Source organism: Ranitomeya variabilis, chromosome 4, assembly GCF_051348905.1.
Source record: "Ranitomeya variabilis isolate aRanVar5 chromosome 4, aRanVar5.hap1, whole genome shotgun sequence".
Taxonomy (NCBI): Eukaryota; Metazoa; Chordata; class Amphibia; order Anura; family Dendrobatidae; genus Ranitomeya; species Ranitomeya variabilis.
The window spans coordinates 109,814,476-109,924,934 of NC_135235.1; the positions used below are offsets into that span (position 1 = coordinate 109,814,476).

Below are 110,459 nucleotides of genomic sequence, written 5' to 3' on the forward strand. Positions count from 1 at the left end.
CCCATACGGGCAACATTTTCAGGGCCCCCTTGAGACTCCACCCAGGCTCCACCCTAGCTCCGCCTCCACCCCTCGAACTTTCCACAGTCCCACCGCTCTCTCTTGGAAAAACTCCACTTCTGCACCACGTCCTCACCAATCACACATTAAAGGGAACCTGTCAGCAGATTTTGCCGCTATAAGATACGGCCACTGCCTTTCAGGGCTTATCTAGAGCATTCTATAATGCTGTAGATAAGCCCCCAGTCTGACCTGCAAGTGAAGAAAAATAAGTTATATTTTGCTCACCCGGGGGGGCTGTCCGGTCCATTGGGTGTTGCAGGTCCGGGTCCGGCGCTTCCACTCTTCTTGCGATGACGCTCTCCTACTTCTTCATCGCTCCAGGGCATCAGTGCTCCTGCACAGGTGAACGTCTCTGCCTTGTTGAGGGCAGAGTAAAGCACTGCAATGCGCAGGTGCTGAGCCTCTCTGACCTTTCCCAGCACCTGCGCACTGCAGTACTTTATTCTGCCCTCAACAGGGCAGAGAAGTACACCTGCGCAGGAGCGTTGATGCCGGAGAGTGATGAAAAAGAAGGAGGGAGGCATCGCAAGAAGATGGGAGGCGCCAGACCCGGACCTGCAACACCAATTGGACCGGACCGCCCCCCCGGGTGAGTATAATAAAACCTATTTTTCTTCACTTGCAGGTTAGATAAGCCCTGAAAGGCAGTGGTATCTTATATTGGCCAAACCTGGTGACAGGTTCACTTTAAGGGTACGTTCACACAGGACTTTTTTGCTGCTTTTTTTTGCTGCTTTTTTTTATGCTAATTTAGGTGCCTTTTTTTGGTGCGTTTTTGGTGCGTTTTTTGGGTACGTTCACACAGGACTTTTTTGCTGCAGATTTTTGCTGCAGATTTTTGCTGCTTTTTTTATGCCAATTTTCAGCTGCTAGGACACCTCACAATGGCTCTTCACACCTCACAATGGCTCTTCACACCTTACTACCAGGAACTCCCTCACAATAGATCACACTCAGGACACCTCACAATGGCTCTTCACACCTCACAATGGCTCACAATGGCTCTTCACACCTCACTACCAGGAACTCCCTCACAATAGATCACAATCAGGACACCTCACAATGGCTCTTCACACCTCACAATGGCTCACAATGGCTCTTCACACCTCACTAACCACACCCCTAAGCTCTTGGCTGTGAGATCCCTTCCTGCTGGCCATGATTTTCTGCACAAAAAAACGCAGCAAATAATGCTACATGCGTTTTTTCAGCGTTTTTGCAGCGTTTTTTTCATCACCCATTCAAGTCAATGGGTGAAAAAACGCTGCAAAAACGCAGCAAAAACGCTGAAAGAAGTGACATGCCCTATGTCCAAAAAAAGCAGCAAAGCAGAAAATACTGATCAAACAAAAAACCAACGTGTGTGCATGAGATTTCTGAAATCTCATAGGCTTTACTGGTACTGTAAAAAGCAGCTGAAAATTAGCATAAAAAAAAGCAGCAAAAAAAAGCAGCAAAAAAGTCCTGTATGAACGTACCCTAACAGTTCCCATTACCAGATCACATACATAGCCAGCAGCTTTTGCAGACTAGTGACCGGTATGTGAGGGTCACTATGTGTCCCCCAGGATGTGCTCAGAAGCATATTAGATCTGCTGGAGTGCCCTGTGCTCACAGCAGGTTGCCTGTGAGTCACAAGGCAGAATAAAAGTGAGTGTGAACTTGGTCAAGTTATTTGACCAAGAAATTGTTCAGGAAAACCAGGTACGGGCTTTTTCTTTTTTAAACGGACTGCAGGAAAGTAGTGGGGCCAGTCCGTTTCCTCCAGCCCAGATCTTAAAAAGTGGCTCATGGCCAGAGTCTGGAGGAAAGAAAAAAAAACCAAAAGGGTTTGGGTGTGTTAGTTTTGAGCTAGCTGGCAGACAGAGCAGTCAGTCTGCAGAGCCTTCCCTGTGTGAGGCAGCACAGAGCCAAACGGTCTGGCACCTTTGCATGCCCAGTAGTGTGGTCACTCACAGCAACCGAACCCGGACTGTCTTTTGTTTTCCCGGCTGCGATCCGGAGGATACAGAATGCTATGCATTGTGTGTTTTCTATTTTTGGACATTAAACACGTTTTTGTTTTGAACTTGACTGGGTCACTGCCTCTCACTGCACAGCAAGGACACCGCTGCACCACTATAAATACATATATATAAATATATATATTTATATCTGTAGCTTTGTCACCATAAAAGGAGGGGGGGCCCAGACACATTTCTTGCACAAGGGCCCCAAGCTGTCAGTGTCCGCCCCTGCTATACATAGAACTTGGATTGCCACATGATATAATCTTGCCTCATGAAACCAACAGTGAGCACATGTTCTGTTGCAATTAAAGCAATTAGAATACAAGTTATATAAATTTCTTGTTCTGTGTTTCCTCTGTTAGAATGAAGGTATTCACCACAACACATAATTATAAAATAGAATAAATTGCATAAATTGCACACTCTTAAAAAATTCAGTCTCCTATTTTCACAAGTCTAATTTTCAGTATAACGCTAGTGCTTAAAAAGTTATGACCAGTGTGAAGAATCAAAAGGATTTTGAATTTTCAGGATGTTAAGGGAGTTTTTAAGTTTAATTATTTTAGGCTAATGTGTTTCCTCTAGGTGAAAATAATAAATGTAATTGTTACTCATCTTCGCTTGCTTTGTTTCTCTGCCACTGCTTTCATAATGTTTGATAGGCAGCAGCAGTGGCATCAAAACTACATCACATGTGACCACTGAAGCTAATCACTGGGCCTAGCAGTCATGCCAATGTAAACCGCATGAAACCACTGATTGACCTAGCCGAAATACACTAAATTTAATTCGATTAAACCCAATGACTGGAAAACATGGAATGTGTGGTGGAGGCTCCCAATTCTCCCCCTTTGGTTCTAGGGAAGATAAGCAATGGTCAGGGGTGTCTCCAAGTGACTTTTACCACTCTCACCATTGAAAACATGGCTGCTAAACCAAGAGGAATATTCATATGTATGGGGAAATTGGGAGAGACAGCTGCTAAACAGTGAGCTAAGGTGTATGGTTATTTTTATTCAGAAATGCACAACATTTTATTCCAGTGCCTTTTCGTCAAGACTAGAAAGACTTTTTGGAGAGGGAGTCTTGGCCTAGTTAAAAGTAAGGAGCAGCTACAAAATTGTACATGAAATGAGATGCAAAACTTTTAACTGGAATACTACGATCCATTTTGATTCAACAAACTATATTCTAATTTGCATTGAATAGATTCGTGTTTCCAACTGGATAATTACATCTATAAACAATTACATGTCTCTACCCAGACATTTTGTTCCCCAAAACCAGTTCCACAAGTAAAGAGAAGGCAAGAATTTCTGTTACTCACTCTGGGCTGAATGTACAGAATGAATATTAAGACCAATCGTTTATTCTAATTTTATTATGTTTTATGACTCAGATTTATAAATGTGTAAATGCGCATAAAAAAATTAGTAGATGTCAAAACATTCCACCTAAAGAATCCTATAACCAACACTTGAAGGAAGAATTTGTACAAATATGGGGAAAACAACTTCTGGATACCCTTGTATAAATATGAACCTATTACAGTATATGATTTTGTATATACAGCTCCAAATCCACTGTACAGTCATCGAAAGACATTAATTAGAGGATTTGTCTCAGGATCCTATTTTCAGAAGCACACTGCTCCCCTGCCTTCCAGGTTTCTGCAGGCTCCTGAAGATTGATAGTTTGGGCCGGCAGCATGGCTGAGCCGCTAGCGTAAACTTTGCAGCCTCTGATGCATTAGAGAAGTGCAGGGGCAATTCAGCAATGTGGGAAGCTTCAGACAAGTGCTTGCAAGGGCGCTGTACTTGCTCACGAAACCGAACACGTCTGGTAGACGGCAGAAGCGGCAGGTAATCTTGACTAAGAGTTATAAGGTATAAGCTATATACAGTAATTAAAAATCAATCCAATCTTGAGAACAAAGAAGATTTTTAATGAAGGGTAAAATGGAAAACCGCTCTTCTTTTACAAGAACTTACAATTTTATCCATTTAAATTAAAAAAATATCAGCAGGTTTTTGCTACCTCATCTGAGAAAAATAAATACATCTGAGAAAAATATAATTAATGTCAAGAGGATATAGACACCAAAAAAGCCTTAGAAACCAAAGTTAGTAAGGCAAACAAGCTTTATTCAAATAATCACATATAAAATCAAGAAATGTTTAAAAACAGTAAAACACCACAGATGAAACCATAGGTGGGTATAGCTGGAAACCAAATTAGTGTGTACATATGGCAAGATATAACAGGTGAAGATATTACCAAAATATACTAGTCATACGTGGTTCTAAAACAGTGGTGGTGTATATGCAGATAATTATGATACTATGCTGCATTTATCTAGAAGGGTTATTTGAGAAAAATCAATCAGCTATAGTAGCAAAAAATAATCTCAATAAGGCCGGCGTCACACTCAGCGTAAGACAATACGGTCCGTTTTTTACAGCCGTAATACGGAGAAATGTTCCCAAAATAGTGGTCCGTATGTCATCCGTAGGCAGGGTGTGTCAGCGTATTTTGCGCATGGCATCCTCCGTATGTAATCCGTAAGCCATCCGTACTGCGATATTTTCTCGCAGGCTTGCAAAACCGACATCTAATGGATTTATGTGCTCAAATGTCCATTAAAACATATATACAGTATATATATATATATATATATATATATATACCAGACCTGATGTGTTGCAACAACGTATTCATGAGATGCAAACAAAATTTAGGGCACGGGGTTACCCCCCCTCGGTTCTTAACAGAGCCACTGATCAACCTGATATACGTTCCCAAAAGACGAAGAGAGTGGCCTGTGTAACCACTTATCACCCTTACACGAATTTTTTGAAAGGCCCCATTTTGGAACATTGGCCATTACTTCATAAAGCCTATCCCAGTATCTCTGAATTTAGGATACCACCCCTATTATGTTATAAGAAGCCACAAAATATTAGGAACATTTTAGTGAAAGCAGATGTGGGTAGTGATAGGAGGGATTTGAGACAAACCACACTTATGACACAGAGAAGGGGTACATTTCCGTGTCTACATTGTTCACAGTGTTCCAACGTTACCAAAGGAGAAACCTTCTCACATCCACGATCAGGAAAATTGTTTCCTATTAAAGGTTTTTTTACATGCGACTCTACTCATGTCGTTTACTTGATCAAATGTCCTTGCGGTCTCGGATATGTTGGAGAGACTACCCAACATATCCGAGACCGCATCTCCAAACATAAGTCTACTATTCGGTGTGGACGTACATTATTACCGATCCCCGCACACTTTATATCAGCAGGACACTCGATATCTCAATTGAGGTTTCAAGTTCTTGAGAGTATCCCTCTACTGAGACGGGGTGGAAATAGAGTCGCGAAACTGAAAGAAAGAGAATCCTTTTGGATTTTCACACTCCAAACTCTCCATCCCCTGGGTATGAATAGGGAGTATGAGGTACTTCCCTATTGAAATTCAGCTTTAGATTTATTCTTGTGTTGTATCATAGTATAATCATGTTTCTATTTTTTTCTAGATGCCTTCTTGATTCGAATATTATTCAACTTGATCTGTTTCCTTACTTGAGAACACGTTTCCTATACTATACGTTGCTATATATAATATTTGTATAATCATTGTCGATAAGGATTATATTATAACAATATTTTGATGTCGTTCCCTTCCTTTTTCTTCAGTCTGATTGGTCCTCTTAATAGATTTTCTCTTTTTTTCTCTCTTTTCGCATTTCTCTAGCCTGGGTCTTCCAGTACACTGGCTTATGGGTGTTGTTTCCTTCTTTTCCTTTCCCTTGGACCAGGTGGGTTCTTAGTATTTAAGTCAGATTTATTGTGCTTTAGTATTATTTATTCAGCTTATGTTTGTTAGTACCGTACTCTGGTATTTCCCAGACATCACTTTTTCTCACAGATTATTCTGGTTAGTTACCGCTCATTACACTAGTTCTATTGTATATGGAGCGCTTGTCACAAGGCTGATTAATTATCTGTAGTAAATTCATTGAATTACGTTGTACCCACAGCAGTTCCCCCTGCTGCCTTCTGCGCATGCGCTAGTTTTCACTTTCACATTTACTTCATACATAGCGCTTGCTATGACCGGAAGTGACGTATCAGCGTTCACTGCATTTATATCCACTTTACGGCACCATCTTTCACTCCTGGCCCACACACGCACCGGTCTCCTGAGGACGTACATGCATTAAGGTACTTATACTTCTATCTCACATCTTTTACCGCCACCCAGTCCTCCTGGTATTAGAGCGATGTTCTGGTTTGTTGTAAATAGGATTGGCTGATTCCTGTTATGACCCCAATGGCGAGGGTCTCAGAGATATCAGCAAGTCTGCAAAGTACAAAAATCCAGCTCATAGGGCAGTGGTAACTGGGTTGACCATATATCTACTCCTAACGCCAACCCTAGAAGTAGCCGGGAACATGCCTACGTTGGTCGCTAGATGTCTCGCGCAGCCGGAGAGCTAACTACCCCTAGAAGAGGAAAACAAAGACCTCTCTTGCCTCCAGAGAAAGGACCCCAAAAGTAGGATACGAGCCCCCCACAAATAATAACGGTGAGGTAAGAGGAAATGACAAACACAGAGATGAACTAGGTTTAGCACAGAGAGGCCCACTTACTAATAGCAGAATATAGTAAGATAACTTATATGGTCAACAAAAACCCTATCAAAAAATCCACGCTGGAGATTCAAGAACCCCCGAACCGTCTAACGGCCCGGGGGGAGAACACCAGCCGCCCTAGAGCTTCCAGCAAGGTCAGGATACAGATTATATACAAGCTGGACAAAAATAGCAAACAAAAACAAATTGCAAAAAGCAAAAAACAGACTTAGCTTAATGAAGCAGGAACCAGGATCAGTGGACAAGAGCACTACAGATTAGCTCTGATATCAACGTTGCCAGGCATAGAACTGAAGGTCCAGGGAGCTTATATAGCAACACCCCTGACCTAACGACCCAGGTGAGCATAAAAGGAATGACAGACATACCCAGAGTCAAATCCCTAGTAGCCACTAGAGGGAGCCAAAAAGTAAATTCACAACAGTACCCCCCCCTTAGTGAGGGGTCACCGAACCCTCACCAAGACCACCAGGGCGATCAGGATGAGCGGCGTGAAAGGCACGAACTAAATCGGCCGCATGAACATCAGAGGCGACCACCCAGGAATTATCCTCCTGACCATAGCCCTTCCACTTGACCAGGTACTGAAGCCTCCGCCTGGAGAGACGAGAGTCCAAGATCTTCTCCACCACGTACTCCAACTCGCCCTCAACCAACACCGGAGCAGGAGGCTCAGCAGAAGGAACCACAGGCACAACGTACCGCCGCAACAAGGACCTATGAAATACGTTGTGAATGGCAAACGACACCGGAAGATCCAGGCGAAAAGATACAGGATTAAGGATCTCCAATATCTTGTAAGGACCAATAAATCGAGGCTTAAATTTGGGAGAGGAGACCTTCATAGGAACAAATCGAGAAGACAGCCATACCAAATCCCCAACGCGAAGTCGGGGACCCACACCGCGGCGGCGGTTGGCAAAACGCTGAGCCTTCTCCTGTGACAACTTCAAGTTGTCAACCACATGATTCCAGATCCGCTGCAACCTATCCACCACAGAATCCACCCCAGGACAGTCAGAAGGCTCAACATGTCCCGAGGAAAAACGAGGGTGGAAACCAGAGTTGCAGAAAAATGGTGAAACCAAGGTGGCAGAACTAGCCCGATTATTAAGGGCAAATTCAGCCAACGGCAAGAAGGTCACCCAATCATCCTGATCAGAAGAGACAAAACACCTCAAATACGCCTCCAGAGTCTGATTAGTTCGTTCCGTTTGACCGTTAGTCTGTGGATGAAAAGCGGACGAAAACGACAAATCTATGCCCATCCTACCACAAAAGGATCGCCAGAACCTGGAAACAAACTGGGATCCTCTGTCCGACACAATATTCTCAGGAATGCCGTGCAAACGAACCACGTTCTGGAAGAACACAGGAACCAGATCAGAAGAGGAAGGCAGTTTGGGCAAAGGAACCAGATGGACCATCTTGGAGAAACGATCACATATCACCCAGATGACAGACATGCCCTGAGACACCGGAAGATCCGAAATGAAATCCATAGAGATGTGTGTCCAAGGTCTCTTCGGGACAGGCAAGGGCAAGAGCAACCCGCTGGCACGAGAACAGCAAGGCTTAGCTCGAGCACAAGTACCACAGGACTGCACAAATGACCGCACATCTCTTGACAAGGAAGGCCACCAAAAGGACCTGGCCACCAGATCTCTAGTGCCAAAAATTCCCGGGTGCCCTGCCAACACAGAGGAATGAACCTCGGAAATGACTCTGCTGGTCCATTTAGCAGGCACAAACAATCTGTCAGGTGGACAAGAGTCAGGCCTACCAGCCTGAAATCTCTGCAACACATGTCGCAGATCTGGAGAAATAGCTGACAGGATAACTCCTTCCTTAAGAATACCCACAGGTTCAGCGACTCCAGGAGCATCAGGCACAAAGCTCCTAGACAGAGCATCGGCCTTCACATTCTTAGAACCTGGTAAATATGAAACCACAAAGTCAAAACGGGAGAAAAACAATGACCAGCGGGCCTGTCTAGGATTCAGGCGTTTAGCAGACTCGAGGTACATCAGATTTTTGTGATCAGTCAAGACCACCACACGATGCTTAGCACCCTCGAGCCAATGACGCCACTCCTCAAATGCCCACTTCATGGCCAACAATTCCCGATTGCCCACATCATAATTTCGCTCAGCCGGCGAAAACTTCCTAGAGAAAAAGGCACAAGGTCTCATAGTAGCACAACCAGGGCTTCTCTGCGACAAAACGGCCCCTGCCCCAATCTCCGAAGCATCCACTTCAACCTGAAAGGGAAGTGAGACATCAGGCTGGCACAAAACAGGCGCTGAAGTAAACCGGCGCTTCAACTCCTGGAAAGCCTCCACGGCAGCAGGAGCCCAGTTAGCCACATCAGAGCCTTTCTTGGTCATATCCGTCAACGGTTTAACAACGCTAGAAAAATTAGCGATAAAACGACGGTAGAAGTTAGCAAAACCCAAGAACTTCTGAAGACTCTTAACTGACGAGGGTTGAGTCCAATCATGAATAGCTCGAACCTTGACTGGGTCCATCTCCACAGCAGAAGGGGAAAAAATGAACCCTAAAAAGGGAACCTTCTGTACACCAAAGAGACACTTTGAGCCTTTAACAAACAAAGAATTTTCACGCAAAATCTTGAAAACCATCCTGACCTGCTCCACATGCGAGTCCCAATCATCAGAAAAAACCAGAATATCATCCAGATAAACGATCAAAAATTTATCCAGATACTTCCGGAAAATGTCATGCATAAAGGACTGAAAAACTGAAGGTGCATTAGAGAGCCCAAATGGCATCACCAAGTACTCAAAATGACCTTCGGGCGTATTGAATGTGGTTTTCCATTCATCTCCTTGCTTAATGCGCACAAGGTTGTACGCACCGCGAAGGTCTATCTTGGTGAACCACTTGGCACCTTTAATCCGGGCAAACAAGTCTGACAACAACGGCAAAGGATACTGAAATTTGACAGTGATCTTATTTAAAAGCCGATAGTCAATACAAGGCCTCAAAGATCCGTCTTTTTTAGCCACAAAAAAGAATCCCGCACCAAGAGGGGAAGAAGAAGGACGGATATGCCCCTTCTCCAGAGACTCCTTGATATATGAACGCATCGCGGTATGTTCAGGTACCGACAGATTAAACAGTCTTCCCTTAGGAAACTTACTGCCTGGAATCAAATCTATTGCACAGTCACATTCCCTATGAGGAGGCAATGCACTTGACCTAGACTCGCTGAAGACATCCTGATAATCAGACAAATACGCCGGAACTTCCGAAGGCGTAGAAGTAGCAATAGACACGGGCAGGGAATCTCCATGAATTCCATGACAGCCCCAACTTGACACTGACATTGCCTTCCAGTCCAAGACTGGATTATGGGTCTGTAACCATGGCAACCCCAAAACAACCAAATCATGCATTTTATGCAGAACAAGAAAACGTATCACCTCCCGATGTTCAGGAGTCATGCACATGGTAACCTGTGTCCAAAACTGCGGTTTATTTTCTGCCAATGGCGTAGCGTCAATACCCCTAAGAGGGATAGGATTTTCTAATGGCTCAAGAACAAAACCGCAGCGCTTGGCAAATGACAGATCCATAAGACTCAGGGCAGCACCTGAATCTACAAACGCCATGACAGGATAAGACGACAGTGAGCAAATCAAAGTTACAGATAGAATGAACTTAGGTTGCAAATTACCAATAGCGACAGGACTAACAACCTTAGTAAGACGCTTAGAGCATGCTGAGATAACATGTGCAGAATCACCACAGTAGTAACACAAGCCATTCTGGCGTCTATGAATTTTCCGCTCATTTCTAGTCAGGATTCTATCACATTGCATTAAATCAGGTGCCTGTTCAGATAACACCATGAGGGAATTTGCGGTTTTGCGCTCCCGCAACCGCCGGTCAATTTGAATTGCCAGGGCCATGGAATCATTCAGACCTGTGGGAATGGGAAAACCCACCATCACATTCTTAATGGCTTCAGAAAGGCCATTTCTAAAATTTGCAGCCAATGCACACTCGTTCCACTGGGTCAGCACGGACCATTTCCGAAATTTTTGGCAATACACCTCAGCCTCGTCCTGGCCCTGAGACATAGCCAGCAAGGCTTTTTCTGCCTGAATCTCAAGATTGGGCTCCTCATAAAGCAAACCGAGCGCCAGAAAAAACGCATCAATATCAGCCAATGCCGGATCTCCTGGCGCCAGCGAGAAAGCCCAATCCTGAGGGTCACCCCGTAAAAAAGAAATAACAATTTTCACTTGCTGAGCGGAGTCTCCAGAGGAACAGGGTCTCAGGGACAAAAACAATTTACAATTATTCCTGAAATTTCTAAACTTAAATCGATCTCCGGAAAACAGTTCAGGAATCGGTATCTTAGGTTCTAACATAGGATTTCTGGTAACATAATCTTGTATGCCCTGCACACGAGCAGCAAGCTGGTCCACACTTGTAATCAAGGTCTGGACATTCATGTCTGCAGCAAGCTTAAGCCACTCTGAGGTAAAGGGGAAAAGAAAAAAAATGAGAGAGAGAGAAAAAAACTCAGAGCTTTCTTTCTTATAATCCCACTTCTGCAATGCATTTAACATTTAATACGGGCCTGGCAAACTGTTATGACCCCAATGGCGAGGGTCTCAGAGATATCAGCAAGTCTGCGAAGTACAAAAATCCAGCTCATAGGGCAGTGGTAACTGGGTTGACCATATATCTACTCCTAACGCCAACCCTAGAAGTAGCCGGGAACATGCCTACGTTGGTCGCTAGATGTCTCGCGCAGCCGGAGAGCTAACTACCCCTAGAAGAGGAAAACAAAGACCTCTCTTGCCTCCAGAGAAAGGACCCCAAAAGTAGGATACGAGCCCCCCACAAATAATAACGGTGAGGTAAGAGGAAATGACAAACACAGAGATGAACTAGGTTTAGCACAGAGAGGCCCACTTACTAATAGCAGAATATAGTAAGATAACTTATATGGTCAACAAAAACCCTATCAAAAAATCCATGCTGGAGATTCAAGAACCCCCGAACCGTCTAACGGCCCGGGGGGAGAACACCAGCCGCCCTAGAGCTTCCAGCAAGGTCAGGATACAGATTATATACAAGCTGGACAAAAATAGCAAACAAAAACAAATTGCAAAAAGCAAAAAACAGACTTAGCTTAATGAAGCAGGAACCAGGATCAGTGGACAAGAGCACTACAGATTAGCTCTGATATCAACGTTGCCAGGCATAGAACTGAAGGTCCAGGGAGCTTATATAGCAACACCCCTGACCTAACGACCCAGGTGAGCATAAAAGGAATGACAGACATACCCAGAGTCAAATCCCTAGTAGCCACTAGAGGGAGCCAAAAAGTAAATTCACAACAGATTCCCCTTAGACTGCCTGTTCACTTATCCAGGATTCAGGTATTATATGAACTACAGTGTATGGTATTCACCCTGGCGTTTTTTCATAGGATATAGCTACTCACCGACTGCACGTGGTTCTTTTGTTTCTGTTTCTTTTTCTTTTTTCTTGTTATCTGAAGCCTCCATGATGTCCATATGGTTTATAGCTGCTGGGTCCACCCTATATATATTTCTCTCATATTCCTTTGACATTATGATATCTACTCACTTATTTCTGGTGATTTTCTTCCTTAGGATTTTTCACTATCATGTGGTATGACATGATTAAGATACATAGATAATGAGATGGATTGTCCTGTATACTATATCATTTAATGTATGATTATATGTTGTTTATTGTTTATCATAGACTTCCGTGAAAAAGGCTTTAAATTAGCCGAAACGTTGGAGATAATCTGTTTATTAAGACCGGTAGTGAATAAATCCACTTTTTCAAATATAAACATTTGTCTGTTTTTGAGTGCCAGAGGTTGTGTAAAAATATATATTCAGTCTTTTTTCCTCTGAGCACCGCCCTATTATATGGAGTGCGCCCCTCCTGCTCTGAATATAAATAATGGAGAGGCGTCACCTATCCATTATTAATCCAATTGTCTGAAAGGGTTAAAAAACACACACACACATTATTAAAAATTATTTTAATGAAATAAACACACCAGTTGTTTTAATATTTTATTGCTCTCTCAATCCACCTGAAGACCCTCGCTTGGCAAAATAATAAACCCACAATATACATACTATCCGAGGATCTGTCAGGTCCCACGATGTAAATCCTTCTGAAGGGGTTAAATCATTTTACAGCCAGGAGCTGTGCTAAAGCACTCGCTCATGCCTGTAATCCCCGGGTGCTGAAAGGAAAGCTGGGTGATCTGTACTTACATTGAGTCGCGGTGAGGCGCCCTCTGCTGGATGTCCTCATGAACTGGAGCCTTGGAAAAGTTCCCACGCTCGAGTTCATATGAGTTCATCCACCAGAGGGCGCCTCACCGCGACTCAATGTAAGTACAGATCACCCAGCTTTCCTTTCAGCACCTTTTAGTAGTGTGGAATATGCAAAAAAAAAAGGGATATGAGATGGTTTACTGTATGTAAACCATGTCTCATATCATGTCGGGTTTGGGAAGGAGAAATGAAAAGCCGGCAATTGAATTACCGGCTTTTCACTAACACCGCGGCGTATTTCTCGCAAGTCACACTGCTGGTCCGTGTGGAATCCGTATTTTTCTCGCCCCCATAGACTTTCATTGGCGTATTTTTTGCGCAATACGCTGACAAACGCAGCATGCTGCGATTTTGTACGCCGTAGAAAGCCGTATAATACGGATCCGTAATATACGGCTGATAGGACGAGACCCATTGAGAATAATTGTGCCGTTTGTTTGGCGAGTTTTACGGACGTATTTTCTGCGCTCTTACATCCATAAAACTCGCTAGTGTGACGCCGGCCTAATACTTTACAACATACAGTATGTCTTTAAGGAGATATATAGACGAGCCAACAAGCTAAATAGCAATGTAATCTGAATACATGTCTCACATAAGGTATATATATTGTTATCTAATAGACCCATATTGTCATTGGTATTGCATAAACCATGTGGTCACATATCAACATATGCAGAAGAGAGAATGCAATAAATATACACAGCATCAGATTTGAAATACAGGGACTGAATTAGTCATGTAGCCTTGGTAGGTATCTGTTTCATCATAGAAGCCACATAATCAAAAACATAATGTACATGAAGAGTAGTAATACTACCTTATACGATCAGGTTGTACAGGCACCCATCACAACCGATGCACGTTTCGCATTGAAATGCTTCATCCATGCTTCTGTTCACATGTCCAGTAATCGTCAGTTGGAACAGATCCAGCAACACTCCGTTAACAAAAAAGTTGTACAGACACAATTTTTTTGTCCAGCTACAAAAAACTGATTTCAGCTGTATACATTTTTTTATATCATTTAAAGTCTATGGAAAACGGATCCATTAAATAGCCATCCGTTTCATCCATCGTGCACTGGATCCGTCGGAAAATTGCTGTCCTTCAGGCGGGGACAACGCACAGAGGAGCGTTTTTTCTGTACGTCGGAAAATTGCTCAGCAACGGATCCTGCGCTGCTCTTTGTTGGCTATAATGGAAGCCTATGGACGCAGGATCCGTCGCTGACTGTCAAAAGCAGGAATTCAGCGACGGGTTCCGTCTTTTGAAACTGAGCATGTGCGGAAGAATTTCCAGTCAGGGAAATTCTCTCTCGCTCGCTCTCCCTCTCTTTTTACTATTGATGCTGCCTATGCAAAGATATAATGTTAAAAATAATTTAAAAAAAAATAAAAAATTGTGATATTCTCACCTTCCGGCGACCCCCATAGCCTTCCCGATGCTCGCGATGCTGCCGGCAGCTCCCGTTCCCAGTAATGCCTTGACCTCATGAGACCGCTACGTCATCAGAGGTCATTGCACGCAAGGCATTACGGGGAATGCCAGCTGCCGGGAGCATCGGTAACGGAAGGTAAGAATATTGCGATTTTTTTTATTTTTTATTATCTTTAACCTGGGTTGTGTTGTGTATGCATTTTCGCAGCGAAAAACCTCTGCGAAGATGCATACACAACAGGTGCACATAGCCTTGACGGGTCTGTCAGAAAAACGGGCCCAGTGCACCCATTTTTTACAATCTGCGCAGGATCCGTCTTTTCAACATTTTGACGGATCCTATGCAGATTGTAAAAACGGAAGTGTGAAACAGGCCTTAGGCTATGTTCACACATGCAATAATCATCAGTTAGGCTGGTTTCACATTTGCGTTGGGCAGAGCTGCGGAGGGCTGCGTACTTCCACCGCTAAGCCCCGCCCACTGCGGCATCTCTTCCATTCAGCTCCGCTTACGTCGGCATGCTTCCTGCGTACCTATCTTTAACATTGGGTACGCAGACCATGCAAATGTATGCGGATGCCTCCGCATGCGTCATTTTGATGCTGCGCCGACAGCAACAAAATGCAACATGTTGAGTTCGGCGCCATGTCAAAACTGGGCATGCTTGTATATTATGTTCGAGTCCCTGTGGCTGCATGAATTGCGGCTGTTTGACAGCCTGAACATAACGTAACAAACAGGCAATCCCCACGTGTGTTGCAGCTGTCTAACAGCCACAAATCTTGCATCCATGGGGACTCGAACATAATATACAAGCACGCACAGATGCTCAGATAAAACCCGAATATGCCCGGATAAGGCGTTGTCCTAGCACGTTCGCTAATCACTAATAGCTATCCGTTTGTTTCATTTGAAACTGATCCAGCAAGCTAAAAAAGCAGATATTTTCCATACACTGCTCGGTTTTTCATGAACTTTAATGTTATGAAAATGGACTCAGTTGATAAGTTTTTTTTAGCTTGACAAAAAAGTTGTGTGTGCACAACTTTTTTGCTAAGGGATTGCTGCTGGATCCGTTCTAACTGATGATTACTGGATATGTGAACATAGCCTAAGGGTAAGTTTCCATGGTCAGTAAATGCTGCGGGTTGGATGCTGCATACATCCGCACAGTCCAACCCGCAGCGGCCAGATGTTACAGTATAGTGGAGGGGATTTCATGAAATCCAATCTCCACTATGTGTGCAGGGATGCCTCCGGCTTCCCTGTGTAACCAGACATGAAACTCGTCTTTCCAGACCGTAGCATGTCAATTTATCATACGGAGACGCAAGATAAAGTCACCCATACAATGTATAGGATGCGATGATTCCACATTGTTCAATGAACACATGTGGAATCACCAGGTGTACAAAAGCCGGCAGCACTTTGGACGCAGCGGACATGTGCTGCGTTCAAAGCGCTGCCAATACTGACTATGAAAGCATACCCTTAGGGTCAGATCCCCACAGATCACATAGTGGTTAGTACAGCATCCTTACAGTGCTGGGTTCAAATCCCACCAAGGACAACATCTGCAAGAAGTTTGTATGTTCTCCCCATGTTTGCGTGGGTTTCCTTCGGGTTTTCTCCGACTTCCTCCCACATTCCAAAAACAAACTGATAGGGAATCTAGTGAGCCCCAATGGGGAAAGCAATGATAATGTAAAGCACTGCAGAATATGATAGCTCTATATAAGCAAAGCACAATCATTTTTCCTAAGGATAGGCTATCAATTGATATTCTAGGAAAACCTTTTTACTTCTTTTTGGTTTGCTTTGGTTGTGCTTTAACATTACATTAAACAATGAAGGCGTGACAAGGTCTCTCAAAGAGCTGTTTCCATGAGTAATACACAAATTATCACCTACCTCTACGAATCATAGGCGTGCCATAATTCTGCGTCTTAAAGCCACACCTTTTATCTCTTGCTCATAATCACATTATAAATACTGTTCACATTGCAAACTTCAAGAACAGAAACCCGATTTCCTTCTGTAAGATACTAGAGTCATCTTTTAGTCATGCACCAGAAATTGGCAATGGTAAGTAATTTATTTTCTTTCTTTTTTTTTCCCCAAGACAAACTAATGTTATAATGTGTGACTTCATATAGAAAGTGTATGAAGATATCTGGATAACAGGATCAAGATTTGTGATGATCTTGTGCTTTATCAATTATACTCAAAGTTTGGATTTGGATTATCTCATTGCACTGGTATGTAAATATTGCTAACTGAAAAGCTTCACGATATGGTTGGTGGGACGGCAAATAGCAACTTGTCTATACGAGGTCATTGACGTGAAGGGGCTTATCTTAAATTTAATACGTCCTTAACCCCTTTACCACCTTGGACGTATAGGTATGTCCAAGGTTGGCTCCCCTTGTTTTTTGCGGACTTCGGGGATGAGCCCGCCACTTTTCTGGCACTTGTCAGCTGATTTGAACAGCTGTCATGTGCCCTTAATAGCCGCGGGTGGAATCACGATCCACCCGCGGCTGTTAACATGTAAATCACCGGTGTCATTCTCTGACAGTGACAGTTAACATGCTTGTGCTAAAGCGCGTCACTAATCTCACCCATCAACGCCCGTGTCACATGACTGCGGGTCGCTGATGGGTTGGCATGACAATCCGGGGTCTGCAGCAGACTGAAGCCCTGTTCTGGGTAGCACAAGCGATGATCGCAGCTTCTAGTCTCCCATGGAGACTATTGAAGCAAGTGTAGAGTAAGAAAAAATTGTTTTAAAAAAATATTAAAACAATATAAAATATATAAAAGTTCAAATCACCCCCTATCACCCCATTCAAAATAAAACAATAAAAAAAACAAAACACAGATTTGGTATCTCCACTTTCAAAATTGCCCGATCTATCAATATATAAAACAAATTAATCCAATCGGTAAACGGTGTAAAGAGAAAAAAAAATTAATATGCCAGAATTATGTTTTTTTGGTCACCGGAACATTGTCTTAAAATGCAATAACAGGAGATCAAAAGATAATATCTACATGAAATTTTTTTTTTTTTTTTAAGAAATTTGTATTTTTTTAAAGAAATTTGGGATTTTTTTTTTACCACTTAAAAAAAAAGAACCTATACATGTTTGGTATCTAGAAACTTATAATGACCTGGAGAATCATAATGGCCTGTCAGTTTTAGCATTTAGTGAACATGGTAAAAAATAAAAAAAATAAAAAACAATTGTGGAATTGCACTTTTTTTGCAATTGTACCGAACTTAGAATTTTTTTCCCTTTTCCCAGTACACGATATGGCAAAACCAACAGTGTTGTTAAAAAATACAACTCATCTCACAAAAAACAAGCCCTCACATGGCCATATTGACAGATAAAATAAAAAAAAATGTTATGGCTCTGGGAAGAAGGGGAGCAAAAAAAAAGAAACTCAAAAATGGAAAACCCAAGGTGGTGAAGAGGTTAAAGAGGATCTATCATGGGTCAGCAAAAGTTTTTGTTCTTCTCTTCTTCCTTCTACTTCCTTGAACATACTGTTCCTTTGTTTGTTTGTTTGTTTGTTTGTTTGTTTGTTTTTAACTCCATATTATGGATTCAGATATATGTGCTTTTATAGTTAGTGCTACTTTTCATGTTATTTAGAAAGTGGGTGTGACTCATAGAGCAATTATGCGTCCCCAGAGAGGCATGTGAGACACTCTCCATTGTGAAGACTGAAGACCATAAGTATAAGTAGTAAAAAAAGAACATATCTCTAGAAATGGCAGATTTAAAAAGTGACAGCAGCGTGAATATAATAAGAGCAAAAACTGACCACTGTTGACCTAGTGACATTTCTTCTATAAAGAAGCACTATTATTTTTCCTTTTCCTTATGAGTGCAGACAATTTTTAGAGAATAATGTAGAGGTTTTTGTGTATGACTTCTGTATGACTGTTTTAGTTGATATACTATGTCTGGGTTGCCTGCCATCTTGATTTGTTCTTTCCCTCTAATCTGATTCCACTAATGTTCTTCCTCCTATATAATGGAAGTCAATAACCGATAGCAATATATCAGAGATATTGAGCTGCTGTGCCCAAATATATACAGTATACTCTGTAAATCTTGTGCATTGTACACAGCAAAGTGTCAGTGTACATTATGTGATTTATAGAGCAGAGTTTCAGTGCATCCTATGTGATGTATATACAACAGTCTCAGTGAAGTAGATACAGCAGTATCAGTATATTCTTTGTGATGTAATCATAATCAACAGATTCAATGTCTCCTATGTGGTCTATACAACAGTCTCATTGCATCCTATGTGATGTATACAGCATGCTCAGTGTATCCTATAATTTGTATACAGAAGTCTCAGTGTATCCTATGCTGTAGACAGCAGTCTCAGTGTATCCTATGTGATGTATACACAACAGTCTTAGTGCATGTTACATGAGATATAAAGAGCAGCCTTAGTATATCCTATGTGATGTATACAGCAGATACTCAGTGTATCTGATGTCATGTATACAGCGGGTTCAGTGTATCCTATGTGATGTATATACAGCAGTCTTAGTTAATACTATGAGATTTATACAGAAGAGTTTCAGTGTATGCCATGTGATGTATATACAGCAGAATCTAAATGTATCATTTTTGCTATTTAACATAGAGTGTCATTGTATTCTATGTGATATATTCAGCACTCTGTATATATTATATGATGCATTTAACAGCCTGTGTATCATATGTGATGCATATACAGCAGTCACATTGTCTCCTATGTGTTGTATATAGCAATCTCAGTGTATCTTGTGATATATACAGGCATCTCATTGTATCCTATGTTATGTATACAGCAGTCTCATTGCATTCTATGTGATGTACACAGCAGAGTCTAAGAGTATCCTATGTGATGTATAAGGACAGGGTTACGTGGTCGACAATTCTCTAGAGAGAATCAGCCCTATTATGCAAATACTTTCAGATCAAACTCTGTGAGAGTTTGATCTGAGTGTCAGTGCACTGTGCTCCAATTCTCTCACATCGTAATTTCTCCATCTTCTCTATTGCCTGTGTCCACAGTAATCACATTACACTCGGATGAATCGCAGTCCGATGTTTCACATGCAACCATAGACTTATATGGGTTCATGGGAGCCGAATCTCAAAGCCACTCGCAGCATACTGCGATGGTTTTCTTATGTCGAATAGCAATGAGGAAAAAATGTTAGATCCTAGCTGCCCCATAGAATAACACTGGTCCGAGTGCTATCTGATAAAACATCAATATATAAAATAGTCTCAGTGTGTCCTATGCAGTGTATATAAAGCAGTGTCAGTGTATTCTATGTAATGTATCGAGCAGTTTCAGTGTATGTATCTGATATAAAAAAAAATTAAACACAGATTTTTTTTTAATTTCTTATACATGAATATGAGTGCAGCCATCTTGCCTGAGATGTTGTTAGCAATAGTCACAGCCACAGCTGTTAAACATTTAGCCATTTAAAGGATGTCACAGCTGGTTTGGGCATGCCAGGTCCCATCAGCCCTCTATGATGCAATTGTGGGGTGCCGATAAGTTACTGTGACAACCGAGGGCCCCCGTCACTGCCATCTTGTTACTCCAATGAAGATCAGCTACACGCACAGCTTCAAAGGAGATCATAGGTATACTGCAATACTGTGACATTGCAGTATAAAGTATAAGCAATTAAACAATCGCAATTTCAAGCTGTCAAAGAGGACTAAAAAGTAAAGTTAAAAAATTAGATTTTTAAAACATTTTAAAAAAATAGGTAATTCTAATCACCCACTTTCTACATTAAAAATAAAGAAATAAAACAACCATATTTGGTCTCAGTATTTCCATAAAAGTTCGATCCATAAAAATCTAAAATTTAATTAACTTGATCAGGAAATGCCATAAAAATCAAAATGTAAGAATTGTGCTTTTTGAGTCACCACACTTTCTAAAAAAAACACAATAAAAACAATTAAAATGTCTTTTGGATCTCATAATGGTGTCAATCAAAACTTCAATTTGTCACCCAAAAAACAAGCACTTAGGCCGGCGTCACACTGGCGAGTTTTACGGACGTAAGAGCGCAGAAACTACGTCCGTAAAACTCGCATAACATACGGCACAATTATTCTCAATGGGGCTGCTCCTTTTAGCCGTATATTACGGTTCAGTATTATACGGCTTTCTACGGCCGTACAAAATCGCAGCATGCTGCGTTTGTCAGCGTACTGCGCAAAAAGATCGCCAATGAAAGTCTATGGGGGCGTGAAAAATACGGATTCCACACTGACCAGCAGTGTGACTTGCGAGAAATACGCAGCGGTGTTAGTGAAAAGTCGGTAATTCAATTGCCGGCTTTTAATTTCTCCTGCACAAACCCGACAGGATATGAGACATGGTTTACATACAGTAAACCATCTCATATCCCCTTTTTTTTTGCATATTCCACATTACTAATGTTAGTAGTGTGTATGTGCAAAATTTCAGCGCTGTAGCTGCTGAAATAAAGGGTTAAATGGCGGAAAAAATTGGCGTGGGCTCCCGCGCAATTTTCTCCGCCAGAATGGTAAAGCCAGTGACTGAGGGCAGATATTAATAGCCAGGAGAGGGTCCATGGTTATTGGCCCCCCCGTGGCTACAAACATCTGCCCCCAGCCACCCCAGAAAAAGCACATCTGGAAGATGCGCCAATTCTGGCACTTGGCCACTCTCTTCCCACTCCCTGTAGCGGTGGGATATGGGGTAATGAAGGGTTAATGCCACCTTGCTATTGGAAGGTGACATTAAGCCAGATTAATAAAGGAGAGGCGTCAATTATGACACCTATCCATTATTAATCCAATTGTAGGAAAGGGTTAAAAAACACACACACACATGATTTAAAAGTATTTTAATGAAAAAAACACAGCGGTTGTTGTAATAATTTATTGTACTCTCAGTCCATCAGGAACACCCTCGCTTGGAAAAATAATAAACGCACAAGATACATACCTTCTGCTGTCAGATCAGGTCCCACGAAGTAATCCATCTGAAGGGGTTAACTAATATTACAGGCAGAGCTGCGATAAACCGCTCGCTCGTACCTGTAATCCCCGGGTGCTGAAAGGAAAGCAGTGATCTATACTTACATTCAGTTGCGGTGATGCGCCCCTGCTGGATGTTCTCATGAACTGCAGCCTGGGAACTTTTTCCCACGCTACAGGTCATATGAGGACATCCACCTGGTGGATGTCCTCATATGACCTGTAGCGTGGGAAAAAGTTCCCAGGCTGCAGTTCATGAGAACATCCAGCAGGGGCGCATCACCGCAACTGAATGTAAGTATAGATCACTGCTTTCCTTTCAGCACCCGGGGATTACAGGTACGAGCGAGCGGTTTATCGCAGCTCTGCCTGTAATATTAGTTAACCCCTTCAGATGGATTACTTCGTGGGACCTGATCTGACAGCAGAAGGTATGTATCTTGTGCGTTTATTATTTTTCCAAGCGAGGGTGTTCCTGATGGACTGAGAGTACAATAAATTATTACAACAACCGCTGTGTTTTTTTCATTAAAATACTTTTAAATCATGTGTGTGTGTGTTTTTTAACCCTTTCCTACAATTGGATTAATAATGGATAGGTGTCATAATTGACGCCTCTCCTTTATTAATCTGGCTTAATGTCACCTTCCAATAGCAAGGTGGCATTAACCCTTCATTACCCCATATCCCACCGCTACAGGGAGTGGGAAGAGAGTGGCCAAGTGCCAGAATAGGCGCATCTTCCAGATGTGCCTTTTCTGGGGTGGCTGGGGGCAGATGTTTTTAGCCACGGGGGGGCCAATAACCAAGGACCCTCTCCTGGCTATTAATATCTGCCCTCAGTCACTGGCTTTACCATTCTGGCGGAGAAAATTGCGCGGGAGCCCACGCCAATTTTTTCCGCCATTTAACCCTTTATTTCAGCAGCTACAGCGCTGAAATTTTGCACATACACACTACTAACATTAGTAGTGTGGAATATGCAAAAAAAATGGGGATATGAGATGGTTTACTGTATGTAAACCATGTCTCATATCCTGTCGGGTTTGTGCAGGAGAAATGAGAAGCCGGCAATTGAATTACCGGCTTTTAACACATATCGCGCTGAATGAAATCTAAATACAGAATATATATATATGTGTCTCAATGACATATATATATATATATATATATATATATACTGTATATATGTTTTCCCGAACATTTGAGCACATAAATCCATTAGATGTCGGTTTTGCAAGCCTGCGCGAAAATCTCGCAGTACGGATGCCATACGGATTACATACGGAGGATGCCATGCGCAAAATACGCTGACACACCCTGACTACGGATCACTATTTTGGGAACATTTCACCGTATTTCGGCCGTATTACGGCCGTAAAATACGGACCGTATTGTCTTACGCCGAGTGTGACGCCGGCCTTAGGCCTCTTTCACACGTCCAGATAATTCCGGTACCGGAGAAATCGGTACCGGAGTTATCCGTGTCCGTGTGCTCACTTGGCACATCAGTGTGGCACACGTGCGGCATCCGTGTGCCGCCCGTGTGCCGCCTGAGGACCACACGGACCGTGCAGGAGAGACAGCGCTACACTAGCGGGGAGAAGAGATGAATGCCGCCTTCAGCACCACAGCGGGGGGGACAGCGCTTACTGTAGCGCTGTCTCTCCTCCTGCGGGCAGTACGTGCACACGGAGGAGAGTGCACACTGTTCTCCGTGTGCACGTGTGCAGGACGTATTGCTGTACGTGTTGCCGGAGAAACACGGACATGTCTCCGTGTTTTGCACAAGGACACACGGTCCGTGAAAACACGGAGACATGTGCATAGACCCATTCATTTGAATGGGTCTACGTGTGTCAGTGTCTCCGGTACGTGAGAAAACTGTCAGTACACGTACCGGAGACACTGACGTGTGAAAGAGGCCATACTCAGCTTCAGTGATGACAAAGTAAAAATGTCATGGTGGTATATTCAGACCATGTCCCTGCACGGTCAGACACAGCCATTACACAGCACACAGCAGGGGCACATTTATAAGATTATCTCAGCACAGGAACATTTTATTTAGTCACATCCAATTGTGGAAATTATTATTATTCCAAGATCTATTCATTGAAATGTACTTGGTTCATGGAACAACCAGTTAAAGTAAGGTCTAACTTCATATTTATTTGATCAGAAAGATACAAGTAGTCTGTCACTTTGAAAATGCTTTCCATACTACTGGCAGTATGTTACAGTGCAGGAGAGGATGAGGAGATTGATTGTTATTTAGAGGGAAAAGACTTTCTATACTTAGGAGTCCAGCTTAGACATATCCCATTGATTTTTAGATAGTTTTTTTCATGTCATATTGTACTTTATAATAATTGTAAATTTATGTCTATATTTTCTGCATTTATTTATAAAAATATCAGAAATTTTACAAAAATTTCAAAAAATTTGCAATTTTTGAAATTTGAATGATTATCCCTTTAATACAGAGAGCCATACCAGACAAAAACATTAATAAATAACATTTCCCTCATGTCTGATTTACATCAGCACCATTTGTAAAATGTCGTTTTATTTTGTTAGAATTTTAGAAGGTTTAAAAATATAGCAGCAATTTTTCATTTTTCCAAGGAAATTTATAAAACGTATTTATTTTAGGGACCTATTCAGTTTTCAAGGTACTTTTGGGGCTTTCCAATATATAGGACTCCCAAAGTGATACCATTTTAATAACTGCACCCCTATTTCTACCACCTAAATGTTGATAACATCTGAACAGGTCACTGTAGTCGGCACACTTTAAGGCCATTATTTGGCCATGAATTGCCATAGCATACACCAGGACCACACAATCAAGATCTCAGGGTGCCGATGGGGTTAAAGAGGGAGCCCCCACACACGGTTAACCCTCTAGATGTTGGTCATTGACAGCAGCATTTAATGGGTTAAACAACTATAGTCGGTATCAACACTGATCGTGGCTGATGCAGCAAGATGTCAGCTATAGTGTACAGCCGACAGCTGCTGGATTGTCTCCTGTATGGGGATGCTAGTCTCTTATATCGCAGGTCAGTAAAAAGACATAGTGGTGGTCATTAAGGTTTTAATGTGTCCATTCCCAGTTTCCCTCTACCATGTCTATGTAACGCCGGTTTCACACGTCAGTGTCTCCGGTACGTGTGGTAACAATTTCCTCACGTACCGGAGACACTGACACATGTAGACACATTAAAATGAATGTGTCTCTGAACATGTCAGCATGCTTTCACGTACCGTGTGTCCATGTGCAAAACACGGAGACATGTCAGTGTTCATGGGAGCGCACGGATCACACGGACCCATTAAAGTCAATGGGTGCGTGTAAACACGTACCGCACACGGATGCCGTCTGTGTGCTGTCCGTGTGCTGCCCGTGTGCTTTTTTTTAAAGTCATAGGGTTAAAATTGAAACACATTGTTTCAATACACAGACACGGAGAACACACGGACAGCACACGGACAATAAACATGGACATACGGATGACACACGGATGGCCTACACGGATAGCTCCAGGACCGTTTCTTCCGGTACCGGAAATACTGTATCTGGACGTGTGAGACTGGCCTAAGAGGTAGTGATGGGACACTTTAGGCTACTGCAGCTGGAATTACCACTTCTGAACTCTCCAGCACTTTGTTTCCATCCATTTCTGGGTGATTCTTTAACCCCTTAGTGACAGAGCCAATTTGGTACTTAATGACCGAGCCAATTTTTACAATTCTGACCACTGTCACTTTATGAGGTTATAACGCTTTAACGGATCCTGCTGATTCTGAGAATGTTTTTTCGTGACATATTGTACTTCATGTTAGTGGTAACATTTCTTCGATATTACTGTACTTGCGATGATTTATGAAAAAAACTGAAATATGGCGAAAATGTTTAAAATTTAGCAATTTTCAAACTTTGAATTTTTATGCCCTTAAATCAGAGAGATATGTCACACAAAATAGTTAATAAATAACATTTCTCACATGTCTACTTTACATCAGCACAATTTTGGAAACAACATTTTTTATTGTTAGGAAGTTATAAGGGTTAAAAGTTGACCAGCGATTTCTCCGGGATTTGTCCGGGATCTCCACAGCTTTCCATCACGCCGCCGTTTCCTCTCTTTCTCCTGGAGGTCAGTGGCTCCCACCTCCATAGGTTCAGATGGAAGCAAAACATCAGGGTTAGCAGGGAATAACGGAATCCCTCGTTGTGTAAGACCTCTCTCCCGTAGCCTCTGATCCATATGGATAGCCTGAGTCTTAGCCTCCTCCAAAGAGCTGGGAGGTGGATGGAGAGCAAGTGCGTCCTTCAAGCAATCCGACAGTCCCTTTCCGAATAGACATCTCAGTGCAGAGTCATCCCAAGGCACCTCAGTGGACCATCGACGGAACTCGGAGCTATACCATTCGGCTGAGTGTTTCCCCTGAACCAGACCCATAATGGTGTCCTCTGCCACCCTAACACGGTCCGGTTCATCATAAATAAGTCCTAGGGCCTCAAAGAACCTATCTACCGACCTCCGTTCAGGGGCAGGAGGGGGCAGAGAGAAAGCCCAGGATTGGAGTCCCTCCCTAAGTAAGGAGATAATAATCCCTACCTGCTGAATCTCATCCCCAGATGATCGAGGTCGAAGAAAAAACCATAATTTACAACTTTCCCTGAAAATGTGAAATTTATCTTTTTTGCCAGAAAACGTGTCCGAAAGTGTAACCGAGAGCTCCAGAGAGTGCAAAACAACATCCAAAGAGTCACCAGGTAGACTATCAATATGAGAGATGTTTCCCTGCACGCAGGGGCGTACATAGATTTCACAGGGCCCCATAGCAAAATTGAGCAAAGGGCCCCCCCCCCCGAAGAAGGGAGGGGAATAGGTGGCGCGCGTAGCGCGTCGAACATTTGCATGTTAAGCCACGCCCCCTCCACAGCCACACCCCCTCCACAGCCACACCCTCTCCACAGCCACACACCCCAATTACTAATTTATATGGCGAAGGCAATAAAAAATAGACTTACCAGAAAGCAGCATTGCAGGAGAAAGCAGCATTGCATTGCAGTAATAGATAAAATGAATTCAACCTAAAAAAGTGAAACTATTATTATTTGCCATCCCCAATACAGTGTGATCCTAAACATTTATTCACTTTAGTATGATAAACATTACCTGGAACTTTGAACAACAGAGAATGGTGGTGTTCCCAGCAAAAACTCCCAAACTTGAAAATAACAGAAAAACTTGGAAACATTCTAAACTTCTGAAACTTGAACTCAAAACCAAAACTGTGGCCAAACATTCCGCAAATATTGAGATGTGGCAACCTATAATGTAAATAACACAAATTAGTTGAGTGAGACTTTGAATGCCTTTTACCATGTGTGCATACAGCTGCCATTCACCATAACGTGCTTGTTTTTTAAACTAGAATATACCATAATGGTATATATTTAAACAGATATAGCAAAATACATTTTAGTGACTGACGTAGATATATTTTCAGTATTAAAATGGCCAATAAAATTGTCAGTTAACTACTGTAAAGGAAATAGTTGCCACTTGCCCTCTGCAAAATATGGACAGGGCAAAGTAGCTTCTAACCCCTTACAACACCTGCAAAGACATGTGAATGGTGTATGATACAGCTGTATACAGGTCTGCAAAAGGCTTAGAAAACGTTTTTAAACAACATAAAGAACTGATGCATTCATGCAGATGCAACAAATGGAACTTTGAAACCAGAACTCTGAAATAGAGATGGGTGAATTTTTTTTTTAAGAGAAGATTAAGTCTCATTGTAAAAAGAGGTGTTTTGATAGCCAATTAAAATCCTAGATTAAAACATTAACAAAACTGGCATTTACGAAAAAAATTACATTCCAGGGGAATCTGGAAATAAGTATGGAAAATCCACCCATCTCTATAAAAAAAAAATAAAACTTCAACTTCAACTTGCATACTCACGGAGTATAACAAACGTTAGGAAGGTTAGAACTGGCGCCTACGTGCTTTTGCTTCAGCAAATTGGTCAACAATGCCATCTATGTCAAGTTGGTTGGCTCTTGCATTTTCAATGCTTAGAATGGCAAGACCAGAGAGTCTGTGTTCAGACATTGTACTTCTTAGATAGTTTTTAATTTGTTTTAATTTTGAGAAGGATCTTTCTGCTGATGCTACCGTTACTGGCAAGGTTAGGAATAAAAGTAAGACTATGCACACATCCGGTAGATTTGACGATAGCAGGCTATTTTCGACTAACAGTAAATGTGCAAGGTCCTTGACAGATGTCAATTTTTGAATGTCATTCTTTAGAGCACATCTAAAACTCAGAAGCTGGGCTGGAAATGCTGGTGAAAGATCTTGGTTGTACTTTTTCTGCAGCTGTAATGCAGCCTCATATAATTCCTCATCTGAGGAAGATGCCAGATCTGCAGGCTGAAGTATCCTAAAATACTGCACAACCCGATTCATTCCATTAAATCGGTTTGACAGCTGACCTACAATGATGTCTAAATACTCATAGAACACGGTGACTTTAAATCGGTCCTCCGGAATGTGCAATCTCTCATCCGTACTCAGTTCATCAAAATGCTTTTTAACTTTTGATAATCGCTTACTTTCAAAAGCTGGGGAGATGCCCCAGCTGCGTGCCAACAAGATAGCGCTCTCTTTCGCTTCATCAAAATGATTTCTGAATTGTGAAAGTTCTTCAGCTGCATTCTTTATTAAATTAGTTGCCTTAGATAAATCCATGCTTTCTGCCTGCAGCATGGTTGACAGTGCATTAACAGTCTGTAATACTTTTGTCTGAAGGACAACCAAAAAAACAAACTGAAATGAATCCATTTTCTTTTTAAGAGCCATTGCCTCATTTATTTCAGTTTTTTTGGATGAAATAAGGATGATTTTTGACAATGCCATCATTACATCAGAAAAACGAAATCTTAGGGCAAGCAGCGACTCATGACGGGAAGACCAGCGTGTGGGACATAATTTTTTTAGTGTGACCGATGAACTGCTTGTAAATGATGACAAAAGCTCCCAACGTCGTATGCTTTCCCCAAAAAATGTATAGACATGTTGCAATATATCAGAAAAGTTTGAAATTTCTGTAATTTCTGAAACAGCATCTTGAAGAACAAGATTCAAATTATGTGCTGCACAGTGAACATACATAGCATTGTGTTCTTTTTCTAAAATTCGGGCCTGCACACCAGAATAGATGCCACTCATTGTGGCAGCTCCATCATAGCCCTGACCACGGCACTTATGAATGGAAAGGCCATTGCTGTCAATGCATTCCAGGATCTCTTTCTCTATACCAGCAGCACGCTGGTCATGAATGGCTTGAAATCCAAGAAAGGCTTCATGGATGCGAACTTTCGTGGCTCTCATATTTGCATTCCTTTCAACAGACACGTATCTAATTACTTGGCTCATCTGATCAGTTTTTGATACATCTTGCGTTGTATCCATGATCAGCGAATAGAAGTGAGCTTCATTCACTTGAGATAAAATCTCAGATTTTACTTTGGTTGACAAAATTTCTATTAATTCGTTTTGAATTCTGGGACTAAGGTATTTTGCTGTGCCCTCTGGCAGTTCCAGCAGTTCCTTAAGCAGGGGATCATAGAGTGCTAGTAACTCTATAATTGCCAGGAAATTACCACTATTGATTTTGCCAATTTTTTCTCTGTGACCCCGAAATGGCATGTTAGCCATGGCCATTGTTAGGGTAACATTCACTATTCTTTTTAAAATTTGCCTCCAGAAATTATGTTGATTTCTTAACTGATTTTCAGTTTGCAGGTCAATTGATCCCTTTCTTCGCCACTGATCATAAACTACACAAGCTTCTAGATGAGATTGTGAACATTCATGGCGCTGTATTTTGTGCGATAAGCCTCTCCAGTTTTTAAGTCCTCTGGCCCAAGCTGGGGAAAATCCTAATTTTCTTCGATCACCAAACAGCCAGCATGGCTCACAGTATGCTGCATTTAATTTTGGCGAGTAACAAAGCCAAGAAACTGGAAATTTTTGACCTGTTTTCGTTATTTTCTCATAATACTTCGCAGAAAAGCATCTTTTATTGTCGTCATTATCTCTAGGAAATGGTCCTGGTGGTCTGCAAGGGCCATGCGTAATTATAAACATCTTAACAGACGAGTCTGTTATAGTAACTGGGAAATTTGCTCTGTCTGTTATGTATTTTTCACAAGCAAGGTTGATAGGACTCGTACTGCTATCAAATGGCATAACGAATTCTTCGCTAGCCAATCCAGAAGTGCCTGGCTGGTCTGCCTGTTTTTCACAAATATCTTCCGTGCTAGCTTCAGTAACACGTGCCATTTGCTCAACTGTACTTGCTGCAGGATGATCTCTGGATTGCGCCAGTTCCTGTATTGAATTATCTGAGGAGCAAAGACTTTCAGCCCTTGCTTCTAAATCTTCTGTATGTGAAATAGTAACAGAGCTCTCTGCAGAAGAAGGGGCATTGAAGAAACTACTGATTTTGGGCATTTTGGCATGTTTCTGGCTTTCCTCTCTCTTTTTTTTACGCTTCTGAGCACCGCTCAGATGCTTGTAGCTTGACATAATGGTAAAGCTTCTTTCTGTAGAAACAAAGCACATTCAACCTTATATCCCCGCCTCCACAGCAGAGCTTCATAACCTGGAAACCACTTGAACTGAAGAGCTAAATTCAGTAAAACCTTAACTTTAGATTAAACACCTGATCTGGTCTGTCTGACTGTAGGGCATCAATTGCTATGTCTCCTGGAAATACATCACATCTCCCATCAAGGGGTTCTTGCAGACTACCTCTAGTTCCGTGTAACTCAGTGTGACCTTCTAGCTGCAGAACAACTTAGTATAACCACTACTGAACTGCAAAAGCATTGCTCACGTTTCCTCCCTGGCATAACTACATAAATACACTGAATGGTCTAGGTCTGAATGGTAGATTCAGGACCCCTAGCTGAACATCTTTTTTTTATACTGCCCTGCACCACTCGCTGGCTGGGAAGCACTGTTACCCATATCGCCGGGATCACCACTCTCCGAGCTGCCAGGAGGCAGTCAATTAAAATCCTGTGTCAGGCTCTGCCCTGTCGCAATTCATTGCGCGGCGGCCATACACACTGGAGCATAGTTGATAGAAACTGACAATTTTGGCTGTAATGACCAGTCGTCATCTGGATTGGTGAAATGGAGCAACAAATGATTGACAAATGTTTGGCCTGGATTTTTGATGGGGCCAGTGGAGACCACCAGCTGGTGTAATCGGATGTGTGTATGGGGCTATTGCGGAACAAATGATCATTTGACTAACGAACATTCATTTATCATCTAGTGTGTGTGGCCAGCTTAAAAGGAACCTGACCGGAGACTGTACGCCGCATAAATCAGACACTGGCTCCGTTATTGGAGCCGTGAATGTTTTACTATGAACGCTGTTAAGTGTCAAAGCAAACACAATTATAAAAGACATCCTGGGACCAGGGCTGTGGAGTCGGTAAGCCAAACCTCCGACTCCTCAATTTCCATGACACCGACTCCACCAAAATGGGCTCCGTCTCTGACTCCATGACTCCACAGCCCTGCCTGGGACTATTGGTATGAGAAGTGTAGACCAAAAAGCAGCTTCTCCCCACCCACCAGGACTGACAGGTCTCTGCCTACCCTGTGTGTAAAGGGAGAGACTTGTAAGTCTAGACAAGAGGAGAGGGCAGAAGCTGCAGGGGACCCGCCTCTGGGACTAGTCATCTGAGATTCATGGACCCTACTCGGCTTTTAAAATTAGGTTCTCCCTGAAACTCTGCAGCGTTACAAAGGAAACAATACACGGCTGATTCATACCGCACAGTTTGGGCAGCAGGAATACACTGTCACGTTTACGCTGAAGGGCTTATCCAGGACTTATATCAATGATGATCTGTAAAATATGTGATCTATCTCAGATCAGTGCGGAATAAACTGCAACACACGGAAGTGACCACTAGATGTAAGAAACTGCTGATCAGCTCCGTACATGGTCTTCATACTGCCAGGGCTTGGGATCACATCAGCTGGTTACTGGGGGTGCGGGTTTTGGACGCCCCCTACTGATCTAATATTAATAACCATCAATATGTTCGTGCCAGACAACCCCTTTAAGGATGCGGATGGGTAGAGGCCTCCCTAAATGTCTTCCTTAAGTATCGCTTTAAGCAATTTGTTTAGTGAAACAAGATCATCTTTAGTTACAAGACCACACATTAGTATATTATATAACTATATACTGATCTACTGGAAGCTACAGACGGACAACACCGAAGTCTCGGATATCATAACAGCAATGTAGGAAAATGCAACAAGTGCACACATGACAGGTAAGCTAGCGCCAGCTCACCGGGGGGAACAATTTGCTGCCCTAATCCCGCATATAGGGAGCCCGGTAAAGCAGCGGGACTCATAGGTTTGTCTACGGGCTCACTGGTCAGTCTACGGGCTCACTGGTCAGTCTACGGGCTCACTGGTCAGTCTACGGGCTCACTGGTCAGTCTACGGGATCACTGGTCCGTCATTTTGGCATCTAGCAACTGGAACAAAGATTTAACTTATTAGGCCAGCCCCCTATAGATCACCCGGGTCACGGCCAGTAGCTTATAAGTGCTCGCCGGACAATCCAGCCCCCCTGAAACCCCCAAATATACTGGATGCCAAACAGCAGCAACAATATCCCTTGCTGCTCCTTCACAGTCCAGGGCTTTTATTTTCTGCCATTTATTTACATGGGAGGATGGAGGTGAGCACAAAACCACAGGCTATTATTCTATACATTATCACTACTACATACACAGCCATTATATTAGACATTATTACTACAGACATGATATATATTATTACAGACAATGTTATATTATCACACACACTGAAGACGAAGCTGCAGACCATCCCCAACATAAGGAACCAATGGTGGAATAATATTCATACAATCGCCTCTGTCTGCAGCAAACAACACAGGACTCCTATAAGAAAAGCCCCTCACTGATGCCACAGAAGCCCCCATTGTCTGCCCCCCAGGGAGGGGATCAGTATGCAGCAGCCTGTGCGGCACAATGTGACTGGGGGGCAGCATCAGCTCCATGTATGATACAGCCCCCACCTGACCGCTGCCTCCATCACTGGCGGTGAGCGCTGCGCACGGTCTCCCGCATGATTAACCCCTTGTCTCCCCGCCTGTGAGCAGCGCTCTCCTGCTCTGGCACGCGGCATGTGTGCTCCGAGCCCATCAATAACCTGCGATGCACAGGCTGGTGACGGCACACCGACGCCCCGGGCTCTCACCTGTGTAATTCAGCAGGAGCGAGCAGCCGTCGGTCGCAAAGGGTGCACGGTGACGTCACTTCCGGTCGCTCGGAAATGAGATCACCGCGCCCCCTATGTGACCTTCCCCCTCCAACTGCAGCGCAGCACCGTGGGGAAGCTTCCTGCTTCCCCACACGCTCATCTCCGACAGGGCCCGACAGCAAAGCCCTGTCGGCTCTCTCGCGCGCGCGCCCCCCCCCCCCCCCCCCCCCCCGGGACGACTGGTCCCCGACCCGAGCAAAAAAAAATTAACACAAAAAAAAAAAAAAAATAGGTGGCGTACACACCATGGGGCCGGGCAGCACCGGGCCCCCCCGGCCGTGGGGCCCGGATGCGGCGGCACCCGTCGCATACATGGTGTGTACGCCACTGCCTGCATGGTCTTAACAGTCTCAGTCAGTTTTTTCTGTAAGTGGTTATGAGATGTGACAAGGGACTGATGTTTCACAGAAAAATCCCGCATCATCTGCGTCAAACTGGAAACTTGATCTGCCAAGTTATGCAGCGGACCCATGACCAGAGGAAAAAAAAAGCAAAATCCCATTTAAATGTGGTTAGTGATAATGTAATGTGCTGCTGCAGTGCAGTATAGTGCAACCTCCACCAGGGGGTGCTGGTGAGGGAAGAGAGGTTGTACACACAGCGTAGCAACACTGAATAGCAGCACAGGTGCCACAGGTAACTAAAGAGTAGTTAGACGAGCCAAGGTCATACACAGAGAGGTCAGCACAGTACACAGGGGCAGTCAGAAGAATAGTCAGGGACAAGCAAGAAGTCAGAGCCTACCGGGAACGTGGTAACCAAAACGTGAGACGTAAGACGAAGTCGGGGTACAAACCAGAGTCGAAGCCAGTCGGGGAGTGCGGTATCAGAAACGGTAAAACCAGGGGCAAAGACCAGAGATCAGATCGAGTCATACAGGGGTACAGGCAGTCAGAGGCACAAGGATCACCAATACAGGTCAGGGGCTCAAGCCTGGAAGCAAGAACTATCACTAACACTGGTCAGCAGGCTGTGATGGACTGAAATAGCCCAGCTACCTCCAGAATAAGGCTGAAGAGATTAACCCCTGCATGACCAGTCTTGAGAGAGGAAAGAAGCAAGTAAACTCCGGACTGGACCATGACAATAATGAGTGTCCCTCGACGATCTCCTGTGGAGAACTGTCACATCGGCAGATGCGACCACTCTCCAGGAGCCCCAGGATACAATGACGGAAGGTATCCTTCCGCACTGTATCCATCCGACGCTGTGAGTATAGTATAGTTCACTGTCACTTGCGGTACTGCTGCGTGGGAAAATTCTCACGCAGCAGTGCCATAAAGTGAGAGGCCATTGAACCCTGTGATAATAAGGAGCCATTGTGTCATGTCAATGTGTCACTGAAGGCCTATAGAGCTGCAACATCTCCTGATGTGACAGCTCTATAGGGGAGATTGTCGTGGGACACTCCAGTGCCGGTGGCAGTGCGGGGAACTGAGGTGCGAGACTTGTGCCAGTTTCTCGCAAGTGTGACCACGGCCTAACACAGATTCTGTGTGTGTGTCTTTATTTAACTCTTTATGTAGCATTTTATTATGTTTATTACTAAACATTGGTCTTGGTATTATCTCTCTATAGATATATCTATCTAATATCTATCTGTCTATCTATAGATCTAATAGCAAAAAAGTGAGAGCAGCACAGAAAAGAAAAACAAAAATCAGGGTGCAGGGCCCCTCAGGCATGTACCAAACCTTGTCATAGAAGTCCAAAAATCAGAGGCAGCACACCATTCTGGATAAAGTTATGAAGGTATTTAAAATTAATAGCCCATGATGGCAACGTTTCGGCCCGTGGAGAGTCTTTCTCTATAGATCTATCTATTATCTATCATTTATCTATCTATCTGTGCGTGTAAACATTATTCTTCAATGAAGTATGTAAATGAAGAGGCTGGACAAGAAATGACATCATAATTCTTTTTTTTGTTAAATAATACATTTTTATTTAGCATACAAAAACGCATACAAATCCGCATAAAAAACGCACCAAAAACGCCCGGATTTTTACCTGTGTTTCTGCCAAGAGATGCAGATTCTGTGCAGAAAATTCTACAGACATATCTGCAACGTGTGCACATAGCCTAATAGCCCTCCTAAACCCTAGTCTACAGTAATAGACCCCCAAAACCAGAGTCTACAATAATTGCCCCCCGTAAATCCCAGTCTATAGATATAGCCCCCCTGTGAGAGCTTACTTACCCTTGTGCCTGTCCTCCCCCAGGCTCCGGTGGCTGTCTTTCTCCTGTCCTCATCCAGGCTCCTGTCCTCCAGGCTGTGGAGTCTGTACTCCTCTACGGCGCCTTGCTGAGATGTCTGCAGCATGGTGAGATGACTTCATTGTGCTGCAGGTACATCAGCAGCGTTTGAATGCAGCACCTTGGAGCAGGCAGCTGACTGGCGCTCTTCTGACCCTGGAAGTGCCAGCACTACTACTTCTGGAGTCAATCAGCTCCCTGTGTCCATGGTTTACTTGTATTTACATCTTAAAGACGCAAATACAAATGAATGGAGTTGCATGTGCAGCGCCCCAGAGTCCTGGTCGTTGCAGTACTGTGGCTCCGCCACTAAGGGGAGCTATGGTACGTCTGATGGCACTGAAGGAGTTCATCTGATCAGGTATCACAGACACCAATACATTTCACAGTTGGGCCTCCAGGGGGAGCTAAGGGTTCTATTCACTAGGCCACTCCCCACCATTGTGGGTAAACTGGGGGTCAGGCAGGAAGTGAGAGGAGAAAGCTGACTGGGTTGGAACCAGGCAACACCTTGTGGCAGAGGGTGTTGTGGGGGAAGATTCGGTAGGGTCTCTGTCAGGGGTGGGATCCTGACAGAGGCTTGGCAACTTGAGCGAACGTAACGGGACCATGCCTGCTCAGCATAGCGGCGGTGCCCAAGGAAGGATTAGAAGCGAGATAGATTGTGCTGAGTGAGAAACGAGATCAAAGCGACAAGGAGAATTCCAGTAGGAGTCGTGCTGAAAGACCGAGGCAACATCCTGCTGAGGCGCACAACCGGCGGCCGGAACGCCGAGGGAGTATTTCAATATTCAGCTTCAAGCAATACTCCAAACAGCGGCAGGACAGTCAGTCTAAGGTGGGCTGTCTCACTTAAATCACCTATGCAGTCTTGGGGGGCAACTGGTGGAGAGGGGCGACTCTAGGGTCCCGGAAGAGCTCCGAGCCTACCCATCAAACGGGTGCCGTCCTAACCGTAACATCAGGGAGGGACGGAGGATTAGCAGAACATCATCTAATCGAGTTGTGAGGGAACTTTAGAAACAGACACAACAGTTGTGGGGACTTTCCGTAAGCACAGCAGGGAAGGACCGCAACACCTAGCGCTAGAAGGAAGGCACAGATTTCCACCTGCTAAGAGAACTCTGGAGGTGCCATTGGACCGGCCGGACTTGCGCAGCCTGGTTATCCGGATTCCGGACTGAGGACCCAGAGATCTTCAGTAAAGAGGTAAAGAGACTGCAACCTGGTGTCCTCGTTATTTACTGCACCGCACCACTACAGCCTCACCACCACCATCAACCATCATACCTATCACTGTACGCCCCTCGGCAGGGTCATGGACCGGGCCTAGCCACCGTGACAACCCCAGAGCAGAGACTCAGAGGCCCGGTACCGGGTACCCCTCAGCCCTGCGGCAGTGGGGGCGCTACAATTTTGGCGTCACGAACAGGATCTACTTAAGCCTGAAAAATCAGGTCATGTGTGCCTTGGAACTGTGATTTATGGTGCTCGGACTGTACTTTATTGTAAAGACTGTGCTGCGCCATTCCCCGCCAAAACCGCCGCCATTATAGTACTATGTGGCGCGCAGGAGAGAGGGGGCGTGTCATCGTGGGCGTAGCTTGGAAGAGTGGCGCGAAGATGGAACCCGCCCCTCACAGATATTACTATGTCCAGAAGATATGCTCATCAAGGAGAAGGGCTCGCCTCCTAGTGTGGGATGGTGGAGGAGAGAGGGGCCGCCCTCCGGAAGGGGAGGAGCGGAAACCTCTGAACGCCACAAGGCAGAATCCGATTGGCAGCATGGAGCGCGGAAGTCACCCCGGAGAGGGAGAGCAGATCCGTAACAGGCCCCGCCAATGGGAGCCGAAAGAGCTCTTACCAGGCTGCGCGAATCAGGAGATCCTCGGGGCGGAGGTAGAGGAGCTGTGTCGGCAGTTCCGGAGTCTGTGCCAGCGAGCAACCACCCCCGGCGAGGAGCCGCACCAGGTGCCGATCCCGCAGCCGACAACGGAAGAGGCCGGCACCGGAGATGCTTCAGAAGCAGGTAATGGCGCCGACCCTGGCGCGGCGACTGAAGAGCCCCTGCTGGTAGATGTACACTCACCTCTACCACGACCACCCGGGAGGGTGTGTAGCCGCATTGAATGCGAAAGGCCCTGGGAAACTCTACAGACAGCCGATAGCCCCCTACGCCCCACCAAGCAGCCCACGCAGCTCCAGGGAGAATGGGTAACCTTCAAGTGGACCCGCGCGGCCACTACCAATCTGATGGGGTTTCCAGGGGATGTCCAGGAGGAAGGGGAGAGTATTGAGGTCATCCGCCAGAGGGAATACCGCCAGCAGTTGCGCCAGCAGGAAGAGGAGTGGGCCCGCAAGAAGGAGCTCCGGCGTCAGGCTGAGCGAGAGAAGAACCTTCAAACTAAAGCCCAGATCCGGCAGGCTGCTGAGGAGAACTGGGGCCCGCAGCGCTACGGCGTGATCAGCACCTTCCGACTGCAGGGAGGTTGGGGCTTCATTAAAGAGTCCGGTCTTGCCTTGGAAGTGTTTGTAAACCGGCGGGATGTAGAGGCGCATCTCATTGAGGGACACCCAGGCTGGGATCTCTACCCAGGGGACCGAGTTCGGTATACCCGCCACTGGGCTGGTTTTACTTCAAAAAAGGACTCTTTGTGAAGATACCACACTGGAACCTTTGCTGAGTACGGACTGGTAGCTTGAGAAGACATGCTACCTCATAGAGACTTGGTCCCCTCTTAAAGGGGATGTTCATGTGTTGCACTTAGAGAATAGTATTGCTTTAAGACTGAGAGATAGCAATAATGTTTTGATAAAGAGAAAGTGATGATAATGTTTGCGTGAGAAAGTTATATGTATCCAACTAGTTAATTGTAAAGAAATGCTGATGATGTTCCCTGAAAGAAAGTGAAAGCTAGAAGAAGGATGCAGTGGGCCCGTAGGGGTAGACGTAGTGCCCAGCATACATGTCAGTAAGAAAAATAATGAGAAGGTTTAATGTTCTATAGGAAATGTTTGATAATGTTGATAGACAACGAGGACAGAAGGTGAACCCTGAGTCCTCCTAGGAGTCATGTAGAGATGGCTCGGTGCTCTTAAACTGAAAGTAATGTTATGTTCTATACTGTGTATAGTAGTTGAAAAGACAGAAGGCTCGGGCTGAAAGGAGCGGCCCTGTAAGAAAGGAGAGGCAGTAGGTCTGGTGCCGTTAGGACTGGCGGTCCTGCAGATTTAAAGAAGGAGAATGTAAAAGTTAAATCGCCTTATAATGTGATTATAAGAAGGTCTTTAGCGGATTCAGAGTGTACATCCTTAAAGGCAATGTTAAGTTATTGTTCAAAAGTTTGTACTAGTAGAATACCCGGTTGGGTAAGAAAAGTTATTTATAGCATGTTGCTATGATATTTAACCATGTTTGTAACGTTCAAGTGTCCTCACCTCCCATAAAGGGAAGCTCTGTTTAAATATACTTATTGTTATTGCACTCAACAAAACTGTATGTCTTTTTGCTAACTTGTATTGTTGTTCTCTTCTCAGTCCCGGAGTACTGTGTTTAACCAGGGGGGAGTGCAGCGCCCCAGAGTCCTGGTCGTTGCAGTACTGTGGCTCCACCACTAAGGGGAGCTATGGTACGTCTGATGGCACTGAAGGAGTTCATCTTATCAGGTATCACAGACACCAATACATTTCACAGTCGGGCCTCCAGGGGGAGCTAAGGGTTCTATTCACTAGGCCACTCCCCACCATTGTGGGTAAACTGGGGGTCAGGCAGGAAGTGAGAGGAGAAAGCTGACTGGGTTGGAACCAGGCAACACCTTGTGGCAGAGGGTGTTGTGGGGGAAGATTCGGTAGGGTCTCTGTCAGGGGTGGGATCCTGACAGAGGCTTGGCAACTTGAGCGAACGTAACGGGACCGTGCCTGCTCAGCATAGCGGCGGTGCCCAAGGAAGGATTAGAAGCGAGATAGATTGTGCTGAGTGAGAAACGAGATCAAAGCGACAAGGAGAATTCCAGTAGGAGTCGTGCTGAAAGACCAAGGCAACATCCTGCTGAGGCGCACAACCGGCGGCCGGAACGCCGAGGGAGTATTTCAATATTCAGCTTCAAGCAATACTCCAAACAGCGGCAGGACAGTCAGTCTAAGGCGGGCTGTCTCACTTAAATCACCTATGCAGTCTTGAGGGGCAACTGGTGGAGAGGGGCGACTCTAGGGTCCCGGAAGAGCTCCGAGCCTACCCGTCAAACGGGTGCCGTCCTAACCGTAACATCAGGGAGGGACGGAGGATTAGCAGAACATCATCTAATCGAGTTGTGAGGGAACTTTAGAAACAGACACAACAGTTGTGGGGACTTTCCGTAAGCACAGCAGGGAAGGACCGCAACACCTAGCGCTAGAAGGAAGGCACAGATTTCCACCTGCTAAGAGAACTCTGGAGGTGCCATTGGACCGGCCGGACTTGCGCAGCCTGGTTATCCAGATTCCGGACTGAGGACCCAGAGATCTTCAGTAAAGAGGTAAAGAGACTGCAACCTGGTGTCCTCGTTATTTACTGCACCGCACCACTACAGCCTCACCACCACCATCAACCATCATACCTATCACTGTACGCCCCTCGGCAGGGTCATGGACCGGGCCTAGCCACCGTGACAACCCCAGAGCAGAGACTCAGAGGCCCGGTACCGGGTACCCCTCAGCCCTGCGGCAGTGGGGGCGCTACACATGCTCCCCCCTCCTCTGAAGAGACAGCAGATTTATCACATTGTCTAACGTAGGAGGCGAGAGGTGAACAAATAAATTTATAATTTCCCTCCCTCTGCGTGCCGCCCCCTGCAACCCGTTCCTCCGGTGCCTAATGGCGAATACAGGCCCGAATGTAGGTACTGTGTTCTTTTCTTTGTAGGCCTCATTCCGTCAACAGTAGAATGATATGCTTTATCAAAAAGATCTAGCTTGGTCTCATCTGTTCTCAAGACCCTTTCACAGAAGGATTTTGACTTACTCATAAAGATTTTTGTAAACTGCGGTCTAGCTTTGTTATGTCTCTGTGTCTGGTGTCCTCCTCAGTCTCCTGCTATAGCGTTTCATTTTAGTCAAATATCGACAGATACTTTGAACTGATACTATTATATCTTGAGCCTTCAGGACAGCTTGAATCTTTTTGGAACTTGATTATGCTTATACACCATCCAGACTATACTGCATTGCAACCCTTCATCATTTTCTCTGCCGTCCACGTCCAGTGAGATTAGCTACAGTGACATGGGTTGTAAACTTCTTGATTATGTTGTGCACAATGGACAAAGGAACATACAGATCTCTGGAGATGGAATTGTAATCTTGAGATTGTTGATATTTTTCAACAATTTTTGGTTCTGAATTCCTCAGACAGTTATATTCTCCTCTGTCTGTTCTTTGCATACAGACACACAATGCAAAGATTGAGTTAACTTCTCCCCTTTTTCCCTGGCTTCAGGAGTGATTTTCATATTCCCCACACCGGTTATTTTCCCAGGTGAGACTGAACAAGCATCACATTAGCATCCCTAATTTTTGGAAAGGTGCCAACAATTTTATCCAGCCTATTTTGGGGGTTTTGTGTAAAATTATGTCCAATTTGCCTTTTTTAGCTGTTTTAGCTGTTTTTTTTAGTGTTGTACACACAAAGGAAATAACAAAACAGGTTCAATTGCTATCATTTTCTGGGAGAAATACTTCATTTTCTGGAACAATTTAAACGGCGCCAACACTTTTGGCCATGACTATAACATGATACCCACCACATTGTTCAATGTAATTGGTTCCCTTTTAAATGTCATAAGTGTCTGTTATTTTGCAGCCAAAAAAGTCTTTCACTCTTTTACTTAATTTTTCAGAGCAGCCTGGTGGCTTTTCTACTTGGTTACAGCTTCCTGGTGACTTTATCCAATGGATCTTGTATTGACAAAGAATCAAGACTTTCAAGTTCAGGCGAAAAACCGGATGGTAAGTATTACAGAGATGTTTACTTAGATAAATGGTTAAGGCTTGGAATACTTGTGGATACAAAACAATCATCGGTGCCACATTTAAAATCAATGTCCTAAACTACACATTTGACGGGAGCAAAACTGTTCTGTCCTATGTCTCATATTACACACAGTGATTATACAAGGTTTGCAAAGTGATTTTCCTTGACATACCATATTTGTCGCTTTATAAGACTCACCTGATTATAAGACACACCATGATTTTAGAGAGGAAAATAAGGAAAAAAATTGTTTGAGCCAAATAGTGTGCAAAAAACGTTAATAAAATACAAAAACATTATCTGTGGATGACGCTCTATTATGGGGGATCTAACCATCCCTGCAGAGGAGGAGGAGAATCGTTCTTCTCTTCCTACTCAGTTTTAGGCCTCTTTCACACATTCGTGTCTCCGGTTAAGTGTGGTGACCGTTTTCACACGTACCGGAGTCACTGACACACGTAGACCCATTCAAATGAATGGGTCTGTGCACATGTCAGTGTGTTTCCACGGACCGTGCGTCCGTGTGCCCCACACGTAGACATATCCGTTTTTTACCATCAGCATGGGCAGCAAAACATCCCACACACGTGCACACGTAGAACACACATGGATGTCATCCGTGTGACACGCATCGGTGCTGGGGAAGAAGCGCTACAGTAAGCGCTGTTCCCCAGCGCCGGGTGCTGAAGACGGCTCTCATCATTCTCCCCTGCTCTGCTGGTGATCGATGAGAGCAGTGGAGAATGATGAGAGTTATATTCAAGTCAGAACAGCAGGTGGGGGCTTTTTTGATTATTACTCCCATCAACCTACACCTGCTGTCACTAATAATAGTGACAGCAAGAGCATATGATGGGAGTATTCCTCACCCGCTGCCTGCAATATAACTAAATGAATGAAAAACCTAGTGTGGGTTCCCCATTTTTTCTATAACCAGCCAGGCAAAACTTACAGCTGGGGGCTGCAACCCTCAGCTGTCAGCTTCAGCAAGGCTGGTTATCAAGAAAATAGGAGTCCCCACGCTGTTTTTTAAAAATTATTTAAATTAAAAAAAAAAAAAAAAACATGGGGTTCCCCTTCATTTTTTACAACCAGCCTTGCTAAAGCTCACAACTGGGGGCTGGTATTCTCAGGCTGGTAAGGGGCCATGGATATTGCCCCCCCCAGCCTAAGCATATCAGCCCACAGCTGACCAGAAAAGGCACAACTATTAGATGCCTTTATTCTGGAGCTTTGCCTGGCTTTTCCCACTTGCCCTGTAGCGGTGGCAATTGGGGTTCATATTTGTGGGGTTGCTGTCACCTTTGCATTGTCAGGTGACATCAAGCCCACGGCTTAATAATGGAGAGGCGCCTATAAGACACCTATCCATTACTAATCCTATAGTTGTATTGCAAATAAAGACACAGCCAGAATAAAGTCTTTTAATTGAAAAAATGACACAGACTCCTTTATTAATCTCAATTAAACCATACTTACAACCTCACCTAATTCCACTGAAGCCCTTGATCTCCTGTAATAAAAGTAAAATAAAAAAACCAACAATATACCATACCTGTCCCTCGTTCTGTCCCACGCCGTAATCCATGTCTGGGGGAGAAACAGTTTTCAACCTGGACGGTGCCAAGATGCGACCCTCCAGGCTGAAAACCAGTGGTGAATGAGTAGCTGTGAGCGCAGCACCATTCACCAGCGCTGACGTCATCGAGGCCGGGCCGAGATCTCCATCTGCGCTTGCGCCGCATCAGTAGCCATTTTCCTGGAGACATCGCGAAGAGGCAGGCGGGGATCAAGATCTCGGCTTTCCTCCATCTGCACCTTTGCCGGACGCCAGACCCCAGAAGAAGAATGGCGACCGCCATATGCTGCCACCGCTCACCACTATACCACCACTGCAGGACCACCGCTCGCCACCGTACCACCACCGCAACACCCCCAGCTCTGGGCCCGCAGCATCGGTAAGAAGAGTGTTCGGTTTATAACACGCAACCCTATTTTACCCCTAATTTTGAGGATCATAAAAGTGCGTCTTATAAAGTGAAAAATACGGTATTTAAGATGATTAAAAAATGACTGTTACTCAAATTGAAAAAAAACTAGTTGGGTGCCCCAACAATAGTTGTGTACTAGGGTTGAGCGAAACAGATTGGCCAATTTCAAAAGTCGCCGACTTTTGGCAAAGTCGGGTTTCATGAAACCCGACCCGATCTCACTGTGGGATCGGGTCGGCGGTCGGCGATCTTCGCTCCAAAGTCGGGTTTCTTTTTTTATATATATATATATATATATATATATATATATATATATATATATATATATTGTGACAAAACACTTTGGGATCGCCTTTGCTGGGGTCAAAGGTCACGTGGTTTGTGCATTGAATCTGAGGCGTACAGCAGGTTTCTTAGCAGACTGACTTCAGGTCAGATTTATTAACGTGAAAGCAACATAGATAAAACAAAGCATAAAAATAAATCCTAGCCTGTCCGGCACTAACTAAACAAATACGCTGCTATCTAACAACTGGGGGGCTTCTCCCACCCAGCTAACAACACACAGTGCTTGAGCACAGCTCTCACTCACGTTTGTCTCACACAGACAGGCAATCTGTGTGCCCCAGGCTGACACCGGAAACCCTCAGCTGGTCATCCTTTATTCCCGCACTCATTAACCCATCATTATCCTGAAGATACTGAGCGGCCTAATTCACATAGGACAAATACCTGGGCGAGATATACCTGCCCCCGACTACCAGACCGACATGATTCTTACATATCCTCCCCCCCTGCTCAGACCACTCAGGTCGAGCAAGAACACTCTCGAAACAGTGCACTCGGGACAGGGCATCAGCGTTCCCCATCTGCACCCCGGGGCGGTGCTCCACCGTGAAAGAGTAAGCCTGCAGGGCAAGGAACCACCGGGTTACCCGACTATTACGGTCTTTGTGGAGGTGCATCCACTTGAGAGGGGCATGGTCCGTGACCAGCTTAAACTTCCTACCTGCCAGGTAATACTTGAGGGAGTCGAGAGCCCATTTAATGGCTAGGCACTCTTTTTCAACCACGGCATACCTCTGCTCATGTACATTCAGTTTCCGGCTGAGGTAGAGGACCGGGTGTTCCACTCCGTCCCTCACCTGGGAAAGTACAGCTCCGACACCAGTATCAGAGGCATCAGTTTGGACCACAAACTCGCTGCTGAAATCAGAAGTCACTAATACGGGCTGAGAGCACAAAGTTTGTTTCAGGCTGTGGAAGGCCTCTCCAGCCGCTGAGGTCCATTTTACCATGACGGAACCCTTCCCTTTGGTAAGATCCGTCAAGGGGGTAGCCATGGCTGCAAAATTGGGTATGAACCGGCGATAATAGCCGGCGATCCCCAGGAAAGCTTGTACTTGTTTCTTGTTCACTGGTTGCGGCCAGCCCTGAATTGCCTGTATTTTGTCGATCTGTGGTTTAACCACTCCTCTGCCAATCATGTAGCCCAAGTAGCGGGCTTCTTCAAGCCCGATGTGACATTTCTTGGGGTTTGCCGTTAAGCCTGCGTCTCGTAGGTCATCAATCACCGCCTGTACCTTCCGGAGGTGAGTTTCCCAGTCCAAGCTGTAAATTACGATGTCATCCAGGTAGGCCGAAGTGTACTGCCTGTGGGGCCTCAAGACCCGATCCATCAATCTCTGGAACGTTGCGGGAGCTCCGTGAAGTCCAAACGGCATGTAGACATACTGGAACAGACCTTCCGGTGTAGCAAATGCTGTCTTCTCTCTGGCCGCCTCGGCCAGAGGGATCTGCCAGTACCCCTTTGTTAGATCCAGGGTCGTAATGTATCGGGCTTTACCCAGCCGGTCGATTAACTCATCGACCCGAGGCATAGGGTACGCATCAAATTTAGAAACCGCATTCAGTTTCCTAAAGTCATTACAAAACCGTATAGAGCCATCCGGCTTAGGTATCAACACGATTGGACTGGACTAGGCGCTGTGTGACTCCTCAATGACTCCTAAGTCCAACATTGCCGCCATCTCCCGGGAGACGGCTTCACGGCGTGCTTCCGGAATCCGGTATGGCTTCACATGAACTGTGACACCGGGCTCTGTAACAATCTCATGTTTCACCAGCTTAGTCCGGCCAGGTTTTTCCGAGAAAAACTGTCGGTTCTGTAACAAAAACTGCTTAACCTCAGATTTTTGTTGTTCCGAGAGAGTCTCGGCAATCTGCACCTCCGGTACGGTAGGTGCGCAAACCGGACGAGGCAGATCCGCCGTTAGGGCAGAGCGGTCTTTCCAGGGTTTTATCAGATTCACATGATAAATCTGTTCTGGTTTTCTCTTACGGACCTTAGCACCTCTATCATAACTTTGCCTCTGGGCTCCCTGGGCCTGTAACATATGGTCCCTAACAATGGGCATGACAGCGGCAATACGGTCCTGCATTTGTGTTACATGGTCGATCACCGTTTTAAAGGGAGTGACTTGACCTTCCCAGGTTTCTTTTGCGACGTCCAACAGTCCCCGGGGACGACGGGCGTACAACAGTTCGAAAGGCGAAAACCCTGTGGAAGACTGGGGATTGTTATGACCCCAGTGGACAGGGTCTCAGAGGAACGTGTAAGTCTGCAAGATACAAAAATCCAGCTCATAGGGCTGTGGTAACTGGGTTGACCAAATAGCTACTCCTAACGCCAACACTAGAAGTAGCCGGGGATCATGCCTACGGTGATCGCTAGATGACTCGCGCCAGCCGGAGAATCTAACTACCCCTAGGAGAAGAAAACAAAGACCTCTCTTGCCTCCAGAGAAAGGGACCCCAAAGCAAGATACAAGCCCCCCACAAATAATAACGGTGAGGTAAGAGGAAATGACAAACACAGAAATGAACCAGGTTCAGCAAAGAGAGGCCAGCTTACTAATAGCAGAATATAGCAAGATAACTTATCTGGTCAACAAAAACCCTATAAAAATCCACGCTGGAGATTCAAGAACCCCCGAACCGTCTAACGGTCCAGGGGGAGAACACCAGCCCCCTAGAGCTTCCAGCAAAGGTCAGGATACAGATAGGAACAAGCTGGACAAAAATACCAAACAAAACAAAAGCAAAAAGCAAAGAAGCAGACTTAGCTTGAAAAACAGGAACCAGGATCAGAGGACAAGAGCACAACAGATTAGCTCTGATTTCAACGATGCCAGGCATTGAACTGAAGGTCCAGGGAGCTTATATAGCAACGCCCCTGAACTAACGGCCCAGGTGAGGATATAGGAAAAGACAGACGCTCCAGAGTCAAATCACTAATGACCACTAGAGGGAGCAAAAAGCAAAATCACAACAGTACCCCCCCCTTAGTGAGGGGTCACCGAACCCTCACCACGACCACCAGGGCAATCAGGATGAGCGGCGTGCGTGGAAGGCACGAACTAAATCGGCCGCATGAACATCAGAGGCGACCACCCAGGAATTATCTTCCTGACCATAGCCCTTCCACTTGACCAGGTACTGAAGCCTCCGCCTGGAGAGACGAGAATCCAAGATCTTCTCCACCACGTACTCCAACTCGCCCTCAACCAACACCGGAGCAGGAGGCTCAGCAGAAGGAACCACAGGCACAACGTACCGCCGCAACAAGGACCTATGAAACACGTTGTGGATAGCAAACGACACAGGTAGATCCAGGCGAAAGGATACAGGATTAAGAATTTCCAATATCTTGTAAGGACCAATAAAACGAGGTTTAAATTTGGGAGAGGAAACCTTCATAGGAACAAAGCGGGAAGAAAGCCACACCAAATCCCCAACACGTAGTCGGGGACCCACACCGCGGCGGCGGTTGGCAAAGCGCTGAGCCCTCTCCTGTGACAACTTCAAGTTGTCCACCACAAGATTCCAGATCCGCTGCAACCTATCCACCACAGAATCCACCCCAGGGCAGTCAGAAGGTTCCACATGACCCGAAGAAAAACGAGGGTGGAAACCAGAGTTGCAGAAAAACGGCGAAACCAAGGTGGCGGAACTAGCCCGATTATTAAGGGCAAACTCAGCTAACGGCAAGAAGGTCACCCAATCGTCCTGATCAGCAGAGACAAAACACCTCAAATAAGCCTCCAAAGTCTGATTAGTTCGCTCCGTCTGTCCATTAGTCTGAGGATGGAAAGCAGACGAAAACGACAAGTCAATGCCCATCCTACTACAAAAGGATCGCCAGAATCTGGAAACGAACTGGGATCCTCTGTCTGACACAATATTCTCAGGGATGCCGTGCAAACGAACCACGTTCTGGAAAAACACAGGAACCAGATCGGAAGAGGAAGGCAGTTTAGGCAAAGGAACCAAATGGACCATCTTGGAGAAGCGATCACATATCACCCAGATAACAGACATGCCCTGAGACACCGGAAGATCAGAAATGAAATCCATGGAGATATGTGTCCAAGGTCTCTTAGGGACAGGCAAGGGCAAGAGCAACCCGCTGGCACGAGAACAGCAAGGCTTAGCTCGAGCACAAGTCCCACAGGACTGCACAAATGACCTTACATCCCTAGACAAGGAAGGCCACCAAAAGGATCTGGCCACCAGATCTCTGGTGCCAAAAATTCCTGGGTGACCTGCCAACACCGAGGAATGAACCTCGGAAATGACTCTGCTGGTCCACTTATCAGGCACAAACAGTCTGTCAGGTGGAAAAGAATCAGGCCTATCAGCCTGAAATCTCTGCAACACACGTCGCAGATCAGGAGAAATAGCTGACAAGATAATACCATCCTTAAGAATACCAACAGGTTCAGCGACTCCAGGAGCATCAGGCACAAAGCTCCTGGAAAGAGCATCGGCCTTCACATTCTTTGAACCTGGTAAATACGAGACAACAAAGTCAAAACGGGAGAAAAACAATGACCAGCGGGCCTGTCTAGGATTCAGGCGTTTAGCAGACTTGAGATACATCAGATTTTTGTGATCAGTCAAGACCACCACACGATGCTTAGCACCCTCGAGCCAATGACGCCACTCCTCAAATGCCCATTTCATGGCCAACAACTCCCGATTGCCCACATCATAATTTCGCTCCGCAGGCGAAAACTTCCTAGAAAAAAAGGCGCAAGGTCTCATAACAGAGCAACCAGGGCCTCTCTGCGACAAAACGGCCCCTGCTCCAATCTCTGAAGCATCCACCTCAACTTGAAAGGGAAGCGAGACATCAGGCTGGCACAAAACAGGCGCCGAAGTAAACCGACGTTTCAACTCCTGGAAAGCCTCCATGGCAGCAGGAGCCCAATTAACCACATCGGAGCCCTTCTTGGTCATATCCGTCAAAGGTTTCACAATGCTAGAAAAGTTAGCGATAAAACGATGGTAGAAGTTAGCGAAACCCAAGAACTTCTGAAGACTCTTAACTGACGAGGGCTGAGTCCAATCAAGAATAGCTCGGACCTTGACTGGGTCCATCTCCACAGCAGAAGGGGAAAAAATGAACCCCAAAAAGGGAACCTTCTGTACACCAAAAAGACACTTTGAGCCCTTGACAAACAAAGAATTTTCACGCAAAATTTTAAAGACCATCCTGACCTGCTCCACATGCGAGTCCCAATTATCAGAAAAAACCAGAATATCATCCAGATAAACGATCAGAAATTTATCCAGATAGTTCCGGAAAATGTCATGCATAAAGGACTGAAAAACTGAAGGGGCATTAGAGAGCCCAAAAGGCATCACCAAGTACTCAAAATGACCTTCGGGCGTATTGAATGCGGTTTTCCATTCATCCCCTTGCTTAATGCGCACAAGGTTGTACGCACCACGAAGGTCTATCTTGGTAAACCACTTGGCACCTTTAATCCGGGCAAACAAGTCAGACAACAGCGGCAAAGGATACTGAAATTTGACAGTGATCTTATTTAAAAGCCGATAGTCAATACAAGGCCTCAAAGATCCGTCCTTTTTAGCCACAAAAAAGAATCCCGCACCAAGAGGGGAAGAAGACGGACGGATGTGTCCTTTCTCCAGAGACTCCTTGATATATGAACGCATAGCGGTATGTTCAGGTATCGACAGATTAAACAGTCTTCCCTTAGGAAATTTACTGCCTGGAATCAAATCTATTGCACAGTCACATTCCCTATGAGGAGGCAATGCACTGGACCTGGACTCGCTAAAGACATCCTGATAATCAGACAAGTACTCCGGAACTTCCGAAGGCGTAGAAGAAGCAATAGACACAGGCAGGGAATCCTCATGAATACCACGACAGCCCCAACTAGACACTGACATAGCCTTCCAGTCAAGGACTGGATTATGGGTCTGTAACCATGGCAGCCCCAAAACAACCAAATCATGCATTTTATGTAGAACGAGAAAACGTATCACCTCGCGGTGTTCAGGAGTCATGCACATGGTAACCTCTGTCCAATACTGCGGCTTATTTTCTGCCAATGGCGTAGCATCAATACCCCTAAGAGGGATAGGATTTTCTAATGGTTCAAGAATAAAACCACAGCGCTTAGCAAATGAGAGATCCATAAGACTCAGGGCAGCACCTGAATCTACAAACGCCATGACAGGATAAGATGACAGTGAGCAAATCAAAGTTACAGACAGAATAAACTTAGGATGCAAATTACCAACGGTGACAGGACTAACAACCTTAGATATACGTTTAGAGCATGCTGAGATAGCATGTGTAGAATCACCACAGTAGTAGCACAAGCCATTCCGGCGTCTATGAATTTTCCTCTCATTTCTAGTCAGGATTCTATCACATTGCATCAAATCAGGTGTCCGTTCAGACAACACCATGAGGGAATTTGCGGTTTTTCTATCACATTGCATCACATCAGGTGTCTGTTCAGACAACAACATGAGGGAATTTGCGGTTTTGCGCTCCCGCAACCGCCGGTCAATTTGAATAGCCAGGGACATGGTATCATTCAGACCTGTGGGAATGGGAAAACCCACCATAACATTCTTAATGGCCTCAGAAAGGCCATTTCTAAAATTAGCGGCCAGTGCACACTCGTTCCAATGTGCCAGCACGGACCATTTCCGAAATTTTTGGCAATACACCTCAGCCTCGTCCTGGCCCTGAGACATAGCCAGCAAAGCTTTCTCTGCCTGAATCTCAAGATTGGGTTCCTCATAAAGTAAACCGAGCGCCAGAAAAAACGCATCAATATCAGCCAATGCCGGATCTCCTGGCGCCAACGAAAAAGCCCAATCCTGAGGGTCACCCCGTAAGAATGAAATAACAATTTTTACTTGTTGAGCAGAGTCTCCAGACGAACAAGGTTTCAGGGACAAAAATAATTTACAATTATTCCTGAAATTCCTAAACTTAAATCGGTCTCCTGAAAACAGTTCAGGAATCGGAATCTTGGGTTCAGACCTAGGATTTCTGGTAACATAATCTTGTATACCCTGCACACGAGCGGCAAGCTGGTCCACACTTGTAATCAAGGTCTGGACATTCATGTCTGCAGCAAGCTTAAGCCACTCTGAGGTAAAGGGGAAAAGAAAAAAAAAAATGAGAGAGGGAAAAAAAAAACTCAAAATTTTCTTTCTTATAATCCCACTTCTGCAATGCATTAAACATTTAATACTGGCCTGGCATACTGTTATGACCCCAGTGGACAGGGTCTCAGAGGAACGTGTAAGTCTGCAAGATACAAAAATCCAGCTCATAGGGCTGTGATAACTGGGTTGACCAAATAGCTACTCCTAACGCCAACACTAGAAGTAGCCGGGGATCATGCCTACAGTGATCGCTAGATGACTCGCGCCAGCCGGAGAATCTAACTACCCCTAGGAGAAGAAAACAAAGACCTCTCTTGCCTCCAGAGAAAGGGACCCCAAAGCAAGATACAAGCCCCCCACAAATAATAACGGTGAGGTAAGAGGAAATGACAAACACAGAAATGAACCAGGTTCAGCAAAGAGAGGCCAGCTTACTAATAGCAGAATATAGCAAGATAACTTATCTGGTCAACAAAAACCCTATAAAAATCCACGCTGGAGATTCAAGAACCCCCGAACCGTCTAACGGTCCGGGGGGAGAACACCAGCCCCCTAGAGCTTCCAGCAAAGGTCAGGATACAGATAGGAACAAGCTGGACAAAAATACCAAACAAAACAAAAGCAAAAAGCAAAGAAGCAGACTTAGCTTGAAAAACAGGAACCAGGATCAGAGGACAAGAGCACAACAGATTAGCTCTGATTTCAACGATGCCAGGCATTGAACTGAAGGTCCAGGGAGCTTATATAGCAACGCCCCTGAACTAACGGCCCAGGTGAGGATATAGGAAAAGACAGACGCTCCAGAGTCAAATCACTAATGACCACTAGAGGGAGCAAAAACCAAAATCACAACAGGGGATCTTCCCTAATGGCAAACAGCAAATAGGGTAGCAAGTAATCCCAGTTCTTCCCATCTTTGTCTATCGCCTTCCGGAGCATCTGTTTTAAGGTTTTGTTGAACCGCTCAACCAGGCCATCTGTTTGAGGGTGATAGACAGACGTACGCAACTGGTCTATTTGTAAGAGTCTGCAGAGCTCCTTCATCACCCTTGACATAAAGGGAGTTCCCTGGTCGGTGAGTATCTGTTTTGGAATTCCCACCCGACTAAACACTTGTACCAACTCTTTGGCGATCGTTTTGGTAGCAGTGTTACATAAAGGGACGGCTTCTGGGTAATGAGTGGCATAGTCCATGATGACGAGGATATGTTGGTGCCCACGTGCGGACCGGGGAAGGGGCCCAACCAGATCCATCCCAATTCTCTCAAAAGGGACTCCAATGATAGGGAGGGGTACCAAAGGGCTACAGAACCGAGTTTTAGGCGCAGAGATTTGGCACTCTGGACAGGACTCACAATAGTTACGTACATCACTATGTATTCCGGGCCACACAAAACAATGCGATATCCTTTCTGTGGTTTTCTGTACCCCCAGATGTCCCCCCACTATATGTCCGTGGGCCAGGTCCAGTACCTTCCGCCGATAAGGTTTGGGTACCACTAACTGTTGCACAGTGTCTTCTCCTTTTTTCTCTACCTGGTAGAGCAAATCATTTTCAAGAACCATGTACGGGTACGCTAGCCTAGTGTCAGGTTCTACGGGTACCCCATCTAGCAGGCCAGGTGCTGGATGACTGTCTGCCTCCGCCTCTCGCTGAGTTTCCTCAGTTTCCTCAGTTTCCCCCGCCAGAACTGAGAAGGGGAACTGAAGGTTAGTTTCAATAACCTCCCCAGCAACGTCTACCTGTGGGACCTCCTCTAGGAGTTCGGGACCTCCAGATGGCATGGGAAAAGACTCACAGCTACCGTGAAGGAGCAACTGATTCTCCCACAACTGCCAGAAATGGGGAAAATCCCTGCCCAGGATTACATCCTGTAACAATGCAGGAACGAGTCCCACCTTGTGTTGCACAGACCCATAGGGAGTGGAAATCGATATGACCGCTGTTAGGTACGAGCAGGTGTCACCATGCACACACGTTACAGAAAATTTGTCAGACGAACCAGATGGAAGTGCCACCAGACTAGCTTTCACCAGAGTCACCACACTTCCAGAGTCTAGTAATGCCACAACACTTTTCCCATCAACAGATAATTCACACAGGTGTTTCGCTATATCATTTTGACCCGCATTCACATTCACTAGCCGTGTAACCAAAGACATGCGTTTCTTAGAGTCTGTAACATCGCACTGCATGGGTTCAGTGGTAACAGGACAGTTCGCAGAGATATGGCCTTTCTCACGGCAGCGGAAACACCTAACAGGCCCCCTACTGAGACCACCGTCCAACCCTCTCGGTCTCGGAGTACGAGCAGTCCCGTGTTCCTCCCCCACAGTTTTTGGCAATTTTCCTTCACCCGTAGTCGCTGGAACAGTCTTACCGGTTCCACGAGGAGAAGGCACAGACCGGGTGCTAGCGGTTTCGTCGGGAAGTCCTTCTGTCACGGAATAACGCTCGACCAACTCCACAAGTTGATCCGCTGTCGTGGGATTTCCTTGGCTTACCCACTTTTTCAGCGCTGGTGGTAGTACTCTCAGGTACTTGTCCAAGACAATCCGCTGGATTATTTCGGGTGTTGTCAGTACCTCGGGTTGCAGCCATTTCTTTGTCAAGCAGATCAGGTCGAACATCTGAGACCGTGCCGGTTTATCTTGCTGGTATGTCCACTGGTGTACCCTCTGTGCACGGACAGCCGTCGTTACACCCAGCCGGGCCAGGATCTCAACTTTCAGCTTCTCGAAGTCCTGAGCGACTTCCGGGTCCAAGTCATGGTAAGCTTTTTGGGCCTCGCCGGAGAGAAACGGAGCAATCAAATCGGCCCAGCGTGCCTTCGGCCACTTCTCCCTCAATGCCGTCCGCTCAAACGTTGTCAGGTATGCCTCGACGTCATCTTCTGCAGTCAACTTTTGCCAGTATCGACTCACATGGATCCTTCTGGACTCTGCTTCCGGGTCTGCCTCAGGCATGCTCACCAGGCGCTGCGCCACCTGTTGGAGGAGCTGGCGGTCTGCAACCGTCATGCCTATTAACTCCTTCAGCTGTGCGGACATCAAGCGATTAGCTTCATGCTGTGCAGCAGTGGCCTGCTGCTGTACGGCAGTGGACTGTACTAGGGCTTTCACCACGTCTTCCATACTGTCGCCTGTGCCACGTAACTGCCCGCATTCTCCACCACAATGTGACAAAACACTTCGGGATCGCCTTTGCTGGGGTCAAAGGTCACGTGGTTTGTGCATTGAATCTGAGGCGTACAGCAGGTTTCTTAGCAAACTGACTTCAGGTCAGATTTATTAACGTGAAAGCAACATAGATAAAACAAAGCATAAAAATAAATCCTAGCCTGTCCGGCACTAACTAAACAAATACGCTGCTATCTAACAACTGGGGGGCTTCTCCCACCCAGCTAACAACACACAGTGCTTGAGCACAGCTCTCACTCACGTTTGTCTCACACAGACAGGCAATCTGTGTGCCCCAGGCTGACACCGGAAACCCTCAGCTGGTCATCCTTTATTCCCGCACTCATTAACCCATCATTATCCTGAAGATACTGAGCGGCCTAATTCACATAGGACAAATACCTGGGCGAGATATACCTGCCCCCGACTACCAGACCGACATGATTCTTACAATATATATATATATATATGTCATTGAGACACATATATATATATATATATATATATATATTTATTTACTTCTGCGCTATATACCACAAAAGCCGGTAATTCAATTGCCGGCTTTTCATTTCTCCTGCCTAAACCCAACATGATATGAGACATGGTTTACATACAGTAAACCATGTCATATCCCCCTTTTTTTTGCATATTCCACACTACTAATGTTAGTAGTGTGTATGTGCAAAATTTCGGCGCTGTAGCTATTAAATTTAAGGGGTAAATCGCGGAAAAAATTGGCGTGGGCTCCCGCGCAATTTTCTGCACCAGAGTGGTAAAGCCAGTGACTGAGGGCAGATATTAATAGCCTAGAGAGGGTCCATTGTTATTGGCCCCCCCGGCTACAAACATCTGCCCCCAGCCACCCCAGAAAAGGCACATCTGGAAGATGCGCCTATTCTGGCACTTGGCCACTCCCTTCCCACTCCCGTGTAGCGGTGGGATATGGGGTAATGAAGGGTTAATGTCACCTTGCTATTGTAAGGTGACATTAAGCCAGATTAATAATGGAGAGGCGTCAATTATGACACCTATCCATTATTAATCCAATTGTATGAAATGGTTAAAAAACACACACACAATATTGCAAAGTATTTTAATGAAATAAACACACAGGTTGTTGTAATATTTTATTGCTCTCTCAATCCACCTGATGACCCTCGTTCTGTAACAAATTAAAAATAATAAACCAACAATATACATACCTTCCGTAGATCTGTAACGTCCCACGATGTAAATCCATCTGAAAGGGTTAAAATATTTTACAGGCAGGGGCTCTGCTATAATGCAGCTGTGCTCGTGCCTGGAAACCCCGGGGAATGAAGGTAATGTAGCTCAATGACCTATAGTTACCTTCAGTCGCGGTGATGCGCCCTCTGCTGGATGTCCTCATATGACCTCGAGCGTGGGAAAAAGTTCCCAGGCTCGAGGTCATATGAGGACATCCAGCAGCCAATAACAATGGACCCTCTCTAGGCTATTAATATCTGCCCTCAGTCACTGGCTTTACCACTCTGGCAGAGAAAATTGCACAGGAGCCCACGCCAATTTTTTCCGCGATTTAACCCTTAAATTTAATAGCTACAGCGCCGAAATTTTGCACATACACACTACTAACATTAGTAGTATGGAATATGCAAAATAAAGGGGGGATATGACATGGTTTACTGTATGTAAACCATGTCTCATATCATGTCGGGTTTAGGCAGGAGAAATGAAAAGCCGGCAATTGAATTACCGGCTTTTGTGCTATATCGCGCTGAAGTAAATATAAAAATATATAGATTTCCCATTGTCTTGCATTGGGTTTCGTGTTTCGGCCGATCCTCCGACCCCGACTTTTTAAGAAGATCGGCCAATTTCACTCGACTCGACTTTTGAGAAAGTCGGGTTTCGGGAAACCCGACTCGACCTCAAAAAAGCAAAAGTCGCTCAACCCTATTGTGTACCCTTTTATGCTGTTAAATCTCTAATTTATGGCAGATTTCTATCTCTATGCTAATAGAGCGCTGTATCAGTTTTCCATCCCATTGACATTTTGAAATGCTAATATGACCATACATCTAAAAATGCAGGGTATGTACAGTATATGTTCAAATTAAAAAAAGCAAACATTTTTTTAAATTCAGGCAAGAAAGGCATATACAGTTATGTTCAAAATAATAGCAGTATAACATCATTAATGTGTTTAATTACTGTTTTTGGCCGGAAAAGATCATACAACATGGGAAAAAATACATGACTAGGTGTAGTCAAATATGTGCAACCAACAGAATCAACAGTCACGTCATGCATTCTGCTAATTAGGTGTAATTAACTCATTTAATGAAACGGGTTGTTCTAATTAATAGTAATGCAGAGTTGAATTAGGGAGGCCATTCATTCAGCGAAGAAACGTGTCAATTATGGTCCTTATTTAAAGGAGGGTAGCAAATGTTGTACCTGCTGATTTTAGCCCTTTCTCAGTGAGTAAAATGGGTGCTTCCAAACATTGTACCAAAGGAGAAAGAACTTTGATCATAAAGTTGATTGGAGAGGAGGAAACATATAAAGATGTGCAGACAATAATACGCTGCTCAGATAAAAAGATTTCCAATGCTTAGTGATGAGCAAACTCTAACTGTATAGTTTGGGTTTTGTACCCGACTCCTAGCGTCCGTGCACGGACCTCGAACATGGACTTTTCTCCGAAGTCCATCATAATGATCGAGTTCACCAGCCAAATACTGGCATGGCTGGTGGCTGGTGCACCATGTGATCCTGCCTGCATAAAGGCCAGGTCACGGGTTGTGCCGCCATTCTGTTCCTCGTGTGCTGTCAGTGTGGTTCTCTGTGCCATATCAGCCTCAGTTTGTGTGCTATATAAGCCTCTTGCTCTGTGCTCGAAAAGACTGTTCCTATGTGCCATAGCAGCATTGTGTAGAGTGCGGTTAAAGTCTGTTCCTGTGTGCCATAGCAGTGTTGTGTAGACTGTCCTAAAAGCCTGTTCCTGTATGTCCAGGGCAGGTTTTAGACATAGAAGGGCCCTGGGGCAAAAGTTATACTGGGGCCCCAAATGCTGACATACTGCACCATCACACAGAAACATTTCGGTTGTATTTACATGTGCTAAGTTCAGGCCATTAAACAAGCGTGATCAACAATATTGAAGTCCTTCAACACTTATTTCCCGGCCTCTTCACACCGGCTGAGGAAGAATGATGGGCACAGAACAATCGCTAAGGCTGGTTTCACATTTGCGGTTCTGTCCGCAGCGTTTCTGACGCATACATCCGCATGCGTCTTGATTTCCTACCTATAACATTGTAGACGCAGGTGCTTGCGCTTGAATGTGCTCGCCCGCGTTTGCTTACACATGCGATTTTTCGCGTTGTGCGGTGGGGCGCGGTTGACGCACCATGTTACAATTTTTGAGGCAGCAAATTTCTGTCAAATATGCGCAGGCATGCGCATGCGGATGAGTGCATTAAGAAACGCATTACTGTCTATGGGAACACATGCGTACGCATGTCTTTGCGTACGCATGCGTTCGATGCGCTTGCGTACTTCGGACTGTGCATGTCCAGGAACTGATTGAGACACGCCCTCCTGAGAATATCAAACCCATGTGCATAAAAAGCGCAAACGCAGGCAAAAACGCATGCAAACGCGTGCAAACGTTGCTTTTTTTAACCTTCATGCGTAACTTGATGCGAATAAAAAACACAGCGTTTGCATGCATTTTGCAATGCGGTTGTGGACGAGACGCTGTGGACTCAACCGCAAATGTGAACCTAGCCTCATAGAGCAATCTGTTTCCATACAGTACCATGTTATCGGCAGCACCTCTGCAGTTTTCATAGAGCGATGTGCTGCTGAGGATAATGATTTTTTTTATTGGGTTTTGTATTATTTTATACCTGTGTGTCTATGGTTAGTTTGGATATACCACAACTTTATTAGGGTTTGTTTGGTTATTTTGTGGGATTTTTAATTGTTTTTAAAACTCTCTTGTTTGTATATGAATTATACAATAAATATATTCTATATTTGTGCATATTTTTTCTCTTTTATTTACTCATGGCTCATCTATATGCATAGGACTGATCTCCTTGTATCTTAAGGTACATTCACACTAAACGATTTACCAACGATCACGACCAGCGATACGACCTGGCCGTGATCGTTGGTAAGTTGTTGTGTGGTCGCTGGGGAGCTGTCACACAGACAGCTCTCCAGTGACCAACGATGCCGAAGTCCCCGGGTAACCAGGGTAAACATCGGGTTACTAAGCGCAGGGCCGCGCTTAGTAACCCGATGTTTACCCTGGTTACCATCGTAAATGTAAAAAAAAAAAACATTTCATACTCACATTCCGGTGTCATGTCCCTCGCCGTCTGCTTCCCGCACTGACTGTGAGTGCCGGCTGTAAAGTAAAAGCAGAGCGCAGCGGTGACGTCACCGCTGTGCTCTGCTTTTACTTTACGGCCGGCACTCACAGTCAGTGCGGGAAGCTCTGAGCAGCAGCGCGGACGCCGGGGGACGTGACAGACATCAGAGGGTGAGTATGTACTGTTTTTTTTTTTTACTTTTACAATGGTAACCAGGGTAAATATCGGGTTACTAAGCGCGGCCCTGCGGTTAGTAACCCGAAATTTACCCTGGTTACCATTGTAAAACATTGCTGGCATCGTTGCTTTTGCTGTCAAACACAACGATACACGCCGATCTGACGACCAAATAAAGTTCTGGACTTTCAGCAACGACCAGCGATATCACAGCGGGATCCAGATCGCTGCTGCGTGTTAAACACAATGAGATCGCTATCCAGGACGCTGCAACGTCACGGATCGCTATCGTTATCGTTGTTAAGTCGCTTAGTGTGAAGGTACCTTTATTGGTGGTGCCCATCTCATTGTTTGTTGAGTTTGGTGATGTTTCACATACTATGGAGTTGGGCCCATTTATCACACACCAGGCACGATGGACCTGTTTTTTAATATATCAAAATACTTGAAGAGGTCATGTTACCTTATTCTGAAGAAGAAATGCACTTGAAATTGGTTTTTCAGCAGCACAACGACCCCAAACACACCAGCAATCGGGCAACATCCTGGAACCAGACCAACAAAATTAATGTTATGAAGTGGCCAGCCCAATCCCCAGACATTTCTCAGTTCTTTTAAACACACTGCTATCATTTTGTACATACCGTATTTTGCGCATTGTAAGATGCACCCCAAATTTTGTGGTGCATAATAGGAAAAAAATGTTTTAAATAAAATGGTGGTGCATCCTGTATTCCTTTTTAAAGAGTAGCTTAACCGGGGGACGGCTGCAGCGGAGCGGGGTCACATGAGGCCAGCGGCAAGGGCAGTAGCTTTCAAACATATTGTCTACTTTGGGGCCCTAATAATGATTATAAACTAAGAAATCTTTTAGATTTCAGAACATTTTTATTTCTGCGATGTGATTAGTCTTCCCTATGTCAAATGGACTCTGTTGTCAAAACACCAACTGCCCCAGGCAAAGCTTAAAAACATTTGTGAATAAGATATACAGTATACAGTCATGGCCAAAAGTATTGACACCCCTGCAATTCTGTCAGATAATGCTCAGTTTCTTCCTGAAAATGATTGCAAACACAAATTATTTGGTATTATTATCTTCATTTAATTTGTCTTAAATGAAAAACACAAAAGAGAATGAAGCAAAAAGCAAAACATTAATCATTTCACAAAAAAATCCAAAAATGGGCCAGACAAAAGTATTGGCACCCTCAGCCTAATACTTGGCTGCACAACCTTTAGCAAAAATAACTGCGACCAACCGCTTCTGATAACCATCAATGAGTTTCTTACAATGCTCTGCTGGAATTTTAGACCATTCTTCTTTGGCAAACTGCTCCAGGTCCCTGATATTTGAAGGGTGCCTTCTCCAAACTGCCATTTTTAGATCTCTCCACAGGTGTTCTATGGGATTCAGGTCTGGACTCATTGCTGGCCACCTTAGAAGTCTCCAGTGCTTTGTCTCAAACCATTTTCTAGTGCTTTTTGAAGTGTGTTTTGGGTCATTGTCCTGCTGGAAGACCCATGACCTCTGAGGGAGACCCAGCTTTCTCACACTGGGCCCTACATTATGCTGCAAAATTTGTTGGTAGTCTTCAGACTTCATAATGCCATGCATACGGTCAAGCAGTCCAGTGCCAGAGGCAGCAAAGCAACCCCAAAACATCAGGGAACCTCCGCCATGTTTGACTGCAGGGACCGTGTTCTTTTCTTTGAATGCCTCTTTTTTTCTCCTGTAAACTCTATGTTGATGCCTTTGCCCAAAAAGCTCTACTTTTGTCTCATCTGACCAGAGAACATTCTTCCAAAACATTTTAGGCTTTTTCAGGTAAGTTTTGGCAAACTTCAGCCTGGCTTTTTTATGTCTCGGGGTAAGAAGTGGGGTCTTCCTGGGTCTCCTACCATACAGTCCCTTTTCATCCAGACGCCGACGGATAGTACGGGTTGACACTGTTTCACCCTTGGACTGCAGGGCAGCTTGAACTTGTTTGGATGTTAGTCGAGGTTCTTTATCCAACATCCGCACAATCTTGCGTTGAAATCTCTTGTCAATTTTTCTTTTCCGTCCACATCTAGGGAGGTTAGCCATAGTGCCATGGGCTTTAAACTTCTTGATGACACTGTGCACGGTAGACACAGGAACATTCAGGTCTTTGGAGATGGACTTGTAGCCTTGAGATTGCTCATGCTTCCTCACAATTTGGTTTCTCAAGTCCCCAGACAGTTCTTTGGTCTTCTTTCTTTTCTCCATGCTCAATGTGGTACACACACAAGGACACAGGACAGAGGTTGAGTCAACTTTAATCCATGTCAACTGGCTGCAAGTGTGATTTAGTTATTGCCAACACCTGTTAGGTGCCACAGGTAAGTTACAGGCGCTGTTAATTACACAAATTAGAGAAGCATCACATGATTTTTCGAACAGTGCCAATACTTTTGTCCACCCCCTTTTTTATGTCTGGTGTGGAATTATATCCAATTTGGCTTTAGGACAATTCTTTTTGTGTTTTTTCATTTAAGACAAATTAAATGAAGATAATAATACCAAATAATTTGTGATTGCAATCATTCTCAGGAAGAAACTGAGTATTATCTGACAGAATTGCAGGGATGTCAATACTTTTGGCCATGACTGTATCTATGGGATTTCTATTGGTTCCTCATACATACTGTACATATTTTAGGTATTAAACTACTTTAAACCTTATTGCTGGGGATTATTCTTGGCTCGCCCACCTCATTCTATGTGTTTGTTATAGTCATGAAAGTTATGTATTTTTAATTTTTTCAATTAAATTATCTTTTATAACATGAACATACACATGCCCTGCTTTTTGGTTTGTGGCATTTGGGCCTATTTTTGTTGCTGACATATCACAGCATACATCTTTCACTGTGATACATATACCAAGTTTACTACAATGCACACACCTCTCGATAAATTTGGTGCATCTTAGGCTTTGGGCTCCACAACTTGAAATTTTCAATATATTTTGAGATTTTTCCTATAATTAAGACCAAATTCTTTTGTATCTTTCAGTAAATCCATCATGCCTTGTTAACTCTCCTCCTGCTAAACCTACTAAAAAGTAGTTAGTGTCGTGAACAGAAAAAAAATAGTATATGGGGTAAGAGACAAAATTAGTGATTATTTTTTTTCCTCCCCAGAATTATTAGCTTTTTATAAATTCCCTTCACTGGCTTAAGTGACAGTTGGGTTTAACCAGTAGGGTGCAGCTTATCACTACAGGTAGCCAAACCCGACTTTATGCATGCACAAGAACTAGGTATACCTATAGTAACTTAGCTTTTTGGGAGCTTTTTTGTTTACATTTTAGACCCCTTTGTCCTGAGCAGATCGGTGCGAGTCACGATCCTGAGACAACACACGTAGACACTGAAAGTATGGATAAAGTAGAAAGTCATTTCTATTGCATCCATACTCCACAACATGTGAGCTCAGGCAGGAGATGTATGCTACTGTGCTCTGAGCTGCACACTTCGAAGGGGTCTTTTCAGCAATCGATGGGGGTCTTAGGATCCTGACTCCCACTGATCTGCTCAGAGTAAATGGGCCTAAGACATGTAAAAAAAACTCCTAAACTCCCAAAAGTTTAGGTACTAGGGGTTATTCCTATCTTTATGACTTATACTTATTGGGGTTAGGGTGGTTTAAGAAAAAAAAACAACTATACTTATCTCTCAGACAGACGCTGGTTCTCTGCACTACTACTGGCGAAGTTCGACATGACCAACTGTCACACCTTTCTCTTTCCGGACAGGCTTTTCCAGTTGTGGCCCAAATATGTGCAAGATGATATTCAGCAAAAATTGTTATTACTCTTTAGAGGATCTCAATGTCAATGGCAAACTATGATTCATGGCCAGTTTTTCTTCAGGATTCAACTGGTAAAACATTCCACTCATTCCAATGTTCTTCCTTGACCATAGGGTGCATGGATGAAGACATCAAAAGAGCTTTAAATTCAACATGGTTTAAGGAAGAATGCATGATGTGTACTTGTGACTTAGATGGCAATATGGACTGCTGCAGCAGGTGAGGATGTATAGTCTCATTCATAAATAAGAGAAGATCAGTTGTGGGCTACAATCATGACCAAAAGTTTTGAGACTGAAATATATTTTTGTTTTCACAAAGTTTGTTGCTTCAATGTTTTGTTTTGTTTTTTAGATCTTTTAGTCATAAGTTTCTTTGGTTACTGATGTACAATTCTAAGCACTTATATAAGTTATTAAACTTTTACATCAAGTTTATGCAGAGACTCAATATTTACGGTGCTGACCCTTATTTTTAAGGCTAGGTTCACATTGCGTTAATGTGTGCACGCTAACGGACAGCGTTGCACGGCGAAAATGTCGCAATTAACGCCGTGCAACGGGTCCGTTAGCGTGCCCATTGACAGCAATGTGAAGTTTCCCTCTAGTGCATCGCAAGCGCGTGCCATTTTTCGGCTCGCGCTAGCGATGTGCCGTTCTTTTGTAGCGCGCCTCGGACGCTGCTTGCAGCGTCCGCGGCGCGCCCGAGGTCCGTTCCCCGCTCTCGCAGATCGGGGATCTGCGAGAGCGGGGACATTAACGCGACCCCTAACGCGGCCCCTAAAAAAACATTGCGTTAGCGCAATCCGCTAGCGCTAGCGCTAAACGGATTGCCCTAACGCAATGTGAACCTAGCCTTACCCCTTGGTGACCGTGCAATTTTTTTTTTTTATTTTTTTTTAAATCGGACATGTGTAACTATACTGTATGTAGTAATAACTCTGGAATGCTTGAACATATCCCATTGATTTTGAGAAGTTTTTTTTTTAACCCATCATACTTTGTGATAATGGTAAATTTAGGTTGATATATTTTGCATTAATATATAAAAATATCAGAAATTTGACAAAAATTCGAATTTTCAAACTATTTCTTTAATCCAGATAGTCATACCACACAAAAACATTATTAAATAACATTTCCCTCATGTCTGCTTTACATCAGCACCATTTGTAAAATGTTGTCTTATTTTGTTAGCATTTTAGAAGATTTAAAAATGTAGCAGCATTTTTTCAAGGAAATTTACAAAACTTATTTTTTTAGGGACCTATTAAGTTTTGAAGTGACTTTGGGGGTCCTATATATTGGAAACCTCCAAAAGTGATGCCATTTTAAAACAGCACTCCTCAACGTATTCAAAATTGCTTTTGGGTAGTTTCTTAACCCTTCAGGTGCTTTTTAGGAATTAATGCACAGTGACATGGCAGGAATGAACATTTTTTTTACTACCTAAATGTTTCCAACTTCTGAACAGGCCACTGTAGCCGGCAGACTATAAAGTCGCTATTTGGCAGTGAACTGCCATGGCAAACATCAGGACCACACAACCAAGATCTCATGGTGCCAATGGGGTTAAAAAGGAAGCCTCACACTCTGTTAACCATCTAGATGTCGCAGTCAGTATTGACCGCAGCATTTAAAGGGTTAAACGACCAACAAAGTCAGTGCCAACACTGATAGCGGCTGATGCAGCAAGTTGTCAGGTATAGTATATAGCTGACAGCTGCTGGACTGTCACGCGTCGCTGGTCTCTTTTATCGCAGGTCATTAAAAGACGTATTGATGGTCACTAAGGGGTTAAAGACTTCTGCATTTGCCCTGGAAGCTGGATTTCGGCTTCTGGGACAAATCCTGAATGATGGGACTCATTCTTGTCTAATCAGTGCTTGGAGTTTATCACAATTTCTGTGGTTTTGTTTGTTCTCCAGCTTTTTGAGAATTGACCACAAGTACTTGAGATTGAAATCTGGGCAGTTTCCTGGCCATGGACTCAAAATTTCAATGTTATATCACTTTTGCCTTGTTCCACAATGCTGGAAAAGGCATTTTTTTCATGAGCAAATTGCTCCTGGATCATTGACAGAAGTTGTTCATGAAGCATGGTTAGATATTGTGAGCCCACTCCCTAGGATGAAAAGAAACACCACACATGAATGATCTGAGGAAGTTTTCCTGTCATGACACAGGACTCATGGTAGCACTCACCTTTTGTCCTCCAGATAATTATTGTTCAGGATGTCCCAAACAGTTTGAAGGGGGCTTCATCATCAGACAAAACAACTTTGCAGGAACTAAGGGATTGGGCTTCAGGGGACTGTGGTAAACTTATTTTCTCTAGGAAAGCACATTTCAATCTTTTTGGAACATCTAGAATAATGATTGCCCAGAGAAGATAAGGTGAGAACTGCCATTAGCCCTGTGTCACGCCAACAGTAAAACATCCTGAGACCATTCATTTGTGGGGCTACTTTTCCTCCATGAAGTGGGCTTACTAACACTTTTGCCTAACAAAACTGCTGTGAATAAAGAATGGGATCTAAACATCCTATAACAGTTAATTCTCTCAACGATCCAGGAAAAATTTGGTGATGAATATCCAGCATAATGGAGCACCATGTTACAAGGCAAAAGTGATAACTAAAAGGCTTGGAGAACAAAACATTTAAATTTTGGGTCTATGGCCAGAAATCTCCCCAGGTCTCAATCCCATTCAGAACCTGAAGTCAATCCTCAAACAGCATCAGAACAAACAAAAAATAGATAAATCATCATAAATGCCAAGCATTGATTAGACAAGAATAGGCTGCCATTAGTGCCATTATAGCAGGCAGAAAGAATACAGAGAGGTGACTTCTCCAAGTTATCTTCTTCTTTATAATACGGAGGCCCCTATTTAGCAATCAGGTTTCACCACAATTCCAGTGTAAAACTTTTTGAATTGTCGCAATTTGTTTTTCAACCACAATTGTACAAAATTTTGTGATTTTTGGCAACTTTACGACAATCCTAGGTAACGTCACAAACCTTTTGAAAAGTGAGTAGAGATTCACAAAAGTGGTGTAAACTATGACAGAAATATCGTGATTGGAGTAAATTTCTTGAATTACCCCATGCTAGCTGAAGAGTTCCACCTAATTCATTAAGGAACACTTGTCTCTTAATGAATAAGGTGAATCTTACTCCATTCTGTAATAAAGGATTCTATCAGGTTTTCGTGCAGATCCTGATGATGCACACAGCTTGAAATTGCTTAGAGATTTTTTGGTTTTTGGATCTGTCACCAACTTTCAGAATAAAACAGCATAGATAGATCTCTTAGATCTTTATTCATTTGTAAATGACTGTATAATAGTGATAATGAGCATTTTATGAGTCCAGTTTAATATGTGCAACTCAGAAGTTATGCAAAAATATTGCGACTTTTCATATTTACACGTCAGTACAGGCCAACTAAGCCAATATGTGCGAGATGAGGTGTGGTTACGCGCACCCACTAAACTCATGAAAAGTTGCACCACTTTAGTGATGCAACTTGCTCCAAACACGTACTCCAGTCCCTGACTAGAGTACATCGCTGGCAGTGGTTCAAGCAAATTAAGATATGCACCTAGTTCATTAAGTGGTGTGCGCCTCTTACTGAATTAGGTGAGTTGTGCTACAGCGAGCCAGTTCATTAAAACAGGCGTGCACTAGGCTCACTAAATGTGCTCAATCTTCACCCTCCAAGCCTTGTGCAGAACAGCATGAGATCTTATCAGCAGCAGGGGAGAGGGGTGACACTGAGGAGCTTGTCAATCAGGCTGGGTAGTCAAAGCAGCAGTAGGAAGGAAATACTCTGAAGAGCTATCAATCAGATTCAAAAAGAATATTTTAACATAGATTTTCAAAGTAAGTTCACCAACCTCATCAGGTTTGTATTGGTAATCTAGTTACTGGTCCATTTCAAATAGTTTAGCAATTAGTATAGATATCCCCAAGAAAAGCAGTATGTTGCTTGCAGTATTAAGATGACATGACTCACTAACCATTCATTTCTCCATAGGATGCTGATGCCGGTCCTGAAAGACCCGGCTTGTAAAGCCACTCTGAATAAAACTTCTTGCACATACATTATTCACAGAACAGACAACTCTGCTGGACCATGTGATATCATGGCTTTAATGTGATCATGCGGAACATCAAGGTCAAGCTAATTTGTGCTCAGAAGGATTTTGTTGACCAGTTATATATTTAATAAATGTGACATATTACACATTATCAGAACAGCATTGCACTTACCTGCACTACGCTGTGTGTTTTTAGAGTGGTTTATTAAATGTCATATAATTTGTTGTGGACTGTGTGCACCATTTATAATAAATCTAGCAGTTTGTAAAAGTTCTCATTTATTGGATTTACATTGGTGCTTGAAAGTTTGTGAACCTGTTAGAATTTTCTGCATTTCTCCATAAATATGATCTAACATTACATCAGATTTTAGTCATAAAAGTAGATACAGAGAACCAAATATAACAAATGAAAAAAAAAATTAGACTATTTATATCATTTTTGTAATAAGGAAAATTATCCAATATCACATTTCTGTGAATGGCAAAAGTACAGTGCTTTTAGTACCCGGTGTGACCCCCTTGTGCAGCAATACGTGAATCTAAATGCTTACCAATAAGTGTTGATTGGCCCTGCACATCAGCTTGGAGGAATTTTAGCTTGTTCTTCCCTATAAAACAACTTCAGCTTTTATGTTGGTGAGTTTGCTCCCATTAACTGCTGTTTTCTGGTCCTTCTAAAACACTTCTATAAGATTAAGGTCAGTGTTTTCACTTGGCCATTCCAAAACTTTAATGGGCTTGTCTGGTATTAAACTACAAGTGTGCAGTTACTCTATGTGACTGCAGACTTGTGAAGCCTCACACCGCGCGCACTGTACACTGTTAGGATTCCTTGGTTCCGGTAACAGGCGGTCATGTGACCCGCAAGTATGCAATATGGGGCGCGGTTACAGACTTCGCTGTATATACTCAGAATGGTGACTAAACCCATGCCGTCCCTGTGAATGAAACCCAAACATTGCTGGGGAAATAAAGTTCATTTTCTGCCCGCAGGGTTTGGGTAAGTGCAGGTGCCAGGCAGGTTAGTAAGGCTAGTAAGCTGCAGATTACCCCATATCTGCAGCGTAATAGCATTTTTTCTCGTGACAGGTTCCCTTTAAACAAAAAAAGCTCTAATTTGGTCTCAACAATACCTTGCTTCAATAGCCTTCTGGCATGTCCAGTTATGCTTTAGCAAACTGCAGATGGGCAGCAATATTTTTTTTGGGAGAGCAGTGGCTTTCTTCTTGCAATCCTGCCTTGCACACCATTGTTCTGCAGTGTCCTCCTGATGGTGGAATCATGGACATTAACGTTGGTTAATGTGAGAGAGGCCTTTAGTTGATTAGAGGTTACCTTAGGTTCCTTTGTGACCTCGCAGACTATTAAAACTCCTTGCTCTTGGTATGACCTTTGTTGGTCGTTCACTTCTTGGGAGAGTAACAATGGTCCTGAATTTCCTCCATTTTTTCACAATCTGATTGTAAATTGGTAAAGTCAAAACTCTTTAAGAGAAGGTTTTCGAACCTTTAATAGCTTGATTAGTATTAACAATTCATCTTCTGATGTCCCATGAAATCTCCTTTGTTTGTGCCATAATGCAATTCTACAAACGTGTTGTGAAGATCAGACTTTTTAACAATTCTTTTAACATTTTAGTAAACAAAATTACTGTGACAAGTCATGAGATGCAATGGAATAATGATAACGTGTGATGTCACAAGAGGCACCCTAAGGTGCTTAAAACATTTTGAGACAAGGGTACAGACAAAATTGGAAAACAGACAACTATGAATACTAAACGAAAAAAAACAAAACAAAACAGAGTACCTAGAAAAGGGACCTAACCATATTCATGATATATTAGGCTGTATCAGAACAAAGAAGTAGTATCAAGTGAGATCAGTGTAAGACTTCTAAAGTGCATATAATAACAGCAGAGAGAAGTGAACAGAGACCCTGGAATCTGACATTGAAAGACGGGTTAAAAACTTCCTTAATACGTTAGGCCAGATTTCTATCTCTCCCAGACTTTAAGAAATTGAGGGTGTGTGAAGGATTCCTAGCTAGTGAGTTCCTCAAGACTAGATGTGGGCGAACCCGAACAGTAAACGTCGGTGTCCGTACCGAACACCTACCGTATTTTTTGGACTATAAAATGCACTTTTCCCCAAAAGAATTTGAGAGGAAAATGGGGGGTGCGTCTTATAGTGCGAACACAGGCTTACCGGGGGGTTGCGGCAGAGGTGTGGCGATGCTGCGGCGGTGGGCAGTTCGGAGTGCACCAGAGCAGTGTCCTTTCTACAGGATACCGGCGGCAGAAATGTGGCGGCGCCGCGACCTGGTGTCCACAGTGAGCAGAGTGCATCACTAGTTTCCCTGTGGCCTGACTCATGAGTAAGACTGCCTAGTGCAGTCGAAACGTGTTGACTTAGTCATGTCGTCCATGTAAATTGTTCTTTTGTATGCATCATATTTTCTTTTGAAAAAGAAAATGAAAATTCAGTCCTGTTGAGCCGAATTCCAATTTTTTCTACTCACCTAACGCCTATTCCACCGAAGCCCTCAATCTCCTGTAATAAAACTAAAATAAAAAAAAAACAATATCCCTCAATTATCTGTCGTTCTGTCCCACGCCGTAATCCATGTCTGGGGCATAATTCTTTTTCAACCTGGATGGTGCCAAGATGCGACCATCCAGGCTGAGAACTACTGGTGACTGAACTGCTGCGACTGCAGCCTCAGCCACTGCAGCCTCAGCCACTGGCGGTGACGTCATCAAGGTTGCCTCTGGTCACTGAGGCTGCGTTCCCCGCCAGGCAGAACGGCCGTGACCTCGGTGAGATCCCCACTAGCACCATGAGAGTTTTTCAAAATAAAAAAAATATAAAAGTTCAAATCACCCCCCTTTCGCCCTATTCAAAACAAAGCAATTAAAAAAATCAAGCATACACATATTTGGTATCACCGCGTTCAGATTCGCCCGATCTATTAATAAAAAAAAAAGAATTAACCCGATCGCTAAATGGCGTAACGAGAAAAAAGTCAAAATGCCACAATTATGTTTTTTTGGTCGTCTCAACATTGCATTAAAATGCAATAACAGGTGATCAAAAGATCATATCTGCATCAAAATGACATAATTAAAAATTTCACCTCGGCACGCAAAAAATAAGAACTCACGCAACCCGAGAAAAATGGACATGCAGCGAGTATCGGAAAATGGTGCACTTTTTCTTTTTTATAAAAAACTTTGGAATTTTTTTTCATCACTTAAATAAAAAAGAACCTATACATGTTTGGTATCTATCAACTCGTAATGACCTGGAGAATCATTATAGCAGGTCAGTTTTAGCATTTAGTGAACATGATTAAAAAAACAACTGTGGGATTGAACTTTTTTTTGCTATTTCACCGCACTTGGATTTTTTTTTTCCGTTTTCCAGAAAATGATATGATAAAACCAATGGTGTCCCGCAAAAAATAAGCTCCCACATGGCCCTATTGATGGAAAAATAAAAAAAAGTTATGGCTATTAAACATACCTCTGGTCGTTAAGGGATTAAGAATGAGACCAATCATAGAGTAGCTGATGACTTTTGGTTGCTACTGATCACTTGAACTTCAAATAGAACACCCCATGCGATATGCCAAGAAAACGCACAGAGACATCGATGTGTGGACCTTTAGCATATGATAATCACCAACTAGCAGTCAGGATGCTAATTAATGATATCATCTAATATAATAATCGCCAGTTGGGACTTCTGGCTGCTGTCCCCGAATCCAATAAGGCACCGCTGCAGTGTCACTTGCACAAAAATACAAAAATGCAGAGGGATGATATAGAACAGATACCAGTTGCTGGCCGATGCTGCAAGTGTCTCCTGTGCCCACTGGTGCTGCGTGGGTGTCCGGCGCTGCCCGGGGCTCTGTCGACATTTTGCGACAGGCCAGAGCCCCAGCACTTCCACGGTTCCATGTGCGGTGGTCTCCGGGAATATGGCCGCCGCCAGGGGCGGCGCATGCGCAGATGGTGATCTCAGGACCAAGTTCTCTGCGCTGAAATCTCATCTCTCGAGATCTAGGTCCCAAGATCACTATCTGCGCATGCGCTGCCCCCAGCGGCAGCCATATTCCAGGAAACTACTGCACATGGAACCATGGAAGTGCTGGGGCTCTGGCCTGTCGCAAAATGTCGGCAGAGCCCTGGGCAGCGCTGGACACCCACGCAGCACCACTGGGCACCGGAGACACCTGCAGCAACGCTGGGCACTGGAGACACCTGCAGCATCGGCCAGCAACCGCCTGGCACCCAGAGACACCCGGCAGCAGCACAAGACCCCTGCAGCAGCGCGCCGAATATCAGAGCCCCCCTCATTCCTGCCTGCAGCATCACCCCACTCCTGCCTCCTCCAGCAGCGACCCTGGGAACCCAATTCACCGTAACCACCACCCCCGGTAAGCAATAAGATGCAAGGGTTATAAGAAGCACTACCATCTTATTAAAAAATATTTTTTTCTTATTTTTCTAATCAAAATTTAGGGTGCGTCTTATAATCTGGAGCGTCTTATAATCTGAAAAATACGGTATGTTGGAAAGCGCAAACGGTGTGAGACATGTCCGCTGCTCCTGTCAGTACCACTAAGCATACAGATGTTAATTTTACCGCACTCCTGATGTGATAGCATCGGGCCTATTTCTAGCATTATTATATGAGTAGAGAAAATGCAGGCTTGCTTAATCAGATCTCTGCAGTATCTGTGGGAGAGAGGTGGGGAGGGAGAAGATCGGAGCTTGACAGGCAAAAGGTATATTAAAATTGTTGCAAACAAATGTAGCTGGTGGGTGCCGTACCTGCTGGTCATTTCAGCCAAAATGAAGAAAACGAAAGGGTGTTTCCAGCACGTCCATCCAGTTTGAATAAAAGCTTCTTTATTGGAGCACTTTAACATTCAGTACTGAAAGTGAGAGAGGGACTCTCAAGCTGATGTGTTTTCTTCACATCTCCGCAGTGTTGACCTCTGTAATCTCTTATTTTTGTATCACATTGTTTAATGTTCTCTAAAGATGGGGATTTTTCATACTTGTTTTTGAAAGTCATCAGACAGAAGTAGTGGAAAATATGGAGAGAAAAAACCATGAATGAAACATCAGGCTTTACTATTATTTTTTATATATATTTGCTCTATTTGTGGCCTGTAATTCTAAAGCACACACCTTAACACATCTTAATGAAGGGCTCACTGGATTATGAGGGTATGTTTCCACGGTCCGGATATGCAGATACCCTGCTCCGCCCAAAGTGCTGCCAGCTTTTTAACGCCGGTGATTCTGTATGTTTTCATTGAACAAATGCGGAATCACCACATCCTACACATAGACTTTGTTATCTATCTTGCGAAGACTGAGCGTCTCAGCAACATAAATAGACATGCTGCGGTCTTTAAAGACGCTCCACATGTGCGTATATGCAAGTCTGCCACCTGCGTCTTTGAACGCATAGTGGAGAATGGATTTCATAAAATCCCCTCCACTATTCTGTAACATCTGGATGTTGCGGATTGGATGCTGTGGTTGTACACAGCGTCCAATCTGCAGCAAATACTGAATGTGGAAACGTACCCTCATACACCCCCCCAACACAATTGATCACTCACAGCTGAACAATTATTTGATCATTTGACTGAAAGCTATCTTTCCTGACTGCCCCATAAACACTGTGTTCTTTAAAAAAGAATTGGCAATCCGAGATCATCTGTTGGGAGGCCCCCATACACATTAGACTGTCAGACGTTAGACTAATGTATTTGGGGGATTCATATTCTTAGCAACTGCTAATGGAATTTCCACTGTAATGAGGATGCGTCAGCAGGTTTGTTGTTCCAGGCTCTGTGTTCAACATCACACAGGCCTGGGTGGCATAGAGGCTCCTGCTCTGCAGCTTGCAAACAAAACTCTGACACACCGAAGACAAAGCTGAATGTTTAACTGGGTTTCGTGGACATAGAGCCACTCCCAAAACCCAAAGTGTACGGAGAGATTGGCCCCACTACCAGACCGGCAAAATCTCTCCAAAACTAAAAGCCGTATCAGCTACTTTGACCAAATCCACACTCACTTTTATTCTGGGTTGTAATCACAGACGTGGCTGTAATCACAATGCACCTCGCGAAGACCTATCGCACATTGTTTTGGGTTCACTGTAAAGCCCATGGCTCTGAGCGAATTCACGACCGCTTGTACCTGGGACAAGTGGGTATGCCAGTCAGTACTAAAGATGATGATATCATCCAAATATGCTGGCACATTCTTCTGATGGGGCCCCTACCACCATGTCCATTAGCCTCTGGAACGTGCCTGGGGCCTCATGTAACCCAAAAGACAAGACGATAGCGTGATCGAGACCCTCCAGCGTTACAAAAGTGGTGTTTTCTTTTGCCAACTCTGTTAGAGGCACCTGCCAGTAACCCTTGGTCAGATCGAGCGTGGTGAAGTACTGGGCCTGCACCAATCTCTCAATCAGCTCGTCCACCTGGGGCATTGGATAAAAGTCAAACTTTGACACTTCATTTAGTTTTCAGAAGTTATAACGATCCGGCCTGCTTCAGGATCAACACAATGTGGCCAGCCCACTCACTCCTGGACTCCTCAATAACTCCTAGCTGGAGCATTTGTTTTACCTCACCTGCGATGCCTTGCCTCCTGGCCTCTGGCACACAGCATGGTTTCATTCGTACCCGTATCTGAGGCTCGGTGACAATGTCATGTTGGATCAAAGAAGTACAACGTGCAGTTTGGAAAATACGTCCGTATTCTGCTGCATTAATTTCCGAGGCTCCTCTCGCTGCTGTTTATAGAGGGCATCGCTTATCTTTACCTCTCTGACAGCCTCCTCCTGGGCCAGTGTAGGGGTGATTCCTCATCATGGGACAACTTATGGGAAGCGAGGTTAAATATTTTCTACGATTGTGTAAGGTATATTTTGTTTTTGGTGAGTTTATGGCCCTATGTACCTAGTTTAGTTTTTCTGGGTTTAGGTTGAAAAAATCCTAATTCATTTTAAGTTGTTGTGGATTTGACAATTTTTTTTGTTCTTTGGTTGCTTTTTTGTGGTGTGTTAGGATTTTTGTTTTGGCTTGCAGACAGTTAGTTGTATGCCCCCCTTTTTCGCATGTGGAATTGTTATAAATAGTAGGGTAATGGTGCTCGGCAGTTAGTTGTCCACTAATGACCTAGGTGTGTGCATTGAGGGGGAGCCCTCTTAGGGCTTGGGGTATGCACTCCTATTTCTTTTGTGGATAGAGGTGAATACCTATTAGAAGTGGGTAAATCCATTTTCTTGATACCATCCCCATTGTGAAAACTTAGTTGTTTCTTGATGATGTATGTGACTTTGTTAGGTAGAGTAATGCAGCTCAAACCTTCCATTTCTGTAGGTTTTTCGGAGATCACAATCTCATGTGCTAAAGGGAAATGTAAATCTGCAATGGAGTTCTCCTACATGGAGAAAACAAAGGACATTTTGGATATCTCATGCCCAGCTTGTGCTTCTAGAGACAAGCACGTAAATCAAGCGGGCTCTCATCACTATAGGAATGCCAAATACATGGACGCTAAATATGGTTTAGGCACACTGTGAGGGAGGGGAAATTTGGGAGCCCAGAATTTGCTGGATTTCTTTCGAGGGGTGATGAACCATAGCTCTTTTCCAAAGGCTTTGTGCTACAAGTAATGTGGAAGCCCCATATATTTCCAGAGAAATTATTGACCTGAGTGGGGACTTACTTTCTTTGTGGATTGCGTTGAAGTTTTTATTGGGAACATTTTACATAACATTTGGGATCACATTTATCAGTCGCTCAATGCTGAGCACTTACATCGGGGTTTCCATCTAAATCTCCGAGTGACATTATTCAGATGAATCTCGAAGAATCCAATTACTATAATGAGGCAGCAGTTACTCTGGACTCCAGCTGACCTCTGTTCAGTGATGTCCTTTACAAGAGAGCACAAAACTGTGGAGGACCGTGCTTTTAAGGTGATTAAAAAGACGGACACCGCTGGATCACCGACCAGACGGCGTCCACAATGCCTCCATCTGCCTCATTATAAGGAATCTTCTGCCAGAGGTTCCATATGAATCACATATTTCAGAGATTTACACGGAAACTACGGTGTAAGCGCTCAGCACAGAGGGCAGAATAAATGTGCGCCAAGTCTTACTGAGATCTTTGCAAAGCAGAATGAACAAATCAACAGCATGCCAACAATTTGGTATATTTATTTTTTATGCTGTTCCTCATGCGGTATAAGTGATTAGATGATTAGGCGACTTCATTCTTCAAGTCAGTGCGATTACAGCGATGCCAAATTTATAGCAATTGTTTTTATGTTTTGCCACTTTTATTAACTAAAAACTATTTTAAAGGGAACCTGTCACCCCCCAGGCGTTTTTAACTAAAAGAGCCACCTTGTGCAGCACTAATGCTGTATTCTGTCAAGGTGGCTCTTTTAGTTCGGGTCCCTGCCACTGCTGAAATAATTGCTTTTATAATTTGTCCGATACCTTGAAATAGACCTGGGGGCATGTCTTTTCCCCGGAGAGAAACCGCCTTGTCAGCGACCACCGCGGTGCATCCCTGCTTCCCAGACGACCTTCTGCGGTCGAAGCAGCAGCCGCAACAGCGACCACTTTGAGGAAGTGAACACGCAGCAGTTGCCCGTGTGTTCTGCTGTGGCCCCGATGCCTGCGCTGTAAGTTTTTTTCGGGCATGCGCAGTTTGTGCTGCCCTTCGAACTTACAGCGCAGGCGTCGGGGCCGCAGAACACATGGGCGACTGCTGCGTCTTCATTTCCTCAAAGTGGTCGCTGTTGCGGCTGCTGCTTCGACCGCGGGTCATCTGGGAAGCGAGGGACGCACCGCGGTGGTCACTGACAAGGAGGTAAATCTGGGAGCCCCAGCGGGATGTTAATGAAGGCAGAGGAGGCGCGCAGAGTATTGAGTGATGGCTGGGAGGCGTTTGTGTCTGGGAGAAAAGACCTGCCCCCCAGGACTAATTCGAGGTATCAGGGACAAATTATAAAAACGATTATTTTAGCGTTCAAAGGGACCACAACTAAAAGAGCCACCTTGACAGAATGCAGCATTAGTGCTGCACAAGGTGGCTCTTTTAGCTAAAAACGCCTGGGGGGGGGGTGACAGATTCCCTTTAAAGAAAATATAAATTGTTTTTGCATTGCTATATCCTGAGAGATATAGCTTTATTACTTCTCCACTAATGCAGCTGTATTGTGTCTTGTTTTACGATGGAAAAGATGATGTGTTCAGTTGTAACATTTTTATTTACTTTCGGCTTGTTGATCGTGTTTTATTCTACTTTTTTTGGCAGTATGATTAAGAGTAGTGATGAGCGAATATACTCGTTACTCGAGATTTCTCGAGCACGCTCGGGTGTCCTCAAAGTATTTTTTAGTGCTCGGAGATTTAGTTTTCTTCGCCACAGCTGAATGGTTTACATCTGTTAGCCAGCATAAGTACATATGGGGATTCCCTAGCAACCAGGCAACCCCCACATGTACTTATGCTGGCTAACAGATGTAAATCATTTAGCTGCAGTGCTAAAAACTAAAACTCCGAGCACTAAAAAATACTTGGAGGACCCCCGAGCGTGCTCGAGAAATCTCGAGTAACGAGTATATTCGCTCATCACTAATTAAGAGTCATAGTTTGACAAGGTTTTTTTTGTTTCTTTTTACTAAGTTCACTGAAGGGCTTAACTAGTGTGTCAATTTTATAGATCAGATGATTCCAGAAGCGACAATACCAAATATTTTTTCATTATTTTATGGGTTTTTTTTAAATATTTTTCTTTCTATTTTTTTACTCTTCTACTTAGTGCCTGTATGGGACTTTAACTGTTATTACGCTGATGGTTGGTATAGTGCATTACAATGGATTCTAGCAGTCCGTGACACTGACAAAACGCCTTTTAGACCATGCTGTTGGCATAGTGTAACAGGCCATCCGTAGCTGGCAGGACCAGATGTCATCATTTGACCTTGAGATGACATGACTACCACCATCATGGCAGCATGCAATTATTTAACGGGGGTGCAGACCGGGAGGGAGAGGCGGCCCCCTCCCTCTTCTAGCCTCCTAAATGCTGGGATAGATATTGACTGCAACATCTAGTGGAATAACCAACTGGAGATGGTGCTGGTACTGCCCCTGGCTGTGACTGCCAGCTCTCGGCTATCACTTCAGTCGGGCTCTCAGGTGCGATCGTGCAGGCACAACTATGCCTCATACAATCGCCATGACGTAAATGTACGCAGGGCCGGACTGGGACTAAAATTCAGCCCTGGCATTTGAAGTCACACAGGCCCACTTGTCACATGGTGATTGTATAATATCTTTGTACACTTGTAGGCTACAAGAAGTGAGGGGAGTGTAACACGACTATATAACATATAATTACAGCTGTATCCAGCATTACAGCTCAGTCCCCATAGAATGTAATACAGCACAGCCCCCATAGACTATAATACAGCACAGCCCCCATAGAATGTAATACAGCACAGCCCCCATAGAATGTAATACAGCACAGCCCCCATAGAATGTAATACAGCACAGCCCCCATAGAATGTAATGAAGCACAGCCCCCATAGAATGTAATACAGCACAGCCCCCATAGAATGTAATACAGCACAGCCCCCATAGAATGTAATGCAGCCAGCCCCATAGAATGTAATACAGAACAGCCCCATATAATTTAATGCAGCACAGTCCCCATAGAATGTAATGCAGCACAGCCCCCATAGAATGTAATGCAGCCAGCCCCATAGAATGTAATGCAGCACAGCCCCCATAGAATGTAATGCAGCCAGCCCCATAGAATTAAATGCAGCACAGCCCCATAGAATGTAATGCAGCCAGCCCCATAGAATTAAATGCAGCACAGCCCCATAGAATGTAATACAGCACAGCCCCATAGAATATAATGCAGCACAGCCCCATAGAATATAATGCAGCACAGCCCCATACAATATAATGCAGCACAGCCACCATACAATGTAATGCAGCCAGCCCCATAGAATATAATGCAGCACAGGCCCATAGAATGGAATGCAGCCAGCCCCATAGAATATAATGCAGCACAGGCCCATGGAATGGAATGCAGCCAACCCCATAGAATATAATGCAGCACAGGCCCATGGAATGGAATGCAGCCAGCCCCCATAGAATGTAATGCAGGCAGACACCATACAATATAATGCAGCACAGCCCCCATAGAATGTAATGCAGGCAGGCAGCCCCCATAGAATGTAATGCAGGCAGGCAGCCCCCATAGAATGTAATGCAGGCAGGCAGCCCCCCATAGAATGTAATGCAGGCAGGCAGCCCCCATAGAATATAATGCAGGCAGGCAGCCCCCATAGAATGTAATGCAGGCAGGCAGCCCCCATAGAAAGTAATGCAGGCAGGCAGCCCCCATAGAAAGTAATGCAGGCAGGCAGCCCTCATAGAAAGTAATGCAGGCAGGCAGCCCCCATAGAATGTAATGCAGGCAGACAGCCCCCATAGAAAGTAATGCAGGCAGCCCCCATAGAAAGTAATGCAGGCAGGCAGCCCCCATAGAATGTAATGCAGGCAGGCAGCCCCCATAGAATGTAATGCAGGCAGGCAGCCCCCATAGAATGTAATGCAGGCAGGCAGCCCCCATAGAATGTAATGCAGGCAGGCAGCCCCCATAGAATGTAATGCAGGCAGGCAGCCCCCATAGAATGTAATGCAGGCAGGCAGCCCCCATAGAAAGTAATGCAGGCAGGCAGCCCCCATAGAAAGTAATGCAGGCAGGCAGCCCCCATAGAATGTAATGCAGGCAGGCAGCCCCCATAGAATGTAATGCAGGCAGGCAGCCCCCATAGAATGTAATGCAGGCAGGCAGCCCCCATAGAAAGTAATGCAGGCAGGCAGCCCCCATAGAAAGTAATGCAGGCAGGCAGCCCCCATAGAAAGTAATGCAGGCAGGCAGCCCCCATAGAAAGTAATGCAGGCAGGCAGCCCCCATAGAAAGTAATGCAGGCAGGCAGCCCCCATAGAAAGTAATGCAGGCAGCCCCCATAGAAAGTAATGCAGGCAGGCAGCCCCCATAGAATGTAATGCAGGCAGGCAGCCCCCATAGAATGTAATGCAGGCAGGCAGCCCCCATAGAATGTAATGCAGGCAGGCAGCCCCCATAGAATGTAATGCAGGCAGGCAGCCCCCATAGAATGTAATGCAGGCAGGCAGCCCCCATAGAATGTAATGCAGGCAGGCAGCCCCCATAGAATGTAATGCAGGCAGGCAGCCCCCATAGAAAGTAATGCAGGCAGGCAGCCCCCATAGAAAGTAATGCAGGCAGGCAGCCCCCATAGAATGTAATGCAGGCAGGCAGCCCCCATAGAAAGTAATGCAGGCAGGCAGCCCCCATAGAAAGTAATGCAGGCAGGCAGCCCCCATAGAAAGTAATGCAGGCAGGCAGCCCCCATAGAAAGTAATGCAGGCAGGCAGCCCCCCCCCCCAATAGCTCCACAATCCAGTCATCACTCATTGATAAAAAAAACAAACACACTACTCACCTCTCTCCTCGTGTCCCGCGCTGCTTCTGGCTCCGGCCTCAGCAGTTGCAGTCTGCCCGCCCGATCACACAGCAGGTGCGCGATGATATGACGTCATCGCGCACCCGCAGTGTCAGCGGCAGGCAGAGCGGGGAATGATGGGACAGGGGGCGTCAGCGGACGCGCTCTCCTCCATCATTGCATTCAACTGTACCGGCGTCTATGACGCCGGTATAGTTGAATGCGGGGCCGGGAGTGTGCCGTGACAGCGTGGGGAGTGTGCCGACAGCGGCACACTCGAGCGGCCCACTACTGCCACCGGCCCTTCTGGCATTTGCCAGAACTGCCCTATGGCCAGTCCGGCCCTGAATGTACGTCATTGGTCAGGAACCCCTTCCTGACCATGACGTATAGATACGTCAAATGTGAGGGGGTTAAAGTGTAACCGTCATTTTATTTTTTATTTCATAAAACAAAAGCACACATGAAAATAAACTTTGCATCATATCGTATCAGAGAAATCTGCTTCTTTCTCTGACAAAATTGATCAGTCATTATCAAAATTCTCAATTCGGAGGTAAAATCTGCAGTCAGTGAAATTATATATATTACATATATACATACACACACACTCGTACACATAGGGAGATGTGTGCGCCACGTCTTAACTACACGTTGCAATCTTACCATCTTCTTAGAGTGCTCTATGTAGGATCGGTTAAGGGGTATGGTTTTGCTGGCTCTATTCAGAACCCCTCTGTGAACCGACTAACCCTTTAGGCATTTGCATATATACATCTATCCAGGTACAGGAATGGGACTGAAATTAGGCCCTGGCATTTGCAATCACACAGGCCCATGTTATCCCCGTTTCCAAGCACCAGCTGGGGATATATTACTAATATTACCCTAGATGGAGGAAAGCAAGATTTACTACAAGACCAATGTTTCTAATGATACCTGTGTCCTGCTGCGGTGAGTGAAGGACTCAGCAACGTTTTGCTCCGTCCCAACTCTTAACCGTATGGATGTCTTCAGGTCACAGATTCTGTTGACAATGTAGCAGTCAAGACAGCCCATGACCAGACAGGCCCTTCTGGCATTTGCCAGATGGCCAGTCCAGCCCTGCATCTATCTTAGCCTCTCTGCATCTATCTTAGGGTATGTTTCCACGTTCAGTAAACGCTGCGAGTTTGACGCTGCGCAGCGCTGCAGCGTCAAACACGCAGCGTCCAGATGTTCCAGCATAGTGGAGGGGATTTTATGAAATCCCGTCTCCACTATGCGTGGAAACCCGCACGCGGCGGCCCTGCGACTATGGACATGCTGCGCGTCTTTTCAGATCGCAGCATGTCCGTACACCTTGCGGGGACGCAGCGTCCCCGCAAGGCATAACACAGGGCCCTATGGGAGAGAGCGATCATCCCGGATGTGAAGAGTTAACACATCCGGCATGATCGCGTCCCAGAAAGGGGGCGGGGCTTAGCGCCGAGCGGCTTCGCCGGCGATACCGCCGGCCATCCTGACAGTGGAAACATACCCTCAGCCTCTTTGCGTCTATTTTTGCCCTTTACCTGCACCTGCATGGAATTACTACTTCAGTATGCACAGTATATGGGACTGTGGCGCCACCTTGTGGTTTCCCACTTAACTTTTCTATGTTGTATGTTTCTGTATTTTGATATACTAATAAAATTGCGCATTATTTTGTTATACAATTTGGTTCTTGTGTACATTTTTTCTATACATGATTGTATCTTGGTATGTACTGCACCAGTCATAAGTGTCCATGTAGAAATGTTTTCTGGCATAATTTTGGGGGTTTATTATGATCAAAGATGCTGTGCTTGTGGACCTTTTTATTTACTATATAGAGAGAAAAGTGCGAACAATCACAGCAGAGATACATGTGGGGCGGCTGGGCCCCCGTGCAGCTAAAGAGCTGCACATTCACTATGTCTATCCCTGTCTCTTCTAATATGCCAGGAACATAGCAGCTCTGGAAAGCCAGCTCCAGTGTGCCAACCATACATGAAGATCTATCTGCCCATAGCTTAGTGCCTGGAGAGTGATCCAATCACAAGGTAAAAAAAAAATGTTTACTTTCCTGAAATCAGATTTCATTGAACAGAACATTGCTTTGACAAGGAAAAAAAGGAATTGCTGACTTTGCTCCATTGACCGTAAATAAAAACAGGCACAGAAACATGCACTGGAATGCAGTTTTTCAATATGGTATGGGAGAAAACTCAAAACATTAAAGTAATTCCAAAATTTAAATTTGTATTCAATTTCACAGATTGAGACGTGAATACATCCACTAAAGACAGATGGCTGGATTTAAAGGGCTGCTACAATATGAGACATTGATGGCATATCACGTGTGTATAACAAATGTACTCCAGGACTACAGACCATTAGGAGAATGGAGGTCTCTTTAGCCTGCAGAAAGCAAGATAGTATTGACTGGATTCAGCAAGACTGACATTTTTTAGCGGAGGGGCATGGTGGAGTCAAACGCTCCCGATTCATGAAGAGGTGCATGGCTCTCCATGAATCTGGAGTGTCTGATGAGTGTCGTGTGTCTCCAGGAACTAGGATGAGGTTTCCAGCATAGGGAACACCACAGCTTGTCAGGAATTAGATGAGCTGTGGGGTCACTGCCCGGCGCGCCATAGTCCCAACCCACATTGCAGCGGAGCTGAAAGAAACTGCCACTTAAATACTTAACGCTGCAACACTTTGTGAATTTTCAAAGCTTTTATGGAACTTGTTTGGCTTAAAGGGCCACTGTCACCCCCTCCAGCCGTTCTAAACTAAAAGAGCCACCTTGTGCAGCAGTAATGCTGCAGTCTAACAAGGTGGCTCTTTTAGTTTTTGATTCAGTTAATCCCTCAATAAAGCGTTTTAAAATTTGTAGAAAATAACCTGTCCTTAGACCTGGAGGCGGTCCGAAGCTTCCTCGGTGAATCTCCCAACGGCCGTCACTCTTCTCTTCTGGGGATGTGGTCGCCGCCCCCTGAGCGCTGTTTCTTCTTAAATCCAGCCCCTGCGCTGTGCGTGCCTGCCTGGGGCAGGCGCAGTCTTCATTGTCGGTCATAGGTCAGATGCAGGGTGCCTGACTGCGCCTGTGCGGGCAGTGCGGCCACCCTGTTGCTGAATACAGCAAGCCTCTGCCGTCTGTTCTGCACCAGCTGCAGGAAAACTACATTTCCCAGCGTCCCCCGATAGACCTGGCAGTCAGGGCATGCTGGGAGTTGTAGTTTTCCAGCTGCTGGAGCGCAGTGACGTCCATGGAGCCTGTACAGCGCTGGATAACACCGCACCGCGCCCGGAGGAGCCTGAAGACAGCGGCCACCACTGGGGTAACAGCTCCGCCGCCGCCGCTGTCAGGAGCCCGAGCGCAGAGCGGTGACGTCACTCATTGAGAAGCCTGCAGGAAAAACTACGTAAAGTGTGCAGAGTGCTGCTGTGAATACCAACTGACAATAGGGAATGCCGCGATGACAGGCGGTGCCGGCACATCTTACCGGCCTACGAAGTTTTCCAGCACGGAACTCTTGCCGGCGCTCTGCCCTCCAACCACTGCTATCTGGGGCTGGGGTTCAGACGCTCCCCCAGCTCCCCCGCCTTCCTGCGTTATTTGCGGTTGCTTCATTCCAAACGCTGGCAAGGAAACCTGTATATTCCGGCAACGCTGGAAGGCGGGGGACCGGGGGAGCGTCTGAACAGCGCAGTGCGCATGCCCAGGAACCCCAGCCCCGCACTGTGCATAATGAATAACACAGTGCGGGGCGGGGATTCAGCAACAGGGTGGCCGCACTGCCCGCACAGGCGCAGTCAGGCACCCTGCATCTGAGCTGTGACTGACAATGAAGACTGCGATTGCCCCAGGCAGGCACGCACATCGCAGGCGCCGGATTTAAGAAGAAACAGCGCTCAGGGGGCGGCGACCATCGCCCCTGAAGAGAAGAGTGACGGCCGTTGGGAGATTCACCGAGGAAGCTTCGGACCGCCTCCAGGTCTAAGGACAGGTTATTTTCTACAAATTTTAAAACGCTTTATTGAGGGAATAACTGAATCAAAAACTAAAAGAGCCACCTTGTTAGACTGCAGCATTACTGCTGCACAAGTTGGCTCTTTTAGTTTATAACGGCTGGAGGGGGGTGACAGTGGCCCTTTAAAGCGAACCTACTGCTCCATTCACTCAGTGACCCCCCACTTCACCCTCATTCGTATGATTGGTGGGGGCTCTTCGGTCAGACCCTCAGCGATCATACGTTTATCACCCATCCTGTGGCTGGGTGATGCAAACCAGATTCATAAACTTTTCACTTTAACCCCTTCATCCCCAAGGGTGGTTTGCACGTTAATGACCAGGCCAATTTTTACAATTCTGACCACTGTCCCTTTATGAGGTTATAACTCTGGAACGCTTCAACGGATCCTGGTGATTCTGACACTGTTTTCTCGTGACATATTGTACTTCATGATAGTGGTAAAATTTCTTTGATATTAACTGAGTTTATTTGTGAAAAAAACGGAAATTTGGCGAAAATTTTGAAAATTTTGCAATTTTCCAAATTTGAATTTTTATGCCCTTAAATCACAGAGATATATCACACAAAATACTTAATAAGTAACATTTCCCACATGTCTACTTTACATCAGCACAATTTTGGAACCAAATTTTTTTTTTGTTAGGGAGTTATAAGGGTTAAAAGTTGACCAGCAATTTCTCATTTTTACAACACCATTTTTTTTTAGGGACCACATCTCATTTGAAGTCATTTTGAGGGGTCTATATGATAGAAAATACCCAAGTGTGACACCATTCTAAAAACTGCACCCCTCAAGGTGCTCAAAACCACATTCAAGAAGTTTATTAACCCTTCAGGTGTTTCACAGGAATTTTTGGAATGTTTAAATAAAAATGAACATTTAACTTTTTTTCACACAAAATTTACTTCAGCTCCAATTTGTTTTATTTTACCAAGGGTAACAGGAGAAAATGGACCCCAAAAGATGTTGTACAATTTGTCCTGAGTACGCCGATACCCCATATGTGGGGGTAAACCACTGTTTGGGCGCGTGACAGAGCTCGGAAGCGAAGGAGCGCCATTTGACTTTTCAATGCAAAATTGACTGGAATTGACATGGGACGCCATGTTGCGTTTGGAGAGCCCCTGATGTGCCTAAACATTGAAACCCCCCACAAGTGACACCGTTTTGGAAAGTAGACCCCCTAAGGAACTTATCTAGAGGTGTGGTGAGCACTTTGACCCACCAAGTGCTTCACAGAACTTTATAATGCAGAGCCGTAAAAATAAAAAATCATATTTTTTCACAAAAATTATCTTTTCGCCCCCAATTTTTTATTTTCCCAAGGGTAAGAGAAGAAATTGGACCCCAAAAGTTGTTGTACAATTTGTCCTGAGTACGCTGATACCCCATAGGTGGGGGTAAACCACTGTTTGGGCGCATGGGAGAGCTCGGAAGGGAAGGAGCGCCGTTTGACTTTTCACTGCAAAATTGACAGGAATTGAGATGGGACGCCATGTTGCGTTTGGAGAGCCACTGATGTACCTCAACATTGAAACCCCCCACAAGTGACACCGTTTTGGAAAGTAGACCCCCTAAGGAACTTATCTAGAGGTGTGGTGAGCACTTTGACCCACCAAGTGCTTCACAGAACTTTATAATGCAGAGCCGTAAAAATAAAAAATCATATTTTTTCACAAAAATTATCTTTTCGCCCCCAATTTTTTATTTTCCCAAGGGTAAGAGAAGAAATTGGACCCCAAAAGTTGTTGTACAATTTGTCCTGAGTACGCTGATACCCCATAGGTTGGGGTAAACCACTGTTTGGGCGCATGGGAGAGCTCGGAAGGGAAGGAGCGCCGTTTGACTTTTCACTGCAAAACTTACAGGAATTGAGATGGGACGCCATGTTGCGTTTGGAGAGCCACTGATGTACCTCAACATTGAAACCCCCCACAAGTGACACCGTTTTGGAAAGTAGACCCCCTAAGGAACTTATCAGGAGAGCTCGGAAGGGAAGGAGCACTGTTTTACTTTTTCAACGCAGAATTGGCTGGAATTGAGATCGGACGCCATGTCGCGTTTGGAGAGCCCCTGATGTGCCTAAACAGTGGAAACCCCCCAATTATAACTGAAACCCTAATCCAAACACACCCCTAACCCTAATCCCAACGGTAACCCTAACCACACCTCTAACCCAGACACACCCCTAACCCTATTCCCAACTGTAAATGTAATCCAAACCCTAACCGTAACTTTAGCCCCAACCCTAACCCTAACTTTAACCCCAACCCTAACTGTAGCCTTAACCCTAGCCCCAACCCTAGCCCTAACCCTAGCCCTAACCCTAATAGGAAAATGGAAATAAATACATTTTTTAAATTTTTTAATTTTTCCCTAACTAAGCGGGTGATGAAGGGGGGTTTGATTTACTTTTATAGCGGGTTTTTTAGCGGATTTTTATGATCGGCAGCCGTCACACACTGAAAGACGCTTTTTATTGCAAAAAATATTTTTTGCGTTACCACATTTTGAGAGCTATAATTTTTCCATATTTGAGTCCTCAGAGTCATGTGAGGTCTTGTTTTTTGCGGGACGAGTTGACGTTTTTATTGGTAACATGTTCGGGCACGGGAGATTTTTTGATCGCTTTTTATTCCGATTTTTGTGAGGCAGAATGACCAAAAACCAGCTATTCATGAATTTCTTTTGGGGGAGGCGTTTATACCGTTCCGAGTTTGGTAAAATTGACAAAGCAGTTTTATTCTTCGGGCCAGTACGATTACAGCGATACCTCATTTATATCATTTTTTTAATGTTTTGGCGCTTTTATACGATAAAAACTATTTTATAGAAAAAATAATTATTTTAGCATCGCTTTATTCTGAGGACTATAACTTTTTTATTTTTTCGCTGATGATGCTGTATGGCAGCTCGTTTTTTGCGGGACAAGATGACGTTTTCGTAGCATGGTTATTTATATCCGTCTTTTTGATCGCGTGTTATTCCACTTTTCTTTGGTGGTATGAGAATAAAGCGTTGTTTTTTGCCTTTTTTTTTTTACGGTGTTCACTGAAGGGGTTAACTAGTGATATAGTTTTATAGGTGGGGTTGTTACGGACGCGGCGAGACTAAATATGTGTACTTTTATTGTTTGATTTTTTTTTAATTTAGATAAAGAAATGTATTTATGGGAATAATATTTTTTTTTTTTTTACTTTGTCCCAGGGGGGGGGACATCACAGATCGCTGATCTGACAGTTTGGACAGCACTCTGTCAGATCACCAATCTGAGTTCCAGTGCTGCAGGCTTACCAGAGCCTGGTCTGCACCCGGAAGTAATCCCTGCAGGACCCGGATGCAGCCCCGCGGCCATTTTGGCTCCGGGGCCTGCAGGGATAGGAGGTAAGAGACCCTCGCAGCAACACGATCACATCGCGTTGCTCTGGGGGTCTCAGGGAAGCACGCAGGGAGCCCCCTCCCTGCGCGATGCTTCCCTGTACCACCGGCACACCGCGATCATGTTTGATCGCGGTGTGCCAGGGGTTAATGTGCCGGGGGCGAGCCGTGACCGCTCCTGGCACATAGTGCCGGATGTCAGCTGCGATAGGCAGCTGACACCCGGCCGCGATCGGCCGCGCTCCCCCGATCGCGCTGGACGTACTATCCTGTCGGTGGTCATACGGTCCCACCCCACCTCGACGGGATAGTATGTCCAATGTCAGAAAGGGGTTAAATAAAGGATTTTATTAATCGGGTTTGCGCCATAAACAACTTGCGTCACCCAGCCACGGGATGGGTGATAAACGTATGATCGCTGAGGGTCTGACCGAAGGGCACCCACCCATCACACGAATGGGAGGTGGTACACTGTGAGAATGGAGCAGTAGTGAGCATATGCAAGGCCATGCTTTATTTACTGTCAATAGGAGTGATGGTTGACATGCTCACTAGTATTCCATTCACACAGGGGACTTTGGAGTTCTAAATAGCTAGACCTCTAAGGGTATGTGCACACGTTGCAGATTTGCCTGTGGAATTTTCTGTACAGATTCTTCCTCTCTTGCCAGAAAACGGAGGTGCGGATTTGATGCGGTTTTTTTTAATGCCTTTTTTATGCGGATTTTCCTGCTTTTTTTATGCAGATTTGTATGAGTTTTTGAAAGCTAAAGATCTATTATTGAACAAAAAAAGAATTGTGATGTCATTTCTTGTCCAACCTCTTCATTTCCATACTCCATTGAAGAATAATGTTTGCTCACCGATAGATAGATCTATAGATAATACCAAGCCCGATGTTTAGTAATAAACATAATAAAATGGTACATAAAGAGTTAAATACACATACAAAATCTGCGTTATTAAACGCAGTATCTGTTTAATTTAAAAAATATTTAAAAAAACGTCATGGGCTCCTGCGCAATTTTCTGTGCAAGAGAGGGATAGCTGACGGCCGATGTTTTTAGCCTGGGAAGGGGTTAATACCCATGGATCTTCCCAGGCTATATCAGCCCGCAGCTGTATATTTAGCCTTTACTGGCTATTAAAATAGGGGGATCCCCCAAAAAAATTATGTGGGGTCCCCCTATAATTTCTAGCCAGAAAGGCTATGTAGACAGCCGCAGGCTGATATTCACGGCCTAGGAAGGGGTCATGGATATTGCCCCCCCAGCTACAAATACCAGCTCCCAGCCGCCCCAGAAATGGTGCATCTGTAAGATGAGCCAATTCCGGCACTTAGCCCTTCTCTTCCCACTGCCCTTTAGCAGTGGCATATGGGGTAATAAGGGGTTAATGTCACCTTTGATTGTAGGGTGACATTAAGCCCGGTTGCTAATGGAGAGGCGTCAATAAGACATGCCTATCCACTACTAATCCTATAGTAGTGAAAGAGTTAAAGACACAGCCAGAAAAAAAGTATTTTAATATTCTCAATTTCACCATACTTACAACCACGCCTAATTCCCCGAAGCCATCAATCACCTGCAAAAAATAAAAAATATTAAACCAACAGTATACTCCCTGTTCCAACGCAGTCCATTTAATAACGAGTGTCCCATGACGATGACACACTGACAGAAGACAATGGCTCCTGCAGTGTTATCACTGAGGGTTCAATGGCCTCTCACTTTACGGCACTGCTGCGTGAGAATTTTCCCATGCAGCGGTGCCGCAAGTAACAGTATGGACTATACTGTACTCACAGCGGCCGAGGGATACAGTGCGGAAGGATACCTCGCGTCATTGTATCGCTGGAGCCCGAGAGCGGTCACATCTGCTGATGTGACAGCTCTCCACGGGAGATCGTTGTGGCTGGGACACTCGTTTTTCCATGGATTACATCGAATCATGGAGTATACTGTTGGTTTATTATTTTTACATTTTTTACAGGTGATCGATGGCTTCGGGGACTAGGTGATTGGTGAGTATGTACTCTATGTTGTATGTACTGTATGTCTATATGTGTGTACAGTACAGACCAAAAGTTTGGACATACCTTCTCATTTAAAGATTTTTCTGTATTTTCTTGAGTATGAAAATTGTACATTCACACTGAAGGCATCAAAACTATGAATTAACACGTGGAATTATATACTTAACAAAAAGTGTGAAACAACTGAAATTATGTCTTATATCCTAGGTTCTTCTTTTGATTTGATGACTGCTTTGCACACTGGCATTCTGTTGATGAGCTTCAAGAGGTAGTCACCGGGAATGGTCTTCCAACAATCTTGAAGGAGTTGACCCTTTTGCCTTCACGGTCCAGCTCACTCCAAACTATCTTGATTGGGTTCAGGTCTGGTGACTGTGGAGGCCAGGTCATCTGGCGTAGCACCCCATCACTCTCCTTCTTGGTCAAATAGCCCTTACACAGCCTGGAGGTGTGTTTGGGGTCCTTGTCCTGTTGAAAAATAAATGATGGTCCAACTAAACGCAAACCGGATGGAATAGCATGCCGCTGTAAGATGCTGTGGTAGCCATGCTGGTTCAGTATGCCTTCAATTTTTAATAAATCCCCAACAGTGTCACCAGCAAAGCACCCCAACACCATCACACCTCCTCCTCCATGCTTCACGGTGGGAACCAGGCATGTAGAGTCCATCCGTTCACCTTTTCTGCGTCGCATAAAGACACGGTGGTTGGAACCAAAGATCTCAAATTTGGACTCATCAGACCAAAGCACAGATTTCCACTGGTCTAATGTCCATTCCTTGTGTTCTTTAGCCCAAACAAGTCTCTTCTGCTTGTTGCCTGTCCTTAGCAGTGGTTTCCTAGCAGCTATTTTACCATGAAGGCCTGCTGCAGAGTCTCCTCTTAACAGTTGTTGCAGAGATGTGTCTGCTGCTAGAACTCTGTGTGGCATTGACCTGGTCTCTAATCTGAGCTGCTGTTAACCTGCAATTTCTGAGGCTGGTGACTCGGATAAACTTATCCTCAGAAGCAGAGGTGACTCTTGGTCTTTCTTTCCTGGGGCAGTCCTCATGTGAGCCATTTTCTTTGTAGCGCTTGATGGTTTTTGCCACTGCACTTGGGGACACTTTCAAAGTTTTCCCAATTTTTTAGACTGACCTTTATTTCTTAAAGTAATGATGGCCACTCGTTTTTCTTTACTTAGCTGCTTTTTTCTTGCCATAATACAAATTCAAACAGTCTACACTGTGTTCCAAATTATTATGCAAATTGGATTTAAGTGTCATAAAGATTTAATCGTTTTGTTTTTCAAATAAACTCATGGATGGTATTGTGTCTCAGGGCTCAATGGATCACTGAAATCAATCTTAAATACATGTGATAATTAGTTTTCCAGGTGATTCTAATTAAAGGAAAACTACTTAAAAATGATGTTCCACATTATTAAGCAGGCCACAGGTTTCAAGCAATATGGGAAATAAAAAGGATCTCTCTGCTGCTGAAAAGTGTTAAATAGTGAAATGCCTTGGACAAGGTTTGAAAACATTAGATATTTCACGAAAATTTAAGAGTGATCATCATACTATGAAGAGATTTATGACTGAAACAGAGTTCATGCAGATAAAGGCATATTGAGGAAGGTTTCTGCCAGACAAATTCATTGAATTAAGAGAGCAGCTGCAAAAATACCATTACAAAGCAGCAAAAAGTTATTTGAAGTTGCTGGTTCCTCTGGAGTCCCTCAAACCTCAAGGTGTAGGATCCTTCAAAAGCTTGCTTTGGTGCATAAACCTACTATTCGGCCACCCCTAAACAGTGATCACAAGCAGAAATGGTTGCAGTGGGCCCAGACATACATGAAGACTATTTTTCAAGCAGTCTTGATTGCTGATGAGTGTCGAGCAACCCTGGATGGTCCAGATGGATGGAGTAGTGGATGGTTGGTGGATGGCCACCATGTCCCAACAAGGCTGCGACGTCAGCAAGGAGGTTGAGGAGTCATGTTTTGGTCCAGAACAGCTGATAGGGCCCTTTAAGGTTCCTGAAGGTGTGAAAATGACCTCTGCAAAGTGTATAGAGTTTCTGACTGACAACTTTCTTCCTTAGTATAAAAAGCAGAAACGTGCCTTCAGGAGCTGAAGCATCTTCATACATGACAATGCACTATCTCATGCTGTCATGTTGCAAAAAATACATCTGAGTCATTGGCTGCTATAGGCATAAAAGGAGATAAACTCATGGTGTGGCCACCATCTTCCCCTGACCTCAACCCTATAGAGAACCTTTGGATTATCATCAAGCAAAAGATCTATGAGGGTGGGAGGCAGTTCACATCAAAACCGCAGCTCTGGGAGGCTATTCTGACTTCATGCAAAGAAATACAAGCAGAAACTCTGCAAAAACTCACAAGTTCAATGGATGCAAAAATTGTGAAGGTGAGATCAAAGAAGGTGTCCTATGTTAACATGTAACTTGGCCTGTTAGGATGTTTTGGAGTTAAATAGCTTTTTTGTTCTGTGAATGTCACCTCCTAGTCCTGCAAATTCTTCAAATGAGCATTTTCAGTTATTTAAAACATATCAAATGTTTAGAAATTCTACTGTGTCTAATAATTTGGAACAGTGCATTTTGAGTTTTTATTCATTTTAGAGATTATACTGTTATCACTGGGAGGTTTCTTCAATAAAATTCAATGTATAATCTAACGGGTGATGACTTTTATTAGACTGACTGTCATTTGCACCGACCATTTAGGACACTCAGAGAAAAATGTAATTTGCATAATAATTTGGAACATAGTGTATTCAGTAGGACTATCAGCTGTGTATCCACCAGATTTCTGCTCAACACAACTGATGGTCCCAACCCCATTTATAAGGCAAGAAATCCCACTTATTAAACCTGACAGGGCAACACCTGTGAAATGAAAACCATTCCCGGTGACTACCTCTTGAAGCTCATCAAGAGAATGCCAAGAGTGTGCAAAGCAGTCATCAAAGCAAAAGGTGGCTACTTTTAAGAACCTAGAATATAAGACATAATTTCAGTTGTTTCACACTTTTTTGTTAAGTATATAATTCCACGTGTTAATTCATAGTTTTGATGCCTTCGGTGTGAATTTACAATTTTCATAGTCATGAAAATACAGAAAAATCTTTAAATGAGGTGTGTCCAAACTTTTGGTATGTACTGTGGTTTGTTTGTTTGTTTTTTTTTACACGGGAACACAGTAGCCGGATGATGGGACTACTACTGTCCCATCATCCGGCTACCTGTCACTGTAGCAGGCACAGCCGGATGGGGACCAATAGTTCCATCGGATGATGCCTGCCTACACACAGACCCACACACAGATACACACAGCCACACACACCCCCCGCAGACACGCACATCTTCTCCACCCACACAGTCTCCACCCTCCAGATCTGCAGCGTTTCTCGCAGGCACAGCCGCAAATCTTTTTTAAACCTGCAGTTTTGCTGCGGATTGGCCTGACAATGGAAGTCAACGGGCGCAGAAACACTGCAGATCCGCAAAAAGAATTGACATGCCGCGGAAAATAAAACGCTGCGATTCCGCGCTTTTTTTCCGCAGCATGTGCACAACAAATGTCAATTTCACATAAACTAACATTGTGCACTACACTGTGGATTTGATGCAATTCCACTCGTCCAAAAATGCCACGGAAACGCATCAAAATCTGCAACGTGTGCACATAGCCTAACAATCAGACTATTACTATCTATCTTGTGAATGAATGATAAAGATTTGTTGTTTTCTGACATTTCTATGGCTAAGAATAGCAAAAATCGACGCTAACCTCTGCATCTAGTTCTCTGGTAAACCCAATATAGTGTCAGCACTTCAAGAGTTGTCCAGGATTTTCAGTGTCTATTCTCAAAATAGGTGATGAATATCTGCTTGGTGGGGGGGGTCACTGGCCACCAACACAGAACATCTGTAGGTCTGAGGCAGCCAGAAGAAAAGTTGATAGAACACCACTATGTACCTTTAGTGGACATGGCACAGGGGAACACCTGATCTACAGGTGTGCCAGATGTTTGATCTCCACGGACCTGATCCCTATGACCTATGCAAAAAGATAGGCCATAAATAACCCGTACAACCCCTACTTCATCAGCAATTTCTTAGTCCTTCCAGAAACTGCAATTAATTTTCATATCAATCCATTTTCACCAATAATTATATTTCTGCCACTTCTAAAACTAAGACAAAACCATTAATGTAGATAACATGTTTAATACTTAGCATATTTCCAAAAATGAAGTATCTTTGAAAACACATTTTTTTTGTCTGTCATTTGAATAAAAAAAAAAAATTACCCGTTATGCCCAATATATGGTCATTGGTATACAAGGACCAATGTATGGTCACTATCACAGTTCCAGTCACTCATCCAGGTAATGTCCGCTCTCTTAGCAACATATAACTCGAGGTACGAATTGCAAGTGGCAGAGAGGAAGATGGGTCATGGTGAAAACTTGGCTTGGAAACCTCAAGAGGAGGAGTGAGAACAAACTGTGCCACACTGGGCACCTTCAATAGGTTTAGAAGCTCTGTGGCCCGTATAAGAATCTGTTCGCTGTCCTCCTCCCCGTATGTAGAGATCATGGCTGAACTCTGTACACACGACCTCATCTTGGACAAGTAGAGAGAAACCCTTGGGATGAGGTCCTGACTGCGGGATGCTAGTTTGGCAAGGGTGGTCATAAGAGTTGTTATAACACGAGGTGAAGAGATTGGTGCACTGGAAGAACCCCGGAGTTGTGTGATCTCAAACAATAACGCTTCTAGAACCTCAAAGAACCGATTGATTTGTTCTACGGTGCACCTCTTGTCATAGGATACCGACAAGTATTCTCCCATAGCCCAGACCACATGAGCAAATAATGGTTCCCTGCTTTGGATGTTACCGACTGTACTTATGAAGTCTAACAACTCACGGGAAAGTTCTACAATGACAGAGGGGTACAGGCGGCACAGGTTAGGAAGCTGAGCACCGAGGATGCTCTGGACCTCGGCTTGGAATGAAGGAGAGTCATACAAGTGAACACTGCGCTCCAGGAACGTTAGAACTATTCTACCTACAAGACCACCATCGGCAAATTCAGAGACAACGTTGACATAAAGCTGGAGAAGGCATGGAACAATTTGAGAACTTTGTTGGACACGGGGTGACGTGTTCCTGTCTGCAAGGATCTGGCGGAGTTTGATGAATCCTTCTGGAGGTGTCCCATTCCAAGCCTCAATACGTAACAGATAATGGTAGAGCGCACTGTAAACGGGATGACGATACGCCTCTAAAGAAGATGAAGGCAACACAGAAGCGTCTAGATTATGCTTCTCTACTGAGGATGCAACAATAACGTGGACCTCCATTGCTGCTGTAAGGCAAGGCAGATCCAACAATGAATGCAGAATCTCAATAGCAGATTCTGGACTGATAAGCATAGGAAGAAGAGTCACAAAGTCTGATAGCAGTGATGGAGCATGCCATGCCAGGAGCTTCAGTATGCTGGGAAAGCTTCCTCTGAATGCCTCAGCGTTCTCTGCCAGAAAGGAGCCATTAGCTGTGCAGAATCGGACAAACTGAAATGCAAACAGAGGCTGATGAAACATGTCCGAGGGCACTTTGGTGAACAGATGCCGGTACACCGCCTCCGATTCCACTGCAGCAGCTTCACTGTGGTTAAGATAGAACTGAGCAACTGGGAGGAGCACGGGGGCCAGAGATGGGTCCGAACAAACCCTTGTGTGCAGGACCTTCATGAGAGGCAAGGTGCGGTACAGGAAGGACACGTCCTGCTTACATAGGACATCTATCACGGACACCGCCTCTACCAGGCACGCCTTCTGGAGGTCCACATCGGACTTCTTCTGGGCTTTTCGGTTGCATTGCTCTATCAGCCTCAGACAGTATTCAAATCCCTTCTCCCTCAGCCGTTCTCTTGGTGGCAGAAGGCGGCTTGACGTTGAAGAAGCAGAGACCATGGAGACCACAGAACCCTCCACCTCGGACTTGTCTTCAGAGCCGGCATTACCGTTTGTGCCGTAGTGAAGGAGCCACTGACGCAGGACGGAGAAGCCCTGGATATTCATCCATTGGTCCTCGGTATAGTTCTGGCTGTGGTTAAGGACGGTGAAGAAATCGGTTGCCATGGCACCGTCCACCTCTGAGATTAGACTGGGCTGCTTCACTCGTGCGCTGGAGAAGAAGCCTGCGGAGGCAGTGGCGCCCACTTGTGGAACGGTGGCATAGCGCAGCCAGTCTGTCAGCTTCTTGTTCACGGTGTTGACCTGTTCTTCCTGCAAGCTCTCAGAACGGACTCCAACTACCCTCAGCAGTGCTGGGAGAAGGGCTCTCAGGCTGTGGCCCTCAGGGGCCCGCATCTCCAAAGCTTGGCAAATATGTGGCCCTAGTTCCATCACCTCACTGTTAGAGGCCTGGGCCAGCAGGATGGAGAATACGGGGCCCCGCGACTGCTCTGTGGGACCCCACGACACCGTCACCAGTGGGCAGGGGCACAGCTGGCACAGGATGGCAGCACACACAGCCTGAACCTGAGCTGAGGTCTGCTGGCAGCACAGAGCTTCTTGTATTTGCTTCACCAGAGCAGAATCCAAACTGCGCCGCCCCCTGCTGGCAGAGAGGATGAGGTGCAGCCTCCGCAGACTGTCCAAGCTCTCCACGTCCGCGCTGAGCAGCTGACTCCGAGCACGGGAGCAGAATTTCTCCAGCTCCCCGTCACCGAGCTTCCGGGCCTGCCGGAGCAGATTGTCCGCGGCCGTGGTGGTGAACGCCGCCATTCTCCGGCAGCGGAACTACTACTGTAACTACACCGGAAGCTGGACGGGCTGGCGGGAAGTGACGTGAGGGGTGAAACAGTCACCGATGACAGCAGTGACGTAACACCGGAACAGCCAATGAGCGCCGCTCTCCTCTAGACGCGCCAAAATCTGTCACGTGCGAGTGTTATTATCGCGGGCTCAGTCTGCTCCTCCTCATCATTATCATCATCATGCCGGGCCTGCTGGAGGACTGTGAGCGCCACCTCGGCAGCTCGGACCTGTACACCGTCCTGGGCGTGAGGAAGACGGCGGGAGAGGCGGAGATTCGCCGCGGGTATCTGAAAACCTCACTAAAGGTGCACCCGGACCGGGTAACGGAGGAGGAGAAGGCTCAGGCCACGGTCAAGTTCCAGGTGAGGCAGGGACCACATGCAGGTTTAACAGTCTCTCACTCCCAAACTTTCTGTTACTGTTTAATGACAATAAGACACAATGTGGCCGCCAGAGGGAGCCCCGAAGGACGTTATGAAGAGGGTTACATGAGGGGGTCTCATCAGATGCAGCAGACGCAGATGGGGGGAGGCCTCGCAGCAGATGCAGCAGACGCAGATGGGGGGAGGCCTCGCAGCAGATGCAGCAGACGCAGATGGGGGGAGGCCTCGCAGCAGATGCAGCAGACGCAGATGGGGGGAGGCCTCTCATCAGATGCAGCAGACGCAGATGGGGGGAGGCCTCTCATCAGATGCAGCAGGAGACACAGATGGGGGGAGGCCTCTCATCAGATGCAGCAGACGCAGATGGGGGGAGGCCTCTCATCAGATGCAGCAGGAGACACAGATGGGGGGAGGCCTCTCATCAGATGCAGCAGGAGACACAGATGGGGGGAGGCCTCTCATCAGATGCAGCAGACGCAGATGGGAGGAGGCCTCTCATCAGATGCAGCAGGAGACACAGATGGGGGGAGGCCTCTCATCAGATGCAGCAGGAGACACAGATGGGGGGAGGCCTCTCATCAGATGCAGCAGACGCAGATGGGGGGAGGCCTCGCAGCAGATGCAGCAGACGCAGATGGGGGGAGGCCTCGCAGCAGACAGATGGGGGGAGGCCTCGCAGCAGACAGATGGGGGGAGGCCTCGCAGCAGACAGATGGGGGGAGGCCTCGCAGCAGACAGATGGGGGGAGGCCTCGCATCAGATGCAGCAGACGCAGATGGGGGGGAGGCCTCGCATCAGATGCAGCAGACACAGATGGGGGAGGCCTCGCATCAGATGCAGCAGACACAGATGGGGAGGCCTCTCATGAGATGCAGCAGACACAGATGGGGGGGAGGCCTCTCATCAGATGCAGCAGACGCAGATGGGGGGGGCCTCGCAGCAGACGCAGATGGGGGGAGGCCTCGCAGTAGATGGAGGGGGGGAGGCCTCGCATCAGATGCAGCAGACACAGATGGGGGGGGGAGGCCTCGCATCAGATGCAGCAGACACAGATGGGGAGGCCTCTCATGAGATGCAGCAGACGCAGATGGGGGGGAGGCCTCTCATCAGATGCAGCAGACGCAGATGGGGGGGAGGCCTCTCATCAGATGCAGCAGACGCAGATGGGGGGGGGCCTCGCAGCAGACGCAGATGGGGGGAGGCCTCGCAGTAGACGGAGGGGGGGAGGCCTCGCATCAGATGCAGCAGACACAGATGGGGGAGGCCTCGCATCAGATGCAGCAGACACAGATGGGGGGGGGGAGGCCTCGCATCAGATGCAGCAGACACAGATGGGGAGGCCTCTCATGAGATGCAGCAGACGCAGATGGGGGGGAGGCCTCTCATCAGATGCAGCAGACGCAGATGGGGGGGGGCCTCGCAGCAGACGCAGATGGGGGGAGGCCTCGCAGTAGACGCAGATGGGGGGAGGCCTCGCAGTAGACGGAGGGGGCTCACATCAAATGCAGCAGACACACAGATAGTGGCGAGGCCCCACATGAAACTCGGGCACTCCAGATTGGCCCAAACATGCTGTGGGCATCAAAGTGGTCAAGCAGCTGACTTTCCCAAATTTGTACACATAATTGGTGTTTTAAAGTGGTTAAACGACTTTGGGTCACTGTTTTAACATCAGAGATGAATTGCTTCCGTTGTTCTTGTTAGGCAAAGTGACAAAATAATTGATAACTAAAAATAAATCATAAATTTGTACCAATAATAGCATAAAACAGTAATGTGTCACACAGCAGATGACTGCTGACATCACAGGGGGCTGTTAGGGTCCTGTTGTGATAGCTGCAATTTTGACGACCAGTAATACATACAGCTTCTATTTTAATATTCCATTGAAGGAGAACTCACCGCCTCTCGTGGCAGCCTGTTCCACTCATTGATCACCCTGTCAAAAAGTTTTTTCTAATATCTAATCTGTATTTTCTCCCTTTCAGTTTCATCCCATTGCTTCTCGTGTTTCCATGTGTAAATGAGAATAATGATGATCCTTCAACACTTTGACAGTCCTTCGGATATTTGTAGACAGCTATTAAGTCTCCTCTCAGTCTTCTTTTTTGCAAGCTAAACATTCCCAAATCCTGTAACCGTTCCTCATAGGACATACTTTGCAGTCCGCTTACCATCTGGTCGCTCTTCTCTGAACTTGCTTCAGTTTTTCGATGTAATTTTTTAAAATGTGATGCTCAGAACTGGATATGGTATTCCAGATGAGGTCTGACCAAGGAGTAGAAGGGGATAATCTATATCTATATTTATGTGGTGCTCAGCTTGCATATGCATCTGTATGGCTTATGACGGGTCACTAATCCCTCTCTGACCTGCCCCCTATTTTAAATAATGCATTTAATATTGTTGATATGGAATATTGTTGGCATGCGGCAGTGCTTGCAGTCCTCTTAGGACATTTGAACGTCTACAATATATACGGGGCGAGGGAGAAGCAGCAGGGGACCTCCCTTGGACTAGTCACTTAAGATGCATAGTTCAGTCACTTTTTAAAGTATGTTTACATTGAAACACTGCATGCTGCAATGCATGGCTGCATTAATGCAAGTTAATTTTGATTCAGGTAGCTTAAGCTAATGGGCCTTGTCAATCAGATGAGACTAAGAAAAGTTAAAATTTGGAAATGCCTTAAAACTCAGCCAGTCACCTACAGTGCCTACAAGTAGTATTCAACCCCCTGCAGATTTAGCAGGTTTACACATTTAACTTGGCATTGTGACATTTGGACTGTAGATCAGCCTGGAAGTGTGAAATGCACTGCAGCAAAAAAGAATGTTATTTCTTTGTTTATTTTTTTTTTAAATTGGGAAAAGTTTTTTCAGAGGGTCATTTATTATTCAACCCCTCAACCCACCAGAATTCTGTTTGGTTCCCCTAATAAGAAGTAGTTCAGGCACAAAGAACAATGAGCTTCACATGTTTGGATTAATTATCTTTTTCCAGCCTTTTCTGACTATTTAAGACCCTCCCCAAACTTGTGAACAGCACTCAAACATGGTCAACATGGGAAAGACAAAGGAGCATTCCAAGGCCATCAGATACAAGATCGTGGAGGGTCACAAGGCTGGCAAGGGGTACAAAACCCTTTCCAAGGAGTTGGGCCTACCTGTCTCCACTGTTGGGAGCATCATCCGGAAGTGGAAGGCTTATGGAACTACTGTTAGCCTTCCACAGCCTGGACAGCCTTTGAAAGTTTCCTCCCGTGCCGAGGCCAGGCTTGTCCGAAGAGTCAAGGCTAACCCAAGGACAACAAGGAAGGAGCTCCGGGAAGATCTCATGGCAGTGGGGACATTGGTTTCAGTCAATACCATAAGTAACGTACTCCACCACAATGGTCTCTGTTCCAGACGAGCCCGTAAGGTACCTTTACTTTCAAAGCGTCATGTCAAGGCTCGTCTACAGTTTGCTCATGATCACTTGGAAGACTCTGAGACTGACTGGTTCAAGGTTCTCTGGTCTGATGAGACCAAGATCGAGATCTTTGGTGCCAACCACACACGTGACGTTTGGAGACTGGATGGCACTGCATACGACCCCAAGAATACCATCCCTACAGTCAAGCATGGTGGTGGCAGCATCATGCTGTGGGGCTGTTTCTCAGCCAAGGGGCCTGGCCATCTGGTCCGCATCCATGGGAAGATGGATAGCACGGCCTACCTGGAGATTTTGGCCAAGAACCTCCGCTCCTCCATCAAGGATCTTAAGATGGGTCGTCATTTCATCTTCCAACAAGACAACGACCCAAAGCACACAGCCAAGAAAACCAAGGCCTGGTTCAAGAGGCAAAAAAATCAAGGTGTTGCAGTGGCCTAGTCAGTCTCCTGACCTTAACCCAATTGAAAACTTGTGGAAGGAGCTCAAGATTAAAGTCCACATGAGACACCCAAAGAACCTAGATAACTTGGAGAAGATCTGCATGGAGGAGTGGGCCAAGATCACTCCAGAGACCTGTGCCGGCCTGATCAGGTCTTATAAAAGACGATTATTAGCTGTAATTGCAAACAAAGGTTATTCCACAAAATATTAAACCTAGGGGTTGAATAATAATTGACCCACACTTTTATGTTTAAAATTTATAAAAATTTAACTGGGCAACAAAACTTTTTGGTTTGTAAGATTTATGCATCTGTTAATAAATCCTGCTCTTGTTTGAAGTTTGAAGGCTCTAACTTATTTGCATCTTATTAAACCTGCTAAATCTGCAGGGGGTTGAATACTACTTTTAGACACTGTATATCCCTTTAACTTGGGCATCCTTTAGATCAGACCTGGGCAAACTGAATCCCGCAGGCTACATCCAGCCCTCTGGCTGTTCCATTCCAGCCTGTGGACAGAGAACGCTGAAGTGCTGTAACGGTGGCCCATGAGCCGCACCATGCTTTTGTCCGCCACTATCCGCATTGTCTGGATGCAGACATTGGTGAATACATTGGTGGAGGACGGCGCTGCCAGCTCGATATTCCACCAATCGGCGTGTCAGAAAGCAGATGCGATGATGTTATTTCATTGCATCGGCCGATCACTGGGGGAATGGGAGCTAAATAAGTATGTAGTGTTGTTGTTTTTTTTGTGTTCGAGATGTTTACATATATATGGGAGTCTGTGTGGGGGCTCGTGCTGTGCATATAGGGGGCCGTGCGGGGGCTCGTGCTGTGCATATAGGGGGCCGTGCGGGGGCTCGTGCTGTGCATACAGGGGGCCGTGCGGGGGCTCGTGCTGTGCATACAGGGGGCCGTGCGGGGGCTCGTGCTGTGCATACAGGGGGCCGTGCGGGGGCTCGTGCTGTGCATACAGGGGGCCGTGCGGGGGCTCGTGCTGTGCATACAGGGGGCCGTGCGGGGGCTCGTGCTGTGCATACAGGGGGCAGTGTGGGGGCTTGTGCCATATATGGGGAGGCTGTGTGGGGGCTATCAGCATACTTAATTTTCCTCAATATAAAGTGATCCAATTTAATATCAATATAAAATAATTGTTCGGCCTCCACAACAGTTGCTGTCTCTCGTGGCCCCTTGGGGTAATTAATTGTCCACCCCTGCTTTAGTTACTTCAGTGGGGCACAAGCTGCAGCACTCCACAAAGTTCCACAACTTATGGTAATTGACTGGCCTCCTCTGATCATTAACGAGCAGAACCAGACTCCCATCCACAGCACTTTATATTCTGAATGGATTGGGCACTGATGATTGTGTGTAGGACAGCTCTTCCACGTTCTGTCAGTGTTCCTTTTTATTAGCCTAACCTAAAATCTTCTATTTCTGTCTGCAGGTACTTGGAAAAGTGTATTCAGTTCTGAACGACAAAGACCAAAGAGCTTTGTATGATGAGCAAGGAATTGTCGATGATGAGTCGGACACAGTCTCCCAAGACCAGAACTGGGAAAAGTACTGGCACCTGCTGTTTAAGAAGGTATTGTTACCCATGGTTTCTCCCTGCAAAGTATATAATCAGTATTGTGCAAGTCTTGCTTGGATGGTGTTGAATCCGATCATTTTTCATCAAGGTCACGATTTATAATTAATATGTAAAGGAATATGCAGCACTATTATGTTGCTGAATTAATAATGTCAAAAACAGACCTCGCCTATTATTCTGTTACCTTAATGCATTATGGCACATGGCTAGGCTATGACATGGCTTACTAATATGTGGAGTGTGGGGTCACCACTGATCCTGACCGTTGCTATATTTGCATAGTACAACACAGAAACGAAGGGGCTCTTTATTAGCCCATTGGCTAATGTCTGGAGATCTGTGTGGGTGAAAATAAAAGCACTTCAGGGGTGGTACTGATTTACACAATATTGCCTACATTTTTAATGTCTTTGCATATAGAATGAACAATATCCTATTTTTTATTTTAGATCACTGTAGAAGACATAAAAGAATATGAAAAAAAATATAAAGGCTGTGAGGAGGAACGAGCTGATATAATACAAGCTTATATGGACTTTGAAGGAGACATGGATAACATAATGGACTCTGTTATTTTTGCGGAAATTGATGATGAACCGAGGATCAAGGATATTATTCAGAAAGCTATTAATAAGAAAGAGGTCCCAGCTTATGATGCTTTTGTGAAAGAATCCAAAAAGAAACGTGAACGGCGCAAGAAAAGGGTGAGACCCAAAATATAGAATGGTAGCACCAATACACTGGAAATATTAGGCATAGCCTGACTGATGTACTGAAATATTATTTCATGTTTCTTCAGTGCCAAGCATTAGTTCTCTCATGACTGCATCTATTTACTTGCAAAATGTGTTACCTGTCTCTTCAAGTAGAAGTCATGTAAGCAAGAATGTAAGGCTGACGTCCATAGACTTGGGTCACTCCACGTAGTAAATACAACTGTCGCCAGCTTGTGTGCATGATGCAGTTGCTGTTGTAAAATATTAGTTTTATTCAAGGAAATTCCCAGCTAAAACGCTTATCTACCGCATAAGTTGCAGGTCCCATATCAGGCGATGCTGTCTGTGTGATGAGACTTGGGGAAACAGCCGACCAAATATGCCCTGCTGTTTTATGTAACTTTAACTGAAGTGTATGGAAGGTGGGTGGGGTACGTCTACTTCCTTCTTAGATACAGGACCCAGACATGGGACCCACAAACCATATCTTGTGGATGTGCTATGAATGTCTGAGATAGAGCTTTAAAGGCTCAATCAAAAAGGGCTGCGAAATATTTTGACAAACATGAAGCACCTGTACAAATAGACTAAGGCAAGTCAAATCTAATTTATAAATCAATACATATTTATTAAATCAGTCAATAAACATTGGAGCCTGCTGTCAGTCAGTGTAAGGGGGTGCCAATACAGCCGCCACTCTCAATACACAGAGCGGTGACTGAACCTGCGCCGGCTCCGCCCCTATGACTGGTATCCAAACTCTGCCAGGGCAAGTAAGGAACAAAGTTAATTTCCTCCCAGCAGCGCGGGTCTAAGTGCCGGGCAAGTTCACAACGTTATTACCCTGCAGATTAATACCATATATGCAGGTTAATGGTGTTTTTCAGGTGACAGGTTCCCTTTATATGCTGAACCTGAAGTCTCTGCAGACCCAATGGCAGCCTGCAATTATAGATTGCAAACACTTTGTACTGTGAGTTTTCCAGAGCATACAGGATGCCTGATGTACGCTGGCAATTTGACCCCAGAAGCAACTGTTACTACTCCTTTTACTTAATTTCTGTTGTTCAGTTGGAGGCTCCTTTCAGCCCATGGATGAGATATGTAAACATGGTAGAGTGGTGACTTCTGCTTGCAGTCACATAATGGTACCCTATGTGATTGCCTTCTCCGCATTCTCCCCCTGCATCCATTGTATTCAAACATGTGCAGATACAGGATTTGGTATGGGCAGTAGTGGGCCTTGAGCTGAAGAGCCCTGTCCCCATGAAGTCTAATCCGCAGGCATCATGTTATAGCGCAGATTGATATATAATTTTGTGAGAAAAGATTCAGTATGACCTCTCTAATTATTTTACCTCTGCTTTTTGCAATTATTTTTTTTTCCACTCAATGGTCCTACAAGTGACTAACGGCTTTCTTTTTCTGAGAGTGCATACAGCGAGAGCTGTCGGTCACTGATGGGACCCCCCCACTGGAAAAAAATAATTGCAGACATGATTTCAGTTCATTGTGGGATGGCACCATGGCTTCATCGGCATGTAGTGAGGGGATAGAGCGCTGAAAATAAGTTATTTTTATTGCAGGCTCATGAAGAAGCTGTGGAAGCTGAAGCATTAAAGAAGGAAATGGGGCTTGGTGATGGAGAGGATAATTTAAAAGCTTTGATACAAGTAAGAATGTATCCATATCATCTGATTTCTTATTACATTACTTGGCTAACTTTTTATAGCTGATTGTGTTTTCCCTTTCAGAAAAGGCAGCAGGATAAGGAGAAGGAGTTTGATAGCTTCACGGCACAGCTGGAAGCAAAGTACTGCAACAATACCAAAAAAGGAGGGAAAAAGCCTACAACATCAAAAAAAGGAAAAAAGTGATTAAAAGGGTCAAAAAATGTCCATTCCCATTGTTTTGTCTTCAATTATAAATGTATTCTTAGAGGAGATGGCTCTGCAGTCCTGCAAATGTATGCTGCAGTATGAGATGCTACTATTCCCGCTGATCAACTTCAAATTTAATACATAGCCAAGGAACACTTTTGAGAACACATATGTATGTATTCCCTAATTTATAATAAATATTATTATTTTTTTGTTCTTAAAAGGGGATCTGTCACCATGATTTAATTTTCCAAATGTAGCTTTTTCCAAAACAAGTCAAACAATACCGTTACACTTTTGAATGGATATGGAAATGAGGCTGAAGAGCTATTTGTAGAGCTGAAGCCTCTGTCACTCCAGCTCTATTCCCTGCCAGTACCGCTGTCTGCTTTGCCTGTAGTCGCACAGCATTGACTGTCAGGGAGGCAGGGACTAGAGCCGGAGTGATAGAGGCTTTAGGCTATGTGCACACGTTCAGGTTTTTTCGACATAGAAATTCATTAAAAACGCATACATTATACATCCTATAATATAGAATGCATTCTGCATGTTTTGCATTGTGTGTTTTTTTCCGCAAAAAAAAAAAGCATCGCGGTAAAAAAAGCAGCATGTTCATTAATTTTGCAGATTTTCCGCAATTCTATGCATTTGGAAAAAAATGCGTCAAAAACACGTCAAAAACGCATGATAAAACGCGAAAAAAACGCATGCTGTTTTCTGGCAGAAATGTCCGTTTTTTGTCAGGAAAATTTCTGCAAGAAAGCCTGACGTGTGCACATACCCTTAGATATACAAATAGTAGTTCAGCCTCATTTACATATCAAAAGCTCTGAGGAACAGACCGGCCATATACTGGTATGGTTGGACTTGTCTTTGAAAGCGCTACATGCACATATAAATAGTTTTGGAAGTGAAATCCTGCTGACATTCCTTTTTTGTCTCTCAGTATGTAACCTTTTTGCAAATTCTTCAAATTAGCCCGTGTGGTTCGTGAATTTTGGGCAAAGCTGGGATAAATTTGCTTAAAGGGAATCTGTCACCCCAAAAATTGTATATGAGATAAGGCCACAGCATCAGGGGCCTGATAGTAGCACATCCTCATAAACTGAATATATGCCTGTGAAGGTTTTGCCATTATCACTCGATTCTTAAGGATATCTGCTTTATGGAGCGCCCTATATATTTGTTAAATGAGGAATCGTATCTCAGACCAGACATTGGTTGCCTGGTATGATGTTTATTGTGTAGGAACTATTAAACCAGGACCGCCCTCTGCCATCACCAGTTGGGAAGGAAAGTTCATTCATATGGCTTCATCTTATTTACATTCATATAACTTCTAAAAATACTGAATTATATTGCACACTTACATTATTTTAAATATTGTGCTTTCAAGGGAGTCTGACCCTAAAAAATAGTGATCACACTAGATGGGTGTCAAGCATACCTTTTTAGCAGCAGCTTTAGTCAGAATGTGAAGCTTTCATTTTGTACATGCTGCGTCCCCAAAGGCCATCGAGAATCTCTAAGGGCTTGTTCAGCTTGAAAAGCAGTTTCACTTTTTTTTTTTTTTTTTTGTAAACACATCCAATAGTGGGACTTCTAGTTATTCCAATATCTATTTTTGTTTTTGCGAAAATCCCCATAAGGGTCTACTATAGTGGGCTCCTGGTTGGCCACTGCGGAGGGGGAAGTGGTTGTTCAGCACTTATTGAAAAAAGTCAAGAGCACTTTAGCATTAGTTACTAAATGAATAACACATGCAAGATTACGCTATAAACATTAATGCAGCTGCTAAAATCCTACAAAGTTATTTTAAATGCCTGTACACCTTTCCTATCGAAAGCAGTCGTTCTTACAGAGACAGCACTGCTGACGGGTTGATCCATTTGATTAAAAGTGATCTTGTAGTCAAAGTTGCGCTAAGTACACACAGCTTTTGTGGCCGCTGTCAATTGTATACACCCTCCAGTGGTGGTGATTGATTGATTGCTGTGACCTCTGTCCCACCATTGGTATCAATTCTAAAAATCTGTACACTTGTACCCAGCTATACAGAGGTCAAATCATCACACTTTTGGCCTCCACATAAGTGCCCTTAGCTTACATTTTACCAAGTTGATCATGCTATTTGACAGATGACCTAAAAAGCAATTCTTATGTGGACCTCGTTTTTTCTTTTTTTGTGAATTGGTTGAATTTTGAATTTTATTCTGTCATAACTTTGCAGTTACCTATGCAAGAGTTTAATTATCCCTCTCCCCCTCAATGTTTTGCAGTTTGCTTGTTTGTTAAACTTTTCAATAAAATATTGAAAACACTTCTGATTTTTACTTTGTATATTTTCAAGTCCAAAAGTACACGTCGTAGCAAAACTGGTGCAAAAAAAGTGATTGCCTATGGCATCTATTCCAATCAGATGCTATTTAAACCAAATACCAAATTTGAAAGGTAAAGAAAACTACATCCAGCATCCAAACTATCTTCTTTAAAAGCCATGTTGGTAGCTTAGGTGGAGGGGGGCCCAACATCTTTCACCCCTTCCAAGGTTATTAATAATCCACAGCAGTCTGTTTAGCCTTTGCTGGCTTGAATATATAGGGGGACCCTGCATCTCTCGTAAATTCACCAGTAAAGACTGTGAGCCGTTAATAGCCTGGGAACCTTTTGGGATATTGCTCCTTTTTCCAGATTATTGACATCAGTCCCCAGCAGTGGACTTTCCCTTTGCTCATTATGAAAATTGCATGGCAGCCTATGCAGTTTTTTTTTGTTTGTTTGTTGTTAATTTTACACAGCTGCTGCTGAATACAACTCCCATCATTGTCACCTGGTAGTGCCCATCTCAGCGTGACCCAGGAGATAATCATGAGAGCTACCTCAACAGCCTCTGCCTGGGATTAGCATGAACTGTACCGCTTTTTCCCAGGCGCCGCTACGTGTTACCCTGATGACACGTAGGTCATCAGCACATTTTGTCCGTGCTTATAAGCTAAGTAGTATGTGGGTTTTTCACAAGGAAACACTGTCCGTGTGAAAATCTTTATATGTGCACACCACAGCGGGTGTGCGTTGTGTCCATATTTGCGGGCCTTAAACCAGACGTGTGAAGGAGGCCTTAGGCTATGTGCGTACATTGCAGATTTGGGTGCAGAATTTTCTGCACAAAATCTGCATCTCCTGGCAGAAAACGCAGGTGCAGATTTGATGCGTTTTTTTATGCGGATTTTGTGCGTTTTTGTTGCGGATTTCATGTGTTCTCTACGCCTGCGGATTTCTATAATGGAAGGGTGCAGAAACGCTGCAGATCCACACAAGTGACACACTTTCAATCCGCAGCGTTTTCCATGCGGAATTTTTCACACCATTAGCACAGCATTTTTTTTTTTTCCTATTGATTTACATTGTACTGTACTGCGGATCTGCAGCGTTTCTGCGCAGAAAAAAACGCTGCTGATCGGCAGTAAATCCGCATCGTGTGCACATAGCCTAAGACCTAAATGTGGCTCATGACCCTCTCTCAAAGCTCAATGTAGCTCTCAAGGTTAGCAAACTTGGGTCCAACGGATCTAGAGACTGTTACAGAAATTAAAGACCCTATATCAGACTAATCTATTGCTTCATTGGGGGACACAGGAAACTGTTTATGCTGCTGCCACTAGCAGAGTTTTTAATTTTCATGTGTCACTCCGCCTTTATGTCTAGGCATAGCCCCCTGTCTAGCCTTGAATGGTCCTTTACCAAATCTTTATACTTAAAGGGGTTGTCTACTCTTAGGATAGGTCATTAGTATTGCATCTGGTGGGGTCTGACAGCTGGCATTCTCCCACTGATGAGCTGTTTGCGGCCATGCTGGAGAAACTACCCCTGTACAGTTGTAGAGGAGAGGTTGTTATTTTTTGCGCAAAGTTTCTGCACTAAGGCTACTTTCAGACATAGCGCATTTTTGAGCGCTATTTTGCGGGCGCTTTTCAAAAATGCGCAATGTCATTTTCGCCTGCCGGCGAAGTGAATGAGAAATTCACTTTGCCGTTCAGACACACCGCAAAAAAACGCGGCGCTTTTGTCTGCAAACACGCCGGCGTAAAAAGAATTGACATGTCAATTCTTTACGCAGCGGCGTGTCTGCGTATCCCCATAGGGCCCCATATTACCGTCCACACACAGCGCCTTTGTCCTGGGTGTCGGCGTCTTTGTACGGAGGGGTTGACACCCAGGACCGGACGTGACGTCGGACAGGAAGAGGGAAGCCCCCGCCCCCCAGTGAAGCAGCATGGAGTCCTTAAACGTGGGGCTGCTGATCGATTTGGTATGTGTGTGTGTGTGTGTGTGTGTCCCCATGCGACGCTAGTGCCACCATTGTGCTAAGTCGCCGTATGGGACTACTACTCCCATCCGGTATTAGGATGGGAGAGTTGTTCCTGTGTCCGGCGACTTAGCACAATTGTAAAGTTGCACAAAACACCTACACACAACACACATACATGACACACAGTACATACAACACATAACATAGAGTATATACTCACCAACAGCACACTTGTAGGCGAAGCCCTCGATCCTCCAGGAAAAAATCCAAAAATAATAAACCAAATCCATACTCCCTGTCCGCAGAATCCATAAAATGAGTGTCCCACGCCGATCGGCTGCTCTCCGGCGATACACTGCCAGGAGCGAAGCTCCTAGCAGTGTATCGCGTACTGTTCCGGAGTTCAATGACTCCGGCGTCTCGGTTAACGGCAGTACAGCTGCGTTGAACTTTCCCACGCAGCACTGCCGTTAAGCGAGAGTGCCGGGGTCAATGACCGCCGGTAAACTCGCTCGCGCATGCGCAGTGACACACCGACAGGAACTATGGCTCCTGTCAGTGTGTTGCTGCAGCCGTGGAGAGCAGACATATCTCTGGATGTGTCTGTTCTCCATGGAAAATCTTGATATGTGGCACTTAAATATGTGGCAATTAAATACGTGACACGTGGCACTTATACGTGATACGTGTCACTTAAATACGTGGCACTGAAATACGTGATACGTGGCACTGAAATACGTGATACGTGGCACTGAAATACGTGATACGTGGCACTGAAATACGTGGCACGTGTCACTTAAATACGTGGCACGTGGCACTGAAATATGTGGCACTTTGATACGTGGCACGTGGCACTGAAATATGTGGCACGTGGCACTGAAATATGTGGCACGTGGCACTTTGATACGTGGTACGTGGCACTTTGATACGTGGCACTGAAATATGTGGCACGTGGCACTTTGATACGTGGCACTTTGATACGTGGCACTGAAATATGTGGCACTTTGATACGTGGCACTTTGATACGTGGCACGTGGCACTGAAATATGTGGCACGTGGCACTTTGATACGTGGCACGTGGCACTGAAATACGTGATACGTGGCACTTAAATACGTGGCACTTAAATACGTGGCACTTAAATACGTGGCACTTAAATACGTGGCACTTAAATACGTGGCACTTAAATACGTGGCACTTAAATACGTGGCACTTAAATACGTGGCACTTAAATACGTGGCACTTAAATACGTGGCACTTAAATACGTGGCACTTAAATACGTGGCACTTAAATACGTGGCACTTAAATACGTGGCACTTAAATACGTGGCACTTAAATACGTGGCACTTAAATACGTGGCACTTAGGCTATGTTCACATTTGCGTTGTGCGCCGCATGCGTCCTTTTTTTGATTGATTTTGGACGCAGCAAAAATGCAACTTGCTGCGTCCTCTGCGGCCGGATGCGTGCGCTGCAGTGACGCATGCGGCGCAAAACGCAAGTGCGACGCATGTCCATGCGCCCCCATGTTAAATATAGGGGCGCATGACGCATGCGGCGCCCGACGCTGCGGCGCAGACCACAAATGTGAACGTAGACTTAAATAGCTGGATAGAGCTGGATCCGCGGGCTGTGATCTGGCCTACGCTCAGCACTCTGCGGAGCGCTGTCATTCAAAACACGTCCACTCATTTTGGTGTTTAGTCCCAAAATGGAGGATGGAAGAAGAAAAGGGTTGGACAAGGAAATGACATCATTTCTTTTTTTTTTTTCCCCCACTACAGTTAAAGCTTTATTTGTGTCAAACACAGACAATCTGCAGAGAAAACTGCATAAAAAAACGCACTAAAAACCGCATCAAAAACGCACCAAAAACGCACCTGCGTTTTCTGCCAAGAGCTGCGTTTTTTGTCCTGAAAAAAAAGGATTGAAATCAGGATCGTGTGAACATACCCTTACCGTACAGGGTTACGAGGGGGGGCGTCTGACTGACGCCTGCCCTAGTAACCTGGGGTTAGTGACAGTGGGGTTAGTAAACCCCAGCTGATGTCTGTTCCGCTTGCTGAGGCGTCTTTGGCTCAAGGCCATTGCAGCTGGCAGAATCGACATGATGTTAACTCCAGTGTGTATTGTATTCCGAGTCATAAAGACAGGAAATGACCTCAATGACTCTTTTTTTTTTTTTTTTTTCCCCTTTTTTTTTTTTCAAACAAACTTTATTTTCAGTACACAATGCTGAAAAAAACGCAGCTGCAAAAAACGCAGCAAAAAACGCAGTGTGTGAAAGCAGCTGCGTTTTTTGCCTGCGTAAAAAAACGCAGGTAAAGCAGCAGCAAAATACGCGCGCGTAAAAATACGCAGCAAATATGC

At 44.9% G+C, this 110,459-nt stretch overlaps 3 protein-coding genes across 4 annotated transcripts; 2 read left to right on the forward strand and 1 right to left on the reverse strand.

Annotated features, from left to right (window-relative positions):
* Nucleotides 1-16,505: 16,505 nt before the first annotated feature.
* Nucleotides 16,506-66,710, forward strand: LOC143768475 (beta-microseminoprotein-like). Of its 2 annotated transcripts, none has more exons than XM_077257157.1 (4): nt 16,506-16,624; nt 41,136-41,244; nt 62,439-62,544; nt 66,367-66,709. In XM_077257157.1, the coding sequence occupies exons 1-4, from the start codon at nt 16,604-16,606 to the stop codon at nt 66,488-66,490; spliced, it is 360 nt and encodes a 119-aa protein (XP_077113272.1). In that variant the 5' UTR covers nt 16,506-16,603; the 3' UTR covers nt 66,491-66,709. The 2 variants fall into 2 exon arrangements, with proteins under 2 accessions (XP_077113272.1, XP_077113273.1); XM_077257158.1 differs by lacking the exon at nt 16,506-16,624 and adding an exon at nt 34,628-34,757 and having other exon boundaries at nt 66,367-66,710.
* A 26,007-nt stretch (nt 66,711-92,717) lies between these two features.
* On the reverse strand, nt 92,718-95,421 carry AP5Z1 (adaptor related protein complex 5 subunit zeta 1). The gene has a single exon (XM_077259101.1). It carries the CDS (start codon nt 95,295-95,297, stop codon nt 92,883-92,885), a length of 2,415 nt encoding a protein of 804 aa, XP_077115216.1. The 5' UTR covers nt 95,298-95,421; the 3' UTR covers nt 92,718-92,882.
* On the forward strand, nt 95,399-106,101 carry DNAJC9 (DnaJ heat shock protein family (Hsp40) member C9). Its single transcript, XM_077259102.1, has 5 exons — nt 95,399-95,692; nt 101,039-101,179; nt 101,635-101,889; nt 103,488-103,574; nt 103,656-106,101. The coding sequence occupies exons 1-5, from the start codon at nt 95,510-95,512 to the stop codon at nt 103,776-103,778; spliced, it is 789 nt and encodes a 262-aa protein (XP_077115217.1). The 5' UTR covers nt 95,399-95,509; the 3' UTR covers nt 103,779-106,101.
* Nucleotides 106,102-110,459: the final 4,358 nt, after the last annotated feature.

Excerpts from the sequence above, each read along its gene's own strand:
- LOC143768475 (XM_077257157.1), top strand. The coding sequence starts at position 16,604 with ATGCACCAGAAATTGGCAATG. Across the intron at positions 16,625-41,135 it reads TGCACCAGAAATTGGCAATG|AGCAGCCTGGTGGCTTTTCT; the intron begins GTAAGTAATTTA and ends TTAATTTTTCAG. Across the intron at positions 41,245-62,438 it reads TTCAGGCGAAAAACCGGATG|GGTGCATGGATGAAGACATC; the intron begins GTAAGTATTACA and ends CCTTGACCATAG.
- AP5Z1 (XM_077259101.1), bottom strand. The coding sequence starts at position 95,297 with ATGGCGGCGTTCACCACCACGGCCGCGGACAATCTGCTCCGGCAGGCC.
- DNAJC9 (XM_077259102.1), top strand. The coding sequence starts at position 95,510 with ATGCCGGGCCTGCTGGAGGACTGTGAGCGCCACCTCGGCAGCTCGGAC. Across the intron at positions 101,180-101,634 it reads GGCACCTGCTGTTTAAGAAG|ATCACTGTAGAAGACATAAA; the intron begins GTATTGTTACCC and ends TTTTTATTTTAG. Across the intron at positions 103,575-103,655 it reads ATTTAAAAGCTTTGATACAA|AAAAGGCAGCAGGATAAGGA; the intron begins GTAAGAATGTAT and ends TTTCCCTTTCAG.